The 125,265-nt window shown below is 45.5% G+C and overlaps 7 protein-coding genes across 10 annotated transcripts; 3 read left to right on the forward strand and 4 right to left on the reverse strand.

Annotated features, from left to right (window-relative positions):
• Window positions 1–2,287: 2,287 nt before the first annotated feature.
• On the reverse strand, window positions 2,288–20,435 carry HIP1R (huntingtin interacting protein 1 related). Of its 2 annotated transcripts, XM_041410357.1 has the most exons (32): window positions 20,247–20,435; window positions 15,386–15,449; window positions 14,838–14,980; window positions 14,486–14,542; window positions 14,193–14,273; window positions 14,028–14,104; window positions 13,669–13,730; window positions 12,481–12,621; window positions 11,963–12,020; window positions 11,800–11,875; window positions 11,496–11,633; window positions 11,364–11,422; window positions 11,226–11,298; window positions 10,713–10,896; window positions 10,479–10,567; window positions 9,759–9,875; window positions 9,234–9,335; window positions 8,769–8,963; window positions 8,420–8,567; window positions 8,045–8,131; window positions 7,673–7,780; window positions 7,237–7,373; window positions 6,569–6,679; window positions 6,391–6,449; window positions 6,211–6,241; window positions 6,030–6,092; window positions 5,469–5,569; window positions 4,738–4,843; window positions 3,935–4,058; window positions 3,721–3,782; window positions 3,426–3,617; window positions 2,288–3,323 (listed from the first exon to the last, which is right to left on the reverse strand). In XM_041410357.1, the coding sequence occupies exons 1-32, from the start codon at window positions 20,337–20,339 to the stop codon at window positions 3,318–3,320; spliced, it is 3,144 nt and encodes a 1,047-aa protein (XP_041266291.1). In that variant the 5' UTR covers window positions 20,340–20,435; the 3' UTR covers window positions 2,288–3,317. The 2 variants fall into 2 exon arrangements, 1 of the variants encoding a protein (XP_041266291.1); XR_005953094.1 differs by lacking the exons at window positions 2,288–3,323; window positions 3,426–3,617; window positions 3,721–3,782; ... (5 more) ...; window positions 6,391–6,449; window positions 6,569–6,679 and having other exon boundaries at window positions 8,065–8,131.
• A 1,874-nt stretch (window positions 20,436–22,309) lies between these two features.
• Window positions 22,310–36,492, reverse strand: CCDC62 (coiled-coil domain containing 62). 2 transcript variants are annotated; one of them, XM_041410123.1, is made up of 11 exons: window positions 36,007–36,316; window positions 35,531–35,723; window positions 34,784–34,950; window positions 34,403–34,504; window positions 33,925–34,096; window positions 33,738–33,839; window positions 32,675–32,763; window positions 31,780–31,880; window positions 27,136–27,304; window positions 26,276–26,395; window positions 22,310–22,557 (listed from the first exon to the last, which is right to left on the reverse strand). In XM_041410123.1, exons 1-11 carry the CDS (start codon window positions 36,040–36,042, stop codon window positions 22,528–22,530), a joined length of 1,281 nt encoding a protein of 426 aa, XP_041266057.1. In that variant the 5' UTR covers window positions 36,043–36,316; the 3' UTR covers window positions 22,310–22,527. The 2 variants fall into 2 exon arrangements, with proteins under 2 accessions (XP_041266057.1, XP_041266056.1); XM_041410122.1 differs by lacking the exons at window positions 22,310–22,557; window positions 26,276–26,395; window positions 27,136–27,304 and adding exons at window positions 30,206–31,073; window positions 36,364–36,492 and having other exon boundaries at window positions 36,007–36,147.
• A 924-nt stretch (window positions 36,493–37,416) lies between these two features.
• DENR (density regulated re-initiation and release factor) lies at window positions 37,417–44,181 on the reverse strand. The gene is made up of 8 exons (XM_041410125.1): window positions 43,922–44,181; window positions 42,744–42,858; window positions 42,005–42,024; window positions 41,804–41,888; window positions 41,107–41,196; window positions 38,977–39,093; window positions 38,361–38,500; window positions 37,417–37,712 (listed from the first exon to the last, which is right to left on the reverse strand). The coding sequence occupies exons 2-8, from the start codon at window positions 42,847–42,849 to the stop codon at window positions 37,668–37,670; spliced, it is 603 nt and encodes a 200-aa protein (XP_041266059.1). The 5' UTR covers window positions 42,850–42,858; window positions 43,922–44,181; the 3' UTR covers window positions 37,417–37,667.
• Window positions 44,182–44,209: 28 nt separating this feature from the next.
• GPN3 (GPN-loop GTPase 3) lies at window positions 44,210–48,431 on the forward strand. Its single transcript, XM_041410124.1, has 8 exons — window positions 44,210–44,391; window positions 44,468–44,576; window positions 45,404–45,571; window positions 45,988–46,112; window positions 46,764–46,879; window positions 47,181–47,277; window positions 47,665–47,793; window positions 48,191–48,431. The coding sequence occupies exons 1-8, from the start codon at window positions 44,344–44,346 to the stop codon at window positions 48,251–48,253; spliced, it is 855 nt and encodes a 284-aa protein (XP_041266058.1). The 5' UTR covers window positions 44,210–44,343; the 3' UTR covers window positions 48,254–48,431.
• An 817-nt stretch (window positions 48,432–49,248) lies between these two features.
• ARPC3 (actin related protein 2/3 complex subunit 3) lies at window positions 49,249–53,958 on the forward strand. Its single transcript, XM_041410126.1, has 7 exons — window positions 49,249–49,401; window positions 50,417–50,516; window positions 51,453–51,529; window positions 51,803–51,871; window positions 52,145–52,271; window positions 52,591–52,685; window positions 53,447–53,958. Exons 1-7 carry the CDS (start codon window positions 49,396–49,398, stop codon window positions 53,507–53,509), a joined length of 537 nt encoding a protein of 178 aa, XP_041266060.1. The 5' UTR covers window positions 49,249–49,395; the 3' UTR covers window positions 53,510–53,958.
• Window positions 53,959–54,317: 359 nt separating this feature from the next.
• Window positions 54,318–63,146, forward strand: ANAPC7 (anaphase promoting complex subunit 7). Its single transcript, XM_041410397.1, has 11 exons — window positions 54,318–54,719; window positions 55,745–55,931; window positions 56,400–56,519; window positions 57,599–57,716; window positions 57,929–58,082; window positions 58,191–58,333; window positions 58,568–58,685; window positions 59,053–59,249; window positions 59,890–60,114; window positions 60,507–60,657; window positions 61,526–63,146. The coding sequence occupies exons 1-11, from the start codon at window positions 54,619–54,621 to the stop codon at window positions 61,713–61,715; spliced, it is 1,704 nt and encodes a 567-aa protein (XP_041266331.1). The 5' UTR covers window positions 54,318–54,618; the 3' UTR covers window positions 61,716–63,146.
• A 3,999-nt stretch (window positions 63,147–67,145) lies between these two features.
• Window positions 67,146–111,304, reverse strand: ATP2A2 (ATPase sarcoplasmic/endoplasmic reticulum Ca2+ transporting 2). 2 transcript variants are annotated; one of them, XM_041410461.1, is made up of 21 exons: window positions 110,528–111,303; window positions 109,415–109,432; window positions 109,241–109,323; window positions 102,168–102,272; window positions 98,439–98,577; window positions 88,245–88,325; window positions 86,739–86,824; window positions 85,328–85,792; window positions 82,952–83,040; window positions 79,674–79,776; window positions 79,034–79,165; window positions 78,825–78,947; window positions 78,424–78,642; window positions 77,286–77,621; window positions 76,843–77,063; window positions 75,547–75,749; window positions 75,292–75,377; window positions 74,759–74,892; window positions 73,654–73,771; window positions 73,419–73,539; window positions 67,146–68,249 (listed from the first exon to the last, which is right to left on the reverse strand). In XM_041410461.1, exons 1-21 carry the CDS (start codon window positions 110,643–110,645, stop codon window positions 68,236–68,238), a joined length of 2,994 nt encoding a protein of 997 aa, XP_041266395.1. In that variant the 5' UTR covers window positions 110,646–111,303; the 3' UTR covers window positions 67,146–68,235. The 2 variants fall into 2 exon arrangements, with proteins under 2 accessions (XP_041266395.1, XP_041266394.1); XM_041410460.1 differs by lacking the exon at window positions 67,146–68,249 and having other exon boundaries at window positions 71,945–73,539; window positions 110,528–111,304.
• Window positions 111,305–125,265: the final 13,961 nt, after the last annotated feature.

Here is a 125,265-nt window from a genome sequence, read left to right on the forward strand (position 1 = left end):
CACGGTATGAGGGGAATCCAGACCAGCTTTCTATTTTTTTTTTGTTTTTATTTAAACTTGCATACTCATTAAGCATTTGTTAGATGATTTGATTAGCTGGTGCTTCTGGGTCATTTTTCTGAGTGGGTCATTCAGGAAATACCATCCCTAAATACTGTGCTGCCCAAACTCATCTAATTCATGCCTGGTTGCACACAGCAGAAAAATAACTTCTTGCAAAGGACTGGCTGCTTTTTGTGGCTTCAAGGGCTCTTAAAAACCTACTTTTGCAGAAGTTTTGTGGTTTGGTTTCTTTACCTGACTTCCTCGAGCCTGCACCAGCCTGTTTTTTTATTTGTGTGCTTAATTTCAATGCACTTTTTGGCCCCAGTGACCTGACACTTGTGTTTTGCCAGCTTTGCTGTCTGTGCTGCTGTTGCTGAGCTGCAGCTGCTCCGTGTGCTGGTGTTCAAACTCAGCTGTGGTCACTGGAGGTTTGGCTACTGAGGGAGCCAGAGCAGGGCTGTGATAACAGCCTGCTTGAAAGCTGCTAAGAGAAAAAATAAAGTACTTTACTCACCTTGGTGGAAGAGCGCTGAAGGTGGATTATTTCACAACTTGGTTATTTTCCACTGCTTCTCTTACAGGTACTGAGTAAAATTTGTTCTCAGGAGCACATGGAGTGAAACATCTTCCTCTCTCCACAGCCACAATAATGGTATTTAAAAGTCATTAGCAAATTGGATCCTGCACAACAGGATGTCTTGATGGAATCTCAAAATAAACCTCTGCAGACACACAGTTTGTCGTTCTGATATTTTTGTCAGCTACAAATAGCAAAATCACTTTCCAAAAAATATAGGACTGAAGAAAAAAAAATTAGACTGGACAGTAAGAATAATTTTTGTACAAAACCTACCTTAGATTACATTTCAAGTGGTTTATAGAGCTTTTATTTGTGCTGCTATTTTTTGAGACTTTTGATTATGCTGGCCTGGATGGTTTTAAGTAAATCAGTGTGACAGCAGTGGGGGTAAACAAGTTCAATTTAGCCACAGCATGAATCTCAAAGCCACATTTTATTTTTGAATTCTTTAAATATAACGAATCCTTTAAGTAGGACTGTGGCTGGACTTAGGGTAGTGAGAGTTTAGAAGTTGGTTAATCAATATTTCCGGGATGAACTGTGATGGTGTGAGTGCTTGGGTGACGTCAGTCTCCCAGCAAATATATCTTTATCACTGTCTATAAATAGACCTTGAGCTACTGCAGAAAGCACTTCCTTGAGAGAAAAGGGCTCTGAAAGAAACGAAACTCGGCAGGGAGCTGGCCCCTGTCACTGCTGTGTCATTGTCACTTGACGTGACAGCAGCCACCCAGGGCTGTGTGTCCCTCTCCAAAGGCTGAGCAGGGAATGAACCTCAGGGCTGGGCTGGGCTCAGCAGCACCTGCAGGCTCTGAGCAGCTGCTCCCTTCATCAGCACCCCAGGGAACACCAGAGCCCTGCTGGGCACTGCACTTTGGCCACACAAGGAGCTGGGGAACGAGCCCTGGCTCTGCCACTGCCCATAAACCCATAAACCTGCCCGGGCCGTTTGTGATGTGTAACCTCAGAAAGCTGCGGCTGTCACGAGACTGTTTCGTAACTAAAATAAATACTGGAATACTTTATAAATGTGTTTACCTGAGATACAGCCACTTGTAATTCTTGTTAACTGCTTTACAGCCTCTTGGCAGCCTCAGAGAGGAAAAGGCCTGGGTTTTACTGTGGCTTTTATGGAGTTTGATTGTAATTGGGCCTGAGGGTAACAAGGGATGGGATGTAAATGTTGACTGAACATGACAAGGACCCTCACAAGTCACCACCTAAATGCAAGGCAGCTGTGGTCACCCTGTCATGCTGAGCTCTAAATGCTCCAGTTTTATCACCTACATGATATTATGTATCATATGTAGCTGCCTATTTAATATATATATATACATATATATACACCTATATTTTATCTAATAGATATATAATAATATATATGCAACATGTATATAGTATGTACTAATATATATTATATATATACTAATATATATTATAAACCATCTAGATCATCTGTCATATATCTATAATAATATATGTATGTATATATATATAAAAAAATAATCATCTCATATTACATTTTATATATAGTGCATAACAGTATAGGTACATAAAATATGCAAAAATGCATACATACATATGCCTATATATATATATATGTGTATAGGCATATGCAGAACCACAGACACACATGGCTGCACATACATAGAGAGGACTCTCTCTAAATATATATATATTTATGTGTATCTACACATATATTTATGCACATTTAGCTAATTTACTGCCTGTCTCTTCCCCACAGCTCAGGCCCAGTTTCCTGCAACCAACCCTGTCATGGCCCTGGCCCTGTCATCAACCTCCTCCCCAACAACAAAGCAACACAAAAGTATTTTAAATATTGCTCCTTTAATAATCTACATCCTGGTAGTTGCTCCAAGGGAAGACACAGCTGACAGGGTTTTGATTCTGCCCCCGCATCTCTCCACATCAGCAATTCCTTATTGCTGCAGACTTCTCCAGTCCCTGGCTCCCGTAGGCCATGGTTAGATTTAATTCTGCTAATTATCTTAAATACAAAACATAACGCAACTGATCCCTTGACATTGCTGTAGTAATAAAAAATAGAAAAGGAAAAAAAAAATAAAAACGTTTATCTTCTTATTGCCAGTGTGTGTCAGTAACTGCTTTTCCCTAACAAAAGCCCCGCTCCACGTGCTGGGGAAGGCAAACGTTTCCCTTCCTGCTGAGGGCTGATCCCACACCAAAATTAAGTCAAATATTCCTCAGGCTGGAAAAAAGGGAATTTAAAAAAATGGTTGCAAGAAAAGCCCACCAGTTTCCTACTGTAAAACCAGTTCACAGTTCTTGGAAAGGGTCTGAGCAGTACAGTAGAGCTACATTTACTGAAAACTTCTAGTGCTGATAAAGTCCTTAAAAAAAAAAAATACAACCCAAACAAACCCCAAATTAAATTAAACAGGGAGAGCCGGTTGGCAGGTGAGGAGGAAGAAAAAGAGGAGGAGGAAGAGAAGAAGGAAAATAAGGAAAAGGAGGAGGAGAGCACTCAGCGGTGCCTGGGGAGCACAGGAGCCCCGCCACTCTAGAGTTCAGAGAAAAGGAAAACAAAAAATAAGATCTGTTCCTCGAGAAAACATCCAGTTTGGGATTGTTTCCAGGCCGGGCGCTGAGGAGACCCCGCGCGTGAAGGCACAGCAGCGCGAAGGCAACGCGGCGTGAGGGCCGGGGGCTGCTAGGGCTGCAAGAGAAGGGGACAGAGAAGGGGACAGAGGCCACCCCGGTCAGAGCCCGTGCCAGGAACACCCCCCGTGCCCAGCCCTCACCCCCAGGCGGGTCCCACCTCTCCCAGGCCGGGTTTCTGGGCAATGGGGGGTTTCTTCAGGATCCCTCGCCGCGGGGCCGGCGCCGGCCTGGCCTCCCCGTCCTCCGGCGCGTCCTCGCAGCCCCCGGCCAGGACGTAGTGCTGCTTCCTCAGCTCGCCCAGACGGACCCGCTCGCCCTCCAGCCGCTTCTCCAGCTCCAGCACTTTCACCTGCGCCCAAAATCCAGCCTGGGACCCGTGCTGGGGGCACAGGGACCCCCACTATGGGGCAGGGCCCGTCCACGGCCGCGCTGAAGCCGCCTCAGGGCCATACCTGTGTTTCCATCTCCTCCTTCTTCAGCTTGATGAGGGACATGCCCGAGAAGTCCATGGTGTCTGTGGGGGACAGCAGGGCCCCTACTGAGTGCACCCCTCACATGCCAAAGCAGAGCTGGACAGACACCTCGGGGTGTTCCCCCAGCCAGAAAGGGATGTGGGGTGGGGTTTTCTACCTTCTCCTTGCAAAAAAAAAACCAAAAAAACCTTACCTTTCTCCTCTATCTGCTCTTGCCCCGACTTGGTGGAAGCCACCACGTTTGCTGCCATCTCGTTGACGTTGCGTGAGCACTCCTGGAGCCTGGCCAGGTTCCTGCTGGTCTTCTCAGCCTTCACCTGCAACGAGCACAGGAATGGCTGTGGGTGCCCACCATGAACCCCCAAGGAGCTTCAGGGAGCCTCAGGCAGAGAAAAAGAGCTTTTGGGCATGAAAACCTGGGAGTGGAAAGAATGGATGGATGGACAGATGGGAAGGTTTATCCTCAGTGATCCCATCATGGCCAGACAAGGTGATCCCTGCAAAGCCCTTCAGCCCCAGGGCACCAAACCAGCTCTGCTCCCACCTGAGCCAAGCACTCAGTGAAGACACAGCTCTGGTTTTTTAACTGTGCTCTTAATTTTAAACCCATCTGGTGTAAAAATCCCTATGGATCCCCGTCCCCCCAAACCTACATCACTAAAACTCCACCCCTCACTACCACGCACACCAACAGGAAAGGTGGCAAGGACCAAAGTCCACCATCCTCAACTCCAGCTCCTGCAGCTGCTTCTCTGGATTTCTTGTTAGTTATTAACATTTTCTTTACATAACCAGCTTGGCAGGAGGAAGACGGGAGGTTTTACACATCTTCATTTCCAAGGCAAGCCTCGGGTGTGGGAATATTAACGCACGGATTAAAATCACAGCCTGGAAAACAGCCCCCTGCTCTGGGAGACTGCAGGGTTGGCAGAGAGGAGGGGAACACCGTGGGACGGGAAGGGGGGGACACCCAGGGGATCCTGCTGGGACACCCACCTTGGAGGCAGCCACCAGCTGGGCTGTGCTGGCAGCGATCTCGTGGGAGCAGACGATCAGCTCCTCGTACTTCCCTGTGTGCAGGACAACCCTGTCTGCTGACTCCCTGCAGCGGGGGTCAAAGGGAGATTGTGTCAGAGACACAGCACAGCCAGTGCAGATTATTTATCTCCTGCTAATACCCTCAGGAATCAGCAGCTGGATCCAGCAGCTTTGTAATTACAGAACTGTGGAATTGTTACAGTTGGAAAAGATCTCTAAGATCTTTGAGTCCAGCTGTTATTAAAGCTCATACACAAAGCAATTATTCAAAGCCAAGATCCAGGTGGATTGGACCAAGGCAGGATTTTATTTTTGTAATGGATGAGAATTTTAAAGCTTTGCCCAAGACACCCCCCACATTCCTGCACTGGCACAGAGCAATTTCCAACCACCCCATCCACAACCAGGACAGGGGGGATTTGATTTCACATTTTGCAGACAGGGAGGACCTGCCATCCCTAGCTGGGTGACCGTGTGGTCCCACCCAGACCACGATGCTCCATGAGTAATTAGCAATGAACCAAACTGAGGCTCCGTAAAAACAGAGACCTCCATCAGGAGCCAGCAATGAAGCTCCACAAGGAGTCAGCAATTCAGCAGTGGGAATTTTGGAGGAGGGGGTGACAGGGAAGCAGGGTGCAGCCCCTGGAGCTGTGTCCCAGGGGAAGCTCCCAGCCTGGGGTACCTACACGAGCTGTGTGGCTCCCCAGCCCACGGCCTTGGAGGCAGAGATCAGCCCTTCGGTCCAGCGCGAGTTCTTGGCATAAAACTCCTGAGTTGTTGCTGCCCCCTGTTGTTATGAGAATATTATGGCCTGGATTAACTTCTGTCTAATATACAACAGCACATAAATGTGTATTAAATACCCATATAAAGTGTAATAATGTGTAAATTCATATGTAAAGCCATAAATCAAGGCAGCAACAGCATTCCTGTGCTCTTCATGCTGCTCTTACTGACCTGCTTAAACAATTAGCAAAAAACCACCACAGTCCCAAGCCTACAGATTTGAGCTGGGTTTGGTTTAAAACACACAAATTTGAGCCATGATCTTTAGATGGACAAGGCTTTGCAAGGGTGACAGCAATTTGTACAAGAGAGCACAGGGCTGAGAAGCCCAGCTCCAGCAACTGGGACTGCCAGAGTGCTGCTAACATGGGAAACCATGAAATCCAGAGTGTTTCTGCAATTTGGGGGAAGTTCTCTTGTATTTCATCAGCACAAAGAGATGAGTGTAAGAGAGGACTCACCCGGCCACTTTCCACTATCTCCTTCTGTAGGTTTGTAGATGTTGTTACAAGAAGTCTTATAGCCTGGAATGAAGGAAAACAGGTTTTGGGGTTTGATGGGGGTCTTATAGAGGAGATTGATGCTGCTGCTGGTGGGAGGTTACAGTTTTGTGCAGCCCAGATGGGTTTCTGCAGCACTGACCTTCATTAGATCCGTGCAGGAGTTCAGAATCCTGAAGGGAAGCAAAGGAAAAGTGTTCAGCATCCAGGGAAGCTTTGGCCTCAGAAAAGGGGGTTCTTTTCAAGACCAGCCAGCCTGTTTTGGAGCACAGCACACCCCAGCAGGGCACAGACCTGTCACGTGTCTCTCCTCAAAACTCACCTCTCGTTCACTTCCAGCTTAACCCCAGAGCTCTCGTTCCTGGCCTGGCTCATCATCTCCTGTTGGGAAACACCAGAGGAAGGGTTGGATGCCATGTTAAGGTGAGGAAGGTGGAGGAGTGAAGGACACTCTGCCTCCCCAAGGCCCCAGAATGGCCCATCCTGCAGCTCTGTCTCACCTCTATCCTCCTGACAGCATCCTCAATGGCCTCTGAGGTGGAGGCCATCTCCTTCTCAACCATGTCCCCCAGCTCCTCCTGCTTGATGTCCAGGCTCTTGGGTCTCAGCTCCTGCCAGAGGAGGCAGCAGGCATGAGGAGGGTTTAGGCAGAAAAACAGAAGGGAATATTTACAAGGAATAACTACAAACCAAGATATCCAATTCCTTCCCGCCCCCACCAAATAATCCAAGCTGCAGGAGCAGCATTCTGCAGCCTGCACAGTGAAGGTACATGTGCTACCAGCTTGCAGCAAACATGGGACCTTAGAGGTAAGAAATGCCCCAAACTGAGGTGACAAAACTCCACCATAGGAGCAGTTTCTGCTCCAGAGGGCCCTGGAGAGCTGAAAGTGGTGTAAAATAAAAGACTAATAGGGGCTTCACCAAGAAAAACATGTGAAAGATGGGAAGTTTCCTTCCACAGGGGTTACTGGGCTGAAGACTTCAGCTGATCTGAGGGTGACCAGCTCTGTGCACCACCAGGAAGGGTCTCAGTGCTTGGAAGCTGAGTTGGCCCAAGGAAAGCACCACAACTTGTGAGTATGGGGGACAAACCACCCCAAAGTGTTCCCTGGGACCCACCCTGCCAGCCCCGAGTGGGAATGCTGTGCTGGGCTCCATCTCCTACCTGGGCCAGCTGCAGGACCCCTCTCAGAGCCCCCTGCACGTCCCCCAGCTGGGCACTGCCCAGCCTCTGCCTGTCCTTCAGCTGCTCCAGGTACTCCAGGCTCTGCTGGCCGCACTCCCGGCACGTCTCCATCAGCCCTGCCGAGAGCACAGCCTGGACAAGGGGTTCCCTTCATCCCAGCCCTGCCCGCCCTCATCTTCCTCCTCCCCTCATCCACAGTTGAGCACCAGCAGCACCCCCCAAATGTCTTCTAGGAGATTACAAATGAATTTTCAGGCCCAGGGAGGGGCACTAGAGGGCAGGGAATGTCGGGAGGGGGAGCGTGGGGAATGTGCTGTGTTTAGTAAAATCTGCCCCTGGCAGAGAGGGCTTTGGCATGGCCTCCCTGAAGAAAAGGCCCATGAGAAGAAGTCCCCCCAGCACCCCCTGCACTCACGGTCAGCGTGGTCCGTGGGGGCCAGGTGGGCCGTGGCGCTGCCGTTGACGATGGTGTCACCTGTCAGGTGTGCAAAGAGGGCCAGAGCCCCCACCAGCCCCGCAGCATCTGCCACAGACAGCACAGGCTCAGCACTGCCAGCCCCTGCCAGGTCCTGGGGGCTGCAGCTCGTCCTTGAAGGCACTCAAGGATCAGTACAAGGCTCAGAGATGTTGGGATTGACCCCTCCAGCTGGAAGCACACGGGAACCCCCCAGTCCCGCCCGTGTCCCTCTGTCACCAGGGCACTGCTGCTTGCCTGTGGCCCCAGAGCTGCTGGGGGGATGGAAACACGAGCAAGCTGGGAGCAGTGCCAGTCCCCAGCCCCAGGTACCTGCCATGGAGGCCACGTACTGCGCGTGCCCCTTCTCCAGGGCATCCGTGGACTCCAGCGCCGCCTGCGCCCGGCTCAGCAGGTAATCTGCAAGGAATCCCATTTCATTGCCCTAGCACAGGCTGGGGGGTGTCTGCACCAGTGCTGACTCCACAGGGCACCACTGAGGGGAAGTGTATCCCTGGCTGGGGAACAGCTCTAAAATCTGAGCAAAATAGTGCTGAACATGAGAGCTAAAAATTCGTCCTGGGAAGTCTGACCCAAACCACCTCAGGCATGATGGAAAAAAAGCCATGGGAGAGCTGAGATGCAACATTATCTGTCCAGGAGGGAGCAGGCAGAGTGTGTTTCAGCCCCCTGATGAGCAGGACATACCTGGGGAGCTGGTGCAGCGGAGGTGCAGGGGGTCATCCAGCTTGGCCATGGCATCACTGAGGATGGCCTGGGCTTCTCTCACTGTCTCCTGCAGGATTCCAAACTGCTCATCCAGCAGCTTCTGCTGCAGGCTCTGCTCCTGGTTGCTCTGTGAGGCAGGAGGAACAGGTGAGTGGCACAGCACCCCCCTTCAGCAGCAGCTCCCTCCAGAGCCCCTTTCCAGGATCAGACCCACCCATCCCACGACTGCTGGTGCAGGTGATATCCCATGGGCTACATCATCTGGCATCCCCCAAACATCTCACCCCGGTGAGTAGAGGGGCAGTGGGCTCCTCACACAGCCCTGTACCTTCTCCAGGAGCCTGCCCTGGAGCTCTCGGATCTCCCTCGTGGCCTTGTCTGCCTCCTGGCTCAGCTGCAGCTCCTTCTCCTGGACGAGGCCCCGTGTGGACAGCAGCTCACACTCCTTCTCGCTCACCGACCGCCTCAGCACCTCCTTCTCGGCGTGCAGAGCATCCAGCTGGGCACTGAGCTCCACACCTGCCTGCCATGGGGGGCCAGACACCTTGTCACTGCCGTGTCACTGCCCTGTCACTGCGCTGTCACTGCCCTGTCACTGCTGGCAGCCCCAGGGCACTGGGGGGAGCTCGGGACATGCCCAGCTCGTGACACTGATGGGCTGGGCCCACGCCCACCACTGTGACAGCTCCTTGGGCTGCTGCTGAAGCTCTGGCTCAGCAGGGGTGGCAGGTCCAGCTCCCTGTGACAGGGTTGGATGGGGACCTGGGCTCGTGCTGCCCCCCCAGCCCCGTACCTGCTTGGCGTGGCTGAGCGAGCGCTGCGCCTGCTCCAGCTCGTCCCGACGGGCGTCCAGCTCCTGCCTCAGCTGCTCCATCTGCACGCTCTGGTCCTCCAGCTGTGCCCACACACCGTGCCCAGCTCAGCCCCTGCCCCGCTCGGCACCAGCGCCAGCCGGGATGCAGGGAATGAACCCAGCCGTGCTTTGCAGGGAGGGGGCTTTGAGGTCTTGGGCAGGGGGTGTCTCCTGGAAGGGCTCCTTTTCCCATGCCTGGAAATTTGGGAGCAGCCCCCACCTCAAGCCCCCAGAGAATGAAAGCACTCAACCCATCAATTTGCACTGTGGCATTTTCTTAGGGGAAGAAAAGGCAGATTTAGGCAAGAGGGGCTGAGTCATATATTAACACCTTCCTGAGGAGCCAGGGCAACTCTTCCTGGAATCAGGGCCTAACAGCAACAAGCTACCCCTTCCCTTGCTCCCAAACTGCATTTCCTATGCTGGGGAGGGCTCAGTGCTGGCAGGGAAGGATCCAGAGCTCACCTTCATCTCAGCCTCTCGCTTGACCTGCTCCACCTGAAATGCCAGCTGCTCCTTGACACGTGCCACCTCCTCCTGGCTCTGCTGTGTCACTGTCAGCTGCTTGGCAGTGTCAGCGTTCTGTGGGGGGACATGGGGCTCACTCAGCATTCCAAGGGGGACCCTCACCATCCCCACACTCATTCCAACCAAATTCTAGCTCAGAGAATAAATCCAAGATGCCTTTCTCACAGCATCCAAAATGCCAGTGGACATGAATTCAAGGGGTATCCCCTGCTTGGTGCTCAGAGGGTGATGGGACCAATACAGGGGACTGGGCAGGCACAAGCTACACCAGTGGTGGCAGAGGGACCAAGGGACAAAAGCAAGACCAAAACACCCAAAGCAAACAATTAAATAGGTGAGTGGCACTGCTGAGTCACAAGATCCCCATCACCAGCATATCCCTTGAGAGCCCTTTTCCAGAACTGGAGCCGAGCATGCCACGACTGCTGGTACAAGTGATATCCCACCAGCTACACTGGCCACAGAAACCAGCAGAAACAACCAAACAACAGCAAAACACCCCAAAAAAACAACAACAAGAACACCCAAAGAGACCATGATGGAAGAGGGAAAGAGCGCTCAGCTCTGCCCTGGATACCCCAACCCCAAAAGGGAGGGATTTAATTCGGGGACACTGCCCTCAGTGTCAGTCCCTGCCTGCAGGGGCAGCAGCCTCACCTTCCTCAGCAGCTCGGCGTGGGTGTTGATGAGCTCGCTGTGCTTCTCCTTCAGCTTCGTGTAGCGGATCTCGGTGGCGTTGGCTTTCTCTGCAGGGGTGAGAGACCCTCAGTGACCACAGCGAGGGCAGCCCATGGCCCCGGGCACCCCAGGACACCCCAAGACACCACAGGACACCCCAGGGCACCCCAGGACACCCCAGGGCACCCCAGGGCACCCCAGGGCACCACCTACTCTCGGCCTCGGCGCAGAGCCGCTGTGACCTGTCACTGTCCTGCTTCACCCTCTGCAGCCTCTCCAGCTCGTCCCGCAGCTGCTCGTTGTCCACCAGCGCCTTCTGCTTCTGCTTGCGCTGCTCCTCCACCTCTCCCTCCAGGCTGTTCACCTGGGCCTTCAGCTGGGTGATGTAGCGCTGTGCCTGCGGGGGTCACCGGGCACTGGGGACCGGCCCTGCCCTCCCCAACACCCCCAGCCAGCTGCCCCTCGGGAATTTGGGCAAAGCAGGTGTGGGGTGCACAGGAAAGCTCTGCCCTTTACCCCTGCAGTCGCTCTGTCCCTGCTGATAACATCAGGACAGCAAGGGACAGGTCTCACATGCTCCCATGCCATCAGGAATCACATCCTGGCACTGGGAGAGGTCCCAAAACACAACCCCGGATGCCAGGACCCCGCTCCTGCTACATCCCTTCAGGGTTTTCACAGCACAGCACCAAACCCCACCCCAGCTGCTCCCCAGCCCGGCTTTACCTCCAGTTTAATCTTCTCCATCTCTGCACGGAGCGTTTCCACCTCCTTCTTCAGGCTCTCGATCTGTGCATCCCTGTGGACAGGGGCAGGTTGGTCCCACGTGGCAGCAGCCCCTCTCCCCTGCTGGCCCCCCCATACCTGTCATCCCAAACGCCGTTGGGCGGCCCGAAGGTTTGCTCAAACAGATCCGAGGTGATCTGGGGAGGACAGAGGCTGCTCAGCTGAGCCAGGACACGGGAGCCTGCCCCCATCCCAGCCCCAGGCCCCCACCTGAGGCTCCGTGGTGGAAGTTGTGCTGATCTCAATGAGGTTCTCTGGCTCCTCATCCTCGGGGGCCTCCTCGGGGATGACGACGACCGGCTTCACGTGCTCGGCCAGCGCGGACGCCCGCAGGAAATTTGGGGGGCTCTGCAGGGACAAAAAGTTGTTGCAGCCTTGCAGGGGGCTCAGGAACTGCTGAGTGCCAAGGGAAGGCAGGGAGCCAGCCCTGTGCTAGGCAGTGTCCCCAGACCCCAAACCCACCCAGGGGGACACCCACAAGCTCTAAAGAGCATCGCACCAAATCCTGCCCTACCTCCGGCAGCCGAGGGATCTGGATGAGCCGCTTGAAATACAGCATGTCAGATGCCTTCTTAAAGAAGTTTTTAAGGCTGGAGAGGAGGGAAAGGCAAAGGGGAGATGAGAGGGGGCTTGGAAGGAGAGAAGGGACCCCACTGCCCCACCTGGGCCCCGGTTACCTGCGGAACTGCTCGTGGAAGCGGTCCCGGTGGCCCTGCAGGGTGTCGGCCGGCAGACCTGGGTGAGGAGGGACAGCTGTGACTGATCTGGGGCTGCATGTCTGTTCACATGCTCCCAGGCCCCTCCTCTGCAAAAGCCAGCAGGGTAAAAGCCAGGAGGGAGTGGGATGTGAGGGGTCAGGATGGGAGTGGGGTGTTCCCATTCCCTGGCACAGGGATCAGGGATGTGGCACAGGCAGATGTGGATGTGGGAACTCCAAAACACCCACATGAGGCTGCTGGCACTGTGCTGCCCATGCAGGGGGCTGGCAGGCCAGGGCACGTGGGTTTGAATTAATCAAGAACAAGTCCTTCTAATTCCTTTATCTGGAATGTCTGTGTGGGATGGAGCAGGCCCCTAGAGCCCAGCTGGGATACAGGGACATGTCGACGGATGCTTCAATCCACACCAGCCTCACCCCCAGACTCAGAAGCCCACCCAGGAAAACACCAGCACGGAGCACATCCCCGGGACTCACAGGAGTGCAGCTTGAACATCAACTTGACGGAGTAGTGGTAGAGGTGGCTGCAGTCCTGGATGACCTGGATGAGGGGGGCCAGGCGGCACTGCACCGCCGACATCTGCGACACGGCCATCGAGGTGTTGAGCTGCCTGAAAACTGAGGGGAGCCGTGTTTGCAGAGCCGCCCGCGCCCGGCCACGCCGCTTGATCATTAACCACGGCGGATGTGGGGCACAGGGAATGCCAGGGCTGCTGCCTGAGCTGAGAACAACCCCGCTCCAGGCAGCAAAAACACCCAGAGAGACCACGCTGGCAGAGGGAAGGGGTGCTCGGCTCTGCCGTGGATACCCCAACCCCAAAAAATAGGGATTTAACCCAAAGAGGCTCTCCTCAAGCTGCTGCTGCATGACACAGCTGGAAGTGAGAGGTTTTGCTCCATTCTATTTAATCATGCAAGGATCTGGGAGAGGATGCCAGGGCAGGGGACGAGCCCGGCGGCACCGCAGCCTCGCCTGCCCCTGCTCGGAAACAGATCCCTTCCCTTGGCAGGGATCCAGGCAGCATAACCACCCTGGCTTCTTCCCTGCTCAGCTTTAAAGTATTTATGAATATAAATTCTCTGTATAACTGGGTCAGGAGGAGAAGCAGGAGGCTGTTGGGAGCCGGGAGCTCAGTCTCTCCCACTGTGCCGTTTTCCAGGGCAGCTCCGTGTTCCTGACTCCCAGAATCTGTCACCTCTCTAAGCCATCTAAAAATTCCTAAGGAGGTGAGAGACATGAGCAGGGGCCTCCAGCCCTCCCCAGAGACATTTCATTGAGGGGAAGTGAGTCTTTAAAAAGAAGTACAGCCCCGTCCTCTGCTTCAGAGGGACAGAAGGCATTTGTGTAATGGATATGATTAATGTGGTTGTACAAAAAAGAAATAAAAACATATTTCAGAGCAGCTCTGCACTGAAAACAACACTGCCTCGCTCAGGTGGGTTCAAAGCAGCCACATGCTCTAAATATTTTCCTACAACTGCCTCTACAGAGCTTCAACAGGGGAATCCAGCTGAGAAACCACCTCAGAAATCTCGTGGGAGGAGGAGGGGGGACCTGAGCCTCCAACCTCGGCCTCCCGGAACTCCATTCCCGACCAAAGAGCGAAACTATTGCTCAAGAGCCCCGGGGCGAGCGGGAGGGACCTGCCCCTGCCGCCTCCTCACCTGACTCTGACAGCTTCAGCTCACAGTCCAGGTAGTCAAACAGCTCGACCGTCAGCTGGAAGCTGCCAAAACAAACCAAAACTCCATCACTTGACAGCAGAGACATCTTTGCTCCAGTTGCTTGTGTTCATTGAGAGTCCTCATGATGGCAAGAGCTCTGACTGACAAGAATTCGGGGCCTTTTTCCAGGCATTTACACCCCACGGTGCTCTGTGGGTGCAGGAGGGATCGGGCACCATCCAAACAAGTCACAAAATCCCGGTCACTGCCCCGGTGGTTTTGTCAGCAGGACACTGCCAGCTTGAAGTTATGAAGCTGGTGACCACACCCTGGGCTCTGTGCCCCACCAGGACACTCACATGTTGTTCACATCTGTCCCTGCAGTCTTTTCCAGCACCTCATCCGACACTTCGAGGCCCGGGGGGAACTCGGGATGCTTTGTAAAAGGAAGGAAAAAGCCATCAGTTGCTGCTGGCGCGGCACATCCCCTCGTTCTGGTGGCATGGAGGTGGCAGAGGTCTCACCTTGACGTGGAAGGAGATCTTGGTGAGCAGGAGCCGTGTGTAGATGCTCACCAGCTGCCCGTACCTGTCGTGCAAATGGCCCTGCAGAGACACGAGGGGAATCCAGAGTGAGGTAACCAGAGCCAGCAGATCCCACACGAGCCACTGACCTGTGGCTCCACCAGGCACACAACCAACACCCAAAGAAACAGATTGTTTCAGGCAGTGCTTCACCCTCTCTGTGCCCACCCTGTTCCTCAGCAACCGTCTCCAAACCCCCTGGGAGGCACAAACCTGCACTCTGCCCCACTCACCCACAGGTCCCCTGTCTCTCGGATGTTGCTGCGGTACCTCTGGCAGTCCTGGAGAACCTGGGGACACAAAAGGGAAGGATGTGGCACAGTGAGGCTGGCTGTCTGCCCTGATGCTGGGGAAGAGGAGGCATCCAGCCCCTTACACCACCCAAGCTCTGGGAGAAGTTCCAGCCTTCCCGTGGCACCCAAAGGTCGGGGATTTACACGGGGAAATTTCAAAGATGTGAGACAACACCTGGGAAAGGTGGCTGGGGTAGGGAAGGGACACTCCCTGTGCAGAGGGATGGTGGCAAGAGCCAGCAATTCCCCTCTGGGAGAGGAGCAGGAGGGAGGCTGCAGAGGGGACACTCACGTTGGGGTGGCCATCACGCAGGACCTTGTGCAGGACGTGGCAGAACTTCCAGCTGAGGATGGCACTGCTGGGCAGGGGCAGCCCGATGGCATAGGACCAGAAGGTGAAGGCTCCCTTCTCGTGGTGTGTCCCCAGGATGATCCCTTCCAGGGCAGTCAAGGCCAACTGGATACACACACAGCAGGGGACAGGCTGGGCTGGGGAACTGTTCCTGTTCAACTTTCATTGAAAAGGAGACACTGGGTGCCCCGTGAGCACAGGGATCACCAGCACATGCTGCACCCCCAGAAAAGACCCCCAGTTGTCATTTTTGGGTACATCTCCCCCTGCTGAGGGCACACTGGGGCCTCTGCATTTTACTGCCACAGAAATGCAATCTTATTGCATTGCTCATTTTCCTTTTCACTGATGGATGAACCTTTGTGATGCCAGCCCCCAGCTGAGCTCTGCACGGGTCTCCCAAATCTCCTGTGGCTCCAGCATCAGGGGGTGACACCCCCACAGCCCAAACTCCTCTGTGCTGTCCTGGGAGCCAAGGGAAAGGATACGGCGGGCATGCTTCTCCTTCACTGGTGCTTCCTGTGTGTTTATGGCTTTGCTGATGCTGATGGCCTGCAAGAGGAGGGGACAGTGGCTGTCAGACATGGTGAGACCCCCATGGCTGCCCCGACACCCCAAAATGCAGTGCTGGTGCTTTTGGGGAATACCCTGAGTTTTAGAACACATCTGTCACCTCAAAGTCATTTGTAACACATCAGAATCCACAAACAGAAGCATCCATTATCCACAAACAAATTTTTATCCATTTTATCCACAAACAAAGCAGCCATTAAAGCCCCCATCCCCAGCAGGATCTGACCACTGCTGCTGGTGCTCCCGGCTGTCCCTGTCCCAGGAAACCAATTTTTGCATTTTTGCAGCCTGAACTCAGCGCCGTGCCAGGGGAACATTAAAGCACAATAGTGAGATGCCGAATTCCAGGGTTGTTTGTGTAATCACAAGGAGTCTTTGAACCACGGGGGAGTGGTTTGGGTTCTGCTGAGGATGTTGGTGCGTGCAAACAGCACGTGGGGAAAAGCAGCCCCCAAGCAAGGAGGGAGTGGCAGCTTCAATGCCCGTCTTGATGGAGCAAAAATCCAGAGCAATGTGATTATCAGAAGAGGATTATCTATATTTTGATGTGTTTGATCACAGCAGACTTTAAATTAGGAATTTATTCCAAAAGATGACCCCAGAGTGGGGTTGGTTGCATCCCCCATGTGTTGATGGGCTGCAAATCCCAGTTGCTGTTTGATGGGAATCTTCCTCCTCCTCCTTAGACTCGACGAGATGCTTCACCCTGGCAGGAGTGCTTGGGCTGTGCCTGTGTCTATGAGCCCTCTTGTCACCAGCAGAGGAAAAAGGTCCCAGCTGGGAAGGCAGGAAGCCACCCCGCTGCCAGCACTTGTGCCGGAAGAGGAACTTGGTCCCTCCCTGCAGCTCCCCAGCCCTAAAGCCTTATAAAAATCCTATCTACCTGCCCAGGAAAGCACCTGCTGCTTCCACATGGCTGCTTGTCCAGGGACACCTCTGAAATGAGGTGCTTTGCTGTAGGAGGAGGAACCTGACCCCGAGTTATCGAGTACTCCTGACTTATGCAGGAGAAACCCAACACCAAAGGGGCAATGTCAGAGGTGTCCATGCACCAAACCCACTCAAAAGAGTCCAGAACAGCTACCCAGGAACTCACCATGACAGCAGCAAAACTCTGAATCATCCCAAAGAGTGAACCTGTCCCAAAAAGCTGGGCCCAGCTGCGGGGGAGAGGGGCTGGCTTTGCCTTTCCTGCACCAGGAGAGTCCCGGGGTTACCCCGCCATGTGGGGCCGTAAAGCAGCAGTGGAGTTAAGCCGGTGACTTGCTGTAATCCTCTTATCCCCAAAGGTTAACGAGCCTGGAGTGCCCAGGAACAGGCAATTGCAGCACAGCTGCCTCTCCCAAAGTGCCTTCACAGCCACCCAAAAGCCTGGAGCTGGCAGAGGCTGTGCCCTCGATGGCAGCTTGGCCAGAGGGATGTGCCACAGGTCCTCAGGGATGCCAGCACCTCCCACGGGATACTGACAGAAAGGATGGCTTATCCTGGACCAGGCAAGGAAGGATTTGGAAATGCATCTTGCAGCGAAGAGCTGCTGAAGGAGTTACAGCATCTGTCCTGAGGTGTTTTGCACAGAGGGAGCAGGGCAGACACATCTCCCAAGCTGGGAGCTTTGCTGCCTGCCCTAAGACAGGCCTGTCCCAGCCCATCACGCTCATCCCAACCCATCCATGGAACCTGAGCCCCACAGGGGTTGCAGGAAGCACAGCCAGAAGGGTCAAAGTGTGAGATGGGCAGACACCCAGGAAAGGAAATGTTGTCCCCTGTCCCCAGGGACAGGACCTCAGCTGCTGAGTGAGCTGGGACCCTGCTGGCCTGTCCCAAAACAGAGCTGTAATTCCCACTGGCATTGGTGGTTTTATTGCAATTATTGCCCTTAGTCTCACTGATACCCTGACCAGCCAAAATTCAGCCCAGGAGCTGCTGGAGAGGTTGGTTTCACCCTTGGGGATTCAGTGCAGTGGTTTCACTGAGCCATTTCATGTCCAGCACAAGGATTGGGCCCATGCAGGAGCAGCCTCAGCCCACCCACAGAACCACCATGAGATGCCAGGTCCAGCATGGTCCCAAATAAACCACAGTGGCACCAAACCAGTGCCAGTCCCTCAGGGCTGCCAGCCCAGGTGTGCTTTCACTGCCTCCAAGCATCAAGCTGGCCAGGAGATCCAGGAAAATGGGATGGTGGCACCAGGGAAGAGCATGGGGCAGTGCTGCAGCCTGGCACACGTGTGCTGGCAGGATGGCTCCAAAATGGGGAGATTCACCCCTGACCCAACCTCTTGGGACACCACTGGCACGTCCGGAGACGGGCAGGTCCTGGCTGTCACTGCAGGTGCACAACCAGCCTGGCCAAAACTTTGATGCAATCTCTGGGCTGCTCCCCATCACTGGCAGGCACCAGGGTGAGGAGCCAACCCCAAAACCTGCCTGGCCGTGGGATCCCACAGGGCTGCAGCCCCGGTGCTTTGCTCACAGCCCGCACGTACCAAGGCGGTGACTAAAGCCGGGATCAAAGCGCCCAAATGAAGGAGCGCAGTTTAACATCCATTTAACATCCACCCTTTCGTTCCTGGCTGCTTTTAATTAGGGTTGATCGTCCTGCCCCCGGCATCCCACGGGGTCCCAATCCCCACCGGGCAGGTGGATGCTGGGTCCCAGCACGATGGAGAGATTATTTGGCAGCTGGAAGCCTCCCCTGGCCAGGCAGCACGAGAGCTGTCAGAGCAGCTGAGCTATGAACTCCAGAGTTCCCTTCCTAACGCTGCTCCTTCCCAAATTACACCAGGAAAACATCACTTGGCAGTCACACACAATGCAATCCTGCAGGTTCCAGAGCTCATTGGATTTGTAGCCTTTTTGTATTAGAAAAGCAAAAACTGGCAGCAGAAAAGGACAAGTTTTTCCTCCTGCCAGGCTGCCGAGCAAGAGCCTGCTGTGGGATGGTGATTTCCTACTTCCCACGCACGGCTTCTCCGAGGGAGACATCTACATCACCCTGACACAAGACATGGAAAAGCATTTTCAGGGAAAGCAGGTGACCTTCATGCCACCCACAAGGACCTGGGATCACAGCAGGGTCAGCAACTCCTGTCTGTAAACACAGACATCACCCAAGCCCTCACAGGGGAAAAGGTGACAGGGCTCTGGATTCTGGTACAGAATCCTCAGGCAGCAGAGGGGATGTGCCAGCAGCACCCCTGTGACACACAGACAAGGAGGGGATGTGCCAGCACCCCCGTGACACAGAGGCAAGGAGGGGACATGCCAGCAGCACCCCTGTGACACACAGACAAGGAGGGGACGTGCCAGCACCCCCGTGACACAGAGGCGACTGGCGGCCGGCTGGGCAGCTGCTATAATTAGAGGAAAAAGGCAGATCAATACCCACGTTCTGACACTGAACAGTTCTGCTCTCACTGAAGCACCACTACAGGAAACCACACCAGAATAAAGCTCCTTTAGGCCAGTTTTTAGCAGTTGCTGGAAAAAAGGTCAGCTCTGGGCAGTGAGTGTGACCATCAGCCAGCGAGCCAGAGAGCAACCACCTCTTTGCCCTGTCCATGTCCCTGCTCACAGCATCCCTGTGGCTGCACAGATTTCCAGAGCACAGGTGCCGGTGAAAAGCCCGAGGTGCCCCGGAAGGGGGTGGGAAGGAGGGTCCCGCTCCCGCCCGGCCGGCACGGGCAGCCCCGGTGCCGCGATCGTTCATCAGCGCTGCCCAGCGGGACGACTGAAGGAGACGCGTCCAGAGGGAACCGGAATTGCCGGTTTTCCCGTGTTGATCCCCAAACCCAGCAAGCTCCGTTTCCTACCCGGCGCGGTGACCCTGCGAGGCCTGAAATTCCCACCTGCCTTCGCTGGCGCTCTCCGGGGCCAAACCAGCCCAGGGGGCTGAGGAAGGAACCGCAAAGCAAAGGGGCAAAGGGGAAAACATCTGCGATGAAAGCACAGCCTGCAAAAGCAGAGGGGTCAGAGGAGGCATGCGGGAGGGCACTGTTATTTTTGCTGGGGCAGCAGCGAGCCCGTCACTCTGCCCATCCCTGACCACGCTGAGCACTTCATTTCCCACCAGCCCCATCAGTGCCCGACCACCGCACACCCCGTGGGGGCCACAGGGGCACGGACACCCCGGCCACGCCGGACACGATGGGGCACAAACGCCTTTGGGCTTTGTTTCCACTCCGCCGCCCTTCGTGGGTCCAAACACCCCGATCTCCGCAGGGTGACCCGGGGGCAGGGGTGAACCCAGCCCCGGTACGAAACAATCCCCGCTGTCGGTGGGCCCGGGGCTCGGCAGGGATGCGGAGATGCCCAATCCCGGGGCGCGGGGCTGCCGTGGAGCCCCGGTTCGGCCACGCTCCCGCCGGCACCATAAAACTTTCCCGTGTGCTGCCGGCCGTGTTTACCTGCGATAAGGCCCGGGAGGTGCGGGGGGGCGCACGGCCGGCGCGGGGTCCGGCTGCCCGCGGGGGCGGCGGCGCACGGCGGGGCCGGCGGGGGAACGCGCGGCGGCGGCACCGGGGACGGACGGGCGGACACGGGGACGGGCAGAGGGACGGCGGCCGCGCTGCCCCACCGGGGCTTCCCCGGAGCCCGGCGGGACCCGCGCCTCCCATCCCGTCCCATCCCATCGCCCGAGAAGCCCCCGCACCCAGCGCGCCCCGAGGCGATGCCCTGCGGAAAGGGCCCCCCCCCCCCTCCCCTAGCCGGGAGCAGGACCGGGACTAAAACCGGGACCGTAACCGCGGCCCCGCCGCCCCCTCCCGCCGTCCTTGCCTGGCTCTTGTCGAACTGCTCCCGCTCCGCCTCCAGGCTGTGCCCGCCGCGGCGGCTCAGCACCCGCGCCGGCACGCTCTTGATGCTGTTCATGGTGGGCCGCGCCGGGAGCTCCCCGCTCCGGGATCCAGGCTCCGGTACCCGCGCTCCGGTGTCGGCGCTCGGGGCTCCGCGCTCCGGGCAGGAGCGACCGGCACGGAGAGGGACACGGGGAGCGAGAGGGGACACGGGGAGGGGACACGGAGAGGGGACACGGACACGGGGAGGGGACACGGGGAGGGGACACGGACACCGAGAGGGGACACGGAGCAGGGACACGGACACCGAGAGGGGACACGGAGCGGGGAGGACACGTCCCTCAGCGGCCCCCGAGGGGCACCAGGCACCGCGGTGATTCCCCAGCTCAGGGAACACCAGGAACGGCGGTCACCGGCAGCACGCCCGTCCCATCTCAGCGCCCACCTTCACCCCTCTGCCACCGCACTTGCACACACGCGGCTCGTTCTGAGCCCCGGGGCTCCGACACCGATTCCCGTTACCAAAGTCAATGACCGGAGCTCGCATCCACCCTGCGGAAAGGCCGTGGCTGAACAGAAGCTTTGTTGTCTTTAAATAATAATTCAAACCAAGGATACAATAGCAAAGGGCTCCCTGGAGTATTTGAGCTGCTTCCAGAATTAAGGCACCGAGTTTCAAGCGTTTCCATTCGAGCACCAGAGTGTGGTCAATAATGCAGTTGGGTTTTAAGTCACTTAGTGCTGAATAAATTAACCCAGTTATTTTCCTTCTTCCCATTCCACAAATCCAGGGCAGCCCCGACACAAAATCCTAAGGCTCTGCAGATCCTTGATGCACCACTTCAGCTCAGTTTTCTATATTGATTTTAAAGTCATCATTTTAAACTCTCCAGGGTTTTAAACTCACCGAGTTCATCCAATAACCTCAAAACCATTTAAATGCAGCTGCTGCTTGGAAGCTGCACCAATTTCTCTTTGTAGCTGCTGGACAGGGTGAGCATCATGGCATTGTCATCACTGGCTTTTTAGGGGGAATTCTTGCCATACCCAGAGCAGGAGATTGTGAGGATGGAGCCTGAGAAGGCCCTGTGCAGGTAGAGGAATAAATGCACTGTAAAGGAAACCTGGAAAGAGCTGGAGCAGCTGAGCTTCCCTCTGTGGGTAACACTGGTGAGCAGGCAGGGAAAGAGTCTGGAGAACAGCAGCTCTCATCAGAACTGGCCACCTAATCCTGGGGCCATTAATACCTGCAGGAAAGGCTGCCACTGGAGTAATTAAAGAGAAAGCAGAAAATGAAATGAAAGAGTTAACAAGAAGAATCCTGAGTGTCGTGTTTCTCTGCAATAACTGGTGGCAGTGGATGAAGCAGAAACTCCCACCCTTGATCCCCCCAGCAGGAAAAACGCTGGCACAGGGCTGTGGGAGGGGCACTGGTGTCCCAAAGTGCTCCCAACCTACACAGGACTGGGCAGCCCACTCGTGTCTGTGCTGAGAAATGTCAGAAATCAACTGCTAAATGTGTCAAATGGGCAAGAGAGACAAAGTATCACCTTTATCAGCTTATTTGATCTCTTCGTTAACAAGTAAGTTTAAGTTGTGATAACAGCACATCTTGCCCAATCAGCAAACATAAATCCAGTTTAAATGCTAAAAAAAGGTCACATCATACTTGGTTACCTCTACAGTGCAAACAGAGGCCATACACACCTGATCCCATAAACATTTTTGGAAGAAGCAGCTCCTGAGTGTGGAAAGTTGTTCTGCCCATCTTGTGGGTGACAGCCCTCCCATTTCAGCAACATCGGAGGCAGTTCCTGCTTACAACACTAATTGGGAACTTCCTATAAACATTATTCATCTCTCTCTACAAGGCAAGAAATCCAGAACAAAAACAATATGCTAAAAAAAAAAAAAAAAAAAAAAAAAAAAAAATGTTTGGTTTGGCTGTGTCATACTCTATAAATATTTCTGAGCCTCCATAAAAAAAAAAAAAAGAAAAAAGAAAAATAGTTCCTATGTTGTAACAATTACACACTTCAGAGTCTTAAAAAACAAGCTAGTGTTTAACCTGAGCTCTCAGCTATAAAAATAGCTTTGTTAATCTTGGCGTAATTCTGTGTTTTATTTCAAGATAAAATACATTCCTGCAGAGTCACATCTTCTTGCCACTTGTGAGTCTTTCAAACACTCAGGAGGACCACGGGAAAAAAAATGAGGTAACTTTCCATTGTAGCTGCTGGGTCAATGATCTTCAGTCCTGAGAATTACCTCTGTGTTGGAACCAACTTCTTCCTCTGCAGAAAATGGAAAATATTTTTATTAAAATCAGGAACATTTCCTCTGAGATACCTGAAGCAACTTATGTCAATTTATCTGAAGCACACTTATGTGAATTCACTGCACAAATTTTCACACTGCAAACAGAGTAAGAACATGGAGTAAAAATATAAAGAGGAAAAGGTAAACAAAGTACTTCACAGAAAGGCAACAGTCTCAGGGCCACCACCAGGATGTTGGGAAATAAAACCTTTCCAGTTGGCTCTGAGGAAAGGAGTGATCTCTGTGCCCCAGGCCAGCCACTGAGTCACCATTTATGAGCACTGGCACATGCTGCTGTGTCCAAAACTGAAAATAGCCCTTTCCTCACTGCTTTCCTCCTGAGTTCTTCAACTCCCCCCCCACCCAACCTCTCTCTAGAGGCAAAACAACTGACTGATGAGAATGGCTAAATCATTGGCAGCCAGGGAGGAAACTGCCCTGATGTTTGTCAGTGCACCTGCCCTCAAATGACTTTCAAAGCAATTTAAAACCAAACAAACACAACCAAAATCGATTCAATCACTTCTGTATATGAAACTGCACAAAGGTTTGGTTATTTCTGGACCTGCTCTGCTTCAGATCTAACTGATCACAGTGATTCAGTGCCTTTTAAAATTAGAGAAAGAAAATGAGAATTATGCATTAGCCAGTGACTTGGAGAGCCACTCATTCTTGTCATGGATCTACAGTGGATTGTGGTGTGTTTGTTCCACCAGCTCTTTCTCACTTGAGGCAAATGTGATTATTTCTGTAGGCTCAGCGTGCTCTCCCCACTCTGCTGCCTCAGCACGGGGCTCAGCACTTTTGGGGATTTGCTCCTGAAGCTTTGTAAACACCAGTGGTTTCAGGGTGCAAGTCACAGTGCTGGCTTCAACCTATAAAACCTCTGGCTGCTTTTACCTCAGGGCTCTTTTCAGGAACAGAAGAGCTCTCCCTGTGCACAGGAAGAGCAGAGGAAGGTTTGGCATTCCAGCACCCATCTCCCCCAGGTGCCCCATCAGCTGCACTCCTCAGAGCCCAGGGCTCTCAGAGGAGCCTCAGTGTCTCCAGGCTTAATGCAGAACCAGCAGAACTCCAAACCAGCCTGACTCCCCAGGGCACAACCAGCTCAGGGACTGCAGCTGGAATATCCAAGAGAGAACTGAGCACCAGCTCCCCACGGGATGGAGGCTGATCCACAGCTGGAGTCACACAGTGTCACAGCCCAGCTGGCTCCCTTTGCAGGCACCAGCTTGGGCTGTGTCAGCACTGGGAGATTGTTTGGTTTTTTTTTTTTCCCTGCCAGTTTCTCTCCTCATTGTTGCTGGTTCTTATTCAGTTTCATGTGGTGTTCGGGATTTTAACCATATCTGGTTACTCTTTTGTCCTCAGAACCAGACAAGGTGGTGCCTACTGCAAGCATCCAATCCACAATAGGAGAACAAATAATCAGAGAGTGAGAAATTTCCTGATTCAAAAAGAAAAAAACAATCTTCTGTGGGCAAGGCTGCTTTGGATATTCTGAAACAGCTCTATTCAATACATTCTACTTTTGGGGCTCTGAGCCCAGGAACAGCATCCAAAAACAGCCCTTGGCCTTGGCACTGGAAAAAACTTCCCAATCTCTCATTCAACAATGTTCACATCCTTGATCCTGTTATCTGTAACACACAGAAAGGTTTTAACTACAATAAGGAGAGTGCAAGTACTGGGGAATGAAGCTGTGAGATCTGACTGCCCCGAGGATGAGGAACACACTTCACAAAAGTTTAATTATTTGACTAAAGGAACTATTTGCCAACTTAATATCTGTTTGCTGTTTCAGTACTCACAAGAGTTTTATTGGAAATGCACTTAGAATCCTGTGCCAGGCCCATCTCAAAAATCCATAAAAGGTATTAATATTGCAGATGCATTTATAAAAGAGGGAAGCAAACAAAAAAAGATCAAGCTGAAAACACCTTCATGCTCAGGGAACATCACAAAGAAAAAAAGGAAGCTTAGCATCTCTTTCTTCTGCAGCAGGTAACTGGCTTCTGTGAAGAGTTCCTGCAAGTTCTGTTGTTTCTATTGTAATGTAAAAACACTACATGGAAATCAAAGGACTCAAGAGAATAAAATTTCCAGAGCTGCCAGGTTCAAGCTGCTGAGCAGCAGGGGTACAGTTCTTAATTCCCCCTTCTCCTCCCCACCCCAGCAGGACACAGAATCCAACATGTACCACTTCCCCCTGATTAAAGTCTAAAGGCTGTATCTCATATTTATTCCGTTCTAAATCTCAGTTTAAAACAGCCCCAGGTAAGCCTGGTTTTAAGCACAGGTTAGCTGGCCTGCATAGATTAACTCAAACACGCTTGACGAGTTTTTGCCCAGAACTGCTCTGAAAGCAGATCAAAGTTCCACAGATGTGGCTCAGGATCTGCTCCCGCCACTGCACACGAGTTTGCTTCATTTTCTGTCCACTAAAGCTGAAGGAGAAGCCAATTTCCAAGCTCAAAAATGCAGCATCAGATCCTAAAGCAGAGTCATGGGCAGACAGAGGAGCTGAGCAGTGACGTGCCAAGCAGGGAGCAGGAGCCAGACAGCTGATGGGGCTGGGCAAGAGCCACAAGCAAGCACTGTGTGCAGGGAGCTTTTCAGGAATCCTCCTACTCAGGAGTCTTTGCAAAAGACTAAACTGTTTCTGTCTTTGCCACTGAATGAAATCCTGCAGAGGAACTTCTGAACAAAATATCCTTTCAGTTTATGCAAACGCTGGCACACAACCTTTACAGTCAGGCCCAGCACAGCGAAGGGTTTATGGTTCTGGATGTTATAAAAATGGCTTTGTCTGCTCCTTACAGCAACGTTGTTCTGCTCAGGTTCATCTAAGGCTAAAAGGAGTGCAACTTTTTAGAGGGAGGTGAAACGTGTGAGGATAAAGATGAGGGTTCAGCACTGCTCTGAAACCAGGAGCCTAAATCCTCCCTTTGGGATATACACCAGCACAAGTGTGCTCATTGCTAAGGACAAAAGGTACAATGTCCTTGTCAAACAAGGTAGAAATTCTTATGGATATTTACCCACCAAACAAGTGACCCTTTCTCTGATTACTTCTGCTGCCCAAATACTCAACAGGAACTTTATCAGCACTTGTGCTCATAAAATAAACTGCTATGACAGCTACATACAGGTTCTTTTCTTTGACCACTGAATATATTCTCTGACCCTGCAATGAAGGAGCTACAACTACTAACCCACAAGAACTCTGCCTTTATTTAAGCTGAGCTTCTGGTTAAAATTCACATCCAAAGTATCCAATATATTCCCTATACTGCCCTCCTTTCCATGAATATTATAATAAACCAGTTCTGTCTGTGAGTCTCTGGGACAGCAGAGCAGTGAGTGAGTGCTGAGCCTGAGAAATCACCTAATTTGCTTCAAGTCAGAAAGAACCAGTGTTCACTTTTTTCTAGACCTCCTACAGCTTGCCCCAAAACGACTTCTCCCTTCCATCTGTTCAGACACATGCAGGAGTCAAATCCTGTCATGACCTTGAGCAGGCAAACAGAATCCCATAAAAAATTCAAGCACTAAGGCACGCAGGAATCGTCTCTTCATAACCAATATCCTCCTCATGCTTTGCTAATGCAGTGCAAGCCAAGCAAAAGGGAAAGGATGTTCCCAATCTGCATCCCTGAGACCTCAGTCTTGTCCTGGGAGAGCAATCTGTACCTTGTTCATGTTGCTGGTGTTGGGAATGCTTGTGTGGAGAAGGCTGAGCTCCAGATCAGTCAGCATCTGTCGGGACTGGGCCAACGAGCGCTCCAGCTTCCAGAACAGGGAACTGGTGTCCTGCAGGACACACAGAGGGAGCCAAAGTTAGGGAAGGATCTTTTTTTTGGAGGATTTCAAAGAATTACAGTGCACCAAGAATCAGCATTTTGATTTTTAAATGTTTCTGTTCAAAATACAGCAAATTAACAGACTGTGTCTGATTGCTGGTGTTTCTATAAACACAGAGCTCTCTCCTAGTGCCATTTTTAACAGATTTCCACATGCAGGTACATGGAGCACTCAAAAGAGAGGTACTTCAGGGATAAAGGGGAGAATAAAGACATGAGAAAGAGGGAAAACCAAGCAGAACAGGAAAGAAATCATGTCCAATAGCTTCTGATAAGTGCATCCATGTGTACCCAGATATTTAGTGGAATTACCAATTAACCAGCACATATCTTCCTGAAGCTCTTCATTCCAAAACCTTATTAATTTAAAAAAAAAAAAATTTAAAAAAAATTTATGCTGTCCAAGACACATTGAGGCAACGAGGAGCGCATATCTTCCTGAAGCTCTTCATTCCAAAACCTTATTAATTTTTTAAAAAACTCATTTATACTTATAAATGTGTCCAAGACACATTGAGGCAACGAGGAGCTATTAAAAAAATGCTATCACCTTTGCCATAAGCCTGCTATCTCATAATTTGAGTCCCCAGTTCCTCCATGCCTGGAGACATTTGCATTCCTACCATCAGTCATAATTCCCCATAACTCCCCTCAAAATCAGTCAAGGACATGATGCAATAAGATACTGACTGTGTTCATGCAGTATCTCTTTGTTGGTTTAGTCACTGCCAGGTCATTGATGTCCAGAGGGGAATCTTCATCACAGAATTCCCCAGAACCTTGAGCCAGGTTGCTCTTCTCAGTGGATGCCAAGAGAGGAGAAGCCAAGTGGAGGGAATTCAGATCCACGTTTTCTTCACTGTTAAAAAAAAAAAAGACATTGGTGGAAACAACATCATCATCCTTTTTAAACTTTCAAGGGAAAATCATGGCACAACATAAATAACTGTGGGCCCTGAGCCAAGGAAACCAAGAAGCTTGGGAGATTACCCTGTTCCTCAGAGCATTCCCATGTTTAACAGCTTCCCTAGATCAGTTTCATCCTCTGAGGAGGAGGGTTTGACATTCAACCAGCCTCAGCCAGCTCCACGACCATGTGCTTGAGTGTGTATTTAACCTTGCAAAGAGCACATGAAAGGCAGAACTTTGTTCTTCCCAATACTCTGCTACTCATTCCCCTCTCACACCCAAATCCTTTTGGTTCTAATCAACCATTAGGCAAATTAATATTTGTAGGTGTACCTTTCAAGGGAATTTCACAGTGTTTTACAGTCATCATCTCACTTCAGAGATCACAGGAGAGCTTTCCCAAAGAGGCTTGGATGTATTTACTTTTAAATACAAACCATCAGCAAAACACATTCATCAACTTTTGAACACAACAGAAGCAGAGTGCTAGCCCTGCCTGGACTGGCAAATAATGAAAAAAGATGTGTATTTTAAAGCAAATATTGTCTTTGAATTGATGACATTTCAGTAGATACTCTTTAGTTACTTATTTTGGTGTAACAATGCAGTCCATACCTGGCAAAACTGTTACAAATAGGTACATTTTTAACTGACATTCAATCTAGGAAAAAGCCCTCATGAGAGTTGCCAGCTCACGAGTGTCTGCTGTGTCCCACTTCACTTCTCCCATAAAACACTGGGATAAAACAGGCTCTCTTTAATAGAGAAAAGCTCATGTCTGTGTTTCTGACAAGGAAAGGTTCTGTGGAGACATGAGGGAACAAGCAGCCTGGAACAGAGATGTGGGGAGATGAGATGAGCAGGGCCTGTCCTGGAAAACACACAGGCTGGAAAGGAAGGGGACAAGGTTTGGTTTTGAGGCAGGGAAATGGCTCAGGGATGAGTGGCTTAGTCCAGCCCAGGCAGACTCAACAAGTACCTGCTGATGCTCCATCTGTAGAATGAGAATTGAGATAAAAATCCAAAGGCAGCAAATGTTGGCCCAACATAAATGAAGTCACTAAGAGCACGCAGAAATGATTCCTGCACTCTGGGATTTCACAATCCCCTCTGCCATTGGGGAAGGCATTTGACTGTTAACAGCCTCCTTGTTGGCCGTTCCAGAACTCAGGAACTCATGGCAAAAATATTTGCTGGGATGACAGGGAGGTGCCAGCACCCTTCCCTAAACACAAACTACATCATCAGCACTCTGAAAGCAGCAATGGAAAACTGGAGGATCCAGATCCAAGTCCCAGGAGGAATGTTGTGCTGGTCTCTGCCATTAATCCCTTCACAGAAGCAATGCTCCTGCCTTCCTCCCATTTAGGGGTGAGGATTTATTGCCTGGCAAATCCGAGTCAGCAGAGCTGGAGAGCAGACAGTCAGGGATTTGCACTGAGTCAATCCATCTCCAATTAGCAGGGCCCCAGGACCAAATGTGGGCATCAAGAAAACTGGAGAGCTCAGCAGCAAATCCCAAATGGGTAGCACAGCTCCCCCCTAACTGGAGAATATCTTATAGCTGCACTGCCCAGGTTGAATTTGTTCCTTTCCCCTTAAAATTCACTCAAGGACAAGACAAATAGGGAAAGACAAAAAGTGAAAGCAGCTTTCATGATGCAGCCTCAAAAGGGATTTGGAGGGATGGCAGTGTGTCATTGGTGCTGCTGGGGGAGCTGATAAGGAAGGTCAGGGTAGACAGAAGGGGAGTGGAGTCTTTCCAAGGATTTATAGGCAGTGGAAACTAGAGAGAGCCCACATGGAGTGTGAAGCTCAGCTAAGGCACATGGGAATGTGCCAGGCCAGCATTCTTTTTCAGTGGCTGCCCATTCACCTTGTTTCTGAACCTCACTGCAGCAACAATTCCTACAATATTTCTGTTTCAAAAGCCACACAGAATGAAAGCATCCATACATCAGATCTTTCCATTCCATAACATTAATCTGTTTGGATGCTGGGCAGGTTTGCTGGGAAACACTGTGAGCAGGTTTAAACAGCCGTTAATTTACTGTGCTTGTCAAACCACCAGCTGGAAGGCTCCTCTCCTCTGGCTAAAAAGCAGCTATGAAATTGCTGTGAAACTTCAGAAATCCTTCTAAAACAGAGCTGGGTAAATCAATTTTTTGAACAGAAATAGAGGAACCAACAGAACAAATCCACAGCAAGTCCCAGCTCTGAATGCCTTTGCTTATGCAGGCACAAAGCCACTTCTGTAAACGCAGAGCAGGTTTTTTATCTTGGAGACATTCCAACATCACTGAGGCACCTGAGTCTTCTTCTGACACTTCTCAGCACTAGGAACCTCATCCTGCTTCTCCCCAACCACATGTCCTTCTCCTCCCACAGCACAAACAGAAGGATAGAGTCCCACGAGCTGCAGAGTGGACAGATTGCTGTCCTTTACATCTTGCCATCTCATTTCTTGCCCTGACAGAGGCAGCAGCCTGTGCTCAGAGCTGTGTCCTACATTCTTGCCCAGCCAAGATGTGATTTCTCAACAGAAATAACACGGTCACTAAAGCATCACACAAAACCTGCATCTGTTTCTTGCCTCACAGAAACAACACTATACAAATCCAGCTCTGGTCAGAACATATTTTACCCATCAGAGTTACGAGCAACACCTGGGATTTCAAAAAAATTTAAGATTTTCTCAATTAGTTTATTTGGCTAAGTTATATGGCATTGCAGCTTCTCCTGCCGACAGCTCTTGGGGATAAGAGAGGAAAAAAAAACAAATGCATAAAAATAGAGTCACAATACTTTAAGAGCTATTTTTATTTTAAATTTGTTACTTTTTCAGGTTGAAAAACTAAATTTAAAACAGCAGTTACTCTAAACACAGCTTGAGCTAATACTGAGAGCTTATACACCTAAGTTTCTACACAGCCTAGCTTATGCTTACTTCTTAAAGGCAACAAACTCATAACCTTTGTGAGCAGGTACATTTCATCTCTTGTGCAGTCTCCAAACAGCTGTAATCTCCTCCATGGTGGGTATTTTCATCTCTCTTTTTGGGTTTGAAAATCTCCAGCCATTCCAGATCTGAGAGTGGCTTCCACCGTGTATCTTTATTCACAATGTAGTTATTAATACTGGAATCAGAGTCAGACTTGCAAGTGACAGGAGTCTCTCTGCTTTTTTGGCCAGACTCAGTGTCAGATCTCTCTTCCCAGGTTTTGTTTCCATTATCAGTTTTGTCAGACGTGGAGCTGTTCTGGATTAAAGTGCTTTGCAAATCTACACGAGATTTGATTTTAAGCCAACGATCATATGAAGGCAAAGACACCTCAAAGGATTTTTGGTCTCTGCTTTTCACTTCATTCTCTCCAATTTCCCCATTTCTCAATGGCCTTGTGTTGTTTACCTCATGACATTTTTCACTGTCTAGCTCATCAAAGCTTGATGCAACATCCTGCTTTTCTCCTTCTTCCACAGGCAGGGCCAAGCCTTTCACAGCTTTTTGACACTGGTTTAACAACGCTGAGGCAGCTTCCTCCAAGTCTGAAGCATTCAGTAACTGTCTATTATCTACTTCACACATCTCAGGGGTGGGTTTTACCCTACTTGCTGGAACTGGTGCAGTTCCACACTCCTTGCACATCCTGTGGCTGCCCTCAGTCCTACCCTTGTCTGTCTCGCTGGGGCTTTCAGAGGCAGAGAATGTGGCCCCTGAGCTACAACAGCACGACAAAAACAAGTCAGAAACACTGCAGGTAAAGAGCATCCCCAAGTGCACTCCTAAAGCTCTACAGAACACAGGCTCTGCCACGGTGCTGCAGCAGCTCACACACCACCAGGCAGCTGTATCCTGCCAAAACCCCACAGAAAATCTGCCCAGATTTGGCTGTTACTTTTCAAAATCAGTCTGAGAGCTCCCTCATGTTTTAATCACAGTATGGTGATTCTGTTGGAACCTTCAGGGTGTGCACCAATTCTCTAAGTTTACTTCCTAAAATAAACTTTGCTTTTTAAATAAAAGTAGTAGGGAGCCAGGTTAACACCCCTACCACCAGACTAGTTCACTTTCCCAGGGTGTGCACCAATTCTCTAAGTTTGCTTCCTAAAATACACTTTGCTTTTTAAATAATAGTAGGGAGCCAGGTTAACACCCCTACCACCAGACTAGTTCACTTTCTAAAAAAAATCATGAGCTGTCTGGCCTGCTACAACACTTGGTCTGTGACTGGTGTTCATGGTCTCTCCTGACCAAAAAAAAACACAAGGTTCTTGACAGCTTCACTGGATGTTTGTGGCCAAGTCCAGCAAAGCCATCCTGACCCAGCACACACCCCTGTTAGGATGTTAGCTAGGGCTGAACAGTGAAGTCTCTCTTTGAGGACAAACTATTTAAGAAAAAAAAACATTTAAAAATGTCTTTACCTCTTTCCACTTGATGCATTTTCAAGTTTTTGCCTGGAGTCCAGGGAGCTATCAAAGTTGACATGAAGGAAGTGCAAGTCTCGCTGCTGTTTTACACAGACCTGTCAGAGGCAGTGAGGGGCATGGGTGAATGTCTGGGTGCAGGAACATCATCATCAGGTAGCACCACAGTGCTTGTCTTCCAAAAACATCCTTAAAATGTTTGTATAAACCAATGCCTGTGGCCAAATTATTGACAAAGACTTCCAAATCTAAGAGAACAACTCTGCATCTATTTAGGAAAATAATGTTTTGCAGCAATAAACAGGATTTCTATTAGAAAATGAGAATATTATTCTAAGATAGAACCCCATTGAACAATAAATAAAATATCATTACTGTTACCTGATATTTAATGCATGTTCTTATTACGTTGTTCACAGCTACAGAATTACAGGACATGGATGATGATCATGGGATTTGGCTTTCACTGCACGGGATTTTTGTGAAGCTAATGGAGAAGGTAACTACTCATCAATTATTTGCAATTTAAAAAATGGAACATGCTTTGAGAACCTCAGCTGAGAGCAGGTGAACACACAGGGTTTAGGTTGTGAAAAACAGATCTGCCAGGACACTGTGTCCCTTATCTGCTGAGTTCACCTTGGGCAGGTGTGTGATCCCAATCCTGCTGCCCTTCACGTGACCTCCCAAGCCTGGAAACACCATGGCCTTTTCAGCTTAACCCCAAACAAAATAAATCAGCATTCTACAGGGATCCCAGCAAGGCACAAACAGATTTTTGTTCCTTAATCAATACTATCTAGATGTAACTTTTCTACACCGTTCCACACAGGTCTGGTGATCCTGAAAATGCTCCTCTGACCTCGGAGCAGGAACACAACCAGGGCTGTACCTGTCGCAAACTGGACAATTCTTTTTCAATCCGCACTTGCTTCGACTTGGCAAACTGAAAAAGTTCATCCTTTCTCTGGGCTTCTTCCACTGTTTCAAAAGATAGTAATTATTTTTATTACTTCAGGTGAACAGACACAAAGCAAGTGCATTGCTAATGCTGTGTCTTTAGCAGTAGGAGGTGGTACTGAAACAAAACAAAAATATTTTCCTAAGATCAACAGGACCTGTTTCTCCTCCAGATAAAAAGAACACAAAAGCCACAAGAAAACAAAAATTCAGGTATTTTCCTTGGACTTTTCCTCAGCATGTGGTTTCATTTTACTAGCAGCAATACTGTGCTTCACTGACTAATTTAGTTAATGTTTTTAGAAAGGGAAAGGGAAAAGGAGAAAAAAAACCAGGAAATCAAAATGGAAATTCAGTTAAAATTAATTTTAATTCATGCACGTAAAGAGAAGTGCAGCAAAACAATTCCCAATTTTATTGGTTTTAAAATAATGAGACATGGCATCAATATCTGACAAAGGTCAAACAGCAGACTAAAAATGATAGGCATGGAAATTATCTGACAGCAGAGGACACCTTTGGCCACCTAATCTTTCAAGGTCTCTGTGCTTATCCCCAAGAATATTGCAGTGACCTTTCCTATCCACTGCAGCACCAGATGTTCTTCCACCCAAAACCAAAGGTATCATGGAGAGCAAGATGCAGCTTACCAAGGCCTGCATATTAAACCAGCCCAAACCAATCCCATCACCTAAAGAAAGCAACAGAGAAGAGAAAGTCTCAACATTTTCAGGAGAGAGTCCCCTGAGCCACTCACTCCTCCCTGTGTAATCACATTGGTGAACTTTGTGCTTTCACAAGATTTTATAAAGTGTCTCTGCAGAAGCCCCAAATATTGCTTCCATAGAAGAATGGCACACAAGGGATATACTTTTATTAAACTGCAAGGAAGGCAGGTAACAAGCTGCCTCCTTCACAGATATCAGTGAATTGCTGCCCAGAAGTCTCTGAGCCATTGAAAGCCAAGGCATGAAAGGCCAACTGCCCACCCTCACCTGCCAGTATCAGCTCACTCCTCAAGCAGCCATTTTCTTGCTTCAGGTGACTGATTTCTTCCTGGTTCTTGCTGCTTTCTTTCATCTTTTCAGAGAGGATATCTGCAAAACAAAATGTAGCATTTCCCAGAGTGAAAAGGAATCGTGCTGGCCTACACTAAACTAGGTGCCCAGCAGAAACATTTACCTTTCATCTTATTTACTTGACACATGACATCGTTCAGTGTCACCTTGAGGTCCTGGTGCTCCCTGCTGCGACTGAATTCATCGAACTTTGCTGTACGCAGAGCATTCTCCAGTGTTTTAAATTTAGATGTAACCTCAGTAATCTGATCAGTTGTTTCAATTAAGGCCTTGTCCTGAAATAGGAAACACAATGAAATCTTATTTTTAATATCATGGATGGGTTTGGACAAAACAACAGTAAAGTGATCCACAGACTTCCTTCTGAGATTCTGAGGGAAAAAACCCCACCAAATTAAATCTTGGAAACAAGATTGTTTGTGAAAACAAACCAGTTTATTGCTGTCCATTTTTCCCTTCCCAAACAAGCCTAAGAATTAACCATGAGTGAGATCACCAGGGACAGAAGCCTTGTGGCACAGCCACCAACAGCTGCACTGCAGCTTGACCACATTTAGTGCCCATGAGCTGACAGATGTTACCTTCATCTGAAGCATAGAGAGAAGCTCCTGTTCCCTTGCTTGCAGCTGGCCTGTTTTAGCAGACAGCTCCAAAACTGAGCAGTGGAGACTCTGATTTTTCTCCTAGTGAACAGAAATAAGTGCCAGCCATTACTTCAGTGATTCAAAGTTATTATTTTTTTCCCAGTAAATGTGTCCACAAAGTTATTTAAACATCGTGAGTGGCAACGTGGGATCCTGACCAAACTGGAGAAAAGAGGGCTGGAGGAAAAATTGTTCCCCAACTTGCTTGTGATCAAGGGTCTTAATACTCTGCATGTCTCAGTTTTGGAATGCTACAGTTCATCACAGGCATCCTGTAAATGCATGGACTACAAAACCAGACCATCACTCAACCCCTACCTCCAGAGCCTGGCAGTGAACAGATGAATCTGTTACTTTTTGAGTGAGCTCTTTAAACTTCTGTTGTGTGCTTTCAAGTGTTATCTTGCTGTCATTATGCTGGGATTCTAATAACTTTAACTTTTTGGTCAGTGATTTTATAACTGCATTTCTCTCGTTCAGCTCATCTGAAAAGGAAGGAGACAAAGTTACACGTGAGAAAAGAGCTCAGAGGCTGTCATGCAATTTCCTAAATCTCATAAATAATTTCACCCACTGTTTTAAAATCATACAATTCAGACCTGGATGCTTATGTTGCACATTCTGAAGGAGGATTCCCTGGCTACCCAGGTCAGATGGAACAGGAACTGCGTGGTGAGCTCTGTACTGAGGCTGTTCAGAGCCACCAGGTGTTTTGCTGGGTGGTTTCTGTTTGCTCAGAGCTGTGCAGCAGAACCTCAGGGCAGAGGGCTCTGTAACTCGCCAGCAGGCTGCACATTTTTCTCTTCCCCCACATTTATTTAATCAGACTATTTTTTAAAGAATTCACAGAAGCAATTCAGACAAGAAAGAGTCTGATCATCACACCCCCTTCAAGATCAGATCACTTCAGCACCAGTGTGGAAGTTTAGATCTCAGAGAAACAATAAAATTTTAGGCTGAAGGGTAGGAAATGTTCCTTATATGATGCAAAACTGTTACTGAAGGGTTGAAGCACCTGAAAATCTTATAAGAGCAAGATGTCATTCTTTATATCACAACACTTACTAGTTAACACGCTGCATCGTTCTGCTAAAGTCAGTATTTTTTGGCGATCATCTTCCCAGGCCTGAATGTGTCTCTCATGCACTGCCACCATGTCATTGAGCTCCTTGTCACGATCTTTCAGTTCTGCAATTAAAAGCTTGAGCTCCTGTCTCTGCCTCCTAATGATGCTGCTCTTGTGATCGGGGCTAAATGCCTACAAAAAGCCAGACATGGAATGCATTTCAACACCAGGAAGTGAAAAATTCTCCCATAATAAACTCGAGGGGTTTATTTTTAGTTGAGCTATGTTAATATTATAAATAGAACCCATTCCAAGAAGTTCCTTATGCTCGTGGTACCACCTGTGGCCCCTGACTGAAGCCCTTCCCCGAACAAGGCGGTACCACCTGTGGTCCATGACTCAACCCGGCAGCAGCACAATGAGTACCCTGCTACCGAAAATAGAGCCGATTGCTAACGGCACTTTCATCTTTTACCTGGGGCGAAGCAGAACGCTCTAGTGATGAACTCATAGGGGACTGGGGGCCAGAGCTCTGCCAGGCATTCGTGGAACCGGGAATACTTGGAGGATGTCACGTTCGGCATGGAGGCTCCCCCGCCGCACACAAGCGCCGGCCCTGAGGGGGCACAAGCGGCGTTAGGGCGGACGGGCCGGGGCCTCAGGCCTGAGGCGGGGCCCTGCGGTACCACCCCCGGGGAGCGACCCCCGCTCCCGGGCAGGGCTCCCCCGCTGCCCCGCCCGGCTGGGAGGCTTTTCCTAAGCCCAGGGGCTTTCCCTGCCCTCCGTCCCCGCTCGTTACCCCCCGGTTACCCCCCGGTACCCCCCGACCCACCGGCACCGCCCGGCCCCGCCCGCCGTTGGAAGAAGCTCCGCCCCCCGCAGCGAAGGGGCCGCGGGTTCGAGTCCAGGGCCCCACGGTTCGAGTCCTGTAACCGCGGGTTCGAATCCTGCGGCCGCCTCCTCACCCCGGGGCTCGAGCTGCTAGAAAAATGTGATAATTAATAATGTTGTTAATAGGGGATGAGTAAGAACCAGGCCGGAATGTTAAGGGTTAGAGGCAACTTTCCTGTCCAGTGTTAAACGGGAGGACTGTAGAGATGCAGGCAGCCCTTGAGAGACACTATTTCCAACGACAGGGATGGAGTTATCTCTCCAGACACACCCATGGTTTATAAACAGAAATCACTGAAAAAAAGCAACCTTACAGGAAGAGAACAGAGTCTGACACACCACCCCCTCGGCTTTCAGCTCACCGAGGTTCTGCAATGACAGGAGCATGCCACTTCCAGGACCCTGCCACCAGGGAGCATTTGTTGTTATTAAATGGAACAGTGAAACAAAAATCACCAAATCGATGCTCGAGGCTGTTTGTGGGAGTACAGACAGCAGAGCTGGCACCCCACCCCACCTGCTAACCTGGCCTGTGGAACAGTGCTCACTATTAATTGGTGTTTATGACTACCATGCTTGAATGAGCAGCAGGTTAAAAACATAAAGCCATTATTACAATTGCCTCACCTAGAAGCCCAGCAGGGTAAGGAGATCTTTGGAATTATGAAAACAGGATAAATTTCTAAGTCATATTCACATATTTTTCAGCGTTTCCACTTAATAAAATAATTCAGTTGGCAGGGATGTAGAATGACCACTTCAGGATTCACTGTTATTTCACTGCCAACAAACCTTTAGAATGTTTGTTCCATTCTGATTTCTAAAATTCTCCCCAGGTAAATGGGAGGTGAAAGTGTCTACATCACCCAAGTGCCTTATTCAGTTAAGCTCAGCAGAAAGGACAGCAGATGAAAACCAAACTTTTAATGCCTTAAATTCTTATTTTCCCATAAGATAGATGGAGAAAAGTAGACGTAAAAAACCTCAGAAACTATTCAGTGAGGAACAGTAATTTTATTTAAATCTACTTCATGCTTAAGCATGGTAGAACCCCAATTTAACTTTGGCAAATATCACAAAAAAACCCCAAAAACAAAAAAGAAAACCAAGCAGCCTATACAGAACAGTGAGAATGCCAAGGATATGGGTTCTCCACAGTTTCACTGCAGAGCAAATGGATTTAGAAGCCTCACTTTTGCTATATCATTTATAACCATATAATTAAATAAAGGTAGTTCTCCACTATCACTTCTTGACTTCTCCAAGATCTTCAATGCTGTCATCATCCACCTAGGGAGAAAAAGCCAAAACACAGCAAATTAAGTATTTTCTTTTTACATGCCTCCTTCAGTGTGCACCCCTGTAAATGCAGTGAGGTGTGGGAGAAGTGAACAGCCCCATTCCAGATCCCTGCTGTAAATCCCAGGAGAGTGACACGTGCTTACAGGACACAGCTGAGCCTGCAGGGCTGGGAATAAAGACAGCCCTGTGGAGTTAAACCATAAAGAATTCCACTTGGGAAATGCCAGGACAACGGAGAGTCAGAGAAAGCCCTTGCAATTACAGTTCCCAGCCTTAAATTTCAGTCCATCCCACACTGGCTGATCTCTTCTGAAGCACAAATGTGTAGGGCTTGGGGCTTTTTTGTTTGTTTTAATTTTGCAATATTTTATGAGGTGTTGAAAAATAGGATGGCAATGTAAGAACACTTAGACACTCACTGTTAAGAAAGGGCCACAAAGAAGGCACAGATATTTGACAGCTGCATTTATTCTGACATGCCTCCCTCACTGTGGGGTGGGAATGCAGCAACTGCTCTTTTATTTTTGTGCACCAATCTGTGCTGCCAAAGATGAACCCCTTTTCCAAAATCATTGGTAAATCACAGGCTAGTGTGGAAAAGTGTGTGTCTTCCTGAGAGAAAGAAAGATTTATTACCTCAGGCCACTTCTCCTGGATTACATCAATAATGTCATCTGTGAAGTCCCCCTGAATGATGATTTCATCTTCTCCTGTTACTGAGGCACCGCAGGAAAATTTCTGAGCAAAAAACCTTTGTGCTTCCTTAAGATCAATTTCTGCCCAGGGGAAAATGAACAATTAAGTACAGTTGTCATGAAAATATTTTCTCAAGATTAAAGGCAAGACTGTTTTAACTTGAAAAAGTAGTGGCACTTCACAGTTGAAGCTTTGCTAGAGTTTCCACTGAAAGCCAAGTCTGCTGTTTACACCCAAAACACCTGACTCTACAGATCTATAAATGCTCCAAGGTAGAAATTGCTGAATGTTCTCTACATATTCTGTTGAGGTGAGTCTGCAGCCTGTTTTAAAAAAAAACCTGTAACCCTCTTTGTCTGAAAAATCATGGCAATAAGTACCTCAGTAATTTATCCCTGTGGAAGTCAGTGTACTTTTGCCATGCTTTGGAACTGCTGAAAGCACCTTGGGACTTCCATCTCACAGCTGGAAGCAGATTCCCCAGTGGAATACAACCAGAAGAAATATCATGAGGTTAAAGACAGGCACATCCAATACCAGGAGAACCCAAACTCACCAAATGTGGCAAGGCCACACACTCTCGTGACATATTTTTTCTTTGCTCTGGGAATTTTAGCTATCGTAACTTTCTGTGGTACAGTCTTCTTCTTCTGTTTTATCTGACCTCTTCCACCTTAAAACAGAGCATAAGGTTACATGATTAATTAAATTATGTCATAGTTCATCAAAGAAAAAAGCATACAAGGTCAGATTTTGCCCCCATAAACAAAGAAACTGTTAACTCCCCAACACTGTTGGTAAACAAAAATGTATTTTATACATTGTCTGAGATTTGCTATTATTTAAGAAAGATCCCACGGCATCAAAATCCAGTATTATGGGAAATAACAATATATATACATGTGAAATGTGCATTCAAGCACAGGTTGCACAGCAGACCCCCTCTACAATGAGCAAAAACAGGGCTTTTCCCCACACTTCACCAATCGCTGTGTGTGGTCTACATTTACATAATTCTATAAATAAATTTTTCTTTGATATTTTCCACAACTACTTTAACACCCTCACGGTTTGTGCCTGAGGCAAAGCAAGCTGCTCATGCCCATTTCCTGAGGCCACAAGGTCTTGCTTTCCCCAGGCTGCTGGGTTAAACAGCAGATCAAGTTCTGGACACCTGTGCACGACCCCACAGTGACCCAGACATGGAAATGTGATCCAGCAGCCATCCCCACACCTGTGACAGCAGGCACAGCACCCCAGTCCCACCCCTTTTAACACCCACCACCTTTCCCCCTGCCTGTTCCTAGGCCAGCCTGTGGGAACACTCCCCATTTCAGGCATTTCTGAGTCAGAGTAAAGCATGCAAAAGATACATTCCACTCATTAGGATTCTTCAAGCCAGATTAAGATCTCAGCTAACTTCGTGTACAGTCACCATGTTATTCCAGGGCAAGCAAAGTTTCATGTTTCTGAGCCCTCTCAGCATGAAAACTTTAAGAATTTATGACAAGTAAACCAACCCCTGGGACTGTTTCTGTTTCTAACACGCAGCACTTCCAATTCTGTTTCATTATAAACTGGTGTCTGATAATTTTTAGTCAATAAATTTCTCCCTTAAATTTCCTTCAGTGAGTTTCAGCAGTGTCTCGTGAAGTTTGTGCTTGTTTTCCCTCACACTCTTATGGTCACTCTCACACCATCCTACTGCTGTAAGTTTTCAGGAAACTTTAGATTCTAGGAGAAAAATCACCAAATATTTTAAACACTTATTTTAGAACCAAATACCAGACTGAAAACTAATGACACCCACCCCTTACAACAAATTAATGTTGAAATAAAATGTCCTGACATCTCTGGGAAAAGCATCCAAGTTACAGAACATGAATTACTGTTGTCACTAGACACTGCCTGCTGAGAAGGTAAATTAAACTGGTTACCAAGATACCAAAAATAAAACAAAAATACATGTAGCATAAAATATGAAACTTACTGGTTATTAACCATAATTTCTGGAGCATTACACACAACTGACACTGCAGAGGCAAATGCATAGTAACAGCTCCAGAACTCTGATTTATGATGGAAAGCATGTTAATTAATTCAGCAGAAAGAGCTCCAATGATCAAAGTGTGTTTAAATTGTTCCATATAACTTTATATCTCCCAAAGTTGGGTTTTGAGAATGTTTTCCATTAGTACTGCTGGGAGCAGACACAGCTGCTAATGGAGACACAGGTAACAGACTTTAAAGCACAAAACCAAATCCTGCTCCGTGAATGCAGAGAGGTGCAAGGAACAAAGGCAAAGCAGAGTCATGAGGCACTAACAGAGGGAAGCAGCCTTTGTTCCACTCTGCAAGCAGCCCATAAAGTGCTGCTCAACAGGGCACAGCATTCCGGGAGAAATGCCAGCTGATTCCAGCTTGGGAGGAGCTGCTCCCTGGCTGAGTGTGACAGTGGTGACAGTGGGGCACAGGATGCAGGTCACCTTTCCCTGCCTGTCCCTCCTGTCCAACATTTCCATTGGCACAGACCACAGGAAGGAAGATATTCCCTATATATTCCCTATATTCCAGAGCTAGCCACCAAAATGCAAGGAATTTGTGCCCTGCTCCAGACCAGCAGGTGAGAAAGGGATGCCCCAAACTCTTTTGAAATCAGTACCACAATCAACTATTTAGACCTTGCCTCTCTTTTGCTTCTTCTTCTCCTCTTCTTCTCCTCCTCCCACATTTCCTTGGCCTTCTCCAACCCCAGCTTCCTGTTTAGGTGAATTTTCTTAAATGCAGAAGGAGTGAGGGGAAAAAAGAACAAAATTAGTGCTCAAACACCCACAGCCTTACAGGAACAGAAAGTAAGTAAAGTGATATTTTGCTAAATCAGTAAACTATGATGAAGTGCAGCAGCCTTTTGACTGTTGCATGCTACATCATCATTACAGTATTTATGCAAATTAGACTCCAGAAAAGCCTCAGCTCCAAGCTACAGTGACAATTTCAGTAAAGGCTCTTGCACAGAGAGACAGAAATTAATGATAATGTTAATATTGAAATTCTAAATGCAAACAAGTAAGTTAAAGACCTTTCCTCCAGCCACCCACTGTAAACTGGAAAGACATAAAATCCAATAAACTAACTCTGATGGGAAACAAGTGCATGGATGACTGTTTATGGCAGGAAATTAAGAAAGCTCAAATACTATTAATGAAACTACAGATTGATTATTTAGTGTTTTCTGACATTATAAAACCCATTTCACAGCATCCAAAGCATTAACTTTCACATAATACAGCAGGAAAAGGAAAGAGATAAGAACTGGACAAGCTCAGATATTTCCAAATATGTCCAAGGACACATATCAGCTAGAAAATAGAAAAGACTCTTACCTACTGTAAGTTTTGCAAACTCATCTGGAAAATTCTTTTCTAACCATTGTCTGCATTTAGTCACATCAGGCATGTATTCACAGTACTAGGGAAGAGCCATATGAATGTTGTTAGTGGAGAAATGACAAAATGCATCACAAATACACCAAAACAGGGCATAATAGCACAGAAGGAAATTTGGACAACAAAAAATTAACTCACCTCTGTTGGCAACGAACAGACTGGAGAAAGAAGGGAGGAAAAAAAAAGAACAGGTTACAAAGGGAATTTTTTACTTTTTACTTACAGCCTTAGTAATTAAATTCCAAATGGTGTTTCAAAGTCAGGGATGAGTTCTTACATAACTTCTGGTTATAACCACACAGTGACTCAAAAACATTTCTTTATTGTTGCCACTCCACATTTTAATTCCTCTCTCATTAGACCTGTGCTCACACGCTCTGCATAGGGTAAAACCATCACAGCAAGAGCTGCCAGTCACTGAGGGAAGGGGAGAAGCCCAAGGTTGGGAAAAGCTACAGAACAAAGCACCACTTCTACCTGAGGCAAAAGAGACACTGAACACAGCACCGGTGGTTTGGTCAGCTTTCCTTTCTCCAAGAGCTGCCAGTGTCCCAAAGAGGGGATAGCCAAACCAACTGTGCAGATTTTCACACACATGCCTATTTCCTACTGCACTCCTGCCTGAAGCAAAATGACATTCCTATCCAAAAACACAACTGTAAGATAACTTACTTCCCTTTAAATTTCACCCACGTAACTACAAGCAGAACGAGTAAAGACTTCTAAACACAGCACAGCAGTGTTGTACATTAACTCCATTTCTTGCTATCATACTAATGCTCAGAGGCCTTTTCCGTGCTGATGGCCTCAGTGGCTTCCTGCAGGAAGAGACGTGTGCTCCCAGTGCTGCCCCAGCCAGGAATGCCCCAGGACTTGCCTCCGCAGTAGAGCACCCGCAGGGGGTAATCGGCGTCGGACCTGGCACCGCTCCTGCCGTCCCCTCTGCACTCAGGGAGCACGGGCTCGGCCACGTCCGTGGCCATGGCGCAGGCCTGGGGGGCACAGGGGGACAGAATCAGCACCAGGGGCTGGGCTCGAGTCACTCACAGCCCTCCCACCTCAAGAATCCCAGAGGAAATAGGGGCAGGCGTCAACAGAGAGATCAGGGAGAGGAAAATGGGAGCCAAAAATAATGAAACTGTGGGGGAAACTGCTACAAAGGGCACCAAGCAGTATTGGAATTCTAGCACGTAAGGGGAAAGAAGCTAAAGTGAAAAAATGAAGAAAAATGTTTCAGAAACACAAATGGAATTAGAGAACACACTGGGTTAAGGACAATGTGAAGTATCATGTTAAATCAGTGGCACACGAGCAGTGGGGGCACTGGGGGCAGGTACCTCTTGCATATTAGCAAAGGAAAGGGGTCATTTAAATCAGTGCCTGAAGAGTCACAACCTGATCCAAGAACACTGGGTGGGGGGAAAAAACCAGCATAAAAAAAAGGAAAGCAAACTCAAGCCACTAATGGATTTAATAGTGGTTTACACACACGTTTTCAAGCAAGGGACTTAGAACACAGGAGTCAACAAGGAAAGAGTTTGGAACACAGAAGAAATCCCCCAGGACGGTGGGAACAGACAGGACACGTGTGAGGGAGGTTGGGATGTTGTACAGGGAGTGCTGAGCAGCGAGGAACGCTGAGGGGAGACTCCCGAGGCGGTGGGCTCAGGGACAGGCGGCGGCTGCTCGTGAGGAGAGCCCAGAGAGAGCCGGGGGTGCTCGGTGCTCAGGGGCAAAAGTGAGGGCGGGTGAGGGAAGGGACACGGGGCACGGTGGGGATCACGGGCACGGTGGAGTGAGGGGAAGGGTGCTGGGACACCGGGCATGGTGGGGATCACGGGCACGGTGGGGTGAGGGGAAGGGTGCTGGGACACCGGGCATGGTGGGGATCACGGGCACGGTGGGGTGAGGGGAAGGGTGCTGGGACACCGGGCATGGTGGGGATCACGGGCACGGTGGGGTGAGGGGAGCGGGGAGGATTCCTGAGGACAGAATTGAGGGGATGAGGGAGCTGAGGGGATGGGGGGGGGAGCCGGGGGGATGCGGTTCGGGTACCTGAGGAGGGGCGGGCTCGCAGGGCGGGGCGGTGCCGGGACTGACGGTACGGAGGGCGCCGGGAGGATGCTCGGCACAAGCACCGGGGGGATCCCTGCGAGGGGCGGCAGCGCCGCGGCTCCGGAGGAGAGGGCGCGTGTGGGAGCCGCCAGGCGGGGGCTGAGCGGAGCGGAGCGGGGCGGGGGGGGCCCGGGGGCGGTGTCGGTGTTACCGGAGGCCCCTCGGGCCGCGGCGGGTCCCGGTCCCTCACCGCGCGCGCACGTGCGCCCGCCCCAGCGCCGCCGTCTCGCGAGAGGGGCGTGCACGGTTTGACCCCGCCGGCTCGCCGTACCGCGGCGGGCAGGGCCATGCGCTGAGCCGTCGCTGGTGCGGCCGAGCTACGGAGCGCCGCAGCGGCCATTCCCCGCCGGGCCGCCGCAGGCATGCCCCGGTACGCGCAGCTGGTGATGGGCCCGGCGGGCAGCGGGAAGGTGAGCGGGGAACGGCGGGGAACGGCGGGCGGCGGGAGCCCCCTGACGGCTCCTGACGGCCGCGCGTGCCTTGCAGAGCACGTACTGCTCCACCATGGTGCAGCACTGCGAGGCGCTGGGCCGCGCCGTGCAGGTGGTGAACCTGGACCCGGCGGCCGAGCTCTTCAGCTACCCGGTGATGGCAGGTGAGCGGCGGCCCCGGACCGGACCGGCTCTGTTCCTCCAAAACGGAGCCCGTGCACCACTGCGGGAAGATGTGGGAAAATCCTTTCAATAAAATAGGGTGTGATGCTTAAATCGATGGATAATTCTGGTCTGGAAGCAAACAGCGCTCAGAGATGTCAGAGATTAATGCACTTTTGGAACTCCCTACATCCGTGCCTGTTGCCCTGTGCCAGCTCCTGCCTAATCCCTGTATTTACCTGCACCAGTGGTTGATATGTTCCGGCAAAATGCCTCAGTTTTGAGAGCAACAGCAGTGTTTGTGTCTGAACAAAGATGATGAGAAAAGCATCTTGAACCTGGCCACATAGCTGAGATACTTTAAGAAGAGATTCATTAGAAGATCCAGGACCATAAGAGGAAAATCTGGGGAATGAGATGTTTCCCAGACAATCACTAGGAACCCTGAAAAGACACCCCATATAAGTCCCAGGAAGTATTTAGCATATATTTACTTGGGAGATTAATAATCAATTTGTGTAAATTTCATGAACATAACCTGTTGTGTTTAGCTGCTGGCTGTGCCAGGGAGATCCCCCAGCACTGCTGTGAAGTCCTGTTGGTTTCCTCAGCTGCCAGGCTGCCTGCAGAGCCCATTCCCTGCCCTCAGAGCCCACTCCCTGCCCACAGAGCCCATTCCCTGCCCGCAGATCCCATTCCCTGCCCTCAGATCCCATTCCCTGCCCTCAGAGCCCATTCCCTGCCCGCAGAGCTCATTCCCTGCCCGCAGAGGTCATTCCCTGCCTGCAGAGCTCATTCCCTGCCTTTGGGGCTGTTTGTGTTGTTGCAGACATCCGTGAGCTGATAGAAGTGGACGATGTCATGGAAGATGAGTCCTTGAGGTTTGGCCCCAATGGTGGCTTGGTGTTTTGCATGGAATACTTTGCCAATAACTTCAGCTGGCTGGAGGAGAGCCTCGGGCACGTGGAGGATGACTATGTGTTGTTTGATTGCCCAGGTAAACACACGCCAGTGTTTTGGTATCGCTCTTCATAAGCATTGGAAAATTCACAAATCGGAAAATTTGGTTGTAGACTGTTGTGGTAATTCCCATTTTGTTGAGCTGTTAACAGTTGTCAGAGTCACTTTCAGGTGTCTCAGGAGTGAACTTGGTCCTGGGCTGATCTGGGTGACTGCACAGATGTTTGGTAGCATCATGAGCTGTGGCAACTGCAAACTAACACTAACTAGAGACCAAAGGAGGAAAAAACCCCTTTTATTTCTTTTCCACTTCACCCAAACACAGTCAGAGCTGCCTGAAAAGAGGATTTCCTTATCACTTTTTATTTAAGTGCAGTTCCTCTGTCTACACATAACTGTGGACTGTTGTGTTTGCTTCACATTCCAACTGTTAACATCCTGAGTGTGCCCCAGGTCAGATTGAACTCTACACACACCTGCCAGTGATGAAGCAGTTGGTGGAGCAGCTGCAGCAGTGGGAATTCCGTGTCTGTGGAGTTTTCCTTGTGGATTCTCAGTTCATGGTGGAATCTTTCAAGGTATCCATTTGAAATCTGTTGATAAAAGTTCATTTTTATAAAGAACAACAAGCCTGAGCCATTCAGGGAGATGGGTTTGCCCAGAGGAGAAATTGCCAGGTCCAGGGAGATGTGGTTGCTGTCATCAGCTGCCTCAGACACAGCCAAGGACACACAGCAAGGACAATCCCAGATGGATGTAAGGACAGCCAGCACTGTGAGAGTGGTCAGACTGGGACAGGCATTCATGAAGTCTAAACTTGTCTGGGAAAATCCCAGAGCAGCCTGGTCTGACCTGGAAGTGCTTCTGTTTGAGCAGTTGTAGGAGCCAGATAACCTCCAGAGTCCCTTCCAAGCTGAATTCTTCTGTGATTCCACGAGAGATTTCTCAGACCTAAAGAACAAGCAGGCCACCTTCCCCATGTAGCAGTAACTGTCCCAAGAATGGTTTGGGTTTTCTTAATGCCCTTTTCAGTGGCAGATCCACATTTGAGGCTCCAAAAATGGAGGGGATACTTGACACCTCCTTTTTCCAGCAGAGACAATGATTGCTCATGTGGCTTTGTGTCCATGTTCCATATGTTCATTACCAGATTTGGCCTGTGGTTTAGTGTCCTGTGTGTTTGTGTTGTTTTTCTGTACTTTAATACATCATTTTTCATCCTCTTCAAGTTTATTTCTGGAATCCTGGCAGCTCTCAGTGCAATGATATCTTTGGAGATTCCACAGATTAACGTCATGACCAAAATGGATTTGCTGAGCAAGAAAGCCAAGAAGGAAATAGAAAAGTAAGTTCCAAAAAATTATTTACTCTGTAGTACAATATACTGAGGCAAAGTTCACTGAAAGTTGAGTCTAATGTTTCCCACAATTAAAAACATACTCATTTGGAATGGGAGAAGATGGATTTTGTTTATTTCAAACAATAATCTTTAAACATCTGTGTAGGATGCTTAGTTTAGTCAGAGTCAAAAGAATAGTTCCATGTTTGTACTGATCTCTGGATTTTTCTGTAATTAATTATCTTGGATCTTTTGTGTCATTCTGAATGACAGACTTCCAGTGGTGATGATGACTTTGTTTCTCCAGGTACTTGGATCCAGATATGTATTCTATGATTGAAGATTCTACAAATATACTGAAAAGTAAAAGGTTTAAAAAACTGACCAAATCTATATGTGGATTGGTAGGTACATTGCTTTGGAGCTGGCACACTGAAATTCACTTCACTTTTTGTTTCTTTTAATTCGGGGGTTTTTTTCAGACTGGCATGAGATTCTTGATACTACTGATGTGATACTCTTGATATCTGGATCATAGCCAATACATTTTGTTTGAATTCTTTTCTGTTCTTTTCTTTGGGAGTTTGCTGCTGTGTAGAACAGAGGACTGGTAGTCTGAAGTGTTCTACACTGGTAGGTGTTCTGAGTAGGGAATTGCCATTGGTTTGCAGTGTGACTAAATGATATTTTAGAAGCCCAGACAAAAGTGGTTTGAGGAAGTGGCTTTGGGTGCTGTGATTGAGATGAGCTTTCTGCATTTCCCTGCCAACACCCTGTGAATGCCTGTGCAGATTGATGACTACGGCATGGTTCGATTCCTGCCTCTGGATCGCTCTGACGAGGAAAGCATCAACATCGTTCTGCAGCACATCGACTTCACCATTCAGTATGGGGAAGATCTGGAATTTAAGGAACCAAAGGTAAGGGACTGTTGGTGAGAAGATGAAAATTAGAAAGTATCCATAATAGAAGTTGTAATATAAATATGTTCTCTGCCTTGTTAATATATTAATTTCTTAGTACGGTTCAAAATAAGCCATGTTTAGTCTTTCAGTGACGATGCTTGTATCATCTTCATTTAGTTATAAAAATGAAATTCTTTAATATCATCTTGCATATGCAGATTGATCAAATGGTTGTTTAAAAGTATTGCTTTGGTTTTCAAAATTAACAGAGTTTTAACCTTCAAATGCCAGAAAGGACCACTGAGATCACTAAGATGTTTTCCTGCATTTTATTTTTTCCTGTTCAAAGTCCCCTAATGATTCCTGTGTTCATCCCAGGAAGGTTTATATTTTTCTGGGGTTTTTTTGACAGGAATGTGAAGAAGATAAATCTGCTCTTGTTGATGAATATTTTCAAGATCATGTGGATGAGTAAGAAACGTGTTCAGACTGGGCGGAAAATACTTCGTTTTTGGTAAAAAATAAAAATGAAATAAAAAAACCCCAACCCCTACACAAACACACTTGATATTTTATCTGTAAAATAACTAATATTTATAATGGAGAGTGAGTTACATGACCTTGTAACTACTTTAATAAACAATTTTTTTTACTATGCTTGTGTGTGTTATAAAATACATAGGCCAGTGTTAGTGCATATAAAAAAGCAGAGCCAGAACTGGGCAAGAGGTTCAACAGACCAGCAAATCCTGCATATCTAGAGGAAAAGGACTCAGAAAAATCTTGATCTGGCTCAATCAAACCATTCAAAAGTTGGGGAAACTACCGTGGTTTAATTGAGCTCGAGACTGCCGTGGGCTGAGCCATGCTTTGGGTGTGTTGAAAGGATAAACCCCAGCCCTGCAGCTGGATTACTGTGACTCACCTCCCAAACGTCCCCATTTTGTCTCCCTGACTCACGCCGGGAGTCATGAGATACCAGGGGCAGTTTCAGCAACGCTGGGTCTCAGGGAATGCTTGACAGCAAGTGGAGTGTGCACCTTGAAGTATTGCATCCCTCTGAACACAGCACCTTTGGACCCCGCCTGCGCTTCCTTACGCGAAGCGCCCCGGCTGGGCTGGGATGGAAACGCACGGGAGGGAAAACAGATGGGAGCGAAGCATCCCGGCACTCCTTCCCCGATAAAAGCGCTGCCTCCCGGGACCCCTCCCGGTACCGGCAGTGCCCTGGCAGAGCAGAGCCTCTCCGTGGCCGTTCCCGTACGGGCACCGGCATCCCTCCCGGTACCGGCAGTGCCCTGGCAGAGCAGAGCCTCTCCTGGCCGTTCCCGTACGGGCAGTGCCCGGGCACAGCTCTGCCTCCCGGGATCCCTCCCGGTACCGGCAGCGCCCTGGCAGAGCAGTGCCTCTCCGTGGCCGTTCCCTGCCCGGGATCCCTTCCCGGTGCGCTGCCTCCGGGGCGGTGCGCGGCTCCCTCTTCCCCTCCTCGCACCGCCTCTGCCGCTGCCTCATTTCCTGCAGCGTAGGCGGAGGAGGAAGCTCTGTGCCCGCTTTGCTGGCCGGTTCGCCCCGTTCCCCTCCCGCCCGGCTCCGCCGAGCCGCCTCCTGCCCTTCGAGATGCCGGTGAGCGGCTCCGCGGCGCGGCCCCGGCGGCGGCAGCGCGGGCAGGAGGGCGCGGGGCGGCGGGGCCGGGCCGGGGGCGGCGGGGCCGATCCCGGGCCGGGGAAGGGGCTCTGCTCGCTGCGGGGTCTGCCCGCGGGCACTGCGGGGGGAAAGAGGGGCTGCAGCTGCGGGGAGCGCTGCTGAGAGCGGGGAGCGGCTCTCCGTGGGAGGCTGCTGCAAGGCCAGCGCCTTCCTCTTCCTCCTCATCTTCCTCTTCCTCCTCCCCTGCCAGGGATCCACCCGCAGCTGGGAGGGTGCGAGCCCCGGCAGCAGCGGGGGAGAGGGCGGCCACAGCAGGGCTTTGCCTTTGTTCACACCACCTTCCTCTCAGAGAAATAAATGCTTTTTACACCCAGCCTCCCCCCGTCACATCATCCTCTGCCCCCCGCGAAAGGTGGGGTGTGAGATGAGGGATTCCCAGTGGCCTGGCACAGCACCTTGGAAAGTGCCTAAAGCTGAACTCATTAGTTGTTTAAAATCGGTTTTTCAGGAAGAATTTGTTGTATGCAGAAAGCTGGTTTGTTTTTCACTTAAATCATTTTTGTTGGGATTTTTTTAAAACTGCATTAAGCCTGGCTTTATTTATAATTATCTACTATTAATAGCCAGACATGGAAATAAATTCTGCGTATTTTAATGACCAACTAACTTTCAGTGCAATGCCCCAAAACTCAGGCGGGTGAGTGGGGCTGTTACCTTTTGGTGCTGCCAGGATGGGGTCAGGCAGCCTGGGGATGAACTGCGCCTGCAGACCAACAGCACAGATTTTATCCAATCTTCTGGTGCTTTCCTGATCTTCACCAGAATGGCACCAAGATCTGGACCTAAACAGAAAATAGCAATTGTTTGTGCAAGGAAAAAATGCTGGAAGCATCATAATGAACTAGGCTGTGACTCCTGCTTGATGAAGACACATGATTGGATATGGAAATGTCTATTTTCAGTAGGATCAATAACCAGCTTTTCCTGTCTCTAGGCTTACCACTCCACTTTAATGGACTCGGACACCAAGCTAATTGGGAACATGGCACTGTTACCCATCAGAAGCCAGTTCAAGGGCCCAGCACCTCGAGAAAGTAAGTTTATAATAATCTCTGAATTACTGGATGTAGCTCATCACCTCAGGGGCTGCTGTAAACCGGCCCCAGCAAGAGCCACTGGTGGGAAATGGAAAGCTTTGCAGTTTAGAGAGGAGGAAAGTTTTCAACCACTTCAGCTGTGCAAATAGTAGAAAATAATTATGCACAGATAATTGTGCCTCGTGTTGAGTTAGTGGTTTCAGTAACCCAAGCCTGTGGTTGCTGTTCTGTGCTCCTGAGCAGGGTTTTGAGGAGGTTTTGAGGAGGTGTGAAGCCTCTGTGCCAGAGGAAGTGGAGGTTTAGCTACAGACAGCTCACGCTGCTCTGAGGGACAGCAGACTTACAGGTGTGGGGCTTCAGAAACTGAACTGAAGTTCCAGGCACCCCACAGGGCCCACAGGCAGCCAGGACAGATTCCCCTTCAACACCTGAGCTTCCCAGGCCTGGTATTCCCCAGAAATGTGGGGTTCACTTTGAAAAGGGAAATGGAAAGGGGGTGTTTCTGGATTTAAGCAGTCTTGGATGGTAGGAAAAGTCAGATTGTCACTGACTGTGACTGTGTTCTGCTCCCCTCCTTTATTTGAAGAGGATAATGGCATCTGAGTGATTGTGCTTTCTCCAAAAACTATTTTTCTATCCTTTTATGATGTTAAAACTCTGATGAATTACTCAAAAGTGGTAGAAAAGTGGGGAACTGCTGAATTGCTGCTATTTGGTTTGTGAAGTGACAGAGGGGAAGGAGAAGGGAGTAGGAAGCTTAAATATTACAGTCTAAACTCATGGTGTTTCAGAAGTTACGTGGTGCTGACTTCTGCTTTTTGTAAACACCATGGTTTTGCTTTTGCAATAATCCTTATTTATGTACTTCAGTGAGTAAAAGTACAAATGTAGTGTAGCAGTGCACTGCTTAACTCTTTATCTCTTTTTTTATAGCTAAGGACACAGATATTATAGATGAAGCCATCTACTACTTCAAAGCTAATGTTTTCTTCAAAAATTATGAAATTAAGGTAATTTTTTGAGATCCTGAGCATATTCTAGTTCTTTGGAGGGCTGGTGCTGTGAATATAAATTTATTTTCAAGGAAGTAATTCTAGAAGATCACAAAAACTCCCTTTCCCTCTTTCTACTTAATCTTTAAAGCTGGGTAAATGTCATGAATTGCAAATCTCTCTCTCTCATGGGGAAACTATAGTCCAAAATGGCTTGAATTAATTCCTGTTTCAGACTTTATCAGTTCCACAAAGTCCTGTAATCTAAGAGTTCCTGCTCTTGTTTTGCAGAACGAGGCTGACAGAACACTGATCTATGTGACCCTCTACATTTCTGAGTGTCTGAAAAAGCTGCAAAAGGTAAGAAAGCTGAATTCCTGTGCAGGTGGGAAACAGTCTCTTCTGAGGGTTGTTCTAAGGAAAAGATTTCCAGATATTCTCCTTCCAGGGGAACAAATAGTCCCGTTCACCCCAGCCCCAGCTGTCAGAACCTCAAATACTCCAAGGCTGTGGATGTGCTGTGTTGCTCTTCTTGATGAGTTTTCATGTTCCAGATTTGTAAAATATTTGGGTCTAACGCTCTGTCAGCTTTTGTTCATAACTGCTAACCCATTGTTTGCCTGGTTCTTCCAGTGTAACTCCAAAGGCCAGGGAGAGAAGGAAATGTACACACTAGGAATCACTAACTTCCCAATCCCAGGGGAGCCTGGCTTTCCACTGAACGCCATTTACGCCAAGCCTGCCAACAAGCAGGAGGAAGGTAAGGCTGACCCAGGGCCTCTGAGGGTCACACTTTATTAACTGCACTTCTGTGACTACAGTTAGAAAAATTACTTCAAACCTAAATCTTCTAAATCTGCCGAATGTCTTCTGAAGGCAGCACAAGCTGGATTTTCTGACCTTGAGGATTCCCCATGTTCCATAGATAAATTGAGCTTATCAACTCAGCCAGCTGCAGCCTGCAGATGTGAAACTCCCTCTCTGCTTTAAGCAGGGATGTCTGATGTTTTAAATCCCTGTTAAATCCAGTTTGTGTTGGTGCTGCCCAGTTCACCCTGGTTTTGCTGTGCTGCTTTCAGAGGTGATGAGGGCCTACCTGCAGCAGCTGAGGCAAGAAACCGGCCTTCGCCTTTGTGACAAAGTGTTTGATCCTCAGAGCGACAAGCCCAGCAAGGTGAGAGCCCAGTGGCATCAGCACAGAGTTAGTGAGAGGCTGGGGGTGTTTGTTCAGCCACGTGTGGAGAGCAGTGAGATGATGGGGTGAGGGTAACTTCAGCCATACCTGTCTGATTTTACAGTGAAATGGCAGCTGCAAGTTATCAGTGAATTTAATTTAATGTGATGTGACAGTGAATGCCGGTTTGGGTTGCTTTCAAAAGCAGGGCAGTAATGAGAGGTGTCTGGTTCAGCTCTTCAAAGCACTGCACATCTGCTCGTGGCTGGGGTTGCAAATGGAGTTCACAAGCACGAGAGGTGCTGTTTCTCTTCCCACTCAGCTCTGATTTGAGAGCTGCTTTGAAGTCGATTGTTTTGCCTCATGTCCTCATTGAAAAAATCGCTAATCAATGAATGAGTCACCTCCTGAGTGTTCATGTTTCATGTGCAAATGTGACTGCATTTAATGTCGAAATCGCTTAGGCTAATTTACTTCCAAAGGCACAGCTTCCTGATGCATCCCTCATTTATGATTGTATTGGAATAAAATATAACAAGAGTAAAATAAGACAAAGTAGAATTTCCCCTTTTAATTCAAAGTCCTGTAATATGAGCTCATTGTGTCCATTCCTGTTTTGTTCACCTCAATTCCAGTGGAAACCAGTGTGTAAAACTGTCTGTAAAACTGGAGCCTTAATACTTGTTGTGTGTCAGAGACTGAATACTTTAAAGTCAGTGGAAACCACTTCTGATTTTCTGACTCTGTACTTCCTTCTGCAGTGGTGGATCTGCTTTGTGAAGAGGCAGTTCATGAACAAGAGTCTCTCAGGCCCTGGGCAGTGAAGCAAAGTGGCAACAACTTTAAGCATTTCCACAGCAAGATGTTTAAGTCTTTTGCCTTTGTTTTGGATACGTTTTGTACCGAGAAATAATTAAGTGCTTATGAAGTTAAAAAAAAAAAAAAAAGAAAAAACCAAACTTGTCAATGAGTGATAGAGGGAGAGCAAAAAGACAAGTTGTGTAAGCAAATATTAAGCTGGTGCTTAATAAGTGATTTCTAACGTGCTGTTTCAGATGCAAGCTGCTTTGTAATCGTGGCTACAGCATTTAAAACAGGGCTTGTATTTAAGAGAAGAAATGGGCTTGGCTGTGGGGCAGGGGAGCTGTGTCATTGCTCTGCTGGCTGGAGTCTGGGTGTCGAATGTCCAGGGAAAACGGACCTCTCACGCTGTGTTGTCCAGTGCAGTGATTTTTACCTTGTTTTCAATAAAATTTGCTTGTAATTAACGTGATAACTCCTGTGTGTCTTATGGATAAAGAAATGAAAGAGGTTTTTTTTTCTTTTTGCTGAAAGGCTTTGGGGTGACCTTATTGTGGCCTTGCAGGACTTGAAGGGAGCCAGCAAGAGCCTGGAGTGCCAGGACAAGGGGGAATGGCTTCACACTGACAGAGGACAGCTTTAGATTGCATTATGGGAAAAAACGTGAGGCATTTCCCAGAAGAAATGTAGGTTTCGAATGGTCTTTCTCCTCCATTACCCATTTTTATAGGCAGGAGGCAGAGACCACAGTCACATTTAGCTGCAGCAACCATCAGCGTATTCGCAGAAGGACAAGGGGCGGACTCGGGAGCTGTGGAGGCACGGGGAGTGTGTGTCTCGCCCCAGAGCGCCCACAGCGGAGCGGGTCCCCTCACGGCCGCGCCCGGACCCCGCTCTCCCCTCACGCCGTTCCCGCCGCCGCGAGGGGTCCTCGGCGCGGGCTGCCCTCTGCGCGCCTGTCGGGCCGCGCGGGCAGCGCCTTGGCCGCCTGCAGGCGGCGGCGCGCGAGGACCCCTGGGTGGCGCCATTTTGGAGTGGCGGCGGGCGGCGGCGGCAGCTCCGTGCCCGGTGCTTGCTCGGGGTCTCTCCCGGTTCCCTCCCGCCCCGTCCCTTTCGTCCCGCCGGCGGCAGCATGAGTGTGGTGGAGCACGTGCGCGAGATGGCGGCCGCCGGGCTGCACTCGAACGTGCGGCTGCTGAGCGGGCTGCTCCTCACCATGAGCGGCAACAACCCGTGAGTGCCCCGCCGGCAGGGGGCGCGCGGGGCGCGGGCCGTGAGGGAGCGGGGCCGCTCCTGGGCTGTCCCTGACCCTGTCCTGACCCTGCCTGGCGCCTTCTCCTGCCCTGCCCCTGTCCTGTGCTCTGTCCCTGCCGGGGATGGAGCCCGCCTCTGTTTGGGTATCAGCATCAGCGTCTCTTTGGGGTGCCCGCTACAACGTGGGTGTCCTGGCAGAGAATCACAGAGTCACCGAAGGGACCTTGAAGGTTTTATTTCACCCCTCCTGCCTCCTTGCACTAGCCCAGGTTGCTCCAAGCCCCATCCAGCCTGGCCTTGGAAACTTCCAGGGATTGGGCAGCCACAGGTGCTGGGTGACCTTAGCCAGGACCTTCCCACCCTCACGAGGAATAATTTTTCCTAATATCCAATGTAAAGCTGCCCTCTGTCAGTGTGAAGCCATTTCCCCTGGCACTCCAGGCCCTTGTCAATTGTCTCGCCATGCATTTTGTTGGCTCCCTTCAGGTCCTGGAAGGCCACAGTTGGGTCATTTGGTCTGCACGTGTATTAGGAGTTTTATTAAGGGTTTTTTTAAGGACCAGAAGAGCTGTACAAGGAGCTGGGTTGCCTTTTAAATTTGAGTCCAAACAAAACTCTGTTCTGAAATCTGTACAGGCAAAATGCTGGATCCTTAGCTAATAAAAGGTGAAAGCTGATGCAGTGTAATGGATGTTTACAGCCTGTGGCTTGTTACAGAGAGGATGGGGACACTGGCCAAACAGCCAAACATTGAGCTGCTGTTGCTGTTGAGGTGTCAGGAGTGGCTGCTGGATTTGTTTGTTTACAGATAAAAGAAATTGGTGAGATAAGCCCTGTGTGAGGGGTCAGTGCTGTTGCTCAATGGTCCTTCCAGTGCAGTGAAGGAGCTGCAGCAGTTACAAGTTGAAGCCAGACAAGCCAAAGCTACAAATCCTTTGTTTCTGTAAGGTTTTGATTCTTTTGCAGGCACCTGATCTCAGCCTTTCTGTCTGCATTTCTTGCAGGGAGCTGTTCTCTCCCTCTCAGAAGTACCAGCTCCTGGTGTACCATGCAGACTCCCTGTTCCATGACAAGGAGTACAGGAATGCTGTCAGCAAGTACACCATGGCCTTACAGCAGAAAAAAGCCTTAAGTAAAACCTCCAAGGTCAGGCCTTCTACTGGGAATGCTGCATCAACACCCCAAAGCCAGGTATTCAAGAATTGAGAATGCTGCATCAGGTGATCACATCCTCCCTTCCATTTAATGGTGCTGCCTCAGTATTCACAGAGTCACTGAGGCTGGAGGAGATCCTTCAGACTGAATCTCTGCCAAGTGCATCACTAACCACATCACCTTCACGTGGCTTTTAACCACCTTAGATTGTGCATTTATCATGTCAAATAAACCTGACATTTAAGGCTAATTAGTTGGGTAATATCTCTGGTGTTTTCGAATGCAAAACTTAAAATGGTCTCCAGCATGAAATTTTTTCTCTGTGTGTACATCATACTTTTAATTTGAAGACAGGAACAATGTGAGCTAGCAGTGAGCTGCATTGTTAACTTACATGCACCAGCTATTTTTCAACACAGTATAAATATTTTTGAGGAAACCTTATTAAAATTCTCATACCTGATTAAACCAACATCATATTTCAATCTTTCTTTTTTGTTTCAGTGTTTGCCATCAGAAATTGAAGTGAAATACAAAATGGCTGAATGTTACACAATGCTGAAGCAAGATAAAGATGCCATTGCTATTCTTGATGGGATTCCTTCCAGGCAGAGAACTCCAAAGGTGAATTCTTGGAAGTTTTTGTCACAGCCTCGTGGTCAGTGTCTCTCTAGGGCAGAACATATTATCTAGGTTTAATGGCATTGTGTCTTTTTCATCAGTTAAATATTGTTTGGTAGCATTTCCTAATTTTGAATTAGCTGATTTGGACCCTTTTCTTTAAAATCATACCAATTCTGTATTTCCTCTGTTAGAAAGAATTTAAAGAAAAAATGAGAGGAGTTAAATGTTTTGTGCATCTTTATTAACTTCTTGTATAGTTGGAGCAATGCCAAATCCTTGAAAGACTGGAGACTTTGGCAAGTAGAAGGTTTGCTGGTGCTCCATCTTCTAAAATCTTTTAATCCTTTTCAACAACAGTTTAGATAATGTTAAATATTTAGATCTCTTTGTGGTCTGCAGTGCCAAATCTGTGGAGTCTTTGCTCGTTGGCTCTGTTGCTCAGAAGGGCTTAAAAGATTAACACATCAGATCAGTCAGCTGTGTTTCATGTTAAATTGTCCTAAAAGTGTACAGGCTTAAACTGCAGCTAATGTCAGAGTGTTCTGACCAACTTGCAGAACAGAAAAAGAAGAAAAGATTGAGAAAAGCAAACTTTTTGCCTATATAGGCAGTAAATGGAAGTGCTGCAGCAGAAACCAGCTACTTGTGTTGTGAGGTGCTCAGATAGTTTCCACTCAGCTTCTGAGTGAAGCCATGGTTGACCAAAGAACAGAAACTCTCTCTGACTTGCTAAGCTAATTCAAACACTTCCATGGACACAGAGAGATTCCTGGAAGGGATTGATTCATGGATGTTCAGATCCTTCTTGGCATTGTGTGCTTGCCCACCTTTTCACTTCTTTGCTGCAAGGTTTCAAGGTGCACTGTGCATGCACAAAAGAAAGTAGATTTTATTTCTGCACTCAGAAAGAAGCCACAGTTTCCAATTTGTCCTGTATGTTACCTTGGAGTGTTCTCAGAAGTGCAGGTTGTCTTCTGCCCAGAACAGAGGCAGGCAGGCTTAAAGACAGAGTTGTGACCTTTCTCAGTGGTTCTTCCTCCTCCTCCTCACACTGGCTGTCCCCACATTTCTGTCTGCAGATCAATATGATGCTGGCAAATCTCTACAAGAAGGCAGGCCAGGAGCGCTCCTCGGTGACGAGCTACAAAGAGGTGCTGAGGCAGTGTCCCTTGGCCCTGGATGCGGTGTCTGCACTCTGTCAGCGCTGCAGTGGTCAGCCCTGTTAAAATTTTAATTACACTTCTGTAGCTGTCTTGCATTTGCATGTCGTACCCACATTATAGGAATTGTAGCAAGCCCTGTAACCTGCTGTTGGTGCTTGTCAGGGGATGGAGTTTCTGCTCCTCAGACAGTTTGTATCAGAAGCAGTTTTGGGTGGCTGACACTGATGTATGAACCCCTCTCAACAGGCTTGCTCTCGCTGTCGGTGAAGGGAGCAGAAGTGGCCTCCATGACCATCAACATAATCCAGAGCATTCCCAACTTGGACTGGCTCTCGGTGTGGATCAAGGCATACGCCTTTGTGCATACTGGAGACAACACCAGAGCAATAAACACCATTTGGTAAGAGCTGGCAGAGCGTGGTGCAATCAAATCATGTATAAATTCTCATTTATGATGATATTCAAAATGCCATTTATAAATTATAACAGGCTTTTTTTTCCCTTTAAGCTCTTTAGAGAAGAAGTCATTGCTGAGGGATAATGTGGACTTGCTGGGGAGCTTAGCAGACCTGTACTTCAGAGCTGGAGATAATAAAAACTCTATCCTAAAATTTGAACAGGCACAAATGCTGGATCCTTACCTAATAAAAGGTGAGTAAATCCTGAGAGAAGGTTGACCTGAGGAGTAACAGCCACGTGCAGTGCAATATTGTATATTGTTTCCCCAGCTCTCAGTTCAGAATTGACATTCAGAAGCTGCATGTCTCGAACCCTTCTAGGTAGCTGCACAGTTTAAAGTAGGTGTTTGTGGGTTTTGTGGCTTTTTTTTCTTGTGAATGAACTTTCTGTTTCTTGAGGATTGATCCTCCCAACGTGTCTCTTTAGGAATGGATGTTTATGGTTATTTATTGGCACGTGAGGGTCGGCTGGAGGATGTGGAGAACCTGGGCTGCCGACTCTTCAACATTTCTGACCAACATGCAGAGCCCTGGGTGGTGTCTGGGTGAGTTCTCTTTCCTTTCTCACCTCAGCTCTGGGTTTGCTGAATCTGCTGGGTCACAGCTGACACGGTGGGTTCAGCTTGTTTTGTTCAGAAGGTGCTTCTCTTTCCTGTCTGTTCTGTTCTTGGGTAACTTATATTAGCCCTCTGCAAATATCTATTGTGGTTTTTTTCTGTATGTTAAATCAATTAGACTTACACACCCGTGCAATACCAACAATATATTAAATAGTAACAGTTTTAATATCTATTCTGGGGTGTTTTAAATTTCTGAAGAAGTTTTTTTCTTACCTTCAAACACAAGGAGTTCAGAACCCCGGTGACTGCGCGCAGGCAGCGCATGTTTACAATCCCTCTCCTTTTTCTGTAGGTGTCACAGTTTCTACAGCAAACGATACTCCCGTGCCTTATACTTGGGAGCCAAAGCAATCCAGCTGAACAGCAACAGTGTCCAGGCCCTGCTGCTGAAGGGAGCTGCCCTGCGCAACATGGGCCGCGTGCAGGAGGCCATCATCCACTTCCGAGAGGCCATCAGGCTGGCGCCCTGCCGCCTCGACTGCTACGAGGGTGAGCCCTGGGCAGCTGCCCTCAGCTCCTCTCTGAGGGCTGGGGCCATGCTGATGGGGAGGCAAGGGAATGGACAGCAGCTCTTTCCTCCTGTAAATGATTGTTATCCCAAAACCTCAGGGGAGGGATGTGAGAGAATGCGTGGCTTTGTAAGAATGATGTTCAGAAAGGGGTTTTCTTGGGTTTTGTGTTGTTTAGTCTGGAGGTAAACAAACTTGGGTGTTTTGAGCAGCTCACTTTTGGATGATGACGTTAACTGATGGTTAGTCCTGCTGGGACCTTTGTTTTGTCGTATTTGTTTAAATATTTAAATCTGGCTGATCTCAACAGCAGCTTCGTGTAGTGAAGAGTCCAGGTGAACTATTAATTCAGTAGTGTAATTGGACAAAAACATGAGATAAGGTGTACTCAGGGTTGGAGGTTTTTTTCAGTGCCTGACCATTAATAAACATCAAGTCAATTATCTGTAGAATGAGTATGCTGACAAGCATAGATTCCCTTTCTCAATTGCAATTTGTATTTGCTTATTGGAGTGTCAGCTGTTCAGCACCTGAGTGCTACTAAGTGCAAATAATACTGAAGGGCTGAGTGCCTGTGGTGCTGACTCAAACCCTGAAGTGTTTCCATCTGACACCACCAGGTCTCATCGAGTGTTACCTGGCATCCAACAGCATCCGGGAAGCCATGGTGATGGCAAACAACGTGTACAAAACCCTGGGGGCAAACGCACAGACCCTCACCCTGCTGGCCACAGTCTGCCTGGAGGACCCAGTCACGCAGGAAAAGGCAAAAACATTGCTGGACAAAGCTCTCACACAAAGACCTGACTACATTAAAGCTGTGGTAAAGAAAGCAGAACTTCTCAGTAAGTTCCTTTTTCCCCTGTGTTGGTTTGTTTAAGGATACTCATGTACATGGAGCCACATCCACGTGAAGGATGTGGCAGTGATGATACAGTCCAGGGGTTTAATCAGTTCTGTCCTGAAGGAAAAATCACAGGAATTAGTTGCATCCAGCAGCTGATATTACACTTAAAGCAATTGCAAAAAAAACCCATTTTGACTTCAAAGTAGATGTAATTGTGAATGTAACCTGTTGCAACAAAAAGTCATTGTTTGGAGTTAATCTTGCAAGAAGCAGAGCCCTGCTCTCTGACAAGTCTAGAGGGACAGATGTGTTGGGAAGACCATGAACACTGTGACTTTTTTTAGATTTGTCTCAGCTATTGATTAAAACAGTAGTTTTGCCTGTGAACAGGCAGAGAGCAGAAGTATGAAGATGGGATTGCCCTGCTGAGGAATGCCCTGGCCAACCAGAGTGACTGTGTCCTGCACCGCATCCTGGGCGACTTCCTGGTGGCTGTCAACGAGTACCAGGAAGCCATGGACCAGTACAGCATAGCCCTGAGGTAAAGCACACCCTGGCACTGCAGGAGCTTTGTAAGAACCAGCAATCAGCTTCTCTGAGTAAAAAGATGAGCTATTGATTGATCAGGATGAGAATCAGAGGTGGCTTTGTATAATTCTCCCTTAAAATAAGCAAAACCACACAAATGACACCCTGGTCATGAATTGGTTGGTGTTAAGATTTCAAACTGAGAAGTGCAAAATGTAGGGACTGTATTAATGCTAAATATGTTACTAGGCTTGTGATTCCTTGACTAACAAAAGGATTAAGGCATGGAATTATATGTAGTTATTAATTATTTTATAGACAGGCTTTAGGATCCATTCCTTTACACTAGAAGGTGCATATAAAAATGAGCTGTTTGATACATTTAAATAGTATGATTCAACTTAACATAATCTAAATGCTATTTTAGGGTGTTACTTTTTAAAATATTCCCATGTTTTGATTGCAACATCTTCAATTTGCCTTAAACCCAGCACTTTATGTCCCCTGCAAACTTGCATAGCTTAAATGGGTCAGCTGGTTTTTGCCTGCTTAGATTATATTTAGTCAGAGTCATTTAAATTTTTACTGCTTTCATGTTACTTTATAATTAGTACTGTTGGGAGAGGTGACTAAGTTTTCTGGAAGAGTGGGATGTTTAGATAAACGTGTTCTTGGGGATCAGAACTGTTTTATAAAGAGATTTAAGACTCAGTGTTACAGCAGCTCAAGGGGAAGTTGCATCATCATCTGAAATAAGCTTCCTGATGATGTTAAACAGGAAGTGCAGACAGCAGGATGAGATTTTATTGTTACTCTTTACACTGAGGCCACAAAGAGAAAGAAGTTTCAAGACAATGCTTTATTTTTCTTCCTTTCTTCAGTTTGGATCCAAATGACCAGAAGTCACTGGAAGGATTGCAAAAAATGGAAAAAGAGGAAAGTCCCACAGATGCCACGCAGGAAGAAGATGTGGATGACATGGAGGGAAGTGGAGAAGAGGGGGACTTGGAAGGCAGTGACAGTGAAGCAGCTCAGTGGGCAGATCAAGAACAGTGGTTTGGGATGCAGTGAAAGCCTCCTGCTGCTTGTTTTGGCACTTGAACACACCACTAGGGCCACTCTTCTTAGAAGAACAGAAACTATTACTCTTTTTCAGTAACAAAGGACTTTCTTTTGTTTTAATAGACTCTGAAACCAATTAATAGTTCTGTGCATCTCAGTACTGTGGAGATTCTTGATGCTTCTTATTTATTAAGTGTAAGGGACTAACTGCATCCAAGGTTATTTACAACTTTCATTTTGAAAAAATCCCTGCTAAAACTAAAACCATCAGAATCTGAGGTGTGTAATGAGCCTTTTGTTTGTAATGAAAACAATGTGTGAGTTCTGTCCAGGCCTGAGGTGCTTGGCCAGGTTGTAAATACAGTGGTTTGTACTCCTTTGTGGGAAAAGCCTTGCTCATTTGTGTGCTGCCATTTGAGTCTGGGGGAGCTACTTGAGTGTGGCTGAAAGCAGCACTTTTCTTTTGCTGTTTGTTGAATTAATTTGTCTTTTTCTAGGGCATTACCTGTGCTGTCCAGGATAAATCTGGGACAATAGGCAACTTGGACTCGCTGGACACTTTTTGTAGCTGATTTCTCTGTGTACAGAATTGAGCCAGTGGTGGAGAATTAAAGTCATTTCTTCAACCCTTACTAAACCCTGCAATCACTTAAAGCCTGTACATGAGCATTTATTTTAAAATGCAGTTTAGGTTTTTTTTTCAGTATGTTCCTGGAAGGTTTTGCAGCAGTGACTCAAAGCACTTTACATTCTGTGTACAGCACTGACATTTAAAATGCTATAAAAAGAATTAATCCCTCTTCCCTTGCACTGCTTGAGAAATGTTAAATTATGCAAATACACATATTGTCCTGGTTTTTCCATGTTTATGTACTTCCTGGCTTTGTCAGGTAATTTTTAAATTCATGTGTTTTTCCCTCACCTTTTGAAACAAATTTGCTTCGTGTACAAATTTCCAACCTCAGCATTTCAAGGGTGAGCTGCTTTGGGTAATCTAGAAACTGTTTCAGTTCTGTGGGCTTGATGTGTGGGAAGAGGAATTACTTATTTTTCTTACAGTTCTGATTTCCTCAGTCTTTAGCAAAATGGGGTTTTATAATCTTTATATCAAGAGTTTAATTCCTTTTGTATTTATTTTGTTACCACAGGTATGCTGGAGCACACAGACTTTTTAGAAAGCTAAAAAAAATAGTTTTGAGTATCAGTTGGAGGAAAAATGGCTGTTTGTTACAAACACATGACATGGAAAAGAAGCTTCTCCCTGAAAGGCAGATAAGGGTAAAATATCCCTCTGTGATGTTGTATCAAAAATGCACAACAAAAGAGGCAGATTATTGTCTGTTTTGGAAATGTTCTGGTGTGCCACGGCTTACAGAGGAGGACTCCAACAGTTCATCCCTTTAAGAACAGAAAACAGCTGCTTGTCTGTTCTCTCTGGAATTCTGTGGGCTTTAGAGTTTCCAAAATACCAAACTGAGTTATGGTTCCTTGAAGGTGGTGGGGAAGAGCAGCACAGCAAAGCTGTCGTGGCAGTTGGGTTGGCACAAGCTGCTCCTGCTCTTCCAGTGAGCAGATTCACCAAATGTGTAACATCTCAGGGAGAGCAAATCCTTCATTAATGACTTTGTGGCACATGAGAGGCCTTGTCCTGTTCATGTCTTTGCTGTTGCTGTGGGATGCTGTGAATGGATTTCAGTTCATCACGTGTCTCATAACAGAAAAAACGTGCAAGATATTCAAAGCATCTATTTTTATATAAAAAAAGCTTTGCTTTCTCCTCACACTCAGCATTCAGCAGCTGAAAGCTGGGTAGCTGCATTAGCTTTCTAGTTGTATTCCAGACCTCTGCTGAGGATGAAAATTGAGTTGTGTTACTAAACTAAAGACAGGATACATTTAATTGATGAGTATATGAGATATGTGCTGTATTTTTCAGTCATTTTATTCTAATGGTTCCTTTGAATAGGTCATTCATTTCATGTGGAAACCACTGGCTTTGCACATTTCTCTGAAGTATTTACATGGAAGAGGAAACAGGAGAGCCACAGTTCTATTGAAACCATTCTGTAGTGTGTTTGTAGATAATCTGATAATCTCTGCTTTTAGAACAGGCAGGAAACTAAAACTACTTCAGGATGAGTCCTTGTGTGCAGCTTGAGCAAACAAGTGCAGGCACAGCTCAGAACACCTAGAGAAGGCTGTCAAAAGTGATTTGTATCCTCACAGCTTTGATTTTCTGAGAACTTGGTTCCTTGCTGAAAATGGGGAGTTGTGAGAGTGTGCAGATGAAGCCTGGTGAGTACCTGGTGTGCTGGGCTTATGTAACTGTGTGTAAGAGTTGCACTGTGGCTGTGGAACTTTGAGGTGCCATACATGTTGAGATTGTATGGAGAGATACATTTAGCCCTCACTTCAGAATTCTAGAGGGGTTCTGCTTGGCTATTAATGAGCCTTCATTACTGCTTTAATTTTAGAATGTGATCTCTGCTTCTGCAGAGGTCTGGTATTCTCCAGTGCAGTTACAGGCATTTAGTTCAGGGAATATAACAATTAGCCCTTAATAAGCAGCTGACCTCATTCCCTGCCTCAATCACATGCTCAGCACCTGAGAAGAAAAGATCACAAAGCCCAGAACTGAAGTTCAGGCTGTGTTAGATGAGTGATGGAAGTGAAACAGTTTGAGGCAGGAAATCTGTTGCCACCCAGCTGTACTGTGAAGTGTTGGTGTCTGAGGTGCTGGGTGAGGGCAGAGTGCCTCTGCTTGCCTGAAATCCTTGAATTTAAACCACATATTCATTACTAACTTTTCATTCTTTCCTACTTTGACAGGAAGTGATGGGAAAGGGACAGAATTTCTTCAAACTGTACATAGACTTGGCTAAGGGCTAAAAGGCTGAATTTACCAGAGTCTAAAAGCAGCACACATTGATGGTGTGGTTAGAAATTGCCTGAATAATGCATTTACTCCTGTCATGTGCTGATAACACGTGCAATACTGGCAGTGTTTCTAGTTCTGAAGATTTCTAGATCATGGGAATCCTGGAATAAAAAAAAAGCAGAAATAAAGGAGGGACTGAGGACTGCTGACCAGTATCAGTGTTCTCTGTTGAACTGAGGTGCTTCTTTTGCTGCTGCTGATTACAGAGAGATTTTTGATTAACTAGGACTTCCCCCCCCCCCCCCCCCCGCCACCCTCTGTCTGCTCAGTAACTGTCTTCCTCATTAAGCCTCTTTGTGTGGTGATTCTTCCCTTCTTGCTTTTCAGGAGCTCAGTGATGTGGAAACTGATCCATGCAGGGCAGAAGCAGGATTTCTGATTCAGCAAACCTTATTCCCTCATTTAGATCTCAGTGGTAAGAAATCTGAAAGGCCGTGTCTGTCATTGTCATTTCACATTGCACAAACATACCACAACCAAATATATTTAAAAAACCCAGATCTGCAGTCTCCATGGGTCTTAAATTTAGTGACCTTAGGAGGGCTTAAACTCAGTATAAACCTATGATTTCAAACTAGTCAGTTAAAATGTCCTTTGGAAACTGGCCAAGAGGAGGCAAGGATGTATATAAGACTAGGTGTTTGGGGAGGAAATTGATAATAAAATACAGTTATTTTGGTGCAAAGAGGGAAAAAATAAAATGTTCACCTGGGGAACTTCTGTGTAAATTTTTGTATTAAATTGGCCAGTCCCTATCACTTGATGGAACAACAAAATAGAAAGAATAATCTCTGTTTTCACTCACTGGCTGGAGCCTGGCCTTTGCTTTGCCAAGTCTGGGGTGTGGGAGTGGGTCCCCAGTGGATGTTTACTCTGGACAAGCTTCTCACTTTCCAGAGGGGCCAAGGATTTTGTGAGTTTGGAGATGAGATTCCTTTTCCTCACCTATCATCCCATCAAAACAGCAATGTGGCAAATAGGGTGATGGTTTGGGGTATGAGGTAAAATCCTGGGGCCTGATAAATTGATGCCCAAAGTCTTCTCTGCACCTCCATGTGGGTAAACTGTTGGGATGAGATCTTTTAGAAAACCTCTTCAGCTGCTCAGAGCTTCTCTCATTTCTCACCCACTCTCCTGGGGGTGGATGTGGGCTCTAATCATACTCAAATTCACCTCAAGGTAAAAATAGGGACATTGCCTGCCCTCTGTATTTAGAGTTTAATGTAATATGTCCATAATGCCTCATAACCTGAGCTGTGGGGAGGGGTTTCTCTGCTCTGTGCTGTCAGTGGGCTCATCCATGCTTTAGAGCTGGGGGTTTGCAGGGAGGACAGGAGGAGGAGGAGGAGGGGGAAGATGAAGCTGTTTATTTCAGCAACTCTTACCACATATTCTTGCACTGAGCACCTTGGCAACCCACTGAGCATCACGTTCTCCTCACATGTACTCCATTCTGCTTAAACTTGCAGATCATCCTTTAAAGAGCACTGAGCATCACGTTCTCCTCACATGGCTGTACTCCATTCTGCTTAAACTTGCAGATCATCCTTTAAAGAAACGTTTAAGGTGTGAGTTGGTGTGAGCTGGCTCAGGAGCTGCTCACCAGCCGAGGAATGCGGCAGCAGGAGCTGGGTGCTGAATAACGATTTCCCATCAGGGCTCAGCTTTCCTTCTGCCACCGTGCTGGGGACACAGAAAAAGGGCAGGAGAGCAGCCGGGCTGGAGCGAGCTCTGAGAAACGTTTTCCCAGGCAGGCTGAGGCTGTGAAAGGCCAGAGGATGCTCTTGCCCCTCCTGCCCAGCTCAGGTGTCCCCGAGGCGCTGAGCCTGCCCTGCGGCGGGAGCGGCGCTGCCCGCCGGAGCCAGGGCCCGGCTCTAAATCCGGCTGCGGAGATAAGGGAGGCTCCGAGAGCCCCGGGCGAGCGGCAGAGCTCAGCCTGCCCGGCACAGCACTACCATAGTAGGAAGCAGCTCAGCCCGATGCGTTAACACACCTCCACCATGCTATAGAGCTGCTGGAGCAAGGAATTCGACCCCTGTATTTTTAAACCTCACACTGCTGCGTTTGAAGGGTCTCAGACGTGTCACCTCATTTGGGTAACGCCGTTTGCCAGCAGGGTGCTGCTATCAGGGGCTGGAGGCTAAGAGGCATTACATTTAATGTAAAACACATTCCTAAGTTGTCTCTTATTCCAAACAAAATCTGGCGTTTGGGCTTTGGAGCAGAGCATTACAGGACACTTGGCAATTCCAGCTTTTACCCTGGGAGTGCTTTAGCCTTGCCCAGCAGCAGCCTTGTGAACTTGTGGCAGAACAGCCCCTGGTCTGGGGAAGGGAGTGAGCCCAAACTGCCAGGCAGTCCCAGCAGGATGCTCCTGCTGTGCTTTGGAGCAAACGCATTTGGCTCATCTTCCTTTTGCCTATGGAAAGGGAAGAGACCAGGGAGCTGCTTTAGGCTGGGGCAATTTAGAAAACAGAAAAGGACCAAAAAAAATAAAGATGTAGTTGGGAAAGAATTGTTTATTTTACGTTTCTCAGAGGGATTTTACAAACAATGGAGCATTTTAAAAAAACTGAGTGATCAAAGTACTTGACAGTGTCCCTTAAACACACACACAAGCCCCTGGACAGAGGAAATCACACCAGCGAGGAGGTCAACACTGCTGAGGAGCAGCTGCATCTGCATAGTTCTAGGAGGAAAGATTGCAATGGTGTTGGTGCTAAAAAGTGTCACCCTGGCATTAAAACGAGAGCGCGCTGCAGAGCCCGGGCGGACCTGCAGGAAACAAAGTGCATCAAATAACACGCCGAGTACGTATTGTAGAATAAATTTATTTACCTGATACAAATGAAACTAGGTGTGATGCTCCTTTACTGTCAGCATGTCAATAGACAATTGATCTTATTTACAACTTCTAAAGGTCACACATGCAGCTGTGGGAACTGGCTACGTCGTTGTTGCTTTTTAGATAAATGCATCACGATATTTTGTATTGCACCAACATCTGTCTTACTGCCTTAGATTTAAATAAGTTACATTACAGTGCAAAAGAGGTTGATTTGCACGGATGATAAAAAAACCCAGCGTTATGAAGTGGAGGCTTACGGTTCAACATTCATCTGTAATCGTTTCCATGGATTTATAAATAGGAGAGCATTGTACAGAAGCTGCTGGAGTAGGATGTTTGGATGATACAATACAGAGAGAGATCCATCTACAACCCAAGGCATGCATTATCTGATATTGTACACTGTATAAACTGACATTTTACATACAGGAATACGGAAATCGGCTGACAGCTCCGCAATTCTTGTTCAAGGATAACCAAACTCTTCTCCATGCAGCACAGAAACCCAACTTCTCTGGAGAGAGTTCCGACTTGGTAAGCTATATTGCACGTTTGTACATCTGTATCATGAAGTCCTAATGGTACCACACATTTCTTCCACAGAGAACACAATGAGTTTTGTTTTTAAGGGAAAGCAAAGAATCTTTACACGATACATGCAGAAGTTTTGGTAGATGTGTTGCTAAAAACACATGCACGCAACAAAACAACCTTACATTTCTGCAAAATTGTTTAGGAAGCGATTACTCCAGTATTGCTGAAAAGGAAAGAAAGAAAAGGCATCAGTTAATGAAAGGATGAATGCTAAGTATCATTATACAAGCAAGACTAAGATCAACAGTGACAGAAGAAAGAATGTTAAGTTTGGTAACTGGCTGCTCTGTCATTGAAGGGACACTCTCAGGTTACTTTGTTCTTGAAGCTCAGAATCCTCTGGATTAAGGCTCAGCTCCCTTGATTATCAGGAGAGCCAGCACTTCCTACTCAAGACTGCAGTGAAAAACAATTAAGACACATTTAATTAGCTTTTGCCTCTCTCTGCCTGACCAGTGGCAACAGACAATTCTCACTTCTTCTTTGGAATTTTTACTTTCAAGTTCCATACTACGCGCTTGTTTTTTTTTCAGTCGAGGCATTAGGGCAGGTTTGGCCCCAAAGTGACCTAACAATGTCCCTTTTCCAAGTCAGGCAGCTTGTTCTGGGAAGCAGTAGGAAAGCTTTGAAGAAGTCATTAAACTACACGGATTAATGTGTAGGCAAAGAGTAGAGTACAAGGTCCTAAAGCTCCTGCTGCACTTCACCCCTACCACAGCAAAAGGTCAGCCTCGTGTCTGAAGAGACTGCTCTGAGTCCCTACAGCTCCAGGGAAGCTCTTCCAAACTGCTTCAACACTAAAATTTGGGCTCTCCTGCTAAGATTTGAAAATGCATATTAATGCAATTAAGGATGTAATTAGCAGAGATTAGGGAAACAGTTAATGGTTAGAAGTGCAAAAAAGTAAACAAGACAGGTGCAAGAGACAGACGACTCCATTGGTTTTACCTCCCTTCATCTCAGCAAATTCAGCCCCCTTGGGCTGTGTACCATCAGCTCTGGCCTCGAGCTGTGACTCGGGCTGGCACTGCTGTACTGCATTCTATCATCAGATTAAAAACTCAGGTTTGCTACCAGGAACCTCCCCAGCAGCCTCTCTACCAGCACACCCCTGGGAGCACTTTGTCAGACCGGTAGAGATGTTTTTCTGCAGCCTCTTTTGTGCTCATTTATTTGCAGTAACGTTTTGGGAAACCAAGTATGAACTATTTTTATTGCTCAGATGGCAGCAAGAAGGAGCAGCTCATTGTGCAGCTCAGCACTTTGGATTGCTCACACGTGAAAGCAGAGAGAGCCCAAGGCACTGCAAAGACAAAAGCTCCTGTCTAAAAATTCAATGCATGACAGCAGCTGCCTGAGCATCCTCCTTGCTACAGAACACAGGATTCAGGAGGAGCTGCTCTCATTCCAAACCCCAGTGGGTTCCCAGCACAAGCCAATCTCCTTCCTGGTGTTCCCAGCATAAGGCAGCATCAATCACAAGATTGATCCTGGTCTTACACACCCCTCTCACAGTAGAGAATAAGCAGTGATGTGTGAGGGCACCAAGGAATCTAGAAAACAGCAGAGATGAAAAAGCTTGGTGAGATGGGAGCAAAGAGAAACAAAAAATATGAAGTTATTTTGTAAGAATGGAGTGGGAGATCAAGCCTGGGGAATTCTGAGTTAGTCCTGCTTGAACAAGGGCTGCTCTTTGTGGGCTAACATGGTTCAACAGGAGTTACCTTCTTCACCCCCAGCACTGGGGAGGCTGGAGAGGAAACATTTGGGACCAAACAAATGAGTTTTGACTTTGAGGTGTTGGCAAATGAGTCTGTCCTGAAAAGTCCTCCCTTCCTGGCTTCTCCAGCTGAAATGACTGAGGCTGAAAGATGACAGGATCTACACAACTAAGGATAAACACTTTAGTTCAGACACTTCCTGCAGAAATTACAAACTTTGCACTGCAGTTCTGTTCTTTCTATGACAGAAAAGCCCTCAGCTCCTCCTGCAGCCTCCCCCAGCCTGCTCAGCTGCCCAGAGCCAGCACTCCAGCTCCAGGATCACCAGGATGTGATTCCAGGGCAGGATGCTTCACTGCCCAGGGGGAAGCTCAGGGTAGGTCTGAACATTTGGCCAATCCCAACCAGCCACGGGTGGGATTTACAGCACTTGGAGAACAGAATCCTGAAAGCACAGCACAGCTCCATCCAACCTGAGATCTGCAGCTGCTGATCCTGGGGAACCCTGTGGCTCCACTGCTGCAGGGGAACTTGGACAAGACTGGGAGAAACAGGAGAAGAACAGGGCAGATGAAGATTGCTTGGACTCTGTAGGAGCACCTTGTAAAACCTGACTGTTCCTGTAAGCTCAGGAGCCTGCAGGGATGGATCCCAACAGCTCCATTTGCCCACCACTCATCCAGATTTCAAGGCAAAGTCCAAGGAACACAAGGCCCTACCCCAAGTGCCTCTGAGACAGTGGCATGAATGAGCTCTCAGATCTCTATGGGAATCCATGACAAGCAGCAAGATTCATCTTCAACACTGACAGATCCAACAGAGAAGGTGCTGAATTCTGAATATTCTGAATTCTACTTACTGACAGTCATTCTCCCCTTCAGCTTCTTAAAAGAGGCAAAAAGGGGGTGTATGACAGGATTATTTGGCATACAAGACAGGAACAGGATTGTACAAGAAGCAGAATTATTCATGGTGGCAGCCAGACAGGTGGCTTTAAAAAGGCCACCACATGGTGCTCTGAGGTTCAGCAGAACCCGTGCTCAAGGATTCAGTGGCACTCCTGCCCTGGAAATGTCTGTCAATAGCAGTGGGAGCACACAGAACTAAGCTGCTCATTTGTATCCAGCAAATAACACACTGGTACACACTTTGATCTCAAGGAATCCTACATCATAAGAACTGTTATTTTTTGTTTCAAGGAACAGGGATGAGCCTCACGCTGCTCATTTGTTATTGATACAGCTAAAGGCCAGTGAAGGCCAGGGGCTTTGTGGAATGCAAAACCTTACTTTGGCTCTTCCACACCAAGAAAGGGCATTTGATGGGATCTGAATGCTCCCAGTTTGGCAACACACCTGCTACATCATCAGGTCAGCTCCTCTGAGCCACTTCAGCATCAAGTCAAAGTCTCTATAAACAAAGTATCACAATGCACTGGAATTTCTGTGTTCTGAGGGAGCACCTCTCCATTTGAGAGCTTAAACCTAGAGAATTATGTGTGCTTGCTGGATTCCAGCTGGCAGCAAGAGAACAGAGCTTGGAACTATCCTTCCCCTCCAAGAGGGATCACAAAGCTGTTTGAATTTGGTTACTAAAGCAGACTGAGCCAGCACAAGATAACAGCACCTGCTGCTCTACAGACACAGTGACCCCAGGGCAGCTTCCAAAGGCTGCCCTGTTAAGCTGAGACTGTTCTTTTGCCTTCTCAGATGGCAAATAACAATAATGAGCTGGTTTTGCCAGGAGCAGCACCTGCCCTTCGAGCACTGCAGGGAGCAGGGAAGGGTTCAGCTCAGAGGGGCAGCCCCTGTTTCAGAGCAGGGAAAAGCTTTGGAGTAAACCAGCACCTGACCACGAGTACCAGAGAGTTTTGGACACTAAACATTCACGGTAACAGCTGTCAGGGTCTTAAGTTACAGATTTGTCTGATTTTATCTCAAACTTAAGACCAAAAGCTGTAAGACCTTGGGGCACTAAGGCTCCCAGGTGCTATAAAACAAGACCCTAAAATACACTAAACCAAAAGCAAGTGCTTTGCCTTTGGAATCAGTAATTTGAGCTTCAGACCACAAAACAAGAGTCTAAAGTGGTGATAATAATGTAGCACAGCAGAGTTTGACAAAACACAGCATGGGAATGAAGGAAATTACTATTTATTCTTCAACATGTATACAGCATATGCTATTTTACAGCAAGTCACCACTGGCAGGGTGAAATGGAAGAAAAATACTCACTTTAGTCGATGAAAGTTGGAAGGCATTGGAGAAAAACACCACAGTTAGGACTGTTAATGACTTACACATTGTTGATACAGGACTGAATTTGAAAACATGCTTTAACATTTACCGTAATAATGAAGGTGGTTAGTGCCACATTAAAATAAAAATAGTTCTATACAATATGTTCAATTTGGTCATGTGCTATTTACAGATTTTACAAAAAACACACACGAGCTTGTTACTTCAAGTCAGGCTAACAACAGGCCAGCAGAGTAACTCCATGTACACAACTGAGCATTAGTGCCCTAAGTGTAGGAAATCCAATTTCTAGCTATGCAGTGCATTTTTTCAGGTCTCATTGCAAATTTTGATCTTAAAGGGGGAAAACACGTGTAAAAAAGGTATTAAACCCCAACTTAAACCCTCTTTTGAATTGAAACAGTTGTGTGTGTTAAAAAGGCTTTAGATTTAAGGAGACAGAAGTAGCCCTCCCTATCCCTGCATAATGGGCAACACTGGCAAAGTAAGGTCTGTTACAATAAAATACAATAGACAAATAAATAATCCTTAAAAAAACACAACCCTATGTGTGTGGAGAGTATGGAAGAACCCCAGCAGGCTGCACCTGGAATGGTATTTTCTGCACGAGCAAGATCAGGCATACCTCATACAGAAAGTGGTGTAAACAAGGACAGTCAAGAACCGAGAGTGAGGGAAGAGGGGACCGAGAAGAAATCCTGACCCAGGGAGCAGAAAGTTCTGCTTGTGAACAAAACCTGACTTTATGACAAATTAAGTTTGGATGATCATGCAGAAGACAAACAGTTACATGCTTTTTTAGTTTTAGACAACACACATTCATTCCCTAAAATCTGCTGCCAATTTAGTTTGATAGTGTCCGCTGGCTCAAAAAAAATTTACTTTTTTTTACATGATGAATAGACTATTGAACAGAACACTGTACATGCTTTTCATCTACAAAAAAATATTTGCATAAAATAGTGTTAGTTCTCTGTACATGTCAATGGACACTTTAACTGTGTATAAAAGAGGAATATATTGCCCCCACTGAAGTCAGAAAAGCAAAAAACCAAAATCTAGATTATGAAACCTCCATCACCGGCAAATATGTTCATGTGAAAATTCAGCAGAAATAGACAGTTGCTCTAAACAATAAAAAAATTAAGTTAAACTTTTTTTTTTTTTTCTCCTTTGAATGTAAAACTCGTCACCATGTCAGTCAAGACCAGAACATATCACTAAAGTTAGTGTCTGTGCTGTAAAGCCAGATAACCAGGGGCATAGTAATGAACACAAACGGCCAGGAAACTCCTTCGGTGCATGCTGACAGGGCACAGGGTTTGGTGGCAGGCCGCACACTATCATCTTTACCAGGTTCCAGGTAGTTACGGGCCACATATTTAAGTGTTTCATCCAGCAGAATGACAGGGAGGGAGATTTTCAATACCATCAGCCACTGCGTCACGTTCAGAGGTGTGATCTGGAAGATAATCTGAAAGAAAAGCCAGGGGTTACCAAGCTCCCCCTCCAGCCCTGGCCTCGAGCCCCACCCAAGGTTTTGCTCTGTCTGGAAGTTCAGGGGTGGGGGAAAGGCACGAGCACTTACTGGCAGTGGTTCCACATAAAGGATAAGGAAGTGGAGGGACATGGACAAGCAAATGGCCCCCACCAGCCAGATGTTCTCCCACGGGGGCATCCTCATCAGGGACTGGTTTTCTGACAGGCTGCAACAGAAACATGGCTTGTGTGTGACTCTGACACCAAGAGGAAGCTCTGAGAGCCACAAAGCAGCCTGGCACAGCACAGGGATCCCAGGCAGGAAGCAGCCCAGGACACGGTTTGGATGCTGCACCTTCAGACTGGCCTGGAAGTCAGCTTGGCACAGCAGTCACCATCAGCCTCAGGTCTGCTCTTCAAAGTTTGAGTGTTCTGCCTGTTCTTCACCTAGTCTATTCTCACTGTGACCCCAAAACCCTCTCCATGGGAGGGAAAGGGAAGTGTGGACACGGCAGCCTAAGAGAGCTGAGTCTACCAGGGCCCCAGGTGCAGCCACTTCTGCTGGAGCTCACTGAAAGACTCACAGAGGGTCAAAACCTTTCACCTTCTTCATGCTGGCTCTTGATTCCATCTGCATTTAAGCTGTGCTGGAGAAGAGGCTGAGATCCAGAGCAGCAGATGTAGAGCAGTATCTTTATGTAGGACTACCCCAGTGCACTTGTGTTTCAAGTTTATTTGTTTTTAAATTAACTGACCTCTAAGCTATTTGAAGAAAAATACCCTTGACATTGTGCTATTTAGTGGTTTCCATTTATAATCTAATATTAATTGGCTAAACCCACACTCCCTTAGGGCAGGAAAAACTATTTTCCATATCTTCAGCATTCTTATTTTAGTTCTCCTTGATATCACTTTATACCAACATAGTAGGGATAATCTGATTGATTAAGCTTAGATTAAAAATAATGGAAAATATTTCAGTTGCTTGTGCTTAGTAAAATACCAGAATGAATTGGCAGACTTAAAAATACACCTTATGATAAGAGATCTCAAATGTTATCTAAGAGTCAGTTTGTTTGCACTACCAGAACTCAGAAGGGAAATGTGACTCACTCTTCATTAGCTGAGCTGCTCACCAAGGATCAAATTGCACAAAAAGCAGGATTTTGGATAAGCTGTGCAGGGGCTTGGCTTTCCTGTTGGGACATACGAACCTGTTGAGAGCATTGCACATCTCTATGGTGACAAGCACAGAGAGAGCCATTGTCATCGGATACGGGGACTCAAACACCACACAGTCCACCCCATAGAAGTCTGGATTGTCCTCCTTGCACTGCAGAAAATGGCTCTGGAACAGAACAGAGTCAACTCACTTCCACAGCTTGTTAAATTTTAAAATGTAAAATAGGCAAGCAGGAAAAAAGCAGTGAGTATTACAGAAAGGCAAGTTTCTGCTGTGACTCCTAAACCCAGTGCTTACAAACTTTTGCCTGCTTTAGAAAAATCCTCTTTAGGCTTTCACTTACAAGACAACAATTTGTCCTTCAAATTGTTAGAAGCTCAGGTATCCCACCTCTGAGCTTTGCTATCAAGACTAATTAATCATGATCAAGTTTTACAGGAACAAGTCTGAAAATGTTTAATTATACAAATTCCCCGTAACCTACCGGGTTTGTACAGTCATTTCAAGTATGAAAGCAGCAGGAACCTCCCCTCTCCCCCCAAAGATATTAAACTGAGCAAATACCAGCTGGTAAAAGGAAACTTTTGGACCACCATCAGCAGCAATAAACCACCAAGCAGCAGCACCCACTGTGGCAGCACCAACGTAACCTGCAAGAAAACAAAGAGCTTTTCTCAGCGCCGTGAGCTGTGTGCAAGACAAGACCTCACTTGCCACACTTAAACTTCTCAAGGCCTCAAGACTTCCACTACTGAAAAAAAAATAGGTTGTAATTAATGTCTTTGTTTATTTAAGGGGAAAAAAGCCATTAGTACTTACACCCAATAGCCAGGTAACGGAAGAAGAGCCACCCACTGATGAGGGGCTCTTTGGGGTTGCGCGGTGGCTTGTTCATGATGTCGAGGTCAGGAGGGTTGAAGCCCAGGGCAGTGGCAGGCAGACCATCTGTCACAAGGTTCACCCACAGCAGCTGAACAGGAATCAGAGCTTCAGGAAAACCCAGGGCAGCAGTCAAGAAGATACTACAAAGAAATCCACCAGTTACAAGCTTATTCTTGTGCGTGTCAGTAACGTTTAAGCCTAAACCTGCAGCAGCACTTCTCCTCCCTCCTACCCACTGAAGATCACAAGCTGAATATTCACAATCAGAAAACTAAACACATATCCAAGAGCAAAGACTAACCACTGGCATGTAAGCTTTGAAGCATTGTCTTCTTCTGATACTTCAAAAATTGAAGACTTTTGACTTTAGGGTTGTTTTTTCTCCACTCTACTTGTCTGTATAGCTAAATATACACATACATATGGATAAAAGCTTGCAAACCACTTTCTAAAAGATGCATTTTGGCTCAAATAACCAACCTTAATTTCCCTAGATTACTGCTATTCCCTGCAGAAGTTTATTGAGGCTGTAACTTTCATGGCTCCAAGCCTGTGTGAATAAATAGAACAGAAATAGGGGCTGCAGCAAGAGCCATGTGAAGGACAGCCTTAAAGCTGACAAGAAACAAGGCAAGACAATTGCTGTGCTTTATCCCACTCTGGGAAAGGTCTGCTTTGATGCAAGGACTGTGAGGAGATCAGCATTTACATTCTGTCACCAGCAATGCATTCTGTGGTGCTGGGTCACCACTGCTCCTCCCAGAGGAGCACAAGGCATGTTCCTGGAACCTGAGGTTAAACAAACATCTAAGCTATGCCTGGGACTATGTTATCTGAAATTCCACATCTTGTACTGTTTGATTAAGGTTTTGGTTTTCCTTCTCTAGAGAATTATTCCAATCATAGAAATAACTGGAAAGCATTACCTACTGAGCTAGAATATTCTACATAACACAATGTGCAACAATGTGGCAAGCTGCAATTCTTCACTAAAGGCCAGGAACATGCAACTTCCACAGAGATCCACTGCCTGGAGAACCTCCTCCTCGATATTCTAAATAACACAATGTGCAACTTTTGTGGCAAGCTGCAATTTTTCACTAAAGGCCAGGAACATGCAACTTCCACAGAGATCCACTGCCTGGAGAACCTCCTCCTCTGGTTTGAGTGAGAAATACTGGAAGACTCCATCATCACTACTCCAGCTCAAAGAAAAAATAAATTTAAACCTACCAAACAACTTCCCCAACATTGGAGGAGATGAGGTATCGGATGAACTGTTTCATGTTGTTGTAAATGGCACGTCCTTCTTCCACAGCAGCCACAATCGTGGAGAAATTGTCATCTGCTAAAACCATTTCAGAAGCAGTTTTGGCCACTGCAGTACCAGAACCCATGGCAATTCCAATTTCTGCTTTCTTCAGTGCAGGGGCATCATTGACACCATCACCAGTCTAAAATGAGAATTCAGGGTTGGAGATGAATCAGTAAATAAGTGGGTGTTGACATATAGATCCAGAGAGGAATTTTGCACTGGGTGTGGTTTTGGATCCTTAAAACTCACTACAGGCAGGGAAACATGGTAAAAGTGTTTTCCAGAATGGGGAATTACTCAGAGAAGGCCTAATTAGGGTTTAAACATCATCTGCCTTTCTAACCAGGTAACCATCACTTACCATGGCTGTGATCTCATCAAAAGACTGAAGGAACTCCACGATTTTGGATTTGTGGGAAGGCTCTACCCGGGCAAAGCACCGGGCATGGTGACAGGCATCCCTCTGGGCAGCCAGGGACAGCTCATCAAACTCCCTGCCCGTGAAGGCTTTGGTGGACACGTCCTCATCCTCCACGAAGATCCCGATGCGGCGGCAAATGGCCACGGCCGTGCCCTTGTTGTCACCGGTGATCATAATGACTCTGATGCCAGCCTGTCTGCACAGCTTTATGGATGAAGCTACCTCAATCCTGGGGGGATCCAGCATTCCCACGCAGCCCACAAATGTCAGGTTGGTCTGAAATGAGATACGGTGAGTTTTGGTGCAAGATCCTGCACCAAATGATTGTTTTCCCTGCATGTTACATCTGTGTTTGTTGTGACATGATTTCTCCTCTGGTAGCAGTGAAATGATTGTTTTCCCTGCATGTTACATCTGTGTTTGTTGTGACATTTAGGGATAACTACTTGTCCTGCCTTACCAAATTTTGTTTCAAATGCACTAATTTGAAGTTAAAATGTGTTCTACTTGCCAGCCTTGCAAATTCAACCTGCAAGCATTGGGTCTTTCATTTTCAGCATCAGTGCCAGGAACAGAGAGAGCACAAGCCAAAAACTCATGCAACTGTTATTACTTTCCTCCTAAATACCAGATACAGATTTCATTGGAAAATTACAGAGCAGCTAAGATGATAATCATGGACTGAGCCCTTGCAGCTGACAGCACAGAGGCAGGGAAGTGAACCTGACTCCCAGAGAGGTATGTTCCATCACAAAATCCCCAAAAAGGTCTTGCAGTTGAGCAATGCCAAACTGAAAAACCATAAAAGCTGAAACCACAATGCAATTTTTTGACTGTTTAACTGATTTCTTCTTGTGCTTTTAGCCAAAAAAAGCTACCTGCCATCAACAATTTCTTCTAAAACACAAAGTCTCTTCTTAGACTGAGCATTCCCTCCATACAAGTGGGGAACTGTTGGGTCTGACATCTAAAAATACCCAGAAAGAAAATTCTCAGATGCAACTTCCTCGAGGAATAATGAAACAGAAGAAGCCACCATTCTCCAGTTTGGGAGAGGGAAAAGTGCTACTGATCTTACCTCATAGTTAATGAAATTTGAGGAGTCCTCCAGATTCATTTCCTCTTTTTTGGGAGGATTGTCATGGGTTGCCAGAGCCAAGCAACGCAACGTGTCTCTGCCAGTTCCCCATTCTCTAATGACAGACATTATTTTCTGCTTAATTCCCGAGGTCAAAGGTATTTTAGCATTTCCAACACGGACATGTGTACATCTGTCAATCACACCTTCAGGAGCACCCTGCAGAGGCAAAAATAAGTAATTTAGCTTAATAAATCCCTTCAATAAATTCCATTACAACATTTGTTTAAATTACCAAGTCCATCCTCGCACTCCAAGCTCAGTTAGTTGCACCATAACTTTTAAGTATTTAAAATACCTTGCAGCCATTCCATCACCTCTCTCTCCAGGGAGGGACTGACCTTAACAAACATCTTGCTCATGGACGTGCGGCTCGGTTTGTTCGGAGTACAATAGACAGACATGGACTTCCTGTCTCTGGAGAATTCCAGAGTGAATTCCTTCTTCATCAGTTGTTTTATCACCTTTTTAAAGCAAAAAGCATAAGCTGCATTTAGGTGGTAGACACTACAGAGCTGTGTCCCAGCAATGGCAGTAGAAGAGGACTCACCGAGTTGCAGGCGTTCGCGCGTTCGATCCTCGAGAGTCCCTTCAGGTCCGTGTCAAACACGTTCATTTTCTCAACCAGACACGTAAGCGCCGTCTCTGTGGCTTCACCAACCTTTTCATAAACTCCCTTAGCCTTGAGTTAACACAAAGCAAACAAAAGCACAGGAGTTTAAACCTCACCTGGAACCTACCAGAGACAAGAGCTCAAGTATCACAATGAGGCTGAGGGGGGAGGAAAAAAAAAGCTTTACAAGATTTCATGTGGCTCATGAAACAAGTAAAGCTATTTTAAAAGAGCAGCTTTGAGGAGCTTGATTTGTAGGAATTTGAGCAGCAGAGAGAGATGTCAGTATTTTATGATTAAGCATTTAAGACATTTTGAGACTTGGTAGCAACCATAAGGCAGGGAGGCAAAGCAAGAAGCAGCATCAGGAGATCTCCAAATTACAGATTACACTTGCTGCTGGATTTAGGTCTCAGTGTTCAACAAACAAGTAATTCTCAGAATTAATACTTCAGAGGACCTAAATACTCTCCCCCCCCGACTAGAAGGGGATTTACCACTGAAAGGTATTACACAGACAGATGAGAACACTTATCCTCATTCCCACACCCTCCTCTGTCCCAGGATATGAACTTACTTCATTGTAATCCAAAGAGGAATCATTGCAGAGAGCACAGATCGTTGCAAGTTCCACAAGACCATCATACTGGCTACATTTAATGAGTTTGTCATCTTTATGCCTTTCCAGAGGAAGAAAAGAGGGAGACTGAAGTTAGCTATTTAGTATTAGCATCTCATGTTTCCTTTGTCCTCTTTACTGCATTTCCATTTGGCACAATGCTCACTAGTTATGGACTTGGAACTACAGAAGTTGTTGGGAAGAGCAGGATTGATAAAGGAGAGTTCTGAAGTTTGGATCAGAATCATGAATGGAATGAGAAGATCACTGATGACATTGCTCCCTGAGGGACAGAACCTGACCTCCCTCCAGTGCAGTGTCACAGCAGGCTGGAGAAGGGCTCAGTGTGAGCACAGGAAGGCACTGCTTGGCCATGTGCAGGGCCTGGAGGGGAGATCCAAGCAGGAGAGGGATATTGCAGGACACCTGAGGAGTTCAGCTTCCTTCCTGCTGCATGTTCTGCAGCTTTACTGCAATGCATGAAGTGCATGCACTGGGCAGGCATTAAAGCAGATTTTCCTCTTTAATTTCCTAACAATTGATTTGTATTGTATGTGAACCTCCTAAAGCCATGAAAAGTGAAGTCATTTCACAAGACTAACTCAACTAGAAAATAAATGCTCTTTTCTAGTAGTGGAACACACTTAATAATCAATATCTGAAGGTTTCAGAGAAGGGAAGGTACATCTTCCTGAAGTAAAGCACCAGTCTGACATCCCAACTAAGAAGCAACTTGTCTGCTTTCACACTTGAAACAGTGAATTGATTCCTTTTCTGGAACATTCCCAGACTTCTACAGCAAGCACAAGAGAACCAAGACAGTTCAATACTATTATTTTCCCCTAGCAAAATTACCAAGACTGAGCTAATATAGAACATCATTTATTAAAGCTCTGAAGGAGGGGAGGGGGGAAGTCTGATGGTGGAAAGATGTGGATCATGACTCTAAAGAATTCACAACACAGACCATGACATGTCCCATTATGTAAGCTTTTGTTCACTTGTGGTACTGCAAACAAATTCCAGCGTTGTGTAACAGCACGAGAACAAAAAGAATCTTAAGGAAACAAGTATGTTTTTAATGTTTCATCTGGCATATAATCCTGCAGCCACAGGCTGTGGCTTTAAAGTCCAGCTCTCAGGCTCTCACCTCATCCATCCCACCCAAAACTTCCTGTTTTCACCTGTTCTGAACTCAAAGAACACCAGCTTACTGGAATATCCATAGCTTGTTATACCAGGGTGTGTTTTTTACAGCCCTTGTTTTTGTGTTCCTTATCAACAGTTTCTGAAGAACAAATGCAGAGCCTAAGGTGCTGGGATCTGGATAAAGGAATTTTTTCCTTACAGCTTCAGGTTTGTCAAGATGAACTCATCTGAAGGTCAGATGCAATCTGCCAGCTTTTGCTGCAATTCTTAATTATTGTTGGGTTTGTGCTCTCAGTTTGCAGTAAGACTGAGTGTGCTGAGACATGGCAAAACTACTCCAAACTTTGACAATCTCCCAATATCCCTGGAAAACAAATCAGTATGAAATTTGGGAGGTTTTTAGTATGAAATACTTGTGATTTTATATTCTGAATGAATAGGGGAAAGTTAGGTATGATACATGTTAACAGTAAGTGAAGAATTACTGATTTTGTGCAAGAACATTAATGGTTATGAAATGGAATAAGCTGTGGAAGCCAACAGTGTCTGAAGTAGCAATAAGACCTGTCAGAAATGGTTCATATCTGGAGCAGGTCCTGCTCTGGGGCAGTGCAATGCCTCTTTACCCCCCCAAACTCCATTTTCAGTGAGTTTGCAATCCAAGGTGAAGTCAGTCACCTTAATTAAAATCCCTCCAAAGCCACTGCTTTAAAAGCTGTCCATAAATGCAGAAATAAACCAGCCCTAAGGGCTGCAGTTGAGCTGAGTTTCCCTATGCTCCAGTGAGAGCCTTTCTGAGGCAATTTCCCTCTCAGAATCCTTTGTGTCCCTAATGAAGTGAGTTTAACACACTTGTTCACATTCCCTCAGCTTCAGCAAGTGAAAGCAGCACATTAACAAACATTGCTGGCTGTCTCATTATCCCCCACATCTGTCACCACACTCTATTTTATTATTTTGTTTATCTGCAGCTCCTCTGAGCCCAGCTAAAGTGCAATAGCTGGGACTTTTGCAAGGTCTGGAGTCACCTTGTCTAAGCAAATGCTGCCTCCTGAAATGAAAGCAGAAGCTTTTGACAGCAATTAGCTTTGAAAGAAAAAAGAGAACTGGGGAATTAAGAATTCCAGCTGCTGGGAAGACCAGGGTCTTAACTGCTATGGAAATTAAACAGAGATAATCATTACTGAGATGGGCAAGATTGCAGGAGTCAGAGGCACACGAGTGAAACTGCACAAGGCTGAGATGTTTACAATAACTGAAATTAAATTCTACATCATCCACAGCAGAGTTCTACTCTGCAAGTAAAGCAGAATTGATAAAGTTATAAAAAACATGGAGGACTGATCAAGTAAAAGGAGCTGCAGCAATCCAGTAAAAAAGAGGCTTTTCTTCAAGAAGCAGAGTCCTAAAAATTCCTGAAGTTTCCAGGATGGTTCCAGGATGAACCACTTACCTCACTAGTAGAGACTTGCAGCTGATAAAGTAAACCAAACCTCATTCCTTTCCTAAAGGACTGGGTTTAACAGCAGCTCAGATAGCAAAGGCTGGGACAAACACACACCAGGAGAAGTACAATAAACTACTGAGGGCCAGGGACAGGAATTTGCAGTCAATTTAAGAGGTAACTCCAACACATTCAGAAGATGCCTCAGAAAAAAAACAACTTCCTCATTCTCTGAGGCAGGCAAATTGGAAACACTGAGCTCACAGATTAGCAAATGCTCACCTCTTCAGATTTACCCAGTTCTTATATCAGAGAGGAAATCTCACTTAAAAGCACTGAGACAGCTAATCTCAGTCCTGGAAGATCCAATAAAATAAATCCTCTCTACCCCTTACTAATTTTTAGATCATCAAGGGAACACTGCAATACTGGAGACTTTTTTAATGTTTTATGAAGGTTTACTTTTCTACAATGTATCTTTGTTTTGCTGTTTATTACTCTCCCCCCAGCCCTTCAGTGTGCATTCTCACTGGCTGCCCTTTCCCTTACTAACAATCACTAGTATTACATGCATCCCTTTTCTAGACTAAAGGAACAGTGAATGCATGAACAGACAAGTGTTGAACTTGAACAGAACACTTACACTTCTCCCATGGGAGCATATGTTGAACCAGTTACAGTAAATTCATTCAGAGAGCAGCTGTCTCCTTCTACTCTGTCCAGGATAAACATCTGAAATTAGAGAGTTAGAAGTGTTACTACCTTGGAACAATAATTAAAGCAAGAGATTTAAACAGGCCTTAGGCAAGCAGGTACAAGAGGCAAGTTCAGTCTGAATAAACAAACCAGACAAGACCTGATTCTGTGCACTTGGATCCCACGAATGTTTGAACAGCTCCATACACTGAAGCACAAAGCACAGGGAACAGCCCTTCTGCCTACAGAGCACTGTGGAAAACAGAGCTGAAAACCACAGAACTGTGCACACTTCAGCTGGGGAGACCATTCCCACACCACCTGACAATCCTCACTAGATCCAAGCTCTTCCTAAGCTTCACACCTGTGAATTAATTCTCATGTAACACAAATCATGAATTAATGGCATAGTCAAACACAGCTCATTGGAGACTGACAATTTCTCTCAAAATCAAAATAAAATAATCTACAAATAGGAGAAGCTGAGATCTAAGAGGTCAGGTTTTAGCAAGAGGCAGACTATAGCCAGTTTCTCTTAATACCAGCCTAAAATGAAAGTGTTTCCTGTCCTGGTTTCCAGTTCCAAGTCACTTTACCACATGGGACACTGGGAGTTTAAACCAATCAGCTAACTCCAGTGCTCTACTAGCACTGGTGAAATGATATTTTCAAATTCAGACACTAATCTGAAGGATGCAGTTGTACCTCTAAGAGATCTGCCACTCAGCCTTTCCTTTGCTTCCTTTCTAGGAGAGCTGCAGGCAGAATCCCATCTGAGAGGATGGAGATAAAAACCACAGTGCCTGGAGCTGCCTTACTCTCATGGCTTGTTGGAGTAGCACTGGAGAAGAGAATTTCTCACTATTGATGGTGTATCCTAATGGAACTCCTGGTCCACTGGTTAGCACAGGCCATTTTGTCACATCCCATTTTAGCAATGCCCTCCTCTCCCCTCATTGTGTGCCCTCCATTTTAGACAAGCATCCTCACAAAACACAGCCCAATAAAATAAAGTCATTGCCACAGGTATTAGAATTTTGCTACATTTTTGCAAACTTCAATTCATGCTTTTTTGCAGCCCTTGGAGGTTAACAAGGAACCAAGTTGTGCAGGACAAGATCTAAAACATTTAGCCTTCTAAATAAGGAGTAGAGCATTTTGAGCTTTTAAATAAACACAACTTAAATGATGAGTTAACCAGGGAAGCCTCCTGCTTTTGGCATCTGCAGGATGAAAAAATCCCTGCAAAGACTAGGGCAGTTATGCAACTCTACTGCAAGTAACCTTCTCTGGAATACTGATGAGCAGCTGCTTTGTGTCTCTTAGGTATAAATACTACGATACTTAAGGAAGTAGAACAAGTCAACCACCAATTAGGAAGAAAAAGCCATCAATCACATGAGAACAAAGTGCTTAGGGCTTACAAACTTTCAGCACTGGTGTGCCGAGCCCAACATGCACACATTTGGAATTCTAACCCAATGTAATGAGGCTCTGGACATTGCATGCTGGAGTTGCTGTGCCACTGAACATCTGAAGTTATTAAATAGAAGAACTCAGTGTTTTCTCCATTAAATCCCCACACAGAAGGGCAAACTGGCAACTGAACATGAACATGTTAAGGGACCAGCCATGAAAGTCCCAAATTAGCCAACACTACACAGAGTATTGAGGCGAAGGGAGGACTCATGCTTACCTAAAAATACACCAGCATTGAAGATGACCCTGGCAATGCTGGTGACAGGGTCAACTGCACCTCAAGCTGCCAGATTAGTCAGTGCTGCACACTGAAAACACTGCAGTGATCCCCATCAGACCAGCAAAGCCACTGAAGGCAAGACAACCAAATAAAGGTGGAACCACTCAGGAGTAAAAACACCTTTGACTACCCAAGTTACTGCAGTAAATCTCCTTTTCTCATAGTAAGTTTCTCCACCATTGCTGTCTTTCTCAATTGAAGAGGCAAGTGTTTGATACTTACAGCCTGTTCTACAGTGTAACTTTCTAAGGCACGGCACAAATCACACCAAAGAACTGCCAGTAACCTGAAAGGCTCACAGGCAAGTCAATGGAAAGCTGCTTACAAACAACCTTCTCCTCCTTAGTGTGGGTACAGCTATTTTTGGCCATGACTAAATAAGGAAAGAGACAAAAGCCTTCAAGACTACACAGTGCAAAGCTGCATTCAAAGTGGAGGCTTATCTTAGGGAAACAGAGCAAGATTTTGGTGAGAGGAGAACCCAAAGAGCCGGGATCAGGAGAATTTGAGCAGTGCTGCCTCCTGAGAGGGGCTGAGGGGAGCAGGAGCAGCCGGGGGACGCACCCTGCACACGGACATCTGGTTGGTGGTCAGCGTCCCCGTCTTGTCGGAGCAGATGACCGAGGTGCAGCCCAGGGTCTCCACGGAGGGCAGGCTCCTGACGATGGCGTTCTTCTTGGCCATCCTGCGCGTGCCCAGCGCCAGGCAGGTGGTGATGACAGCGGGCAGGCCCTCGGGGATGGCGGCCACGGCCAGGGCCACGGCGATCTTGAAGTAGTAGATGGCGCCGCGGATCCAGGAGCCGCCGTGCACGGGGTCGTTGAAGTGGCCGATGTTGATGATCCACACGGCGATGCAGATCAGGGAGATCACTTTGGACAGCTGCTCCCCAAACTCGTCCAGCTTCTGCTGCAGGGGGGTTCTCTCCTGCTCCGTCGCCACCATCTCGTCGCGGATTTTCCCGATTTCAGTGTTCACCCCCGTCGCAATGACCACCCCCATGGCCTTTCCAGCAGCAATGTTTGTACCCTGAGGTAAAGGAAGAGCAGGGAGAACTTGGAGACAATTTACAAACAGGTTCTGGGGGTGAGTTTCTTTTGTTTGGTTTTAATTTAAAAAAAAAAAAAAAACAAACCAAAACAAAAAAAACCCTCAAACCAAATCACATCATACAAGTTCAGACTGTGCTTCAGCCAGGATATGGAAAAGGGCAAAGAGGAAGAGGATGGCACTGCCTCTGTCTGTAAGGGAACACTCCAGGGTGGAATTTCTGCTCCAGAACAGGCTCAAAACGAGTCAGTATTGATCTCTCACAAGCACCACAGGCAAACCCAGCTGCTGAGCAAGCACTATGTGTTTCAGCTGGAATACTGAATGTGTTTTACCTCTCTTTTTTTAATCTGGGCTCTCTCTTGTCAGATTTAATGTTATTTGCTATGAGTAATACATGTGTTCTCTGGGGGTCCCTGTGTGAACATATTTAACATGGAAAGAAAAAGTAAAATTAAGCTGCCCGCCAGCAAAAAGTTATTTTCTTATCTGAGAGATATTTAACCTTTCCTTCAAATCAATTTGAAGGAACTGTTTCATTCCTATACAGAAAGCCACTTCCCAATTTTAGCTACACAACACCACAATTTGTGTGGGCTCTTATCACACTGAAGAACTATTACATTAGAAAATTACTGCAGAAGCACTAGAACACTAGAAGTGTGTGTGCTCCACCCTCCAAGACTTCCTTCTGCAGGACAAAAATAATTTTCCTCATATAGACTGGTTTCATGCAGCATCTTCCCCTGAGGACAGCTTTTATTAAAAGTTAATTTAGTTCAACGTGTATGGAGACACACATAGAGATATGTACAGGGAACATATCATGCAGTTTTTGGGGGAAGACCTGAAGTTTTGCACATTTTTTTGTCAGCTTCAGTGTTATGTTATAAATGTTTTGAAAATCTCAAAGTAATTTACTTACAGAAAAGAGCATGTTCTTCTTGTCTTGATTTACAGCACGAGGATCAGGCACAGGGTCTGTGTGCTTAATAACAGACACAGATTCACCTGAAATAAAGATTATAATCTTAGAAGAGATTCTGTATCTGGAGTCCTGAGGGAATCAAAAAGTTACAATCTTCAGCTCTGAAATTTTTAGGAAGTCAGAATTCTTTCTTCAAATGATCTTAATTTAATTGTTTATGTGAAACAGGAAATACTTCAGTTGGCCAAGAAAACCAAATGTCTGGCTTTTAGCAAAAATTCTGTAGCAGTTTCTACAAGCATGTCACACAGGTATAGAAAGGTTCCTTTTCTTTAAGAGCAGGTGTTCACTGCTACACCAGATTTCACAAGGTGGTGCTCTCAGCTTCAGTCACTGAGTTACACACTTTGTGTGAGCTCAAGAGAGCCAAAGCTTCCTCCCTTTAAAGGGATTTTGTTGAGCAGCATCTCACACCTCAGTCCTATTTCATCTGACAGGAGACTTAAGCATCAACTTGGCTGAAAACAGCAAAGTCTTCCATTAAAACAAGAATTCAGTTCCTTAAATAAAGGCAAGGAACAGTCCCTTTTTACAGAATTCTGATGGGCTATTTGTACTTATTCCAGCAGCTTTACAGGCATGGAGTGCATCCATTTTCCTATGCTATACATAAGTAAAGCTTGATCAGTCTTGTGCTATTCAGGATCTGTGGTGAGAAACTCTGGAGCCTGTTTCAAGACAGATTCAAGGATAAAAAATAGGCTTCCTATGAATACTTTACTGTTTTAAAATTCAGAGCTAGTTAACAATAATTTATGCTACCAAAACAGGCAGACAGATCTCCATGTTCTAGCTGAAAGAAAACTGTCGTAGCATGCTTGGTTGATTCCCAGCTTCTTTCCTATATTCAGAAGTGCTGCTACTTTGTTTTGTTTTCAACAAATCTGAAAAGGGCTCTAAAAATAGCTCCTGCATTTGAGGGCTGGTATCAGAAAACACACGGATGTGTGTGCACAGAATTTGAGCAAATAAGGCTCGAGTGCACTGAGTCTTTAGTGGCAGCAGCTTAAAAGCTGCCAACATTGCAAAAGTTGTTCTCTGCTGCTGCAGAAGACATTTAGTAAGATTTACATACTTTCATATTGGAGTGGTGACATGATGTTCAAACCTAGAAGACTCCGTGAACTAGAAGAGAAATCCATTTTTAAATAAAAAAATAGAATTAATTTCCCACAAATTGCTTGTGTCTGTTGGGGAAAGGGGAAGGCCAAAAAAGCATTACAAGACTCAGTAAGAATGTGCATCCCTCTAAAGGGAAAACAAAGCCAATGATGAAGCAACACATTCAGCCACTCTAGAAGTTACCAGATCAGAAATTTACTGCACTTGAATGCACAGAACTTCAATAGCTGCAGGCTTGTTTCTAATGGATCATTGCAAAGAAATGGTGAAAAGGCACTTTCAATTATGCACATAATTACATAAAAGTCACCGAAACTGTACCTGTGAGAATTGACTGGTCTACCCTTAGAGTTGTAGATTTGATAGAAGTAATTCTTATATCAGCAGGAACCTTGTCTCCAACTACAAAGAAATGACAAGACAAAGTCAGGATTTTGGTGTTTGAGAGATGACTGAGCAAGTGTCCCTTCCCTCCACCAGCCAGAAAAATGACTTTCCAGTAACTGCACAGATCTGAGATCACCAGCAGCTCCTTGCTGCTTTTGAGACTTGCAATACTTCCATTTTCTGAGTATCCAATACACCTTGGCAATTGAGACTTGCCCCTACCTAACCTCCAAGAAAGAAGCTGTAAATCACTGGATTGTTTTTCTAACCACATGGCCACTTGAAAGCAAAGGGAAAACGTTCTCAAGAGCAAGATATCAATTTCAGAAGACATATTTATAAACAATCAAAACCCGTAGCTAAGGTGAATCAAGTTCCCTTTTCAGAACAACTGGTCCTGCAGAGTCTTTTAGTTGTTTTCTCTATGCCCAAAGTGAGTCCTCTGCTCTCCAAAAATCACATTATCCACATTTATTTATCTAGAAAACTAGAAGAAGTTGTATTTTCCTTTTCTTTGGCACCAATTGTGAGAATAACTTGCTTCTGCAAATATGCTCTTGTAATGTTACACTTTGAATTCTGCCAGATGTTTCAGAGTTGGAAGTTAACCTCAGATCACACAGTAGCTTTATTTTCCAGTAATGCTGCTCTATTAAATAACCACAATTCATATCCCAGTTACAATTTTCACAGATCTGTTGTGTTTATCTTGTCATGCACATTTCTACTTTGCAAAAGAGAATACTGAAGGAAAAAAAAAATAAACAATCCATAAAAAACAAAACATCCACTAACAAGTGCTTGAGACACCAAGGCAGCAGATGATGAAAGTTAACACCACACTCCTAAAAATGGCAGTGATAAATCCAGTTGTCAGTTGAGCTCCAGCATCCCTAACATCTCAGCATTAATTCTCCCTTCCTACTTCCTCTCACACAGCTTTTCCTAGTTTTTAAGAAAAAAGCTAAAGCTCTACCATTTTGTGCCTACTGCAAATAAATGCTTCATGCAAATCAACTTGCTAAAGCATATTAATGAGGCACATTTCTGATTCACATGAAGGGGTTCTACATTCTGCATGTCAATATTGCTAATTAACACATGATTGAACACTCCTAATGTAATTTAACACTGGAAGCATTCAAGTGTCAGCTATATTATTATAAAATAATGCAAAGAAATAAAGAAGGGTGAATAACTAACTAAAGACAGCTGATCTTTTCAGTAGGTGGAATCTGTGTCCCCGCAGTGAAATTAAAATAAGCTGCAATTCCTGCAGGAACTGCTTATGCAATCAGCAGCAATAATGCACATTAAGAAATAATATCATGAAAAGCTCTACAGTGGTGTCACAGCCTTGGCTCATCCAACCCCTCACACCCTGGAGTGCAAAACTGTGGAACAGAACCCTGAAGAGGAGAATGAAGTGCTGCTTCAAACGTTAGGAAAACTTGCCTCACGTGACTTCCTGTAAATTCAGAGGAACTCCAACCACTAAAACCAGCAAAACATTGTACAGTTTTGCCTGTGGAGTTAGATGTGTGTTTTTGTGAGCGTGTGTACATGAAGGGACAAAAAACCAGCCACAAATGTGTCATTATACCATGTGAATACTAATTTAAGCCACAATGCCCTTGAGCAGCAAGAGAAAATAGCCTTAGACAAACGGCGACCTAGGCCAAAAAAGGCAAAACTATTCAATTGCTCTGCTGGTGTCCTGAGCAGGGTTATTTGCAGGGTTATTTGCAGACACACAGTAGCAGATAGGGCTGGACAGGCCAAGCCCTCATGAGCTGAGAGGTCTGGCAACCTGCACCAGCATCCTCAGAGCGCTGCAGAACTGCAGGCAGCCACAGGCACCACGCCTGGCAACGCTGCTGCAGATGCGCAAACAACACAAGAAGCTGTTGGAAGAACAATCTTCAAACTTTCAAGCAACTGGACAGAACATATGGCAAAGTTCACAAGTGATTTTCTAACCTACTTCTGAACTGCTCCAAGTTGTTCAAACTCAATATTCACAAGACTTAAAATACTTGGAGAGACCCCTCTAACAGGCTGTTGATATCCAACATCACTATTTCCATGAAAACTACCACTGTTGCTATCAATTGCCTGAATCACCAGAACTGAAGTGTTAAATTTATTATGACAGGGCAGCTTTATAAATTTATCTCAACGATTTAAGGTAAGACACATTATTCACTCACCCTCTCTGAATGTGAAGGCTGTGGTAAAATATTCAAGGCATTTCCAATAGGCAGGAAAGCTGGATGTCAGGGTCAATTACAGAGACATTTTAAACAGCTCTTTGCAAAATAACAAATATGAGACTAAGTCATTTGTAGTCTTGAATATACTTTCAAGAGCACAACTGAAACTGAATATAAATAGGAAGTCATCCTATGACAGAGAGGAACCACAGGACATTTTCAGTGAGCAGTGTACTACAGATCTCATCTACAAAGAGAAGGCTTTTTCAACATACACTTTAAAACAGGGAAAAAATGGGAGATTGTTGCTGTTTTTTGGAAGGCTTTTAAAAATTAATACAATTCAGTCCACAGAAGCAGTGGAAGTAATACCCAAGGCTTGAAAGAAAGAAAATGAGAAAGTGATTACGTGTTTGTGTTGCTCAGCACAGAGCTGCTACAGTAAATGATATCATTCCATAGTCTGACATCTAAAATAAAAAGTCAGTTGCAGAAATATTTTCATCCATTATTTCAACCCAAGTTTTTAATCCTAAATAGTCCCTTGATTTCTACAACAGCTCTGAAGAAATAAAATAAGCTGCTTTCAAAACTGCCCAGGTACATGCTCTGAAACATAATGTAGCCAAATACACAACTACTGATTAAAACAGCCCCACCAGCTCCAGCACTGACTGCTGTTTGCAGGAGGGAGAGAAGGGTTTGGTTTGAACTATTACAGCTTTACCCACAGAATCCTTTTATTCATGCACAGAATTTTAGAATTTTAATACAGAGCTTCAGCACACAATAAATGAGTGTGTAAAAACAAGCTGGTTGTGACAGGGGGTTAAAAAAGATAAATATCCATTTTATTTAACTGTGCATGAGTCTGTACTGAAACAGTCAATTTACAATTTCTACTCCTTGGTAGAAATTGGAGCAGTACTTTGTTGCAATAGGAATTTAAAGTTTATGTCAATTGCTTTTTCACTGTAAACAGGGATAATTTAGTACTTCCAAACAGTGGGCTCTTCAGCCACCTAACCAGCAATGCTCCCTTCCAAAATTCCCACTGATGACACCCAACCCTGCAGCCTCCCCAAGCTCCCAGCCCTTTTCTTCCTGCCCCCAGTGCTGTGGCAGTGTTATGGATCTACTTCCTACCATAGGAACAATCACTGACAGATATCTGATTTTTACACAGTCCAACCCTGCTTCTCCACAGACTTGTCCCAATTTGACTTGAAGTACAGAATGTTTTATTAAGCAACCTGAGTCCCAATTTTATCCTTGGCACTAAGTCCTACAGTGAAATGATCATTACCTGGGTGTCTCAGGGAAAGGGGTATCAGTATTTGAGCACTGATATCCCTCTCAATACTTTACCAGTTTCCAGCACAGCAATAAAATGAAATATTTCATTTCAGAATTCTGTCAGACAATGGTTTGAGACACTCCCTGGGAGACCTCTACAGCCAAAATACAATATTCATTTTGCATGCTATGGCAGTCTGTGCTTTAAGCTGCTCAGGAAGATGGGCAGAAGTGATGGGACACAATGAAGGTGGAGGGAAAATAACTATTACTTCTGGGTATTAAAAAAGAACCTTAGACTACAACAGGACCATACTCATCTTTCAAGTCTCAATTATTAGACCACATCTCAATACAGTCTATTGAGATCCATATTCCAGATTTTCTAATCAAAACTGCTGGTGGCAGTGGGCTCAGGAAGCAACACCAACTGTACCCCAAAAGCCACCATGCTACAGAACAGCCCTCAGAACAAAACTGAGGCTTGAAAGGTGTACTTTGAACACCAATATCAGCTCTGTTAACTCTGACCCCTCACACCCCTGGAGACATGCTCAGGTTTACAGGCAGGGACGTTATAAAAAGTTTTGCTTCTTTTTTATGTTAATGTGTTACAAGAACAATTCCTCTTCTTTGCAAAGAAAGTGATCTGTTTGCAGCAAGTCCCTCTTTGTGATCACAGCAAATGGAAGTAATTCCTCCTGTAGATATCAGAGGAGCTGTTCATATACAACATGTACCTCACACTTTATTAATGTTTATCATTAACCAAAGCCAGAGTCACCCTGGATCTGCTATCAGCACACTGGGGGGTGGAACTGGACTTTACTGTAATAAAGATTATCAGTACAGCTCCAATTATTCCATAGCTGAACCATTTTTGAACACAAACAGTTCCTGAAACTGAGTAAAAGCATCCCCAAATTGCCAAACGTTAAGAATTGAAATGAATTGAATAAGATTTAAAACAACAGATGAGGGATGCTTCACACTTCAATCAACAGAACTGAGGATTTTCTGAATGTTGAATTGAGTATTGCTGGGGACAGTAATATTTAAAGCTCACACTTGAACAGAACAGTTTGCTTTTATTTAGAGGTAGAGCTACTCCAACACAACTGGTTTTTGTATTAAACTTCCTTAAGACAAGCTCAGCTTAGCTCCTCTTCCCCCCTTGTACACAGACAATCTCACCTTCCCATTGTGCTTGATTTCCTCAGACCATCAGAAACACAATTTGTCTTCCATAGTAACAGCTTTTATGTATTTAACACTTCCTGAACAGGGCATAATAAAATGGTACCAAAAATCAGAAGCTCTACAAAACAGGAACATAATCGAGTCCATCTACACTTTCATACAAGGCCAAGAATGTCAAAGTGTCAAAATTAGAAGAGAGATTATGAACCAAATTTTAAGTCTGAGTTTCCACTCCAAACCAGGACGGTAAAATTTATTTTCCATCGAGACAGATACACCAGCAAAGGTCCAACAGTTGTAACCATAGCAGTAAAACAGGACTTGCTTTCAATAACAGGGTGACAAAAAATACATTTAAATTAATTTTTTGCATTAGACAACGTGCATGAAATAGCCTCTATCACCCACCTTTTACATTCTGGGTAAACAGAAAATATCCCCAGAGCTTACTGTGGAGTGTATGCAAGGTGTGAGTATCCTAACCCAGGAATTGTTCAAGGCAGAGGTCAAGAAAAATTTAAACAACATACATATTGTTTTCTTTTAAAGGAAAGCCAAAAGGGCAGAAAAAGTTTCGCTTTCTGGGAGCAAAGTAAAAGCTAAGGTTGAGAAAAATGGAGATACTGTGTTAAACAGTACATAAGACTCAAATTTTCTTAAACTTGTTTCTTTTCATTCTCTAAAAACAGACTTGTCATTCTCTCTGAAGAGGGCACCAGAACATTAGATAAGATGTGCTGATGGACAGGGACCCTGCTTCTAACTTTGCACTCATTTCTAAACCACATTTGTCTAGTTTTAGCTTTTAATTAGTGGATCTATTTATACCACTGCTACTAGATGGAAAACTCTTGTGATCAGCCTATAAAAATATCTAATAGCAGAAAGAACAGACTGGTAAGTTAAGCTTCAACTTAAGCCAGGTCAGGTAGAGAAGAACAACTTCTGCACACCAAAGCTGAAGTCCTGTTTCCAAGTTATGCTGCATTGGGGTAACAGAAGAACCAAAAGTCAGAATTCTGGAAAGTGCAGCAAAGTTTCAAGTGCAAGTTTTCCTTAGTATCAAAAAAAACCAAATAAAAAACCCCCCCAAAAAAACCCATACAAAAGAGTTTCCTTTGCCAGGGTAATACAGGAGTAACTGAAAATTACCTTCATGTCCCAAGCTTTTTGTTCAGTACTATTTGTCCTTATAATAAAACCCACTCAGTATCAGCTCTGTCAGAGTACAGAATATCAGGTATGTTCTCAATTTTCAAGCAACTAAACCAGAAAAAGTTTTACCATTTTTACCAAAGAGTTTGGTAACTCTGAAGGAAAATGCTACAAGAATTGGGGTAAAAATTGGAAAAGTGTTTTGCAATATTTCCAATGTGTGTTAAAAGTGACACAAGTTTAGGCTGTGCCCTGAGGTGAACCTCACACAACTCCAGACTCCAGTGAAGTATGGAATGGACTTTGGACTGTCTGGTTATCCCCAGGCTGCCTCTGATGTGCTGGCCAAAATGTTCACTGAAGCAGATTTATGCACTACTTGTACATGTATTTATTAACCACTGATCTTACTTTTATGGTTCAAAAGTAGTACTTCAGGGAAAAAAAAAGTAAACCTGCATCTCTAGCAGTGAGTCTGAAAATCAACCCTAGCTGTGAGGAAAGTAACACAGGCACAAGGACCCAGATGTTTTGGAATAAGACCTGCAGCACCTATGTTTTCAGTTGTACCACCAGGGAGAACCTAGAGCTCTTCACAACCACATGGCAGTGACACAATTCACATCAAGAATCTTCCTTCCTGACCTTCTTCATCCCAAAATTCATCTTTATTTTATTATAAGGCACCCAAGAATCCTGAAGTGCTCTGCAGTTGGAATTAAAAGCCTTGAAGTAGTTCTTGCCTACTCTGTGCCAGGTATAAAACAAAGTTTTCTGGAATATACACTAATTTAATAAGCAACAGCTTCTGGCAATTCTGTGTATATTTTTAACATGTTGAGTACTTACAGATACAGTAAGAGATGACAAGAACCATCCTTCAGAAATTCAGGGAAAAGAGGAACTACTGTGGCTGCGCTTTGGTCATTTACTGACTGCAACTATTGAACTTTCATTTATTAAATTACAGAAACTCAGACACAGTATCTGCTCCAGAAATTTTAGACAGGAAAATAGAGTGGAAATGAACAAAGGTCATTTCTGCTCCCAAATGTGCTTCTATTAAAAGAATACATGATTTACAACCAGTTTATCCCAATTATTCAGGCTAACTTCATACAAACTTGTAAGAAGTAGGGCCATGCTATTCTAAATTTCTCTTTAAAATGTCACTTTAACCCAGCAGACCAAAAACTTAACTAAATCAAAGTGTATCTAATCTATTAAGATAGCCCCTGGTTACAGATTTAGAGTGTACCCTGCAATTAACTCCAGCTTCTACAACAACATGATAATCCATTTAAAGGCAAGCAAACTGAAAAGCCATGTGAGGACAGCATCTGGCTGTCTGTCACTTCATCAATTCTAGGAAAGACTCTGCAGCTCAGTAACCACCACACACTACAGCTCTGAGAACCATGCCCACCACAGGTCTGCAAGCAAATTTAAGGCACACTTCCCAAACCTGTGACCCAACATCCCTAAGAGCTCCTGTTCACTGTACAGTACCTTTCCACCACCTCTGCTGAAGTGAACAAGGAGGAAAGTCCTTGTAACAACATGCAGTAAAGAAATGAATACCTGCATGTATCAATAGCAACCTAGCAATCCCAACAATGAAGTTATCTCTGTGTCAGACCCACACACAGCTATTTCAAATTAGCAAAGCTGTTACAGCATTAAATACAACTATTTTGCAAGGGATGACTTGTAGAAATTTGTTCACTATTAGCTATCAGCACAGGGGAGAAACCAATCACCTGGCTGTTTATGCCACTGGGCTGAAAGAGATTTGCCTGGACACAGAAATGTCGTTGGCACTTGGCCAGGAATTCCAGAGCCAGATATGTATCCCAGCATGAAGGGCTCTGTCACTTCCCTACAAGGCCATCTTTTTGCAAAGCACATGTCAAAGGCCATCACAGTCCTCCTGCACTTGAGGCACAGGCATGCACAGAGTCTCTCTCACCTCCAGGTCTTGACACCAATGCTGGGACACAATGCATTTAGTGGCTTTTCTCTGTTTGCTCTGTGGCTTTTCTCAGTTTGATTACAATTAAAACTCATCATTGTCTAGCTACAAGAATTTGCTGTTTCAGTGTCAGAAGTTGTGTTACACTGAAGCACTGATTTCTCTAATAAACATCCACATGACTTATAATCAGCTGCAGCTTCAAGTGAAGGTAATTTAAGTGTATTGTTTGATCCACAAATTTAAGTGAGTATTTTACCCAGAAAAGCTTCTACAATCCATCTACAAGCCAAACTACCTATCTTAAAGGACAATCATAAAATATGGATATTTTTTGGGTTTCTACAAGAGCATACCAGCTTAAGCTTGTCCTCATCATAAAAAAATAATAAATCAACATATTCTGGGCTATCACTCATTGTTCTACAAGCAGATTTTAACAATGCAATAGTAACCCTATGATAAAGAGGACACTATGCTAGTTAAAGGCAGCCTGATGTTACAGGCACATTGGTTATTCCCAGTTCGTTTTTCTCCCTCAGACACAGGCCTTTTAAACAGAGTAATTGATTTTATTGGTACTGACAATATACAGCAGGTAAGTAAAAGCCCACACATCCCCCAGGTGCTCTCATACAGAATAAAGGCAAAGCTAAATTTGAAGATGAAAACACAATCTGCATCTCTTTTGAAACAGCAGTGAATCAAGGAGAAAGTGTTCTGTGCTCTGTATACACGCCAGAGCATCAAAATCCAGCATTTCTCCTCAGTGATACCCCAAACCAGTGCAAAACACACAGTCATCAACTCCCAGTTCTACCAACTCTGCTTTGAAGTACCAAAAACCACAACCCGAGTGTATTCCCACGATGAAAACTCCTTCCAAAACCACCATTCCATTGCTGACATTTAAAAACAGGATAAGGATTTGGCCCAGCCATCTACTGCAGAGTCTGTAATTGATACAGTTCTGTTTGCCTCAAAAGGACACGCCATCCACAGCAGAAACAACCCCCCTTGCAGAGCACAGCTCTGGCCCTGCAGAGCACAGTCACTGACAAGGCATCACAGTGCACCCTCCATTTCACTATCAGCACTTTGGATTTGGACTTGTAGCTGAATCACCCTGTGCACAAAAAGGGGCTTGAGACAGGGCTCAGCCAACGTTGAAGTTTCTCAAGGAATGAAAGCTGGGCAGGCAGCCAACAGCAACTTCATTCTGAGTGCACACTCTCTTTGCCTGCTAATTAAAACAGGAGGATAGTCAAGTTTAAGGGTATATATTTATCTCCTCTTGAGACAGCTACCACCTCTGAAATCAAAGTGACACTAAGTTTGATGTACACCCTGCATTGTTCCCAAAGGAAAAATCACTCAGTTAACAGTTGATAATGACCTACAAAATCTGAACATGCAACACTCCTGACACTCAGCAAGAGCCACCTAGTTTTACCTGGGAAGGAACAGTCAAGCCCAGTTCAGAGAAAAAGTTACTACTATGGCATTATCACCAAAATGATGGAGTTTTAGCTAGAAGTATATAATCCTTCTATTTTTGCACCCCTTCCAGACAAAGACAGCTTCTAGAGCAAAACTAAGATATTACAAAGCTCTAGGCAAAAGTCCAGGCTTTTAAGACTGGCACTTCAAAAGCTTACCCAGGAGAAACAGGGAGCTCTACTCTGCATAGCTCATGTATTTGAGATCTATACAGCAAATTGTCAGAAGGAGCAATAAAGAATTGTGAAAGATGAGAAAACAGTGAAGTCACGTGCCAGTCACACTTGCTGAGAGGACAGAAGACATTTGTGAAGAGAAGTTCAAAGGCACTGCTACTACAAGTCTAAGAGCTGGAGAAACACATTCAGATGAAATAACAGAAGTGACCAAAAAAAATCTCAACACTCCCAAACCTAAGGAAACTGCAGACATTTCAACACCAGGAACAACATCTATTTTGTGAAAAGACAAGCCTTAAGACACTCTGAAACCAGACACTAGAAAACAGAATTTAAATTTGTGACAAGTGATAAAACCACAACTCCAATTAAGATGCCTTACTTTCAGACCTACCAATTAAACTAAGTGGCAATTTGAAAAATAATCCCCTCCATACACATGTACATTTAAGGTAATTACAGATGAACAGGAGCAAGATTGTTCTTAAGTGAAGCATATACTAAGGAGTGTTTGAAAACTCCCCCCCAGGGCCTCAAATCATTAAGACAAAGCCCCACAGCAATTTTACATTAATATGCTAATGCCTGCATGCACCACATAAGTGGGTCTTACCTGCCACTTCCACGATATCACCCGGGACAATGTCCCTTGCTTTAATCCTCTGGACACTTTTTCGGTCCTGTCGATACACTTTGCCCATCTCTGGTTCATATTCTTTAAGAGCTTCAATAGCATTTTCAGCATTTCTTTCCTAAAAGACAGCAAAAAAGTGTAATATTGAAAGCACTCAAGGAAAATAAGCCTGTCATATCCGATTTTCCAAAAGCATTATCATATGAATGCTACCAACTCTGCTCAGCTATATTTCTTCATACAGAACATTTCGTGTCCCCTCCCCTTAGGAGGTTGCTGACTGGGAATCATTAGAGTATAATTCAGGTGTTTGAGGGCCTTTAGAACACAGAAATTGTTTATTTCAATGCTGCAACGTTTTCCATCAAGAATATTCACTGTCTTGTTGCAGGGAGGCCACACAAAGAGTTCCATGTCACATATGGATGCTTTTTGACACTAAAAAAGCACTAATCAGAATCAAGATTTGTGGATGTAGGTGTTGGCTGTACCTTGGCTGGAGCAGCTTACACTCAGCCTGGAGTGAACCAGCACTGCTGAATTTCATTTACTGACACAAATCAAGGATCAAGTTATGATGAAGCCAACTTATTATAAACTTTATTTCAGCAAATCAAGTCATGTTGAAGTGAAATTAAAGCATACAGTAGAAACTTCCCCAGAATCTCCAAACAATTTACAAACTCAGACGAATCCCCATGCAGGAAAACTTTTTGATTTCCACTGACACATCAGCTTTCCTGTCTCAGCTGCAGCCCTCTCACTGAGCTCTAGCAGAGATTGGTATCAGCATTGTGATGCCACCTGGATAAAGAACAACTGCAGAAACCAGCAGCTTATCAGTGCTCCTTCTCCAGCTCTTGGAGAAGGAACTTATTTTCCATTTCCCTGCCTATTGACAAGAACAAACGTCATTTAGCCCTGATAATTATAGATAATGGTAGAGTGCACAGAGCTTATAGAACATCTGCCCTTCAAATATACATCAGCCTTTCCAGATAATAAAAAATCCCTCCTTCCTTCTGTCAAAGCAGAAACAAAACCATCAGAAATTCAAAAGTTGAGGAACTCACAAGTTCCTTGTAACAGTGCAGCTGAAAATGACAGCTACCAGAACTACCTAAAGGAACTAACAATTACATGGCATAGCTCAGGGTCTGGCAGGGCCCATACCAGCACAGAGCCATAAAACTGCAAACAATACCAGCCCCATATTCCACCAGGTGAATTAATTCTGCCCCTCAGCACTAGAACAGCAACAATGCTTTTCTATGGACTATGAGTCACTGTGAGGCAAAACCTTCAAGCCCCACAAAAAGAAGGCTACTTCAACAGAACTTTTTCTTCAAAATGGAGAAATAAAAACTCAGAATTTTGGCCAGGTGGCCAAGAAGGCCAATGGCACATGGCTTGGAGCAGAAGTAGTACAGCCAGTAAGATCAGAGCACAGGGGATGGGCACTGCTGAGGCACCTCCAGCTCAGATTTGGGCATCTCATGACAATAAGGACATGGAGGGGCTGGAGCATGACCAGGGAAGGAAACAGAGCTGGGGAAGGGTCTGGAGCACCAGGAGCACCTGAGGGATGACAGCTCAGACATCTCATCTCATCTCCAGCTCAGTTTTGGGCAACTCATGACAATAAGGACATGGAGGGGCTGGAGCATGACCAGGGAAGGAAACAGAGCTGGGGAAGGGTCTGGAGCACCAGGAGCACCTGAGGGAGCTGGGGGGAACTCAGCCTGGAGAAAAAGAGGCTCAGGGGGGACCTTGTCACTCTCTAGAAAAGGAACAGAACAAGAATAAACATGCAGGTTGCACCAGAAATTTAGAATGGCTATTAGCAGCAATTTCTTCACAGAAATGTTGTCATGAATCCAAACAGGCTGCTCAGGAAGGTGGATGAATCACCATGCCTGCAGGTATCTAAGATGCACATGTGGCCCTCAGGGACATGGTTTTGTGGTGGCCGTGGCAGTGTTGGGTTACCAGTGTGACTTGATGATCTCAAAGATCTTTTCCACCCTCAACAATTCCACGATTCAGCTCATTCAGCCAGCTCACAGTGCTAGACTGAGTCTTTTTGCTGCAGTTTGCCTGAAGTTATGGTAGCCAGACAACCCTGCAGGCCCTGGAGCAGTGGCAGGTGCTCCTGGGGAAAGGTGCACGTGAGAGGAAAGGCTGAGGGTGGCAGAGCTGTGACTCAGTGCTCACATCTGGTACCTGTAGGAACAGATACATTTATGGGTGGAGACTGTGTACTGGGGCTGATTTTCCATGCCCATTGGAACAAGGGAATGAGTCACTTCATCTGGGCAGGCAGCAACTCTTTCACAATGAAGTTCCATGCATGTAGAAATATACACAGAGGTATTCTTTGCATACTATGACATCAGAAAAAAAAATCTGATTATTTCCTACAACAGGGAAACAACTGCACAAGAAAAATCCTCAAACTATAAAGACAGCTTTAACTTCCATTTCATGCTTAAAATTAGTACCTGCAGAACTGCAACTCACGAGTTTCATGTTAAACATTAACTCTTGCACAATTACTTTATGAAGACCTGAATATAAAATGTCATTTAAGAGAGCAGTGCTGTCACCCCTTGACCAACATTATTTCTTCCCTGCACACCTGCTCCAGCAGGGTGGCTCCTGATAAAAACTGAATTTTGAGGAACAGTCTTCAGCCAGCTAACCTGGGAAAGCACAAAGCAGAGAACAGGAATGGGCAGCAATGCCACTCAAAGCCACTTCTTCCAGCAGCCAGGGCCCTCTCTAATATGTTGTAACCTATTAACAGGACTCCTCCTCTTAATTTTTGTTATTTTGGCCAGTTTGATATTTTTTAAAGCATGAAGCCTCATGCACTAAGAGTGCAAGTAATTATGTCAGGCTAGCACCCTCACTTAGGAAAAAACCCAACAAAACAAACCAATCATACAAAGAACTTACAAAAAAAATCCTAGAACATTTTTTATATGCAGGGAAAATCCCTCTAACAAAACATCCACTGTCTAAAGTGAAGAAATTAGCAAAGTCAAGTGATATGAACATTTTTGTTTTGGCATCTCACGAAGTGTGATTTCATGTTATGATACTACTGTCTATATGATTTATAAAAAGGCATCAAATTAATGTCACCGCTGACAGTGTAGGAAAAGTTTTATAGTATTTAGATGTTTTCATCAGAAACTTGTGCCTTTTGACAGACATGCAGTCTTTGGATGTACACTTAACAGGTGACTGAACAGGGAGAATTAATACTGTATTAATAATTTACTAAAACACAACAGTTGTCTCAAGAGGAAACAGAAAAGAAACAAGATTTCCAGTGCTCCATCCTTTGTTCCTTAGTCAGGAAGCAAACCACTCCAATTGTTCTTAGCTTTGCAAGGCCTGATTTACTGCCTGAATTCAGGGCTTTATTCTAGCCTGTCTCCTTCATGTGTTCAGCAGTGTGTGGCCAAACACACTGATGGGCATTTTGCCTTTCTGGCAACACTTCTGAAGCTTTCATTTTACCTTTAAGTCAACACTTTCTGCTGAGAAGCTTTATGGTTTGCTGACTCTCAGGAATCCCAAGTTAGCAACACATCCTACTTGCTTTGTAAGAACACCCAACACCACAGGGTACAGCGCTTCCTCTTAAACCATAAAACCCCAAAACATTTGTGATTTGATGCTGTAAAAGTGTCTGCATACCTGCCACACTCCCACAATTGCATTGGCTACTAATATAAGTAAGATTACAAAAGGCTCTACAAATGCTGTGATTGTTTCTTCACCTTCTTCAAACCAGGCCAGGACCTGCAAGAGAAACACACAGATTTAAATTCCTGATTTACACAGACACCTTGCAAACTTTATGCCTGCTAAGTTTCAACTGCTCAAACTTCAGCAGTATTGGAAACCCCTAAATCTACCAAGTTTGTAGTTTTATAATTCATGAATGAGTTGGCAAAATGCAATGGAAAAGGAGGAAAAGAATCTTTACTAAAGCAGTACAAAGTTCATTTTAGAGGCTGCTCTTCTTTTAAAGGAGTAAGCTATTTATCTGGGAAACAATTGCTACTGTTGCTTCAGAAGTGAAAGGAGAAGTTGTGACAACAGTTATGACAATGAAAAAAAATTATTTAATTACTGTATAAAACAGGACATAGATTGGTTTGACTACTTAAAACACTAAAACCTTGCCAGAATCTGAATTTTAAGCAAGTTAACTGCCCTTTACCAGTAATTCAGCCAGACAAATGGAAACAGCTTTACAAGTTTTCAGTGAGTAGATACAAAAAAACAATCATCTTCTCATTTAAATACAAATAGTGTCATATTGAAGCATCTAAGTGAATGGTACTGTTATATCTGAAGCTGGATTGTAAACCAAGTAGCTGATAAAACCCAAAATTGGATTTTAAAAGCTAAATCAAACTTGAGGACTTGCATAAAAGGCTCCACATAGATTTTATTTTAATTCATTTGTTTTAAAAGTGCACTCCAGTGTTAGGTATCTGTCACTCATTTGACTTGAATGTGTCAGGGCCTCTGCAGAGTGCTGGAGCCACTGATGAAAAGTCAAGTTAACATGAGCAGAGAGGAAGAGCGTTTTCGTCAACATGTTGAGCAACAGGAAGCCTGGAAAGTGACAGTAAATAGGAACAACGTGTTGAGATAATTAGGGCTGGTAGTCAGGCAACAGCACTCTGAATCACTAGAAGACTGCAGCGAGCAAACTGCTACCAAAGCAAGCCCGTGATTCCACCAACATGCTGCTCCGAGCCATTGCTCAATTGTGAGACACTCCAGGATGTCAAAAGGAAGGAGCAGCAGCATGAAAGCCTCAAGCAGAAAACAGACTGTCAAGCAAATCCAAGGCAACAAGAAATTTTTATTACAAAGGGATAAACTTGTAAGATCCAGGTTGTGATTAACACGACTGCAACATTCCAACTGGTAACACAACACTCCGAGGGTCTGCGTAATCCCCCTGCAGAACAGATTTAGTTGGGATCTCTCCACACCTCAGTGCTCTCCAATCCCTGGAACAGCTCCTGCCATTTGTCCTGCTGGGGCAGTGGGACAGGCCCTGCTGTCCCTGCTCACCCCACACACATCCCTGTGTCACAGGCAGCCTCCCCCCTGCACCAGAGCTGCTGCTGCCCGGGGAGCTCCAGGAGAGGCCAACGGGGCATTCATTTCCAGATCTCTCAGCGTCACACACAAGGTCCCCTGTGTCACGGGCAGCCTCTCCCCTGCACCAGAGCTGCTGCTGCCCGTGGAGCTCCAGGAGAGGCCAACAGGGCATTTCCAGATCTCTCAGCGTCACACACAAGGTCACACGCTGCCAGCAGAATCTGTTTCTTCCCTCCCTTTTTTTATTGGAATTCTGTAGAGCCCACTTTGCTTCCAAACAAAGCAAATAAACTCAATTATGTTGTGATGTGCTTATCTGAGCAGGCACCTACAAAGTTAACTGGAATAAAACATCTGCTTTACATGATGTTAAACCAGAATATTTTCCGATTTAAGACTGTGTGTGCTGTAAAATAACATTGAGAAAGGCCACAACTTCCAGAGGTAAGGAAAGGAGCTACAAGGACAGCAAGATCCAAGTATGTCAAGGAGAGCCAAAATTAAGTTTTCAAGGGATCTTTTCTTTCCATAAGCCATTATTTCAAAAAGAGCAGATGAACTCAAATTAGAGATCCTGAGAGTATAGAGCATGAAAATTTAAATCGTCACCGCTGTTTTTTTGGGGAAATTATCAATCTGTGACACGACTAAAGTGAAGCATCTAGTTAACCCTGGAAGCCAGCAATACACATTTCTCTCTCCAGAAGTTTCTACACAACTTCTATCACTGGAACAACCCAAGCTGTAGTTCTAGAACAGTTTAGTAAACATAAGACATAAAATAACCGATACATTGCAAGTTCTTGTTTTTGCTATAGCAGACTACAGCTATATTAACACTTCACTTAGGATATTTGTGATACACAATACATTCTGTAACAGATCTGCTTTATTATTTGATAGCAGCTTGAAGTAAAAAAAAAAACAAAAACAAAAACAAAACAAAGGCAAGGAAAACAAAGAGGAAGTAGCAGAAGCAATAACAAATATTTAACTTTGCATTTTTAGTAACAACAGACCATATGCCTAGGCCTGGTAAAGACTAGACAATTCTTGTCCAAGTCACTGAGTCCTTGTCAGAAAGTTTCCACTAGCACACTTTTAAGACCCTGGAGAGGTTTACAGTGAGAGATCTCTTTTTTTTTTTCAATTTCTACTCAGAAGGGCCCCACCATGTTTAGCCCTAATCACTTAAATCTCACATGTAACAGCTTCATTTCCAGGTCATTGATCTCCAATGCTCTGGTCAGGCACTACTGTCAATAGGTAAAATCACCACCCATTTAAGAAAGAGTAGGAAGAATAAGAAAACAATAAGATAATTGCTCAAGAGAAATGCAAGCCTAAAAATATCAGTGAAATAATAGCAAGACATGAAAGCCTCATACAGAAAGCCAACACAAGCAGCTTAAAGGACAACTTTCTTTCAGCATATCTGCTTTAGGGCTGCCAGAGCTATGGCTTGCAGAGCCTCTTTTAAACAAAGCCTAATGGGGTGGACCTGCAGGACTCTGAGGCAAAAGATACACAATGACAGGCAAACAGCACTTGGTTATTTGCAAAAAGGGGACAGAGGAACAATGCCAAAGCAACGAGGTGAGCGCTGATGGAAGTGGCTGAAACAGCACGAGTGCCCCCACAGCTTTTTCCATTTCTACAACTGAAGGATCTCTATTCTATTGTCAGGGAAGTTATGGAGCCAAGTTGCCTCAGATGACTGTGTATCATTAAGTAACAACAGTTGAACTGGAGAATGGGAGTGTGGAGACAGAATTGTGTTGCCCAGCAGGCTGTACCCGCTCACCACTAACAGAGGAAAAGCAAATATTTTTGTTGTCAGCAACCAAACAGGGATTTTTGTTTGGTTTTCATTTTGACAACGGAACCTTAGAAGCAGGTTGGGAGAGGTAAGATCTCATCCCAACAAAAAGAAGTCCTGGATTAATTAAAGCAGGTCATACAAAAAGCATGGACTGCTTTTAAGAGTTTTCTTCTCACAGGATAACGTGATTTCAGTTTTAATATATTTTGGACAGAGTATCAACTACTGCTCAGAAACCCCTATTTTAGTGATTTCTCCTTTCAATACAAATTAGCTTAAAAATAAGCAGATGCAAACTATTTCAAATAGTGCTGTTCCATCCATGTCAGTTATACTGAACACCAGGTAACATATTAAAGAAAAACCTCCCAATTTTAGTTCCATGATTCAGTGGAGATTTTTGTCTGCTACACAAGGAGGTCCGGGGAAAAAAATCTCAAACACAAACCAACACATCTTGACCACATGTATAAGCACAAAATTAAGAATTTTACTGAATTCACAGACTGTAAGCACCCATCAATGTTACGCCATATTTCTGAAAATAAATATATTATTATAACAATAAGAGGAGGGAAAAAAAGATACCTGTGACCTACAGTTTAATTTTTACAACATAAAATAGAATCACAATGACTTCTCACATTTTTATCACCTCATGCTAATGAGCAATCTAAGTTTAGCTAAAAGCATGTCAGTGTCACATTTTACAGCAACCCTTATCTAGTGCCACACACTCACTGCTGCTGACCTTCACAGGTAGCTTTTGGGGTAATTTCAGGGTAAAGCTTGCAACACTGTTACTGACACATCCTACTTTTCCAAGAGGACCTTTGCTCACCTTTTACCACAAGCTAGGTTATAGTCATGCTAATTTACAGGCTATTACAACCTCTGGGATAAAGCACAGTGTATTGTTTTAATCTAAACACAGATATCCACTACTAGAAAACATTCTCAGGACATTCACTTCTAAGTCAGCTTAGGAATCAAAGGAATAATTGAGGGGAGGGAATGCTCTTAGGATGCTGTACAAATACTTCAAGGTTTGGTGGAGTTTATAGCCTACGTTGCACCTTGTAGGAGGAAACCCACTGTGTGATGCAGAGCTTAGACTGCAGAGTTCAGCACACACCACTGCTTAAAGCAGCCACACTTCACCAAGGAATTATTCTACATCAGATGCAGTTAACGTTTTGCAACTGTCAAAATCATTTATACAGCAAAGCAAGCTGTTCTTTTCAGTAAACACTGTAGATCTGAGCACATGCTACACAAGTATCAAGAATTAACAGCCACGAATACACTCCACAGGTTTATTTCTGCAGAGGCTTCACGGATCCAACAGAAGACCGAGACAAGTCTATTCACAGATCCATTTACTCACCATCAGAAATTATTTATACTGTTTCTCTTCCAAAGCCATACTTAAGGCTTTCACTAACCAGTTCTGACCTGGAATGTAGGACACAGGATCCACAGCCCACAAACACGCAGCATCTGACCCCGGCCATCAGCCTGGCTGGCACAGATTGAGCTGCTGGCTCCGAGTTATTTTACTGACACGTACCTGACAGGCAGTGTGGGAGCAGAGGGCACAAAAGGCACTCTGAACACAAGTTTATGCTCTGCCTAAGAAGGGATGTTTCTGCACAAAACCCAATGCAGGTCTCAGAGTTACAGATGTGTGTTACTGTGCAGGCAGTTCTAACGGCAATAAACTAATATGATTTATGATTGCAACACAACCACCATAAAAACTCCCTCAACACACACACAAAAAATTACCTATATACTTCGAGATCTTCTCTCTTATATCAGAATTCTAATTTTTCTAAACTGACAATATACAGCTGGTCAAGAACATCACGACTTAGGTGATGTAATTACATCCTATTTTTGCAGTAATGCAATCCTTGTACCAACATATCCAATGGTGCTTTACAGCTACTACAAAAGTCTGTATTATGCTTTCATCAAGAAAAAGTGTTAAAACCCAAGAAAAACATAACATGATCACCTTCTGAGCAAAGAAAATACCAGAAACAAACACAAAGGGGAAGAACTTTTAAAGTACCAAAATTATAATATATCTAGAGGGGTTTTAGTTTCCACCAGAGAAAAATCTTTACTTCTAACATCAATTTTGTGTGCCTCTGTAACTACAAAATAGAAGGCAGAAAAGGCAGAGCAGTAGCCCAAGGTCATGTACCATGTCAGCTGAACAGAAGCAGAGAACCCAGATCTATCCCACACTCCATTAGACTACAGTCTCCTCTTAATTAGATAGGAAAATTAACCATACTGAAAAAAGCAACTGAATTCAGCTACTAATCAAGTTTTCCAAGAGGACTCAGCAGTGTATGTTCTATGACCTCTGTCAGTCTGGTCTCATACTTACTCAGACTCAGTAATCAAAGCTTTAGTTTGGGAAATCTGATTTTTCACTTACTTGTTTATAATAAAAACAACTAATTTACTTTGGCACGGAACGCTAACAAACTTCTGTGCTGTCATTTGTCTCATGAGACGACAAACACTCCTGACTTTTCAGGAACAAAAAGACATCCCCTTCTCACCCTCTGTGAGGAAAAGGGGAAAGAAGAGGGGGGGAAAAAAAAAAGCTTTTGAATGACTGTTTATTCAATTTTCAATAGCCAGCCTGATTTCCTCTCCAGGAAACAGACGAGTGAGTGAAGCACATCTGTGTCCATGGTCAGGACTGATGTCACCAGGCACTGCTCAGCTGGTTCTGGTGAATTACAGACCCAAAGCCAGAGCCCTCTGGAAGGTGTTGGTGTGGGGAGAGCACAAACTGCAGCACCAGGGCAACCCTTCCCCCAGCACACAACAGCTCCAGAGCACATTCTCCTCTGCCCATCCTAATTAGCTTGCCCTTAGCTAAAGAGTCACCACAATTTCCACTCCCCCCCAAGAGCTGCAGCATTTATTTTTTTTTTCAAGTAGTTAATTACAACTCCAGGGCAAAGTCTACTGTAAACTTTTACTCCCTACCTAAACAATTTAATATTCTGCAAGCTTCTGTTTCTGTTGTCCAGCTCCCCAAGAAATACAGCCTTCACCTTCCCTCTCTGAGTCTTCACTCCGTTTTCCAGCTTTTCAGCAAGCACATACCATTTACACATAATGTAGGAAGATTGCCTAATTTTTTTTTTTTTTTAGAAAAAAAGGTTAAAAATGTTCTTGTTCTTTTAGTCCTGTATGCAATGCAAGATGTCCATTTAATGACTTGACTATCCAAAGGTCAGTTACCAAATTTGGTCAACAATGGTGCCATCACAGCCGTCAACATTCTTGTCACTGTCAAAAGCAGCAACTGTCACCTTGCTATTATCAGAAAGGGAAGGCAACTGGAATATTCGCCATGTAGATTCTATTTACAGTCTGCATTGCATCCAAAAATGTCTTCCAATGATTATACATCGAGCTTGATAAAGATTAACCCAAAGGCAAGAAGAATGTCCAGTTAAACGCTTACTTACTCAAGGTTAGTTTTCAAAGCCAACAGCAGCATTGGGAAATCCCACCTCAAATAAGCAAACTGGCTTGAATGAGAAGCACTTTTTAAAATACTTGTCTGGTGTAGTTATGTACTTATGACTCATGCAATGAAAGACTCCCCAAAATTTTTGTTGGCTAGCACACAGAAACCTCGTCACAAGGAACTAATTTAAGAGACAGCAATCTTGCATCTATCCAGCAAGAAAGAATAATTTCAGCGTGTACAGATCATATACATTGGAATATGTCACTCTGCCATACAGAACCCTAGGAAATAAAAAAATTAATAAATCATACTTACAAAAGATATGCAAGCGGCCAGCAACAAAATTCTAACTAGTAAGTCTTCAAATTGTTCAATCACAAGCTCGAGTAAGGTTTTCCCTGCAACATGTAACAAAGCCAATGAGTCACGCACACTTACAAAAATGAATTATCAACAAGAATTAGCAGAAGATTTCATAACCATGCTCACCTTCCTCTGCCGGCAGCTCTGTCAGTGGAAGATTTTTCCAGGAAGCATGTGAAAGAAAAGAAATCATCGAAGAAACACGTTAGAGCATTATCAGGCATCCACACCAGATAGTCTTCCTGAATTGCACGCTCAGCTGGGTTGGATTTGACAGACACACTGAAATCCCCACTAAGGCTGCTCTTTCCACCAGAGTATGTGAATGGGTCTGAGAGCTCTGCATTTTAAGACACATAAAGGTTCGCGGGAATGTGCCAAGGGTTATAATTCAGCCAAGTCATCACTCCAGCCAGCTGTGGGACTTCTGCTGTTGCTGCACACAAAGGGTCAAAGGCTTAAAACGCTTTTCAAATGCTTTCTGACAAAGCTTTTCATCCACATTCACTTAAAAAAAACCCCACAAACCATCAAACTTGGTTAAAAATATTTCAGATTCTTTCCTCCATTTTAAGGGTATGTCCTTATTTCTGCTCTCTCCTTTATGTTCCTGCAACTAGATTTAGTAACCCAAAAGGCACAAAAGCAGTGTTAAAGCTAAAAAAAACCACCTCCACCGTGTAATCTTTTCATACATTTTCATTTTTACACAGCGGCAAGGGAGTTCTGAAGGGACTAGGACCCCCAAGCAGTGAGGATTTTAAAAAATCGACTGAATTTTGTGTCCCGACTGGAGAGAAGAATATAAAATAAGGGGCTGAAAGGCGCTTAAAAGCTGGGGAAAATGAAGGTCAAGATGGGGAGGGGGGGGAAAAAAAAAAAAAAAAAAGAAGAAAAAAGGTAAATCCTAAACCCCAAAGCGCTTCATTTCAGAATGGAAGAAGGTTTCCCACCGTTACGGTGAAAGAGAACGGAGGTGACACCCTCCTCCCCAGAGCAGCCCTGCGAGCTCGGGATTGAAAGAAACCCACGAGGTGGAGTTCAAGTCAGCCATCTTCTCTCCCTCGCTCCTATTCCGGGTCCTGGAAGAGATGCCGGCTTTGCCAGAGCACACGCGTTAGGCCTCGCACAGGGCCCCGGCAGGGATGAGGGAGAGGACAGAGGGCTGGGGAAGGGAGCAGGGGGGGAAGAGGGCGAGCGCCGGCGGCAGCATCCCCGCGGCGGGGCCGCCTCACCTACCGTTGGAGCCCCATTTCTCCTTCAGCTTCTTCACTTGCTCGAGGCTGAGCCCGGTGCTCTCGTTGACGCCGAAATAAGCCAAAACTTCCTCCACAGTCTTTGTGTGCGCGTTCTCCATGGCTGGGGCAGGGAGCAGCAAATGGTGCCGTGCCTCGCCTCTTCCTCCTCCCTCTCCTCCTCCTCAGCGGCGGCGGGGGCGGCGGCGAGACCCCTCCTCAGCCCTCACCACCCCCGTGCTATCACCATAGACCCTCTCCCGCAGCAGAGGAGCCCGAGCACACCTCTCTCTTCGCGGAGGAGGCCGGGAGGGGCAGGAAAAAAATTAAAAATAAAAAAAAAAAAAGTCGCCTTTAAAAAAAAAAAATTTAAAAAAATAAAGCCCCCACCCCCCCTCCCACCCCTCACGCCTCCGAGGGAGCCGAGCCGCCTCTTCGGCGGGGACGAGGGACTTCGGGCTGGGAGCGCGCGGGCCCCCGGAGCCGCGGTCGCCTCGGGGCCGCGGCGGGTCCCTGCAGGGATGGGCCGCGTCCAGGTGGCCGAGCGGCCTCTCCGCCCGCCTCAGCGGCTCCGAGCCGCCCCCGGTAACGGAGGGCGATAACGGCGCGGGGGAGGAAAAGCCGCAGTTGCTCCGCTGCCCGCGAAGGGTCAGGATCGCCCCCTTCCTTCCTTCTCTAGCAGCCCGATCCCCCCCCGGCCGGCCCAGGCCGCTGTCGCCGTCACGGCTCGGGCTCCCCCGCGCCCGCCGCTGCCTCCGCTCGCTCCGGTCGCACAGCGGCAGCGGCGGCGGCGGCTCTAATGTAATTCGGGGGCCGCCCGGCGCTCTCTCGCTGCCGCGGCATGTGGACGCCGCTCATTGGCGGCGCCGGGGCGCGGGGCGGGTATGCTGGCGGCCCCGCCCGTGGGGCGGAGGCGATGGCTGCGGCGCGGCCCCTGCGCAGCGTCGTCCCGGTGTCGCTCGTGCTCCCGCCCGGGGCCCGGTGGCGGCTGTGCCTCACGCCGCGGTGCAGCCGCTTCTCCTGCGTACGGGGACAGCCCCGCAGGTGCGGTGGTCGCTTTCCTGCCGCTGCTGCCCCGGCGGGAACCGCCCCTGTCCCGGCCTCAGCCCGCGGTGAGGGGGAGCGGGGCGGCCTGAGGGGAGCTGCCCGCCATTGGGGTCTTGGCGCGGGGGCTGGCACGGAACTGCACCGGCGCGTGTCGCGACAGGAGCGCCAGCCGTCCTGTGAGCACTGCCCTCACCCTGTCGTGATAGCAGCCTCATCCAGTCCAGGGGTGAGTGTGGGGTTGGCCCCCGCCTCAGGAGCATCATCCGGTCAAAGGGTGACTGTGAGGCTGGCGCGCTCTGTCGCGACAGGAGCATCATCCGGTCAGAGTGTGAGGGGAAGGCCGTGGATTCTCCCTCTGGAGACGTTCCAAACCCACCTGGGCACATTCCTGTGTCACCCTGCCTGGGCAGAAGGTTGGAATGGGCGATCTCAGGGGCCCCTTCCCACCCTAAAGACTGTGATTCTGTGGGGCTGCACCGGCCTCTGTCGCGACAGGAGCCTCATGCATCGCGAGCGTGCAGAGCTGAGGGCCGTGTGCCTCGCTGCTGTGGCGGGGGTCACTCCCGAGAGGTCGTGCCCTGCGCTGGCCCTGAGCAGTGTCCCCAGCTGCCGTCGCACACATGCCGGTGACAGCACACTCAGCCTGGCGATAACGTGAGGGGGAACGAACTGCGCGCTGTGATTTCAGCGCGGGTGTGCGGTGAGGGACCGGCTTTCCTCAGCGCCGTGTCAGGCACTGAGCCGACAGAGAGCACAGAAAACTGTCTGATCCGCCCTATCCCAGCCGGTAATTTATGGGAATTTCAGTGAGCACGAACCACAGAGAAATCACTGCCAGCTGACATTAATACACCTGCAACGCACATGCACAACACAGCGAGCAGATAGGCATAAACACCTTGAAAACTTGGTTCCAAGCGATGTTCCTGAGTACATATGCCCGTGCAAATACCAAAGCTGATCCCTACGTGTGTGCTGGCTTACATAAATGCAGATCCTACCTACAATCTGCATTTCCACCGCTTACAAACCACCCACAGCACCACGCTATAAGAAACTGCGTGTCTGATCTGGAATGAAATATCTCAGTCTTACCTCTGTGCTAGAAAAGGGATGGAGAGGGGCAGCCCGTGTAAAATTATGGTATTTGTGGCCCTATATCCTTTCTGACAAAAGTTCACCTGCTCAAAAAGGCTCCTCTGTGAATGGCCAAGGTCCAAGGAAGGATAACTTGACAGCCTACACTTCACAGGGCAGTTCTGAATGAAAATTCCTGAGCTAGATCTGATGACCTAGTTCAGGTAAGGCAATCACTTATTCCATGCCATGCCCATATTAATTTCATCTTACTTATCAGCAGGATTAATCAGCATGGCCAAATGTTGCATCAGTACAGTTATGTTGCTTTTCATACATCACACTACACTTAAATAGACTTAACCTGTTACAGAGGTGAAGAATGTCAACATGACAGGTGCATATAATCCATACAATTTAATGTAATTTTTTAACCAGTTTTAATAATTTTCTTGATATGGCATGAACCTGTGATGCCACCATCCCCAAAACACATACATGTGCATATGCAACATTAAAAATACACTATTTCCACAATAATTCCATATGCAATAATGCCAGCTACTTGAATTAATGTATTTCACTGTCAGCTCAATGTATCTCTATGACTAGTTTTTTCTACCACATTAATAAAACCTGGATTGTATATAAGTTTTTTTTTAAAAAATACATTTACCAAGCATTATTTTTACACACGAGTATATTTACTAGCCTTCATATACAAGTACACATGTAATGGACTTGAAAGTCCTTCCTTTCATTTTCTTACTATTTTAAGGTATTACAATTAGGCATCTGTAACTATTCTCAAAACAAAATGACACTAGAAAGAAACCCTGGTCACATTTAATATTATTTGTATTTCTGTGTTGTATCCTATGTCATTCTTGGTTTCCTTTTTGTGCCTGTTTCCTAAAGTCCTTATGGAAAATTATTTTAAGCATACCAGAGGCATGGCACATGCAATTAGATCTTGGCAGAGGGTAGAATAAAGTAGTTACTGTGTTCTTTCTATCTAACTTGTTAACAGGAGGAAATGGTGCTAGGAAGGCAGAGCATGAATTCTAGCAAATCCTGGAGAACTCTTGGCATTCTCTGGGGTTCACTAGTTCAGCTGCAGTTTGACAGCTCCCATTCGTTGTTTCTCTCTCAGCCATTCAGTACAGAGAACTTGATTCTTCCCCCTTTTTTCCACCCTAGATAAAATCTGGAAAGAACCTGGAAGCACAGTCCTCTGCCTGTGTTTATTTCTGTCACGTGTTTTCTTATGGCTCAGTGAATTTTGAGAGAAGAATCACTGAATTAAGGGCTGTTCTCCAATTCTTTTTCTTTCTCTTCCAGGGCAGAATAACCTCTGCATTTCCTTCACTGTCCTTTCCCTGTCTTTCCCTAGAAGTGCAGGACCACTGCTGAGGATTCCTTTGCAGGTGATGCCTTCCAAATCCTCTGACAGCTCCACATTTGAGAAGCATTTGCAGATACAATTCATGGTCTAGACAGCACAGTGCAGAAGGAGCTACAAATACCCATGTAGACACTGCAGCAGAAGCAGTACCTGCTAAATTTGGCATCGCTTGAGATCATACAAATTTAGAATTGTGAGTTGAAATCAGTGTTGTTTCCCATCACTCTGCAAGGATTCATAAAGCTTTCCTTGACGTTTGTCTTGTCTCTTAGAGAAGATGGTTATCTAAAGGACATGGTTAGCTAAAGATGGCTATTTTGACCCAAATCAATATGACAGCACCTCAGCTCTGCCTGAAGCAAACAAGCTCATGAAAGCTTCCAGGCTTCCAGCAGGTGCAGAGAGCTTTACATTCTCCACTTTTAAGGAAATCAATTCATTTTGCTGCTGCAAAGTTGCAGTTTGTCATTAGAGTGGAACCCCTCAGAGTGGTACCTGGGAAAGAACCACAACAAAATGGGGCAGTTTTGGCCTTGCTGAGATTCCATGCACGTAATGGAAGTTTATATTTGTACATTTGGCCTACTATCTCTTTTCACTGTAATATATTAAGAAGAAGCAGCCAACACATCAGGCAGCAGCATTAAAACAGTTCCTGTAATGCTTACTAATTGAAGTAAATGGGAATTTGGCCTGAGAGAGGACTGCAGGATGCTTTCCTTCAAATTGCAATAACATTAAGTCATCCCTACTGCTGCAAAGCAGATTCACAGCAGAGTTACTGGTCATAATGTGAATTGTCTCTTGCTGTACACAAACACATGTGTTTTGTAGCTCAGTTTTCAAACAAGATTAATAGTTTTGAGTGGAGCTAAACTCAGCGTGGAAGAGCACAACATAAAATGCCAGTTGTTGAGCCAAAACACATGAATGCTGACCTGCAATAGGATCTCTTTCAGTGATCATAGTTAAAGTGAGAATATTCTGCTTAATTGTGCCAAATTATGTCATGATTTTTGCAGACTGGCTAATTGCCTAATGGGGCTTATGTTGAGACCACCAAACTCACTGCTCTCATCACCCTGGCTGATTTCAAATACAAGTCTTTGTGAGTGACAAATGGGGGCATTGTTTCTTCCTCCCACAGCACTATTTTATTCCTCTGAAATTACAGTTATTAAAATGTTTCAGCCCGTTGAAATCTACTAAGGCATATTAAAATGCTGCAAAAATGCTGTATCAAAGTGGAAAGGTTTTAAATCTGCACTAATATCATAGGATAATGCAGTTTAAATATAGTAACTATTTTTCCAGTCAGCTTGCTCTTTGAATTCATGGTATTATGTCAAGGGGGTTTTTTCCCCTCTCTCCCCCTTTAAGAAGCTTATAGCTTAAACAGCAAAATGCAAAAAATACTGAGATGAAACAGTTACACAAACCCAGCAGAGGAATAAGTGATAAAATATGAGGTTGAATGCTGATAATTAACATAATCTGAGTTTATTCTGAATAATTTTTATTCCTAGGCACTGTGTGTTCCTGTGTCAGCAGCAGGTAGAATTTGACTTCCACAGAGACTGAGAGACTGTGAACACAAAGAATGGTGTTGCTGCTGGGAGATTTCTAGAACTGGATCTCTGCTCCTGCACAAAGCAGCTCCTTGCTGCCTTGGAAGTGTAAAGAGGCAGTGAGACAGAGTCTGATCTCAGTGACAGTAACTATGAGAGATCACAGTTTGGCTTGGTAGATTTCTTATTTTATTTCTATTTCTTATTCACGGTCATTTGGTTCCTCTCCGAAGACTCCATTGGAGTATTTGCCACAAAAATCTCCATTTCCCTGCTTGGAAAAATCAGTGTATCCCATACTGGTATCAGTAGGAGATTTAAGTGTATGGGAGGGAGAAACATTTTATCAGAACCAACGTCCATCATACATATCTGAAAAAATAATTTCTCCTTATTTTGATGGTGAGTCAGTTCCCTGGAAAAGAAATCAGCTGGACTGTTATTTTAAAAAATGCACAGCAACTTTAGAAATAAAGCACTGGTTGGTGCCCACATGATTTGAATTCTTATCTCATCCTGACCTGATTTTTCCATATAATTACGGTCTAATTCTGATTAATTTGATTTGGCAGCTTGCTGCCTTTTTTTTTTTTTTTTTTTTTTTTTTTTTTTTTTTTTTTTTTTTTTTTTTTTTTTTTTTTTTTTTTTTTTTTGTAAATATTCCTTGTAGGCTTCTGGATCTCAGTTTTGCTCTCTGTGGATGGGGTTGGGAGCTTCAAGGGGGCTGCATGGCCAAGCACAATGTTCAGAAAATGGTGGTTTGTTGTTTGTAGGGTGTTACAGAACTGCCCTTTGCTTTCTCTCTGTACCAAGGTGAGGGTGTCATGGCTGTGATCATGCTGTGTGGTACTTACTGCAGAACTTCAAACTGAGAGTGCACCCAATAGTGCAGTAGAAAGTTGAATTACTTTACTGGTGGTCATGGGCCACCAATTCCTGAGCAAAGGAGTTGCTCAGGCTTTCTGCAGTAAGACTCTGGTTTTACTCTGAATTACTTGGTTTTAAAACGTCTTCCAGTTTTTAATCTCTTGACCCTTTCAGAGATTTATCAATGTGTTTGTACCACAATAAATATTTCCCTTTTTCCAGAGTCCTTGCACAGTGCCATGAACAGTTCCACCATGGCTTCTGCCATTCCATGTATTTGCTGAATCACAAGGAGAAGTCACACTCTCTCTGACTTTTCAAGATTCAAAGGAAGACATGTAGGTGCACTCCATGTAGGTGAGTAGCAATAATGTAAGACTGAACAGCTTCTCTTACTCATGGAGATGACTCCATTTTCAGGCATTGTTTGGGACTAATGGCACATGAGTACCACTTTTCTTAGATTTTTGACACTTTGTGGTATGACACAAGCTGAAGTTTTTTGTGTTTCTGGTGGAGGATTTCCTCCAAACTCATAGGTAGTTATTAGTAATACAGTGAAGTAGCACACTTCATTTTCAGACACTGATAAAATTCTTGTATGCCATTAAACCAGCTCCTCTATTGGTTATGGGGCATATTAAATAGAATTTCCAAAATTCTGTTTAATATAAAATTCTTTTGAGGTGATTTTTTTTTCTCTCTGTCATGAAATAAGACAAAATGAGGGATTGAAACCAAATTTTTTTTGGTTTACCAGTTAAAGTCTTCCAGTCTGAACCCTCAGAAATCTGTGTAACCCACAATCCACATGGGTTTTGCTTTTTAAGAGGCAATATTTTTGTGGTAAGATTAGTGGGTACAATTACAGAGTGTCTGTCACCTTTCCCTACCTTTCTAAGGTTTTTACAAATGCTTCCTAACATGGGCTATTCAGGAGGAAAAAAACCTGCTGGACTGCCTTCATCCTCTATTAATGTGACTCTAACCAAACCTGAACATGTTTTCCTTTAGTGGAATAAATGTTATATTGATCTCCTGTGCTTCCATTTCCTCACCTCATTTCTACCACTTAATACAATTTATCTAGGTATTTCACAGAAATGACAGGATTTCAAAGGGGTTTGAGCTCCCAAATTACCTGTGGTAGGTTTTGGTCACTCACAGAACAGAAATTCTTACACTTTGTCTGTCAGAACTCAATAGAAGCTTCCAATAGAAGACATCTGCTCTTTTCTGCTTTTTTATGCATAGATTTATTATATGTCAATGATGTTGCATGTGAACTCAAATTATTCTGACCTACAATTCTTGTTCTATTTCAAGGTTTTGGGTTTCTAAAAGATTGTTTAACTCCTGGGTGGTTTTCCCCCCCCAGTTCTGTTAGAAAAAGAAAACCTCTCCTGAGTCATATTTTAAAAATACTGTTAAGCTCTTAAAGCTGCTTCTACTCCCATGTCACAAAGAATTATTGAAAATATATTCATTTTTACCACCTACAATTGCTCAGATGGAGAACTTAAAGAATTCTTTTCTAGTCCCATATTGAAACTCTGCTGGCAGCATTCTTGTTCCTAGAAATGAGCTACAATGATTTTCCTGCTCTGTGCAGGTTGGGCTTTTTGTCAGAATAATTCTAGTGAGCTTATAATTTGATATTAATAACATGAACAAACATTATTATTATTAACAATAATAACAGCAGTGCTGATACTGTGTTTACTGTTACTTGATTAATTATTTGCATTGCAGCTTCTAATCAAGGGTCTCAAGCATTTCATAAACCTTAAAGAAATGAAAATTATGTTATAAAAGACCCCTGAGAGAACAGGATTGTCATCCCCATTTCACAGGAACGGGAGCTGAGCTTCAAAGTCACAGTCACAGTCTATGGCAGAACTAGAAATAGAAATGGTCTCCTGGCTCCCAGTCCTCTTTCTTCTGTCACCCTAAATAGTTTCTGGTGTGCTTTTGTAAGACGTTTGTCACATGATTTTCAAAAATTGTGTCCTATTTGTCAAGGAAAAGTAAAAAATAATTTTTTAAAATATAAAAAGTGATGAAAAAGAGACTATCTAATTTTTTGCAGGGGGTTGCTGAAACGATTTTAGCCATTTTATGGGAGATGCCATCCAAGTTTCATGAGTTAATCCTGACCATAAGTACACCTAAAATAGATATCTTTGCCTCCAGCTAATCAACAGGCTTACTGCCTAAATAATTTATGTATAACCAACTAGTGGAAACTAGATCTTCTGTGATTTCCCTAGACACATTTTCTGCATGTATCATGTATATCCTTGCCTATTTCTGATATTCATTTGAAATTCAGTTGGGACATTTCAGAACACTTCTGTGCTCCAGCTGTATAGCTCTAAGAAAAAGCCAGCTGGAGACATAATACAGGATCTTTGAACTGGGCAAAGTAATGGTTAGAATCCAAGTGCATTGTAGATGAAGATTCTGATTTTTTCTTAACCAATAATGGATTAAAATTTCAAGAAATACAGTTCTAATTCTAACATTGGTTTGTGTAGGTAAGCACTTCGTGTCTCTGCCCTACTAATGGCATTTAGTAACAAAATTCAGTTACTATATAGTGATAAATACACATAAATTTATAGAGATAAATATATCAGAGATGATTAAATAAAATGAAAAAGTAAGTAATCTAATTTGCTTGCTGGAAATGTGAAGAACATGCAGCACAACACTGTGCTTTTTGGACACATTTGTATAATGTTACCTTCAATGGAGTAGTGAAAAGAAGCTTGGATTGAAAGAGAAAGCAAAAGCATTATCAGGCATTGTCCTGCCATATCTAACTGCAAATTCAAGAGTCTATAGCTGAAATGGAAGGTATAGTACAAACTGTCTATCTGGGTTTCATAGCTTTTATCCAGAATTCCTAACTGGAAAATACATTCTGTCTCTTGTGGATGGCAACTGCTGAAAGACAATTCTTGCTCCTGTCTGCTCTGGGTGCCAGGAATGCTGTGGACTGTTTACTGTTCTTGTTGAGACTTGCTGCAAAATTAGGGCCACGTTATAGCTTCAGTCAGCCATGCAGGAGGGGGAGGAGGAGCACCAGGTACTCCAGGAATAATTTAGGTGTGGCAGCCAGAAATTCTGCAGCACTGAAAGAATACAACCAGCATTCTTGCTTCTCCACTCCTGGCTGGTGCTGCCTTCACACGGGGAGTTGTGGCAGCACTGAGCTGGAACAACACTTGTGGAACTCCTTGTACCTGTGCAAAGGGAGAGAGAAGCACTGTTCTTCCAAATCACATCCTTTTCCTGCACCTCTGCCTCCCCAGTCCAAAAATGCACTTTCCTTCTCACAGTGAGCAATGTCACCTGCTCCTCTGTCCTGGTGTTGCCTGGGACAGAGTTAATTTAACTTTCCTGCCAGTATCTGCTGTAGAGTGGTGTGAGTGAGGGGCTGTGTGGTGCTTGGCTGCCTGCCTGGTTAAACCACCTCCTATTCCTGTCTTTGCATATTCCATCTCTGCACACTTGGAATTCCTTCAGGCCTGGGCCTCAGGGCAGTGTGTAGAGTTCATGTACCATTCCCAAATGTGAACTTGATTACCTTGCAGCTTCAAGAGTCTGCTCATTTCAAATGCCACAGGAAAAAGCTAAGAAGAAAGACAAGTGAAAATCTCATTGAGAATGGTGAAGATGTGAATTGTTTCTGGCCTGTGTTCATGCAGCACCTGTTTATGACAACTGTGGGAAGGGATAAGTGGATTTACTAATTAATATTTGCTGTGTAGAATTCCTTGGTGCTCTGCAGAGCTGGGAGATCTCTTGATTAAACTGACTTTTAAAGGAAAGCACCATTTGGAAAAAAAAAAAGTCCAGTCACCAAGCTGTGGGAATCTGGCAGTTATCCTTCAAAGCCTGGGGATGCTCATCTTCCATAAGAAAACTTGGAGCATTCAGTATTCTGATATGTTGAGACAATTTTTGGGAGGTTTTGTGATACCTGTTAAGGCCTCAAAATACTGGAACTGGGGGCATTTTATAGCCATTTTATGCTGGATGTGATGTGCTGCAGCCATGAACAGCTTCTGTTGCTTTTATGTTTCCTTCTGTACAGACATTTTGGCTGAAGGGAAAGAGATGTCTTTCCATGTGGCATGGGATGAGCTGCATGGGATGTATGCAGCTCATCTCAACTCCTACTAAATGTGATGTCCAATTTTTTTTACTCAAACCCCTAATCTCCTATCCATTAACAATTTTTGCTTGAAAAACTGGTTGCCAATGGAAACCATGACTTGCCAGTTAATCCTTTTGTTTGATCCTGCTGACACAAGACTGGGTTTTGTCACTCTTTCTGTACATTTTGATTCCTTCTGAGTCATCCAAACAAGAGGCCTGAAAGCCATTATACACCAAAGCAGTACCAATAGTTTATTTTTTTACTGTTTTGGCTCAAAGAAACATCAATTCAATTATTCTGATTAGGAAAGAGGCTCAGTTAAACTCATTCTCACGTCAGTTTGATGAGAGGACATGCTCCTTCTCCTAAGTGCAATGAAATAAAAAGCAGAAATTGAAGGGGGTTTTGGGTTGGGTGGTTTGTTTTTTGGGTTTTTTTTTGAGGAAGAGGCTATAAAAATCTCAGGCTATAAATTCACCATGACAGTGAAAATATGTGTCAGATTTTGGGATGGGTTGGCTTTGTGTCACTCACGCTCCGTACGCCGGACCGTGTGTTGGCTCCATGAACCTTTTTTACTTTATGCTGCCATAAGCTTTATATGTCTGTCCTCTCACAAGCTGAATATATGTCATGTAGGACATTCTGTCCCATCTGGCACAAGTGCTATTGTGTGTCTGGATCCATATTGGATTAGTACTGGTGAGAGGTCTCAGGTTTTTTATACAAAATGTGTATTAAGGAGGATGTATAGAAAGTATAGATATGAAAAGAGACCTCTTTTGGAAATAGCTGCACTAAAGCAGTCTGTTCAAACATATTTAGGAAGATTTTTTTTTTTTTATTTCAGAAATGTTTAGGAGAGGTTTGACATTTTTATTAGTAATTGTTTATTCTTTGATGTGTAAACCAGCTGTTGTGGCTTTCACATGACTAACTATGCAAGGATCTGAGAGAAAATTTCCTAATAAATACTTCCAGAAAATTCTAGAAAAAGCTGTTCCAGACATAGAAATGCCTCAATATCAGCTCCTCCCAGAACAAAAAGTAAGATGCAAGATGGGCAAGACAGGAATCTCCCTTTTCTGAAGGCGTAGAGTTTCCACATTTAGCTCTGGAGTTTCGTGGCCTTCCACCTGCCACTGAGCAGAATGGTGACCATTTGTTGCCTTGCAGGGCAGTGTCATTTCAGAAAGAAATTCCACTTGAAATGGAGAAAGTGGCCATTTTTGTGAGGCATAGATTCAGTTACTTACATGACAGCTGCTTGCAGAAGTAAGCCAAGCACTTAAGAGAATGATTTTAAAGAGGCTGAAATTCTCAACAAACCACTCAGCCTTCTATTAACTGGATTCACACAGAAACAACAAATAATTAATTGAGGCCAAAATACATGTCGTGCTGAGTTTGCATTAGCTGGAAGGTTTGGAAATAATTAAGAGCAAAACTGTTAATACTCCATTTAAATAGCTGCTGCCTATCTGTCCACTCTGAAAGCCCAATCTGTTGTGTTCAATCAGCTTTCAGCTGCTACTTGCCAGCAGCCTAATTCCCCAGTCTTGTCTCTGTGCTGTGCTTGTGCATTCCACTACCTGCTAAGTTAAACCCTGCTGTCCTGGTGCTGTGTGGAGATCTCCAGTGCTATTCCAACCATCCACACTGGGTCAGAATTATCCCAAACCTGGGGTCTGCCTGTCCACAGCAGCACGCCCGTTCCAGTGGAGCATCACATGGGGAAAGGGGAGCAGCAGCTGTGTGCTTTAGCTCTCAGGATTAGGGCTGTGCTCATTCATACCATTCTCTGGGCATTTCTGCAGTTTGGGCAAGCTGTTGACCTGCAATATTTCCACCTCTTTTTTAAAGTGATCTAATGCAGGGTAAGTTGCTCCTCCAAACTGCTGTTAACCACAGCCACACTGCAGATTGATGACATTATCTCAGTTTTCCTACATCTCTTTTCACTTGTGTTGCACACTTAACACTTTGGCTGATCATTTATAGTGTATATAATTGTACTTCTTATTGTTTAGCTTGTGCAAGGTTCTGTGCAAATTGAGAGTGAGGCTACAGGGGAATCTCTGCTTAGTGACTCTGACAGTCCTAAAGCTGTGTGAGGAGTGTGGAAATACAGTGCAGTGAGAGTTGTTTGCAGCTGAAGAGGCATTTTAAGCCTCAAACCTGTACTACCAGTTCTTTGCTGAGAAATGTGTATGAAAAATGACAAAGTTCATTGCACAGGCATTTGGAAGGAACTAAAGAGCAATCCATTGACCTTTGCAGATTAAGTAGTGCATACTGTCATAAGGAAGTGCTATTTGAGCACCAAACAGCAAATGTACACACTTATCCTTCATTAACCCCTCCCTGGAGGCAGGCAGGATTTCCTGATCCCACTGTGGTTTGTGTTCTTGGCATCTGGGGTGTTTCCAGTGGGCACATCAGATCTCTGAGCCTGTCAGAGGGTGCTTGGTGCTCTGCCTGCCTTTTTGTCCCTGAAAGTGTCCCCATGCAGGAAGGAGGGAAGAGGGCCATGGGATGGGTGTGCAGGTGCAATACTGAAGGCTCTGTGCTCAGTTCCTGGGTCCAGCAGAGGCCTCAGTGCCTGACTCTGAGTGCCTCAGTTTTCACTGAATTAAATGGGACTCAAATGTTTGCATAATACACAGAGAAACTTCCACTTGAAGGCAGCAGCAAAGAGCAGTTTTGCTGCTTTTGCAGAACATTTATATTACAGAGAGAGGACATGAATGAAAAGGAACCATGTGTATAATTCAATATTTGAGTGCAACAGAAGTTAAATATGTTCTTTTTTTCTTTTATAATTTGTTAGCTCATTTATTTAATTTATGGGGAAAAAATTTATAGAAAACATTTTTTTTTTCCTGGAAAATGAAATACTCTCTCTGTTCAAGTACAAATGAATATGTCACATTCTTATATGATTCGCAGGAAGATGAATTAGTGTGTCTCTCCTTCTCCAGCCTTTCTTCCACTTTTCAATTTTACAGGAAGTTTATTTTCGGATTCATTGTGTTGCTTTTTCTTTATGTGGCTTGTTGCACACTGAAATAAATTTGCCACACTCTTGCTAACATAGTGTTTTTAAAGCTACTTTTATTTAGAAATTCTTGGTACAACATTACACTTTTTCAAAAATTAAATCAGTGAAATAGAAGAAAAATTCTGTTCATTGCAGGAAGATGAATTAGTGTGTCTCCTCCAGCCTTTCTTCCGCTTTTCAATTTTACAGGAAGTTTATTTTCGGATTCATTGTGTTGCTTTTTCTTTATGTGGCTTGTTGCACACTGAAATAAATTTGCCACACTCTTGCTAACATAGTGTTTTTAAAGCTACTTTTATTTAGAAATTCTTGGTACAACATTACACTTTTTCAAAAATTAAATCAGTGAAATAGAAGAAAAATTCTGTTCATCAGTCTTAGCATTTGAACTCATAATTTTGTGTCAGTTGTGGAAAAAAAAAAACCAAACCAACAATTGGAGCTCTCCAGAGCCCCTGGACAAGAGAAGTCACTTTACCAGGACATTGAGATAATTTATCTGAGTGACTCAGGAAAAATGCTAGATAAGACTGAAATTTGGAGTGGCTGAGCACATCCAGTCTTAGCCTTTGGATTATCAAGAATAAATCCAGCAACTGGCATGTGAATATGTTAATGGTGTAGATTCTAGCATGGAAACAGGAAACTGTATTTATGAGGCAAAAATATATCAGAGATTAATTCAGTTCTATATATAATATATACATTTTACAGATACAAAATCTTTGCCAAAATATGCCTAATTTGCAAGTACACTGAAGTTAGAAAATGCCAGAATAAAGGTTGCCTTTCCATGCATATGCCCTGAAGGAATCTTTAATTACAAGATTCCTGGCTTCTTTTTCTAACACTGAAATTTTCTAATTTCGCTGTATGCTTGATTTTGAAGTCCTAATATTTTCTCTTTTAAATAAAGACTGAGGGATGCATTTCCCCAGGTTTAAAAGAAAAACAGCAGCATTGGAAAACAACAACATTCCATCCTACAACCACCATCACACTGCAACCTCTGTGTGTGATCCCAGGAGTCTCCTGAGTGGATTTCCCCAGTGCTGGAGCCTGAGCAATGATCCCATGTGTCTTTTATCGTGTGGCACAAAGCTACAGGTGTCAGCAAGAGGACTGCAAGGTAAGGCAGCACCTGAGCAGAGTTTTAAATTAGTTACTTATTATTGCTGTCATCATTTTCATTATGGTCCTTATTGTGCAACCATTTCCAGCCTTGCTTGGAGCAGCCACGTGAGTTTCCCATATGCACGGTCACTTCTACCCATGCAAATGAATGTAAAATGTTGATTTCTGCTTTGCTCACGTTTTAAATCTCTTTGCACTCAGTTTCTGCAGCTGTGAGGGACAGCACATGGTGCTACAGCCTGCAAATCCAGGGCCATGTGCTCAGGAGGGTCCCACTTGAAGCTGATTTTTCCCTCGTGGCTGTTAAGGCACAGTAGTCACACTGACAGCACAGAAGTTGATAATGATTTATCACACATCCAGAGCACTGAATCATTATGCCTTGTCTGCCTCTTTCTGCTGTGGATTGAAGAGT

The sequence above is a fragment of the Onychostruthus taczanowskii genome, unplaced genomic scaffold, assembly GCF_017590055.1.
Source record: "Onychostruthus taczanowskii isolate IOZ18803 unplaced genomic scaffold, ASM1759005v1 scaffold32, whole genome shotgun sequence".
In the NCBI taxonomy this organism is placed as follows: domain Eukaryota; kingdom Metazoa; phylum Chordata; class Aves; order Passeriformes; family Passeridae; genus Onychostruthus; species Onychostruthus taczanowskii.

Bases quoted from the DNA above. Each gene is read 5' to 3' on its own strand.
- HIP1R (XM_041410357.1), bottom strand. From the start codon at position 20,339: ATGAACAGCATCAAGAGCGTGCCGGCGCGGGTGCTGAGCCGCCGCGGC. The intron at 9,336-9,758 runs GTGAGCTCTGGA...GTGTGGGCACAG, and splicing joins AGCGAGAGGCTGAGATGAAG to CTGGAGGACCAGAGCGTGCA. The intron at 4,844-5,468 runs GTAGGTACCCCA...CCCCCGCTGCAG, and splicing joins TGGGGAGCCACACAGCTCGT to GGAGTCAGCAGACAGGGTTG.
- CCDC62 (XM_041410122.1), bottom strand. From the start codon at position 36,042: ATGAGTTCATCACTAGAGCGTTCTGCTTCGCCCCAG. The intron at 35,724-36,006 runs GTAAAAGATGAA...GGCTTTTTGTAG, and splicing joins AGCGTTCTGCTTCGCCCCAG to GCATTTAGCCCCGATCACAA. The intron at 34,097-34,402 runs GTAACATCTGTC...TTCCTATTTCAG, and splicing joins TCTCTATGCTTCAGATGAAG to GACAAGGCCTTAATTGAAAC.
- DENR (XM_041410125.1), bottom strand. From the start codon at position 42,849: ATGGCCACGGACGTGGCCGAGCCCGTGCTCCCTGAGTGCAGAGGGGAC. The intron at 42,025-42,743 runs GCAAGTCCTGGG...TTCTTTCTCCAG, and splicing joins GCGGGTGCTCTACTGCGGAG to TCTGTTCGTTGCCAACAGAG. The intron at 41,197-41,803 runs GTAAGAGTCTTT...TCTGCATTTAAG, and splicing joins GTTTGCAAAACTTACAGTAG to AAAATTCACCTAAACAGGAA.
- GPN3 (XM_041410124.1), top strand. From the start codon at position 44,344: ATGCCCCGGTACGCGCAGCTGGTGATGGGCCCGGCGGGCAGCGGGAAG. The intron at 44,577-45,403 runs GTGAGCGGCGGC...GTGTTGTTGCAG, and splicing joins CAGCTACCCGGTGATGGCAG to ACATCCGTGAGCTGATAGAA. The intron at 47,794-48,190 runs GTAAGGGACTGT...TTTTTTTGACAG, and splicing joins TGGAATTTAAGGAACCAAAG to GAATGTGAAGAAGATAAATC.
- ARPC3 (XM_041410126.1), top strand. The intron at 50,517-51,452 runs GTAAGTTTATAA...CTTTTTTTATAG, and splicing joins GGGCCCAGCACCTCGAGAAA to CTAAGGACACAGATATTATA. The intron at 52,686-53,446 runs GTGAGAGCCCAG...TTCCTTCTGCAG, and splicing joins AGAGCGACAAGCCCAGCAAG to TGGTGGATCTGCTTTGTGAA.
- ANAPC7 (XM_041410397.1), top strand. From the start codon at position 54,619: ATGAGTGTGGTGGAGCACGTGCGCGAGATGGCGGCCGCCGGGCTGCAC. The intron at 56,520-57,598 runs GTGAATTCTTGG...TTCTGTCTGCAG, and splicing joins CCAGGCAGAGAACTCCAAAG to ATCAATATGATGCTGGCAAA. The intron at 57,717-57,928 runs GTCAGCGCTGCA...CCCTCTCAACAG, and splicing joins GGATGCGGTGTCTGCACTCT to GCTTGCTCTCGCTGTCGGTG.
- ATP2A2 (XM_041410460.1), bottom strand. From the start codon at position 110,645: ATGGAGAACGCGCACACAAAGACTGTGGAGGAAGTTTTGGCTTATTTC. The intron at 88,326-98,438 runs GTAAGACCCACT...ATTTCTTTGTAG, and splicing joins TGATATCGTGGAAGTGGCAG to TTGGAGACAAGGTTCCTGCT. The intron at 74,893-75,291 runs GTATTTGCTCAG...GTTCTGTTCCAG, and splicing joins AAGTTTCCTTTTACCAGCTG to AGCCATTTTCTGCAGTGCAA.